At 39.7% G+C, this 138,903-nt stretch overlaps 16 protein-coding genes across 24 annotated transcripts in view; 6 read left to right on the plus strand and 10 right to left on the minus strand.

Moving 5' to 3' along the window:
* The window catches only part of car15 (carbonic anhydrase 15), a 1,392-nt gene extending 1,298 nt beyond the window's left edge, over positions 1-94 (minus strand). Inside the window, exon 1 of the mRNA XM_028602445.1 lies at positions 1-94. This exon is cut by the window's left edge and continues 60 nt beyond it. Coding sequence (XP_028458246.1) covers positions 1-34 — 34 coding nt within the window. The 5' untranslated portion in view covers positions 35-94.
* A 1,596-nt stretch (positions 95-1,690) lies between these two features.
* dgcr2 (DiGeorge syndrome critical region gene 2) lies at positions 1,691-19,062 on the minus strand. Of its 3 annotated transcripts, none has more exons than XM_028602383.1 (11): positions 18,607-19,062; positions 10,608-10,640; positions 9,458-9,580; positions 7,465-7,551; positions 7,137-7,347; positions 6,631-6,707; positions 6,356-6,538; positions 6,067-6,270; positions 5,304-5,453; positions 4,770-5,006; positions 1,691-4,673 (listed from the first exon to the last, which is right to left on the minus strand). In XM_028602383.1, the coding sequence occupies exons 1-11, from the start codon at positions 18,686-18,688 to the stop codon at positions 4,441-4,443; spliced, it is 1,620 nt and encodes a 539-aa protein (XP_028458184.1). In that variant the 5' UTR covers positions 18,689-19,062; the 3' UTR covers positions 1,691-4,440. The 3 variants fall into 3 exon arrangements, with proteins under 3 accessions (XP_028458184.1, XP_028458183.1, XP_028458185.1); XM_028602382.1 differs by having other exon boundaries at positions 5,304-5,456; XM_028602384.1 differs by lacking the exon at positions 10,608-10,640 and having other exon boundaries at positions 5,304-5,456; positions 18,607-19,059.
* A 777-nt stretch (positions 19,063-19,839) lies between these two features.
* On the minus strand, positions 19,840-25,264 carry ess2 (ess-2 spliceosome associated protein). 2 transcript variants are annotated; one of them, XM_028601644.1, is made up of 11 exons: positions 25,190-25,264; positions 24,780-24,924; positions 23,631-23,799; positions 23,419-23,502; positions 23,043-23,212; positions 22,604-22,721; positions 22,362-22,495; positions 22,110-22,212; positions 21,860-21,969; positions 21,636-21,751; positions 19,840-21,425 (listed from the first exon to the last, which is right to left on the minus strand). In XM_028601644.1, exons 2-11 carry the CDS (start codon positions 24,882-24,884, stop codon positions 21,146-21,148), a joined length of 1,389 nt encoding a protein of 462 aa, XP_028457445.1. In that variant the 5' UTR covers positions 24,885-24,924; positions 25,190-25,264; the 3' UTR covers positions 19,840-21,145. The 2 variants fall into 2 exon arrangements, with proteins under 2 accessions (XP_028457445.1, XP_028457443.1); XM_028601642.1 differs by lacking the exon at positions 25,190-25,264 and having other exon boundaries at positions 24,780-25,183.
* Positions 25,265-26,733: 1,469 nt separating this feature from the next.
* LOC114571342 (homeobox protein goosecoid-2) lies at positions 26,734-27,457 on the minus strand. The gene is made up of 3 exons (XM_028602239.1): positions 27,220-27,457; positions 26,863-27,098; positions 26,734-26,757 (listed from the first exon to the last, which is right to left on the minus strand). Exons 1-3 carry the CDS (start codon positions 27,455-27,457, stop codon positions 26,734-26,736), a joined length of 498 nt encoding a protein of 165 aa, XP_028458040.1.
* Positions 27,458-29,427: 1,970 nt separating this feature from the next.
* On the plus strand, positions 29,428-33,330 carry LOC114571433 (uncharacterized). Of its 3 annotated transcripts, none has more exons than XM_028602362.1 (2): positions 29,428-29,703; positions 31,471-33,318. In XM_028602362.1, the coding sequence occupies exons 1-2, from the start codon at positions 29,574-29,576 to the stop codon at positions 32,181-32,183; spliced, it is 843 nt and encodes a 280-aa protein (XP_028458163.1). In that variant the 5' UTR covers positions 29,428-29,573; the 3' UTR covers positions 32,184-33,318. The 3 variants fall into 3 exon arrangements, with proteins under 3 accessions (XP_028458163.1, XP_028458164.1, XP_028458165.1); XM_028602363.1 differs by lacking the exon at positions 29,428-29,703 and adding an exon at positions 29,752-29,852 and having other exon boundaries at positions 31,471-33,330; XM_028602364.1 differs by lacking the exon at positions 29,428-29,703 and adding an exon at positions 29,955-30,155 and having other exon boundaries at positions 31,471-33,330.
* rnf185 (ring finger protein 185) lies at positions 32,449-36,129 on the minus strand. 3 transcript variants are annotated; one of them, XM_028602366.1, is made up of 7 exons: positions 36,032-36,129; positions 35,428-35,650; positions 34,654-34,672; positions 34,426-34,538; positions 34,234-34,288; positions 33,704-33,821; positions 32,449-33,612 (listed from the first exon to the last, which is right to left on the minus strand). In XM_028602366.1, the coding sequence occupies exons 2-7, from the start codon at positions 35,604-35,606 to the stop codon at positions 33,515-33,517; spliced, it is 582 nt and encodes a 193-aa protein (XP_028458167.1). In that variant the 5' UTR covers positions 35,607-35,650; positions 36,032-36,129; the 3' UTR covers positions 32,449-33,514. The 3 variants fall into 3 exon arrangements, with proteins under 3 accessions (XP_028458167.1, XP_028458168.1, XP_028458166.1); XM_028602367.1 differs by having other exon boundaries at positions 35,428-35,653; positions 36,032-36,078; XM_028602365.1 differs by lacking the exon at positions 36,032-36,129 and having other exon boundaries at positions 35,428-36,025.
* Positions 36,130-37,636: 1,507 nt separating this feature from the next.
* On the minus strand, positions 37,637-39,640 carry LOC114571279 (chemokine-like receptor 1). The gene is made up of 2 exons (XM_028602160.1): positions 39,349-39,640; positions 37,637-39,240 (listed from the first exon to the last, which is right to left on the minus strand). The coding sequence occupies exon 2, from the start codon at positions 39,224-39,226 to the stop codon at positions 38,228-38,230; it is 999 nt and encodes a 332-aa protein (XP_028457961.1). The 5' UTR covers positions 39,227-39,240; positions 39,349-39,640; the 3' UTR covers positions 37,637-38,227.
* A 6,487-nt stretch (positions 39,641-46,127) lies between these two features.
* On the plus strand, positions 46,128-48,900 carry LOC114571039 (iron-sulfur cluster assembly scaffold protein IscU). The gene is made up of 5 exons (XM_028601804.1): positions 46,128-46,293; positions 47,526-47,639; positions 47,880-47,990; positions 48,136-48,214; positions 48,310-48,900. Exons 1-5 carry the CDS (start codon positions 46,192-46,194, stop codon positions 48,399-48,401), a joined length of 498 nt encoding a protein of 165 aa, XP_028457605.1. The 5' UTR covers positions 46,128-46,191; the 3' UTR covers positions 48,402-48,900.
* A 394-nt stretch (positions 48,901-49,294) lies between these two features.
* Positions 49,295-50,122, minus strand: tmem119b (transmembrane protein 119b). The gene has a single exon (XM_028602241.1). The coding sequence runs from the start codon at positions 50,120-50,122 to the stop codon at positions 49,295-49,297; it is 828 nt and encodes a 275-aa protein (XP_028458042.1).
* Positions 50,030-55,854, minus strand: LOC114571038 (flocculation protein FLO11). Its single transcript, XM_028601803.1, has 4 exons — positions 55,795-55,854; positions 55,453-55,576; positions 51,505-54,930; positions 50,030-50,147 (listed from the first exon to the last, which is right to left on the minus strand). Exon 3 carries the CDS (start codon positions 54,920-54,922, stop codon positions 53,639-53,641), a length of 1,284 nt encoding a protein of 427 aa, XP_028457604.1. The 5' UTR covers positions 54,923-54,930; positions 55,453-55,576; positions 55,795-55,854; the 3' UTR covers positions 50,030-50,147; positions 51,505-53,638.
* Positions 55,855-57,870: 2,016 nt separating this feature from the next.
* On the minus strand, positions 57,871-72,338 carry coro1cb (coronin, actin binding protein, 1Cb). 2 transcript variants are annotated; one of them, XM_028602121.1, is made up of 11 exons: positions 69,851-72,338; positions 63,390-63,589; positions 61,376-61,498; positions 61,127-61,256; positions 60,712-60,893; positions 60,463-60,582; positions 59,928-60,032; positions 59,696-59,841; positions 58,867-58,924; positions 58,498-58,740; positions 57,871-57,996 (listed from the first exon to the last, which is right to left on the minus strand). In XM_028602121.1, the coding sequence occupies exons 1-11, from the start codon at positions 72,327-72,329 to the stop codon at positions 57,877-57,879; spliced, it is 3,906 nt and encodes a 1,301-aa protein (XP_028457922.1). In that variant the 5' UTR covers positions 72,330-72,338; the 3' UTR covers positions 57,871-57,876. The 2 variants fall into 2 exon arrangements, with proteins under 2 accessions (XP_028457922.1, XP_028457923.1); XM_028602122.1 differs by lacking the exon at positions 69,851-72,338 and adding an exon at positions 68,039-68,355.
* Positions 72,339-76,641: 4,303 nt separating this feature from the next.
* Positions 76,642-93,069, minus strand: ssh1b (slingshot protein phosphatase 1b). Its single transcript, XM_028602480.1, has 15 exons — positions 92,683-93,069; positions 91,239-91,276; positions 86,717-86,817; positions 85,457-85,521; positions 85,097-85,218; positions 84,935-85,003; positions 84,449-84,514; positions 83,334-83,528; positions 82,930-83,023; positions 82,490-82,618; positions 81,900-81,946; positions 81,580-81,726; positions 80,866-81,066; positions 79,961-80,603; positions 76,642-79,797 (listed from the first exon to the last, which is right to left on the minus strand). Exons 1-15 carry the CDS (start codon positions 92,761-92,763, stop codon positions 79,162-79,164), a joined length of 2,634 nt encoding a protein of 877 aa, XP_028458281.1. The 5' UTR covers positions 92,764-93,069; the 3' UTR covers positions 76,642-79,161.
* Positions 93,070-104,797: 11,728 nt separating this feature from the next.
* myo1hb (myosin IHb) lies at positions 104,798-114,610 on the plus strand. The gene is made up of 31 exons (XM_028602244.1): positions 104,798-104,923; positions 105,319-105,434; positions 106,241-106,439; positions 106,555-106,635; positions 106,892-107,071; positions 107,165-107,263; positions 107,366-107,479; positions 107,602-107,673; positions 107,761-107,880; positions 108,214-108,281; positions 108,359-108,464; positions 108,619-108,699; positions 108,800-108,891; positions 109,317-109,411; positions 110,531-110,577; positions 110,886-110,966; positions 111,053-111,158; positions 111,289-111,406; positions 111,550-111,663; positions 111,766-111,842; positions 111,931-111,999; positions 112,121-112,205; positions 112,311-112,473; positions 112,609-112,692; positions 112,899-112,992; positions 113,396-113,451; positions 113,532-113,667; positions 113,761-113,831; positions 114,153-114,250; positions 114,354-114,457; positions 114,540-114,610. Exons 1-31 carry the CDS (start codon positions 104,798-104,800, stop codon positions 114,608-114,610), a joined length of 3,123 nt encoding a protein of 1,040 aa, XP_028458045.1.
* Positions 114,611-115,516: 906 nt separating this feature from the next.
* LOC114571349 (sushi domain-containing protein 2-like) lies at positions 115,517-123,322 on the plus strand. Its single transcript, XM_028602246.1, has 16 exons — positions 115,517-115,526; positions 115,948-116,146; positions 116,293-116,444; positions 116,566-116,733; positions 116,835-117,009; positions 117,087-117,288; positions 118,344-118,429; positions 119,534-119,802; positions 119,889-120,023; positions 120,208-120,366; positions 120,516-120,764; positions 121,146-121,329; positions 121,829-121,923; positions 121,998-122,177; positions 123,080-123,181; positions 123,294-123,322. Exons 1-16 carry the CDS (start codon positions 115,517-115,519, stop codon positions 123,320-123,322), a joined length of 2,394 nt encoding a protein of 797 aa, XP_028458047.1.
* A 2,072-nt stretch (positions 123,323-125,394) lies between these two features.
* Positions 125,395-126,655, plus strand: LOC114571305 (heat shock protein beta-1). The gene is made up of 3 exons (XM_028602193.1): positions 125,395-125,836; positions 126,005-126,068; positions 126,225-126,655. Exons 1-3 carry the CDS (start codon positions 125,446-125,448, stop codon positions 126,382-126,384), a joined length of 615 nt encoding a protein of 204 aa, XP_028457994.1. The 5' UTR covers positions 125,395-125,445; the 3' UTR covers positions 126,385-126,655.
* A 2,737-nt stretch (positions 126,656-129,392) lies between these two features.
* On the plus strand, positions 129,393-138,400 carry taok3b (TAO kinase 3b). The gene is made up of 8 exons (XM_028601853.1): positions 129,393-129,861; positions 130,671-130,907; positions 131,057-131,185; positions 131,321-131,524; positions 132,593-132,832; positions 133,482-133,694; positions 134,017-134,199; positions 136,565-138,400. The coding sequence occupies exons 2-8, from the start codon at positions 130,722-130,724 to the stop codon at positions 136,724-136,726; spliced, it is 1,317 nt and encodes a 438-aa protein (XP_028457654.1). The 5' UTR covers positions 129,393-129,861; positions 130,671-130,721; the 3' UTR covers positions 136,727-138,400.
* The last annotated feature ends 503 nt before the right edge of the window (positions 138,401-138,903 follow it).

Consider the following 138,903-nt stretch of genomic DNA (forward strand, 5'->3'; position numbering starts at 1 on the left):
GATGTAAAGATCTCAGAGACTCGTTTCTGGTCATCTGGTGGTCCAGATTGATGGGTGAGTGATGCTCTTCAAGTAAAGGGTGACAAGACGGGAACATGTCTCCCCATGCATAAGGATCTGAGGACGGCGAAGAAATTACATAAGAAGCATATACACCGGTGAAAGATGGAACAGAAGAAGTGTTATCTACATTAGTGGTCTCCAAGATTAACCTCCAGATGATTATTGTGACAGGAAAGAAGAAAAATGTTGAAGGTTATAGTTCATTCTTGACCTCAGAAACAGCACGAGATGTTGACCAAACAACTTCACCACAAAGTCCTGATTGTGCAGCTGTTCTGGAGCTTTGGATCAACTCACATGATCTTCCTCAGCAGATGGAGTTTTCCCAGTTGTTATCAAATTACCTTTTGTCGGTTTAAAGTTTATGACAGAGTTAACTCTTGATCTTGGAAACTGACAAAACAATCTAACCGCATGGTCCATTTAGTAGCTTTTCCAGAGCTTTCAATCATAACGTGCCCTCTTCACGTTGCCCAGTTGTCATGAATTTGCGCAGGAGATGTTCAAATGTAAACTTTCTGATTCTTTTTCTGTTTTGTCAACTAGGAAGATTGCATGATACGATCAAAAACTCCGGAACAGCTACTAATGGGGCGCTGTGCTTTGTGGGGAGTTTTTTTCTCTAATCTTTTCCTTTTTGTCTTGTGAAATACGGGACAATTTAACCTCTTGAGGCCTCCAAAAACAATTATTCAAAACACCCAATCTGAGAGTTGAAAATTTGCTCACAACTCAAAGACATATTCAACTACTGCAAGAAGACACGGCTTCATTTTAAGGAGTCACCAACTTAGAACAGCTACAGAGTTTAAAAAGAATGATAGAAACAGAAGTTTAATTGTTTAAAATCATGGTCTATTTCAGTTGATTAATGTCTCCCTATGGCCAGTACATTATTCACCAACAAGTGGGGACAGAGTGCTAATATACTATGAGGACAGTTGACATTTTAATAAAAGATCATATTTAAATTGCTGTGTGTTTTAAAATAATAAAAAGTAATTCATTACTTACCGCAGTGTGGCTCACTGTAACAGTAGTCCTCTGGAATATAAAAATAGCCAAATATTGGCAAGCATAAGGTTTCTTTTGTTTAATTAGCTTGAATTTAGAAATTGCATTATTATAAAAAAATTCTTTGTCATCTGAGACTCCAGCAGGACCCTCACCTGAATTAACGTACGAAATCACAATCGTGAGGAGAGCAGCAGGCCAAACCATGGTGGGATCCCTCCGCCCGAAGACTCCAGACAGGTGTGGTATCTGAGGTAGGCTGAAGATCAGTGTGGACGTCCTGCTTAAATAGGAACGGAGCTGGAAGCGGAGTTTTATTTTCTCCTGGTCTGATCAGTGAAGCGTGTCATTAGCAGTCTAGTGGTCTTTTCTGATCAACAGTCGCATTGATGCAGGACAGCTTCCCCCCCCCTCCCACTGCTGCCAGCATAGATGCCTATAGTGACCAGTAACAAGACCCATTCATCTCATGGGAAAGTCAGTGGATGTGTAGCACGCTTAATTAGAAGGGAACATAATATGTGGCTTCATATAAAAGGAGGGTGTAGAAATGTAGCACCTGTAACAATCTCAAAAGTTAAATAAAATAATGTGGAACAATGTAACCCTCAACTTTACATAAAAAAACTCTTATGTTTAATAGGTTTTTTAGTGAGGTTACAATTCAATCATCATCTTCTTGTCTGAACAGCGTTAATGTCTCTTCCATCCAGGAATAGATTATGTGATTCTGTCACTACTTGGCCCGTGTGAACAAAGCCTCTTTTCTTCAGCCACAATGCTCTCCAGCAGGGTATCGCTATCTATCTCTGCTCCGCCCGCCGCCTTATGAGTCACTGTGAGGTGCGCTATATCCGCTTTCTTTAAATTATTTGAATCTTTCCATTGCCGTGGATTGAATGTATCCAACAACCTCCATCTCAATGGTGGTGGTGGTGTTGGGGGGGATTTCCCTGCATCCCACCTTAATCCTCTGACATTTGGTTGCTGCAGACGGAGGACTTTCCTGCAGGACTCATAGAGCAACTAAATGTCGTGATTGTTGAGGTTCAACATAGAGTTCAGTACGATGCTGTGTTCATACCCACTGACACACGAGTCGTCCTTCATGGTGCAATTTATTTGGCATTTGATTAGATGTACATCTAGGTCAGAAAAATACAAGCCCACCCCCTGCAAATCAAGCTTGTTTTTTGTAATTAAAAGGCTATTAAATAAAAGAATGAAATTTAGCATTTGTTGTACAATACAGAAAACATTTCAAATCCAATAAAATTTGTTCTCACACCAGCATAGTCTAGCAGTGTAAATGCAGCTGTTGGGGTCCTGGGCAGGTTTGTGATGCATATGGAGATGTTAAACTATATGCAGGAGTCTTTGAACCTACTGTACAGGATGGACTGTTGGGATAAAAAAAAAAAAAAAAAAAATAATAATAATAATTTCAATAGAAAAGAAAAATCCTCACATGCCAAAAGATAAAAACATGCACTGCAGCTCCAAAAAGCAGGTTGAAAAAACTAAAAACTAAAATTAAAAACGATGAAAAAAAAAAATAATTAAATTAAAAAAAAAAAAAACACCCAGATCATCATCTCCTACACACAGACATGCAGACGCTACTTTTTCCCACAATTTGAGATTTTGTTTGTTGGATAATCCGCAGTGGATTGTCAATGCAAAAAAACAAAAGAAAAATGGGAAAATAAGCTTCAGCACAACACACGGTACATTCAAACATGAAAATACACAGACGAGTCATTCGGACACATTTACAGCTGGTTTTCTTGAGGCAGATCAAAAGCGGTTTGAATGCTGGTGGCTGTGAGACGACTGATGTTACTTCTTCAGGCTTTGTAAAATTCATCCTTGAGTGAATCCAACGATTGTCGTCATAAGAGGGGTCTAACAAGTTCCAAATATACAAGTTTACAATTTTTCTTTTTAATTAAAATATTTTGTTACTGCAATCCCACTGAGAAACAAGGACGGTAACAGACCCATCAACACCAAACAGAAAAAGAGCCAAGCTACTGTCAGTGATCTTCATCAGGAGCTGAAAACAACCTCAATCACTGAGACAACTGAGATGTATCGCGTGAAGAACACACATACAAACACATCAGGAATGGAAGGGCAGCATCCAAATGTGACCGCTTAAAAATTTCTTTGCAAAAAAACTAACAAAAACCTTGATTAAATCGAGGGATGAGCGTGCAAAACATTGAGCCTTGAATCACTAAACATGGTTCAGTTAGCAAATACACAACTATTCTGCAAAGAGTTGATGATAAAGTAACAATGTATGTATGATTAAACCACCTCATGATTGGAACAGTTATCTTAAATAAATTGATTTCCTCAAATTTAATGACAGGATATCATCCCTAATCTTCACACTTGAAAAGCTTCATCGCTTCCGCTCGCTGATCAGTGGAGTTCAGACTGCATCTGTCCCACGAGAAAACAATCAAGATGACAGCCTGCAGTCATATATTATCATCAAAAAAAGAACACAATAACAAACTCAGATATTTATCAGTACCACAACATTCCTTGATACATAATGCCTCGTGTCGGCATTACCTACTTAAGAACCCCCTATAGCAGGAAACTAACTGTACTTCCTTGCAAGGTTAAAACTTCTTCGCTACAAAACTTTTTGCTGCAAATATGCACTATAAACCTGGAAGACAGCTTCATTTGTCAGACTAATAAAGTGAGAGGACAGTCGATTCTTATGAGAGAGTAGAAATTGAGATCTGGGGCTGATGAGAACATTATTGTAGCCTGGAGACCGACAGATCAACACAGATAAGTCAGCTGGAACAACAGTAAGATGCAAACAAAAAACGCGCAAGGAACAATAGCTGGCTTCACTGTCCGTCATTCTCCGTGTTGTGCTGGACTGGGACACACAAGTATAACAAAATTTGACCGGCACAGACCTGAAGGGGTATTTACATCAGGGTTTCTCGACCCATCAGGCCAACTCGGAGATGTTTTAAAAGCTTTGCTCAGTCGAGTGCAGCCTTCTCAGCTTCAATGAAGTCTCTCCTCCCCCCCACCCCCGAAACAGTCTTCTCTGCTCCCTCAGATGCCAGTGTTTAAAAAACAAAAAAACACTCAGAACGACAACTGCAGAAGAGTCTTCAGAAAGAGGGCATCCTCGCACCTCAAAAAAAAAAAAAACAGGCTGCTTCTGATGTGTCTGTACAAACCTAAACTCTTGTCCCTGCAGTCAGCATTTCGATAACCGAGAAGACAGTCTGTTGCGTCGTCTCCGGGTGCAGAATGCACTCAGGACCATCCTTACCCAGCAGGTAATGTCCGGATGCAGCTCCCTGCTGTCCGTCCACAGTCCTATACTACGGTACTGAGAGAGGAGGCGCAGTCTGCGGGCATGGAAGCGGAGGCGTGGCCATCTGTCGGTGTGTCGGGCCCGACCAGGAAGGTGCTGCTATCTATAGAGTCCTCCCTCTCCTGAGAGGACGGCGCTGAGTCTGGCATGGGACCAGAGGCGTTAGGAATATCGGTCTGGAGCCCATCTCCCATGGCGTTCATCTGGCTCGGCACCACGGAAACCCCACGGTGTCCTGCAGGTAACGACAGAGAAGAGAGGGAATAAGGACGAGAGCGTTACACTCGGTACGTGATGAGATACAGGAATCAGAAACCGGATCGGCGCCTACCGAGGTCCACGTAGAGGAGGCTGTCTGGGTTGATGGAGGCTTCGTAAGGAGGAGGGGGGTCGTCAGGGTGCTGGATGTCGGGGTATTTGTAGGCTGCGTACGGCGGAGGAGGCTCTTGGAAATGGAAAGCGCCTCCCTCTCCATCATCAGACAAATGCAGGGGAGTGAGGCCCGTGCCAAAGGCATCCGGGCCGTAGTCAAAGCCTGGGACTCGTCTTCCGAGGTTAAAGTGGTGCACTGAGCAGATCAAAAACAGAAACAGAGGAGGATGTGAAATGACTGTACAATACACAAAAAAAAAAAAAAAAAAAAAAAAGATGTTTTATGACTGAATCTTTATAGAAATATTGTGTTTTTACAAGATGTTTTCTTCAATGTTCTTGATCTATGAAGGAGTCTGAATTGTTGCTCAAATATGCCATGACTGTTAAAGAGCACGGTGCAATGAGCGTTCGTCACTATAGTTTAACTTAGAACTGATTATGATGAGAATTACTGATTAGGAGAAGTGTGTGCGACAGGCTTAACGCTCACAGTTTCCTCCAATCAGAGTTTCGATGCGTTCACGTCTCCGCTGACGGAGTCTGTGGACCATGAAGAGCAGCAGAGAGAGGATGAGGAAGGAGGAGATACAGCTGACGATCAGTCTCATCCCGCTGGCCATAGAGTCAAACAGGCTGCTTCCATCTGAGGAAAAAAAGAGAAAAGTGACAAAATAAGAGTATCACAGCACACGCTGAAAGCTCATTGGTCCTCCGGAGTATGACAAGTGCACACATTTCTCTCATCCAGCTCATAAAAAGGAATTCTGCATTTTTCTACATGTAGAAGATTAAACAATTTGAAAAATGATTCATTACACCTCATGTATCAAACTGAGTTCATGGAAAAATCTAGTAGTAGACAGTAGAGGCCAACACTTCATTTAAAAAACAGGATCAAATAAATCCTTAGGTTATTCTTAATCCTTGTGTTGTCTTCCCGTCAACCTTTTTTTGACGCCTTTTTTTTTCCAGTTTGTTTTTTCCAACGTTTTAAATTGTAAAATTTTTCTTCTACACATTTTCAGCACTTATTTCTACATCCCATATTTTCTGATATAAAACAAAAATTGAAAAACGGGTCAATTTGACCCAAAGTCAACATAAGGGTTAAACTAAATGTAACAAATACTTTAAAATAATATGTTGAATGTCTCTTGTAAACCGTGTGCTCCACCTTGTGCAAACCACCAAGGATGAATACTCAAGGTTTCTATGCAGCCGCTAACACAAATCTGCTGCTAATGTGGCAGTACCTGGGTCCAGGCAGGTGAACTTGCAACACTCTTTGGGATCCTTGCGGAAGTGCTGGCAGCCCTGCGGACGCTCACACAACGCAGCCACGCACATCTCAGGCTCGCCGTCATGACACGTGCAGCTCAGACACGGGTCGTCCCCCTTAGGGGTGAAGTAGTAGCCCTCGTTTACAACGTTATCTTTTATATCCACACACGTTTGCCCTGTTGGGAAAATGCAACATCAAGACAGAGTCCAAGATAAACACTGTATGCATGTCCTAATGGAAAACACAAAACGAGCACATACTCCTCTTGCAGAGAAAGGGGAACTTCTTGTAGCAGTTCTCAGCGTGCCAGCTGTGCAGGCCTCGTTCATTCATGCTTTTGATCTGAAAGCGCTGCAGCTGGGCACAGAAGACGTTGTCCTGGGTGGGAGACGCGTCCCCAAAGTTGGTCAGACCCTCAGGTGGCAGAAACACCTGCATCGACCCTGTCGAGGAAAGACAAAAACATTTTTAAGCATTACAACCAATCAAGTCACAAAACAGTCGTTGGCTTCCTGGAGCAGATAAAGCCACATACCTTTGTAGGAGACCTCCCAGCGGCCCTCCAGGGAGTGGTTCTGATTGGTGATTACATACTGGTAGCCCACCCAGAACCTTCAAAACAGAACAAAAAAAACAACTAAATTGCTACAATGTTTAGGTTTTACTGCATCAAATGATCCATTTCAGGTTTTATTCATAAGCCAGTACTGAGCACTTTTTAACTGCCCCTATTGGCCACTAGATGGCCTGCAACCAATGACAGAGCACCGTCAGTCCCCCACCTCTGCTGGACTACACTGATACATTTGACTGTATATGTATACTGTCTAATTATTTCATAAAAACAAAAAAGATCAACAAGAACAAAGCATACATTTAATTAAAAACGGGTTAGCAAAGTAGATTTGCAACTCAAAAGGTTTTGAGACAAGAGACTGAGTTGAGTTTGCAGAGCTTCCTTTTCTATAAAAGGATGAAAGCAGCCATTTTCTACGTAAATAAAAAGGGCACGTAAAAAGGCAAGAAAGAGGAAAAACTCACTTGCACTGGTCTCTGCGCTCACAGACTTTGTCGTCAAAATCCACCTCGATCTTCAGTATGAACTGCAGCTCCTCATTGGTAACAAAAGTAGCCAATGAGCCGTTGACTTTCTGACAGGTATCCACGGCCTGCCAGTAGTTCTCGTTCCTCAGGTACACTTTGTAACAGCTGGCCGTCTTCTCATAGTGGTGCCACCCACTGGGGCATTTCTCTATGGACGGAAAAGAAACGTCAGCATTGTGGTTGATAAAAGCTGCGTACACATAATGCAGTTTCAACAACTTTATAATCATGTACAATTTACGGGGGAGCAAAGTGAGATGCTTACTGTTAAAGCGCACAGGCTGAGCCACACCGATGACGTCTTCTACCTGGTCATATCCATTGCCAAAACGAAACCTCTCCTCCTTTATAGCTGAATAAAAGAAGACTCAGATTCAGTCAAGTTTTTGTATTATTAATTGTATTATGGTTCATTTTCCAGTGAACATATTGGTTTATGTTGTGCAACATGTTAAAAGCCTGATAGACTAACCGGCACTGCTTCAGCACCGGCCCTGCCTGTTAGGACCACGTTCTAAATCATGAGTGTGCAAAGGCCTTTTTTGTTAAAAATAAAATAAATAATGATTTATCTATAAGTTCATATATTTATACAATTTCCACAGACTGCATGGACTACTGCTGGTATTCCTCTACGTACACTTCTTTCTCTCGCTTATTATTTACTTTATGTGCTTCGGATTTCTGTCTGTGTTGAGGTTCATTATGATATTTATTATGACTCATCCTGAAAACTAACTGACTGGTAATCCTTTACAGCATTTTTAAGTGACACTGTAGGCCATTTAACTAAAATAAACTCGCTAGAGTTTCCTTGATTTAGTGAAATTATTTCTTCTGCTTTGAATTAGTAAGAAAAAAAGAAATAGCAACTCAGCTCCCTAAACTGAGACATAAACTAACCTGAATACATAACTGTTGACATTTTGAGAATTCATAAATAAAAAGCTTATAATGGATTGTATTTATTTCGGTTTAGTAGTATTAATGCAACTGGTTTGCATCATTGCTTTCTTGTGTACAGTCTGCAATGTGCTCGCTGCCAACTGGATATTTACAGAATACGTTTTCCTCTAACCTTCAGTGAAGTTACAAGGTTGAGCAGTTTCCGCTGGCATTTGTCGAGCTGGAATTAGTGTGAGGATCGCTCCACCTTGTAATGTTATTCAAAAAAGGGCTAATCCTAAACAACAATATTGATTTCCATGCGTGCTGTTGATTTAGCAGACAATAAGCCCTTACTGAGTTATGCGTTGGCATTGTTTGGAGTTTTCTTGCCTTTCTCTATGAAACCACAGCTACAAGCACAAAGGGAATGGGTAAATAATGCACAATGTTCAGCAGATTTGCTTCTGAACATACACAATATACTGTGAATGTATTTGTATTAAGGACTTTTCATGGGAAAACTAAGAAAACAAGGAATCTTATTTTAACGAACAATTCCTACTTTTATTGCTGGTTCTATAAATGTGTTTTTTACTGAGGAATGAATAGAGTCCAGTGTGAAAAACTCAATCAGTACACAGTGTTGTTGGCAGGCCTACAGCATTAACACGAGAGCATGCACAACTACTGCTGTATTGAGGTCACATGCTGAACTCAATCCTTTCAATAATTCCCATTATGCGGTCAGAGATCTGGGGATAAGGTCTCTCTGGATTTAAGAGTCGAAAACAATAGGATTTCGGTCAAAGGCTTAGCACTGTAACGTCTATGCAGTGTTGAAGAGATCAACCGGCAGTAAACAAAAACAGAGACACACGTGCAGCCACTCAGAGTTGAACTCTGCCTCCCCCCTGCCATCTGATGCTGCCAGTCAGGAGCTTCTAGTCCTGAATTTTGATTCCTTGTGGGATTTTAGGAGGACCTGCAGTGTTGAAGCCACGTCCGAGCTGTTTGGCTAAAGTAAATAGCTGGATTGAACGGTGTTTGGGGTTTGGAACACTACAAATGTTACAGGGTTGTCCATCGATTCAGTCAGGGATGCATTTTGTGCTCACACTAAAAGCTAATACTGTTCATATGTGGTCGACATGCATCACTGAACATCTCTGGATGTCTCTTGATTAGATCCCAGTGTGTCCTTAAAGCATTCTGGGTGCATTCACACCTGTATTTAGAGCCGTCCAGCTGTGATCTGATCGTCCAAGTGTGAAAAAGGTCCCGTATGTTGCTGTTCTTTCAAGAAATCAATCATGTTATGGTTGTTAGGTAACAGAGTGGATGTAAAAAGGGCTTAAGTGAGCTATACTCACGGGGACAGTCCATCTCGTCACTCTTGTCCTCACATGCTGTCCAGCCGTCACACTGCCAGGACATTGGGATACACTGCATCTTCCCACTGCGGCAGGCAAACTGCCCAGGGCTGCAGCGCTGCTCTGAAATACAACAAGAGAGTTTGTGTGGTCAAACCTGCACGTGACTGAGCCTTTTCCAAACAAGAGAAAACCATTTCATGTCAGAGTCCAGCAGAGGACGGCCACGTGAGCTTTAGTTGATAAAATAAGAGATCTTAAGATGGTGAGGGGTGAAAATGTGGGGGCATGCAACACACACAATCATTTTTATTTTACTGAAAATTTTAAAAATAGGACTTTTGTAAATGTCTTCGAGTAACAGTTCAGTTATTAGGTCAACTGGAAAGACGTAGTTTTCAGACTAGGGTTGGGTATCGTTTGGATTTAGACGATTCCGAACCCGGTCCTCTTTAAAACGATTCCTAAACAGGTTTTTGAGAAACTGAAAAATTACATCAAAAGATAGGTTTACTAGTCATCACTTGCAGTGAATGGTTAATGTGCTTTTACTTTTGTTTTGGTGAGCCCAGAGGGAAAATATGGCATTTTAAAAGTAGCCTACATTTACGGTAACTAGCTAACTGTAGACTACAGAGACCGTGTGATATTTTTACGTCCGTTTCGCAGCAACACAGGGAAAATATTTCAGTCTACACGTTAAGTGGAACCGAAATGAGGAACCGAAATTTGTATTCTAATCCGGTCCGATTCCTACCAGTTGCAAAGGAACCAGGTTTCGTTAACCAGACACACACTTAATGTCTTTTTGTCCATGTATACCCTTCAACACAGTCTGTTGTGATGTGTGACCTTCCTCAACAGGTCCCGACAATTACCGATTACAGGACGAGAAAGTTCAACCGACTGTTATCAGGCTCTTGTTTTTACAAAGTTAAAATTTGAAATATATCAGCTACTTAGAAAATAATATTCTTCTGTTATTAAGAAAGTATAAACAATCACAGGGATTTTTAGGCTTTATATATTTTTGCTGGAAGGTTTCTTTTTACCAACTGAAAATATTTAAGAGTTAGTAATGGTTCAAACTGAAGGAGGTACTGTTATATTCTAACAAAAAGATCAGACAGCCGCTACACTGCGTGCTTACCTGACAATAATCTTGCCAGAGCTAGCCGTGGACCTGAAACAAATAGAAAGAATAGTGTGACTAAACTGTGTGTTAATGGGTTGTCTTTTGGGACAATATTCATCCCGTTTGTGCTGCTCATTAGGTTGTGTATAAGGATATATATTATTTATACTGTCAACAGTTGTCTGGTATTTGTCAGTGTGCTCAGTGACTCCCCCCAGTTGCTTGCCCAGTAGAGGGTATATTACACCATCTGCTCTGGGATACAGGTGGTTATGTTTCCCTACAATGGAGCTGGACCACCCACTCCCCTGACAAATATGGCAGTGCTATTTTCACTTAAAAAAAACTCAAGAGGTATTTCAAGTGACTATTGTTTCTGTGTACCAGCCCAGGTTACATTAGTTTTTTCCAATTGCTAACACACTAAAATGACATGCATAGCACAATTATTTAAACTGACACACAGAGAGAAAAAAACTCTTCTCAAGTCTCCAAAAGTCTAAACACATTTTCTGCTTTACACAGATTTTGTAATTCAAAATGGCACTTTTTAAAAGCACTGAACACGATTCTCTGCATAAGACACAACAATCTGACAAAGTCACATGTTTGCCATTTCAAAACACTGCCATTCAAAATGACCCTACATGAGCTAATTGGCCAACATATGTGCTACCTGGCCAAACCCCTCAATGGTTAATAGTTACCACTTCAATCAGGAAGTAAGCACTGTGAAAAGACCACAGGCGAGCACAGGTGTGGCAAGATGCTGCCTAATTATTTTTCTTGCCTCTTTTTTCTATATTTTTTTTCTGCAATTTTCTTTTTCAGTTTACTGTTTTTTGTGAGCATATTTTGGTTCAGTCCAATGTAAATATATCTGCTGTGCATATGTTGCACTGACTGGTGAAAAATAAAAAAATAAATGTTTCAACAGCGTGTGTGTGTGTGTGTGTGTGTGTGTGTATATCTGCAAATATTTCTGTGCATGTGAACAATCTGAAGAATTTTCTACAATATGAACCATTTTAGTATTATGGTAAAGCATACTAAAGAAGAGAGTGCTTTTCATTATGCCCAACAGCGTGTAGTTGGTTAGACAAAAACCTGGTAATATGAATGAAGTGTGCGCCATTTGCTGCAAAAGTTTGATTTTGATAATGCTATATGTAGTTTTGGAGGATTTTGCAGGATATGAGGTATTTTGCAGTTTGGGTGTGGGGTAGGGCTGGGCGATAAACCGATATTATATCGATATCGTGATATGAGACTAGATATCGTCTTATATTTTGGATATCGTAATATTGTGATATGACAAAAGTGTCTTTTCCTGGTTTTAAAGGCTGCATTACAGTAAAGTGATGTCATTTTCTGAACTTATCAGACTGTTGTAACTGTTCTATTATTTGCCTTTACCCACTTAGTCATTATATCCACATTACTGATGATTATTTATCAAAAATCTAAGTGTGAAGATATTTTGTTAAAGCACCAACTGTCAACCCTGGAATATGGCTGCAATATCGATATCAAGGTATTGGTCAAGAATATCGTGATGTCTGATTTTCTCCATATCGCCCAGCCCTACCAACGACATATATACAATATTTGCTGATGTCTTAAAGTCAACGTAGGGCTGGGCGATATATCGATATAAAAAATGTATCGATATATTTTTAAATTAGATATGGAATTAGACCATATCGCATATATCAATATAGTTGAAGGTGAAGAAACCGGTTTATTATTTATTCATTTGATTTTGCAACTGTTCACTGAAATAGCCGGTTTCTATGAAACTACTTGTGACATGTCATATTTGGCTTTGACTTTGACTGAACTGCTCTCACTTTGCGGAAATAAATATCGGGATATATATCGTATATCAATATTCAGCCAAAATATATCGGGATATGACTTTTGGTCCATATCGCCCAGCCCTAGTGTGGGGTTTTGTGAATTGTGTTAAGCATTTTGATAAAACCAGCCTAGTTTGCAAAATTGTGTTTTAACAATTGAGAAAAAAAAACAAAAAAAAACTGTAAACACACACAAACCAGACTTTCAGCTTTGATGATCCCATAGAGCAACAACCTACAGTGGGCTGTAACACGGTGATTAAAAAAGACCTTTATTTGTTCTAGAGTTCTGATTGCTGCACAAATTAATGATTAGCTTGAAATAAATGAAAAATGTAGGTATATCGTTTAAAAATGATTTACTTTTACAAACCAGATGTAAATTACAAGTTTTGGCCTTATTTGCAATCATAGTGCAGCCTCACCAATAGCTTTCTTTTTAGAAGCTAACCATTCAACTGCAGCTTCTTCCTAGGTTTAAATGCAATCCAACAGGACGATTGTTCAGACCTTCAAAAAACACGATTAATCATATTATTCAAAAACAGGAATCTCACATTACACTAGATGTAACCTTGTTGTGTTCTAACAGAGGACACAAACCTTGCTTTATCGGGTCATATTGACTTGATTTGCACAGCATCCTGCTCCCTGTATAGCTCAGATGTAGCCAAGTAGAACATAAAGCCTAGGTTGAAAAAACAACCTATCCTTTAAAAAGGCTGACCTTAACGCAGGTTGCCTTCCCTCTGCCTAAAAAAGGTGTCTAACAGCAGACGTCACCTTAGTTAATGCTAAGTGGATTGAGACGCATTACAGACCCGTCTCTAGTCTCCTGGGACCTGATGCATTATCATTGATCCCAGGGAGCCTGAATATGTGTCAAATTGATGGATAACATTAGAGACCATATATCCCAAATGTGAGGTTAATAATTAATGCATATAAAACAGAATAATAGACTAGATAAAAAAATGCTTTCAATGATAGTCAATCTATTTTAAGTGCCTTGCAAGGTACTTTTATCATGTGAACATACAGTATGTCTATCATTTAACTATTTTATGATGATCTTTGAACACATTCACCAGAGTGAGTTGTGAAGACTTCCCTGGTCTGTACATGGCTTCAAGTTGATGTAACAAATCCTGCCAAGGACTTTTAAAGTTTAAATATTTGTTTCAACAATACATATTGTAATAAGACTCGTTGCTTTGCTATGTTAACTTGGGAGGCTAGCGAGCAAACAAAACCCATTTCCAGCTGGGGACTGTTTATATAAATGTAGCAGACTCATTTTAGGCTGGATCTGGATGTGCTCACGACTAGAAAATAAACAGCTGGTTTGCGTTTTCTGCTGCCTGTGGTTTAAAGAAGGACATGCTGCCTGCACCGATCAGTATTCATTCTTTCTGTACTTTTCCGATAACTGCATAGAAACCACTGTTGTGCCTGCTGCTCGTCTCCGAGCAAGTGCAACGTCAACAGTACCGCGACCGCTTTCGGCTCGCCATTAATATATCGCATTAAACGCTGTCTGCGTGAAGTTATGAAAAACTGTAACCACACTTGAAACCACTTTATCGGCATTTCCGTGACTCACTGACTTCAACAAAACCGCAGAGCCGACGTAGTTTGCACCGTCTGCAGCTCTGCGTGTGTGCGTGTTTGTGTCAGAGCTCTGCTCGCTGTCAATTTTCAGAGAGGACAGATAAGCTTGCGCTTACGCGCTCTCCGGTAAAAATTCAGTCGCACACTAAAATTTTGCTCGCAAAATGCGACCATTTGGTCGCAGCCTGGAGCCCTGGACATGTGAGCCTCTGCATGTCTTACATAACCACCAGGAAAATACAATAAAGACTAGGAGACTGCCCCAACTCAGTATAATGGCACAGTGAACTGGCCTTGTACACTGCATCATCTCCAGCCGCTGATGATTCACTTCAACACTCAGGCTCACTGTTAGAAGCAGTGAGTGGGTGTGGGCATTCATTTCTTTTTCCCACATTACATTTAAAACCAATATATTTTCTTTACACTGTGTGGATGAATGCACTCTGGCTCAAATTCCTTTAAAAACATAGCCGTTTGGTTTGCAAATCATCAGGATAGCCTACATATCAAAAAACTGTTTTGGGGTAGGAAATGAATACATCTTTTTAGTACTAATATGACAAGGTCAACAATTAAAATGATAAAAGAGTTGCACTTAAATACAGATCTGTGGCGCTGGCATTTATCATATTAGGATAACATGTTAATACTGGTCCTTTATAGTGTTTCAGGGATAAAAAGGACAATATTTACTGACCTACAGCATAAAATAACCATAATTACTCTAAAAAGGCAGCTGAAGGGATACCAGGCACAAGATTCTCAGCTTTTGAACATATTGTCAGTCTGACTGAAATCTCTCTTCCCTGTGGCACTGTCAGTTACCTCCCCTGACATTTTCATTTTCTCCAAATACACTTTCAACGATATGATACAGGACTTGCATGAGCAAGATGTTGCCAAATGTTTCAGGTGTGAAAGTGAAAGAGTCTTGTTCTCGAGCCAGAAATATGTGGAAGGTCAGGGCTGCCTCACAGAGTCCTGTAGCAGGAAATAATTCATCCGTGTTATTGTAACTTCTGATTGCTGATAGACATCAATAAAGCTGTTAAAACATTACTCCTGAAATAATAGAATAATATTATTTTACCAATTTTATTTATTCCTATTGTCAAAAACATTTGACACTAGCCATATTGGTGGATTACTTTTCTCACATCTCAAGCCAATGACGTACTCAAAGATTATAGTTATGAACTTGTAAGTATGTTTTAATGGTTTTCATTGAGCCAAGGAACACCTCTTGGCTGTTCTAAATCAGAAAGTAAATTATCTGCAAACAATTACTTTCTAGGTTGTGCTGAGGAGAATTGCTGCTTCCAGTTGGAAAAAGATACAGTAATCAATGGACCTTGTGCTTTAGAAAGACAAACATAATGTAGGTATGTCCAAGGTTGAAAACTACATAGTGTACATGCACTCAGTAACAAAGATGATTTTGAGAAAACCCATTAAGTTATCATTGGAACCATAATCTATCTTAATATTCGGCCAATAATAATCACTGCCCTTACCATCACATCAACAACATGAGTAATTTTTCAACACCTTTACTTCAATAGTATTTACTTTCTAGTCTTTCACTGTGGCTATAACTCAGGTCTTCTCCTTTTGGCTTACTGCACTGTCTGCTGCAACTGTAGCCTCAATTGTCTTGAGCAGCACTAAGCGTGGCACGACGCAACGGTGCCTCTGCAAGCGTAGCAGTTAGCCATAGTCCTCATAAATCGACCGGAGTTTAGAACGCCAACACAAAGAAAGCGGAAGGTGACTAACATCAGCCGAAAATGAGGGACGTCCGGCGGAATTTCCGGCGGCACCTGAACAATGCCGGAAATTAAACATTGTCGATATAGACTGATGGCATTGCAAATGCAAGGCTAGATTTCAGTCTCAGAATCTCAGACATGTTTAGCCGAACGCTGCTGCTGCGGTTTAGTCTAACCCTTATTTATTACCAGTCTCACATTCAAACCAAACCTACAAGCTGCCTGCAGCTGTACACAAAAGGCCTATTTCTTTCAAATATCGTTCACAAATCTGTCTAAATCTGTGTTAGTGAGCACTTCTCTCCCGAGAGAATCCATACACCTCACAGGTGTGGCATATCAAGATGCTGATTAAGACAGTATGATTATTGCACAGGTGCGTTAGGTTGGCCACAATATATTCTCTCTCTCCTTTTATTGTGGCCAGCCTAAGGCACACCTGTGCAATAATTATGCATTCTAATCAGCATCTTGATCTCAAGACAGATTTGTGAACAATATTTGAGATAAATAGGCCTTTTGTGTACATAGAAAAAGTCTTAGATCTTTGAGTTCAGCTCATGAAAAGTGGGGGAAAAAAAACAAAAGAGTTGCATTTATAATTTTGTTCAGTGTACATTTTGCAATTGTTACTAAGCAAAACTCACACATTGAAGCCTCTCATTTCTTAACTTCTGCCATTGCGTTGGGCAGAAGGTTGGGGAACACACAGGACAAATGGCCATATTAAAATCAGGTGGATAATGTATTTATTTGCTTGACATGCATGTCTCTGTAGCGTGCGAGTAAACTGAAGCGACCACAGGACATGTGCACATGTACCAACCACAAGCCACCACACTGTCCTGTGTATGATAAAATTTATTTCCATTTTTTTTTTTTTTACATTTGTCACGTACTTTTGCAATATTGTGATTCATGAAAAACATACATGCATGACCAACCCACAGAGACATTTGCATGTGATATTTGGACACTAAAAGCGATTCTCATCATATTTTGAATTAAAAGCACCTCCAACATGTTTTATTCTCCCTTGGATAGAAAGTATGTAAGGCCCAACTACATTAAAAAATATTTTAACATTTTAATGTTGTCTGGCTCACTGGCATGTTCAAAGCTGGTTGTACAAAGCTGAAGGCTATAACCAAAGAGCCACTTAATGGCCATTTCATTTTATGATGCATGTACCTTTCCTAAATCAGCAGCAGTAGATGCTGTCCGATTCTGAAAAGGCGTGGACTCAAGCTTACCTGTGTGAAAGGCAAAGTGTTTTACGTTCACACCTGCTCAAACATTTTTTAATTGAATTATGTTCAACAAACTGGATTATTCTTAAGCTGAATGTTCAAGTCGTGTGGGAATCAAGCTTTGGGAAGCCTGCACTTCCGTGACACAGTCTGTACAAAATACGATTAAAACAGATAGTCTTCCCTGTATGACGCTTGGCATGAAGGCCACACTATTCCCCCAAACAACTAGAAGTAGTTTCAAACCCTGACAAGAATACTCTGTTTAAAAAAATTTACCTTTTAAAAAGATGATTACAGTTGATTACGCTCTATAATTGAGGTTAAATGAACCACAAAGAGCCTCTTAATGTCAACTTAATATTTTCATAAGAATCAATCACAAATGAACTATACAAACTGAAGTATGCAGTGTTGTGTGTACTGCGGTTTTTTTTTTAAACAATCCTTTTTTAATATGCCAAACAATGATGTGCTTATTCATGACTTGAACTGATAACGGTTTCTCCAATTCACAAGACCACAAGAGGATCACAAGATCAGGCCTAAATTAAACCACAAGATGCATTTATGTTTTTGCAGCTTGAAGGAATCCAGGAAAGGCCATCCAAGTGTTTGCATTCAAACCACGAGTGCAGGCTTACAATTTAGACAAACGACGTGAATTAATTTACCTTATTTGGATCATAAAACACTGGCATTTTATGACAGACATGACTACCGAAGATGACTTTAGTGTGCCATTAGAGTATTTAAGGTGGCTAGATTATTTTTAAACAAACATGCACACGTGTGTATTTTCTTGGGGTTTCTGTATGTTTTTAATAAGTCATTCGATTGTGTCTGCAGTATGCGTTGCACAAAAACGACAGAAGCATCTTAAGGAAAGTGTCATGACAATTACATTACTGTGGAGTTTATCTCTCGGATATGTTTAACTGTGTAGCTGAAGGGTAGCGAAGTCAATGAGAGCCAGCTTTTGTGATGCAACATGAATCGGACATGCATTTCAAATTACAGCTTCACGTCTAAGCGCACCCACAAACACACACCTACGTAAAATCGTTGATACCTGTAAAAATACCCACCTTTTATATTTAATGTGAAGAAAACATTTTCCCCGATACAGCTGTATTGATAATTGGCAACAACAAAAAAAATAGCGTATGAAAGAGAGGCAACGGTCTAGCTATATGTTGAAAGAAAATTAATAGCGATTATTGAAAATAATGTTATGTGGACTGTATACATATTTAATGTTTGTCGTTTAATGATTTCCGAGGGAGATTTTAGTTACTTCTGCTTTTTTTTAAGTTCTGTTACAGTGGTAGCGGCGGTCCTCCACGCTGCCCAGCAGCAGTAGCACAGCAGCGGTTTAAAAACAACCGCAGTCCCTGGTTTATCCAACAGGCCTTTCCGCCTGACCTGCCGCTTTCTGCTTACAGCTATAATCTCTTTCTCCAACTTCCGAGACGAGCTCACGGGAATGTATGCAAAGGAAAAACAACTTGAATTTATTTACCTGTCCGTGGTGGGTCCGTTAACGTGAGGACGAAGAGAAGAGAGAAGAGGACGAAACTGCTGCTGTCAGCCTTTGGCAACATTTATCCTCCATTCATAGTAACTCCTCTATCCAGAAATTTAAAAAATATACCGTGGATCTGCACCGCCGCCGCCCTCACCCGAGTTATAACGTTAGACGCTTAACACAGTTTATACCCATTTGTATGCACTCAAAGAGGCAGCTAACGAAGAAAACAGCGGATGTAAAACATAGTCGCACCAAACAGCGACACAGATTGTGGTTAATCTGTCCGAGCAGCTAACGTCAGCTAATGGGCTCTACCGTTAACGTCCTCAGTCCTCTCCTGCTGCTCGGTGTGGAGCGGCGCTGATCCAAGATGGCTGCGGCCTCCCATCACAACAATCCCAAACATTCAACACGCAGAGGCTATCAGGTGGAGGAGCTGTCGGGGCGGAGTTAAACTCTTTATGCTGCATTCACGAGCTCCTCCGATGGCCCCAGCCATGGTGCCCGAGTTGGAAAGTCGTTCAGTATTTATTTTCAGTTTAAAGCTTTATATTAGCGATATTGTCCCATACTTGTTACTGCACGAGCAATGTTACATTCCCTAAAGCCACTAAAATATTGCTTTATCTTACTTAAATAACTTTGCTATGTTACTACATGGACAGCAACTAACTGTTACAATGAAGTATTACAAATTACATGTGAGAATTTTTTCAAATGCAATAACGTATTGCATACCGCCCGCAATGTTACTGCGTAGTATGACGCCAATTCGGCACGTCGTGTAGCGAAAATGTTGCCGACTTGAGGGGGCATTTATGTGAATTTTCCCAGTCGGAAACTCATTTTCCCGATTATTCCGCCACCATATGAATGCAGCATTGTACCCAGTGTGACATACATAACCATTGTGTTCTGTGCACCCGTTGAGATTGTTTTGAAATGAATGCTATACATCCATGGATAAATCCAAACCAAAATATTATCAGTGAGCGCTTAGCATGACACAAAGGCGGCGGTGATGACTGGCGCAGTTTATCTAACAGAATAATGCGAGCTGCTGGCACACAGGGCGGTGTTTTCAGTTGGTTACGCATTGGATAGACTTTGAAGATTGTAATAATAAAAAAATATAGTTACATGCATTGATAAAAATGGTTTACCTCAAGGTCACAAATGTACAAGAACTCATATCATTCCATCACTCCAGTTAAGAAGAGATTTATTCTAAAACCAAGCCACCTAATTTTATTTCACCAAAAGTCATAGAATGAGATTTGCCCATTTTTTATTTGGGATCTTTAAGAAATCTTCGTACTAAAACTGAAGAAGAATTTCTACCCTGAATAATAAATGTGCTCCATTTCATCTCCTCCTTGGACAGGCTGACCTAATTGACCTTGTGTGATAGCCCAAGAGTCAAACTCCAAGACTGCAATTATCAGAAGGAGTGAGCCTATGTCTTTGAGGAAACTGTATGGCTTACTTTTGTTATCATTTTGTAAAATAATACATAATAATGTCCTAACACCCATCTTAAGGCTATAAATAAAGTGCATAATCATACCATCAAAGGCCATTTACATGTGGGCATATGAGCATTGTTTTTACAAGAAATAAACATGCAAATCAAACATTCACCATACAACGTTATGTACTAAGGGTAAGTATAATGTCCACAGCCGACTCAAAATGATGAACAATGAGAGTGTGTGTTGACTTCCCAACCAACAGGACAGCCTCATCTTATAATAAATCTAGCTGTGGACCCTGTAACCTCTAATGCTCCAAAAAACAGACTGAGGGCATGTTGGAGTATTTCTAGCTGTAGTTGAAGCACAGAACAGTGTGGTTAAGCCTATACATTTTAAGATTTCTTGAAAAAAGGAGGTATAAAGTTAGTATTTACAGTTCTGTTCTATCACCAGTAGTAGGTAGAACAGACCTAATTGACAAAGCTGTCATCTGGTGATACATGGTATTTATTTTACAGACCTTTTTAGTCAAAATGTCCAACATTATTTTCAACATAGGGCAAAAACACGCAAAAAATTTAAGTAATTTCTACAATGCAGAGACAAACACTGAAATGTCATGGCAGCATTTATGGAAAGCTGGGTGACAGCTATCGGATGTCGTGCGTTGAAATCCCATTTGTATGTGTGATTCTCAGAAACAGCTACTGATTATAATTACAGTATATTAATATAATGTAAGCATGTGATGCTGGGTAGGTAGCAATAGTTTGTTGGAGTGGAAGAAACTGTACAAAAATCTATGAAACCTTGTTTTTGGGATAAAACAATAAACTATAATTAAAAAGAATTTGGATACCAAGATGTATTTCACAGGGGTCTCATCTGTGCAAACATGTAACAAATAAATCCTTTAAAAGTCTTCAGTCCTCTGTGCATTTCTTTATCCAGTCATCCAGCTGAAAGATGTGCTCTTTAATTTGAGATTTAATCAAATTCTCCACATTATAATATGTCTGTTTTATACAATCCCAGCAGAGAACAGCTTCTCTTACTTAGAAAAAGTCTGAGGCTTTTCGTCTCTTGGGGAGTTGCAGCAGATTGTCTGTGAGTGATGTAAGGTCCTGAGAGCTCGGAGTCTTGGCTTTGTCTGGTGTTGGAGTTCCTGAGGGAGTGGATGGACCACCGAAGGGAGACTTGCAGCCAGTGACGCCATGTGAGGGTGATGGGGTGTAACTCGCTCGTAGAGCTTTGTCCGTGTATTTGCTGGATGTCCGATTTACAAGCCTCTGCAGGGCGGGGGTGAGGGCTGGACTCAGACCTTTAGGTGTACGACTGCAACACAAAAGTCGATGTGGTCAGTTAGTTTATAACAGTATTAATTCCTTCACAAATGCACTAATAAAGAAAACAAGTAGCCTAAAATAACAAAACAAATGGAAACTAAACTGTCCCTTTAAAAGACAGGAGTTGACAGATGCAGAAAACCGTTTGCACTTGTAGAAGCAGATATAATCAAGAGTGCAGAAGGTCAAGTGTCTTTACCTTGCGAGGTTCTCTGTAACCTTTCGCAATGCCTCCTGTTTCTTAGCGCGGTTTTTAGCGGCAGCTTCATTGGCCATCTTTAAACCCAGCCTCTCTCTTCTTCCTGGTTCTGGAATCTTTTAGAAACAGATTATAAATGTCAACATTTTACAACCTAACAAATAATTGAAAAAAAACAACAACAAAACAATGATTCGTTACAGCTACCACTGTAGGTTCAGTACCTTAAATGATGGACCGTGGTTCCTCTCAACATACGGGGAGTCCGATCCATCCAGACGAAATGGTGTGCTCTCGATCTCACCCCAGGTCATTAGAGGCGACTCAGCTACACCTGAGGGGATAGAAACAGCTTTCAGAAATCTACTCTAAATTTAAATAGTTGTTCAATGAGCCATTTAAGGCAACATTTAGTTCCATCTGTCTCGGGACTGTTACTACTGTATGTTGAGGAGGAATTTAAGACCAACTTACCAGGTGCAGGGGACGGCATATTCTCAAAACCATATCCATTCACTGTTGGGGATTCATGTGGGATGAGCTCTTTCCCATCGGGGCCGACTTTACCCTGTTTGAACTGGACAGAAAACACAATACATCAGCTACATCACTCTTTAACAGAGAATAAACAGCCACGCAGAGACAATTCATTCACAAGTATGTGGCACATATAGGCCAAAACAAAACTACATAAATGTTTTCATATACTGTAGTCCTAAAATGTACCTGTGCATTGAGGGCAGCAGCCTGCTGAATCTGGCTTTTGTTGAGAGCTTTGCTGAATGGGTCTCCAACAAAGCGTGTGTTCTTGTGAATTACCTCCCGTGGCTTCTTAAATAGAGCATCATCGTCTTTAACACCTGAATAAAAGAGTAATAATGTGAAAACACATGAAAATTAAATTTTTCTCTCCCAGCTAAATTTGATCAATTACATACAATAGGGATTTATGTCATTGGTCTTCTTACCCTCTGGATAATACATCAGGGCATTCTTTGCTTTGTACTCCCATGTCTCGAGTCCGGCTTTGACACATTCAAGTGCTGCTTTCTCTGCTGATGGTAAAGCAAGGTTCTCGTCATGGCGCTGAAAAATATCAAAAGTGTTTAGAAATGTTTCCAGTGTAGTCCAGGGGTGTACCAATACTTCAATAATCACTGACAGTGATCAACTGCCACTGCAAACAAAATCATGCAGCCCTCATAACCATCAAAGATTTTTTCCTTGCAGGAGTAAGCTACAAACTTAATCTTGAAGTATTACATCCAACAATTAGGTCATGGGCAATTTACTCAAAATCTAATTTTAATCAAATTAAAAGAATTCTATGATCAGCCCACCTGTAATCCATACTTTTTATTAATTGCTTTGAATTGAATTCATGCTTTTAGCTTTGCACATACATACCTGTTTGTATTCAGCCTCGGCCTCATATAACCAGTAATGCCTCAGCTTCTCCTTGTCTTCAGCCAGATCCATTATCTGCTCAAACGATGCATTATCCTCACTGGTATTTTTAGCAAGGAAGCGATCCAGACAGGGCAGCTCTTTCTCTTCCTTGCCATCATCCTTGCTCTCTAAAAATACACCATAGATAGAAATAGGGATAAATTACTGTTAAGCATTAAGTAAGTAAGTCCATTCATTAGAAGATTACTGCCAAACATGATTTAAGTAAGTTGCAATAAAGGGTTTTAAAGTATTCATATGAACACACAAATAAAGAGATCAGAATGGTATGTTATCAGGTTATTTTTTTTATCTTAGAAAATTAAATACTTACCGCCATCTAAACCTTTATTGCCATGAGAGGAGGAGGGAGACCCTGAGTGACCCACTGGCGTCTCAAAGCTTGCTGGTGTCACATCTTTCAAAGAGGAACGAAAGGGGGGAAAAAATAGGTGTAAAGCGCATTCAGACCAAGTATTTTGTTCTGCAAGTAAGGTATAACAGCATGAAAATACAGTGTTCAATTTCCCTGGTCATACTACTCACAGGGCGCTGTAGACCGTGGTGTAGATTTTGTCAAAGATGATCCATATCTTATGGATATCTCTCTCATTCTCTCTAGGTCACCAGTTTCCTCTGCGTCAAGATAGTCCTTCTGCGCTTGCAATTTAGTCACATCTGGAAAGAAGTCCCGCTGGATGATCTTCTCTAAACTCTGTTAGAAGTAGACGGGTAGGTATATTTAACTTTGTATAAGGAAAGATAATGGCATGCTCTTTGTTATTATACAACTATTGTTATTGTGCAACAAAGAATAATTGTAGACATGTATTTCTCATGCAATGCTCACTCAATCAGGTATATTACTTGGCTTCCTAGTTCCCAAAACAGGTTTGTAAATATTGATTAATCTGCAAATTATTCTTGCGATTGATCCTTTGGTCGATGAAATGTTAGAAAATAGAGAAAAGTGCCAATCACAATTTACCAGAGTGCCAAGAAGACATTTCTAAATTGCTTGTTTTATCTGCCTGACAGTTAAAACAGAAACATATCCAAAATACAATGATATGAAACGGAGAAAAGCGGCAAATCCTTACATTTGGGAAGCGATTACCAGATGACCTTCAGCCTTTTTTACTTGAAAATGTAGTTATTATTTCTCAATATTGTAGCCCCTTACCTTTTTGTCAATCTGTTTATTGATTAATCAAATAATAGTTTCATATAAAGGATGGCATCATGTGATAAAGCAGGATACACGGGCATTTTTAACCACCTTAATGTGACAAAATCATATCAAATATATTATTAGAGTAATAAATTAAAAAAATCACAATCTATGGTATATCATAATCCGAGTATATCATACCATATCTAGTTTGTTATACTATGCTATGACTCCTGACGTCACGCTGGTATGGATCCCATCTTGTTTTTTCCAAAATAAACAGGAGGTGGGGTAACGTTAACTTTACCTCTGATTTGCCTAGCTAGGTGATAAAGTTTAAGGGCTCTAAAGAGTTGTTGTATAACTAAACTGCATTAACATAAAATGTACGTTTGTTAGATAACGTTACACATATGATTAACCAAGAAAACACAGCACTGCTGTCATGTTGTCTGGTGATGACTGACGATAGTTCGTCCCTAAGTTGTATCATAAACCTTCAACTATCATTTAGCTTACGTTACCTCGATGTACTCCTCTTCATCGAGGACCTTTCTCTGCACCTTCCCCTTGTCGTTCTCGTTCTGCTCGGATTGATGTTGAAGGAGAGCCACTGTTGTGACCGTCATAGGGACGAGAGTCCCGGAAAGCGCTCTCCTCACGCTGGCGCTGCCCTCCATTGAGAATCCTGTTAGTCTCGGCTAACGGCTATACTACCACGACAAATACCGACTGAATCTAAACTGAAGGCGGCTACTGTACTTGAGAAACACAGGTTTAGTATTTAAAAGATATAGTATGTAACTAGATATTTAAGACTACGTGACTTTTACTAATAGTAACCAAATAGCACTGCAGTTAGCTGGCTAGCTAACTAGATTGGCTAACTTCAGAACCAACATACAAACAACGCAGTACCCTGCGTAATACGTACCATTGACGTACATGTGGACGTAGGCTGTTTTTCTTCTTCTACTTAGGCTTCAAACGGCAGCTTGCATCCTTAATGTTGCTCTACTGCCATCTTTTGGAGTTAGTTAACTACTACAGTGTCAAGAGTGTCAGATTTTTTTTCTCATTAGGAAGCTGACCAAGCATCTCTGCCTCGTCCACTTTTACCACATTACAGTATGTTCTTTTCTCCTGCTCCTGTTAGCCCAAGTAGTTTCATTTCTTCCAACATGTCCTTTTTTTTCTGATACATATTGCCTGCAAACAAGCACATACAGTTTGTGGTACGCTAACTAACTTCACAAAAAACACCTAAAGTTTATTGTCTTAGGAAATTTCCAGTATAAATATAAAGACTTTTCTCATACATAATGATAATAATATATAGGAGACAAATTAAAATAATCTGAGTTCATTTTCACTATAACCTTAAGATAAAAAGTTGTGTTCATCAGTGTAATCATAATATTTTTGTAGAAAATGTTTCTGTGTTTATGCCAGATCTACTTGTGTAAGAATGCAATACTGATATTATCTTTTGTAAAGGAATCTGTGATTTATTTTATTGAATAATAGAATAACGATAAAATAAATACTGGTGACCCCACTAATAACCTCCTGAGCTCCCAGACTGTCAATCACCGGTTTAAATTGACTTACTGATATGTGTGATAAAAGTTGCTGAAGAGCCTGGACAGTGTTCAACTTATCTTCCTACACACTATAGATGAGTGTTTGAGCTAAAAATATAAATTAGTAAAATAATTTAATTGTATTCGGACATCCTCACTGCATGTCAGCTTTTAAATTGGTTTGGTGCTTTAAATTGGATGTGTTGTGGTTTGTATTAAAAAATGAATTTCCTATTTCTCTTAAAATAACTTTATTTATTCTCAAGGACACTTGACACACTTGAACAACCAGTGCAACCTATAACAACCCATTTAGAGATTCAAGATTTAGTATCAGCATATACTGCAAGACCTTCAATCATGCGCTCAACCAATCAGATTCACAAATAGGCTACACAACTGTCACATGATTTGACTGACACAAAAAAGTTTGTCTATTATATGAAAAATAACACTTTTGTCTGGCTATTATATTTGATAACAATAGCAATAAAAAAAATCCTTGTGTTTATGTAACTCAAGCTCACACAAATAACACAACTCTCTCCTTTTTCAATGTTGTGGTCCATATATGTCCTTATAAATTTAGTTTTCTGTGTTTCCCATACCAAATGATAGTCTTTTCTGACGCCTCCACTTTGCTCTTCGGTTTTTAAACCAAACCTGCCGGCAAATAAAAAGATGTGTTGTTTAGTTGTTGTTTCACTGTTTCATGACAGACTGCACTTATGTTATTTAGAACATTGTGTATTGACATTTAAATGAACAACAGCATTGTACATCATTACCAACACAGGCAGGCATATAATTAAAATATGACAAATTGACCAGAGCTTATGAAATCCAATGCTATCATATCAGTGCTCAAATTAAGTATTTAAACTTGCACTCATCTTTAGTCATGGCCCATCTGCCATTGCTGGCACAATGAATCACTCAGTTGGAGCAGTTTGAAAGTTATCTAACTCTATCACTGTAAAAACAGGACCATTATTTGTTGAAAGGCTGAATGTGAAAGTCTTACCTCTACTCTTTCTTCCCTTAAATGAGTGTGCTGTGCTAGTTTCTCCCTTGTGGTCACATCTGGATACTGGTTCTGCAGGAACAGCTCCTCTAGTGCGTCCAGCTGCTCCTCTGTGAAAATAGTGCGGTGACGTCTGGTTCGCCTCTGCACCTGACCGGGTGACTGCTCCTCCCTGTGAACTTCTCCCAGCCTGCACGCCTCTGTGAGCATCGCTGGGGACCATCCGTACTGACAGGCTGCAGGAAGGAGATCTGATTTAAGGTTAGGGAGCAGAGTAAGCATTACTGAAGTCAAAACCACATTCAAACGTGTCAACAGCTGTGACTCTTCTCAAAAAAAGAATGGGTTTGGTCTTACCTTCATGAATGAAATCAGTCTGGTATAGGTCTCCACAGTGGGAGCAGTAGCAGCAGCACAGGCAGGCATGATGCACAGCCTCTGCATGGCCTCCAGCAGAACTCACTGCCTTTTCTTTTACTCCAGTGCTACATGTTCCACATGATCGTCTGTCTCCATTGCTGTTTGGATATTTGGTCAGTATGTTTTCAATAGTGAAAGGCAACTTTTGTCTCTCCACGTGGATCAGTCCATCCATCTCCAAAGAAATTCCCATAAAACACATGCAGTGATGATCGCAGGGTATTGACACACTTTTCGACAGTTCAGGCTCAGCTGCTCTTCTGCTTCTCCTCTCTCTACAACAGCATGTCAGGCCCTTATAGTGGAATTGGGAGGCAAAAAAAAAAAAATAGTAAAACTATAATCCCCCTGTGGACCAGACACATAAAACGGTTGAAACTTAATTCCTAGCTAATCTGAGCAGTTTTGTGAAGAGGTTAGGGAGGACGGCAGATTCAGTTAATCTTGCCTTATTCCTTTCTCCAAAAGAAATCAGATTTCACTGCATAAAATGAGAAGTGGAGAGCTCCTAAGATCCTTATTGTTAAGGTTTTAGAGAAAAGGGGATTGCTTGGTATTAGAAACCTGGATTTAAAGATGAACATTTCTTTTGGTGTGGCCAGAGACTTGTGTTATGCTGAATTTGAGGATTAGCTCTTACATTTACTTCATAATGTCACTTTCCTATTTAAGCTTGATCAATGATCTTGTGCAAATTAGTAGATATGTTCAGTAAATGACACAAGTTGAGGCTGCACTAACAACAGTGCATACTAATTACACAGCACAGTAGGCAGTTGAATGAATGACTCAAGTAGTGACATGTGTGGGGAGACTAATAGATTTGTACTTATTACTCAATACAGATAAACACAAATAGTAGTAAATTCAGAAAAGAGGTCCCTCCTCAATGTAGTTTGTATTCGCAATCATGCGTCTTATCTGTGTGGTGCAGTCTTTCAGTCTCACTTCTCTGACAATGTGCACAGCCAAGGTAAAGCTATTACAGGTTAAATTCATCCCCTCAACAAATCCTCTGATTTCATACAAGGCAATACACCCTTTTTTCCAGAGAATTAATGGATTTCCACAATCTGTCTTAAGCTCCTCTTATAAAGGCTTTTGAAAACAGATAACAATAAACACCATCCCATCCTTTTCACTTGGGTTTAATAGCGTCCAGATTGTTGATGTATAGTTTGCGGAGCATGTGAGATTGCTATCTAGCAGTTATTATGGTTCTCAATAGAAGTAATTGTACCACATCCACATTGGTTCAAACAGTTCAAAATTCATTACTGGGGATTAGAATGATAAAGGTTTATTTTGTTGTTGTAAGAGCAATATTTGGTAAGAGGTAAAGTAACGAAAAGCCACCACCGCCCACACGGCTGATACAGTTTTTCTATAGATTTGTAAGGAGCTGCTTGGACAGCTCTTAACGTGATTTTCATCTGTAATCAACAGTCAAACTCAATGTTTCTAATAACTTTATTTGTGGTGCATCAGATATGGTTCTATTCAACACCATGCAATTTTACAGGCCCCCTATTACTCTACAAATACACAACCTAAAGTGACATGTTGGATAATTCTAGTGACAAATTGTATATAATTGTATTATATCAAATTGTAATTGCTACTCTGCCTTATCGTGATGTGAAGCTGCAAGACAGTAGCCTACATTTCTGAAAAATATTACACACAGTGGTTCTTGAAGAACTAGAAGTAGGCTATAACTATTTTTGTAATTTGTTTTCATCTTTAAATGCATTAGCTACATCACACAAAAGGTGCAACAACAGCTTCTTATTTTGTAAAAGTGTACAGCAGAGAATTGTAAAATGAAAAATTGTATGAACAAATCTAGTGGAATGTATTTCTTTTAAACTTGCTTTCGTTATTTTTTTATAACCATTGTTTACATGTTTGTGCCTCTGTAAATTAGGCTCAGTAGGCTATCACTTATACAAACTTTCTGATATAAAACTACAAACAGTTCCCTTTCAGAAGAGACCACGATGACAGTGACCTAAGGGCTAATCATGGTGACTTGTGTTGGGACCTCGGGGTGCTGCCTGCAAAAGCTGAAATGACCCCTGTCTGGATATAATAACAAAGGGCAACATGCAGAGTCGTGCGCCCCCCTGTGACAAAAGACTACAATGCCCACCATTGAACAGCAGAGCGACACAGCGCGGCAGGCAGCTCGCTACTCGCGATAACTCGCGTTGGGGCAGCAGCTGGGCGGAAAAGGCGGGAGAAGACTGTGCCGCTTCCGCGTCCGCGCAGAGACACAGCACTAGGGCAAAATGGACGATAAGTTAATATTGGCTGTATTTAATCACCCAGAGCTGTACAATGTCACTTTGCCTAATTACCGCTGCACGGAAAGTCGGATAAATGCTTGGAGAAGCATTAGTACCGTGCTGGGTCTCCCATGTGAGTATTTGATAGTTTTTTTTTCTTTAACACAACTTTACTGACAGTTATTATTTCCTTAGCCTATGTTATCGAGAACGACTAAACACAGCCATTAGAGAGCAGTAGGTGTTTCTTGGAGACAGAGTAATTTCACAAATGTCTTGCAGGTAAGCATTTTTTTTTATCCGCACGAGTACAGCCGATGGTGTCGATGCAGTCGCGCGCACCGTGCTAGCGGTAGCAGCCGCAGCTCGCATGCTGTAGGCCGCGCTGCACCGAACGGCACGGTCCGGTGTTCTGCCGCCAGCCGCGCGTCCAACACTGCTCTTGGAGGAGAAAACACGCAGCGTCGCTGTATTTACCGAGCCGCGTGCTTTTTCGTCTCGCTCGTTAACGCCGCGAGCTTCAAATAAAGTGAAAGCTAGTTGAATTCTCGTGGAAGCGTCGGCGGCAGCTCCACCACATTTACGGTATGTTGGCGACATGACAACATGTCAGAGCCAGGGGACAGCCCCAGCCGGAAATATAATCAGGTGCACGCGGAGGCATGGCCAATGATGGGGCGGCATGTAACAGAGTTGAACTAAAACTGACCTCTAGAGATTGCATGACAAGACCAAAAAACAAAGATAATTGTGTATAGCTTCTGTGAAACTTTATAAAGATTTATAATTAAAGCCTAATTTACTTAATTCTTTACTTGAATAAAGTAGTGTTTTGTCCATTATATAGACCTACGTGCATTATACAGTTCCTGGCCCTTTTAGGTACTCCTATATAATTTAGGCCTAATACAACAGCCACATATTTTACATTTAGAAGATTTTTTGGTAAAACTTTCCATAGGTGTTAATAGTAGTCACCGCGTGTATTGTTCCATCTAAAGCCAAATACCAGAATATAATCGACACTAGAGCTGAAAGGAGTAGGCTAGTTGATTGAAGGATTGACAGAAGATTAACCAGCAATTATGATAATCACATAATAATTCATAATAAGTCATTTTCAAGGCAAAATACAAAACATTTCTTTGTTCAGAATGAGAATTTGCTGCTTTTGTTTGCCTTTTTTCTAGTACATTGAATATGCTTGGGGTTTGGATCAAAACAAGCAATCTAAATATGCCATCTTGGACTTCAGGAATGTAATGGGGACTCTTTTCTGACGATTTATAGACAAAACAATTAATCAAGAGAATTGGCAGTTTAATTAATAATGACAATAATTATTAGTTGCAGTCATAATCAACACCTCTCTGACTGTCTCAAAAATAAATTATAAACTTCACAACAATTGAAGTGCTATTGCATTCATTATTGATATAGACCAAAAGCTATGTAAAAGGTACAGCTGTTATTTTAACCATTCCTGCTGTATTATATCCCTGAGAGTTTTGTTAACCCAGCAGTACTTTTTAAGCCAAAGACCAAATCTGAAGTCCACTACTACTGACCATCATTATTTAACATATTACGGTATATTTTATAACAAATATTTGTTGGGTGAGTGGAGAAGAGCATGTTTCTTCTCACAAGCCAATTGTCTGTACCCAGCGAACATCTGTGCAGCAGACTACTTATCAACACAACATTTTTGTGAATGTTATTTTATGGAAAATATATTTTAATTCTAGTTTTTAAACCATGTGGTCAAATTCCTTCTCATATGCAGTTTTGGTGGACGTCCAGGTGGCTGACTGCCTCATTGTTATCAGTATTATTTTCTCATTCATGTGCATCAACTTTTTATAAGATTTCATGCTCCTTACTTATTTTACTTTTACAGCTGAGGAGTGTAAAAGAAAATGGAAAAACATGAGAGACAGGTACTTGAAGGAAGTCCGAATGGAGATCAAAAGCAAGAAGCAAGGAGAGATTGTGCAAAGTAGATGGAAATATAGACAACTTATGAACTTTATCGCACCCTTCACTGGATCAAGAAGTGGCGAGGCAGATATCTGCGGCAGTAATGACGATGATCACGACAATCCTGACAACGAATCTGGCAGTGCCGAGGCAGAAACCACATTGTCTGAGGCAGTCAAGACCAAGCAGTCCGTCATGAAGGTCCCTGTGGGTCAACCCGACCTCAAGTCCCAGGTAGCGTTTGTGACCCAGTATCCTTCAATGTCTCAAGATGCACAGCTGGCCCAGCTGGCTGTTCTGGCTAAGATGCCATCGAGCCCACAGATCACCCCCATCAGCAAAACTGGACGGAAACGGCGCCTGATGCAAGAGTCACTTTCACTGTCGTCTTCTCAAAGTACACCATCCCCTACAAAGTGGCTGGTCAAAGACAATGGCACCCCATTTCCCAACAGGCCACGGGATGAGGATGAACTGTTTCTTCTGAGCTTTGTCCCCGCTCTGAAGAGACTTGCTCCACAGAAGAGGTGCGAGACAAAAATAAAGATCCAGCAGGTTATGTATGAAGCAGAGTTCAACGTTGCACAGCCAGGATCTCAAGAGAAACAGCCAGAGCCAGCAACACAGGACTAGGCCAAACTGACTATTTTTATACTTTATTCTGCTTCCTAAAAACCTCTTCCACAAAATATTTTTCTTTTTTACAGCACACAGTGGTTGAGTCTGAAGTACATCCTTTTTTAATGTGAAATAATTAACACTGAGGAATAACTAAACATACAACTATTGAGCAAGTTGTTGAATTTTGGAGTTTCTTGATTTGCATGTTTATTAGATGAGTAAGGCTTATGAGAGAATGAAGCCCTAACAGATTTACACATTAACAGGAAAACAAACAGACTATGATTAACATCTTTATTTACATAGCTTTACTGTCAATAGAGTGAATTCACATTTTGATGGCTGGTAGGTTCAACCAGCCATCTTCCTTTCAGCAATAATTCTGTAATCTACAGTATTTTACATTTAATTACAGTGACGAAGCAAAAAAGGCATTTTAGAGAGGAACATTTTCATAAATTAATATTTCAACTGCTTACATGCATCAACATATTTCTTTTTAATCACATCTAAAATAAAGACAATATCTAACATTGTTTTGATTCCGCAAAACGTGTATGATTTTGATAATTTTTTGCCAATGAGAAGAATGATTTGTAAGATCAGGTCCAGCTGGATAAAAACAAAAACATTCTTAGCACAGGTGTAAATAATACAATTAATGATTGTACTGTCGGCTTACTGGGACCCTCAAGTAGAACACCGCCATTGTTAATGTTCTAGTAACACCTGCGCTGTTCCTGCTACGACCACTCAATTAGTTAATTGTCAATAAAAGCTATCCTTAAATGATTACATGGATCAAATGTAGGCTGAAATGACCATATACAGCATTATGGGATTGGAAGTATGAATGGAAAAGTTAATGAGCACAGAGTACTGGTCTTATTCTGTTTAGCAGTGTATCTTTAAATACAGTAATAATACCAAAACAATACTCAAAAAGAGAGCACCGAGAATGATCTCTTCCACTTTGTCTCACATGAACAACCTCCCACATGTGACTGATTTAAAAAAACAGAGACAGACATGTTGTGTCAAGCGGCATGAAGTTTAAAATTGTTTGCTGATGCAGAACAAGTGTGTTAATGAGTTTAAACATTAGGCAACCAAAGTTATGTGCTTCACATTAAACGTTTTTTTATCCTGGAGTTAACACAGATACTGTATCCTGATTTTAGAAAAACCTGCCTAATTCAAATCTCACATCGCTTTGTGTCAAGGAGACAAAAGTAACCAGAAAGGCGGCAGAATCACATTGCCACAAACTGTCATGATGTGCCATAATTTCGCATCTCTGTCAGATCTTTTGAGTTGGCCCAAGATGTTGTCTTTCCATGCATTTATGCAATCAGCAGCCAAAACATAATCACCAGAGCGACAAACAGGAAGAGTCGAGACAGAAACTGTTCATCCATGTGCTGTGGTGTCCCAGGGGCCGCTGTTTGGGAAATTGTTTAACAGAGGTTATTTGATATGTTATTGATAAAAGACACAGAGTTGTCATGGTAAAGTGTGTAAAACATAAATACCTGGAGGAGGTCTGCCATCGTTGATGTTAAATGCTGTAGCAAAAATACCAAATGGAAAGGCACCGATTCCAAATGACATTTGGAAACCTCCATCTCCAAAGCCGAACCCTTGAAAGCCCTGTGAAACATATTTCATAATCAACATGAAGACGTGTGTGGATTCTCTTAATGTCAAGCCATATATTCAAAATATCTGAGGTACAGTTTAACATACAGTAAGTGAGATGTGACGCAACAGCCAGTGTAATTTATGATCATTCTCAAGAGACGTCTCTACACCTCAGCGCTTAGCATCTAATAGATCCCAGTGGGAAATGTTCTTTTGTTAATGGATAAAACACAGGTTTACGCTACATAACCTACATCCTATGTAATGGTTTCATCATAAATGCATTCTGTTACTCAGCAGCTGACACTGAAACAGCTGTCCAACATGGTTGGAATCAAGAAAGTATTGATCTGGCAACAAATAATGCAACCCTATATATATTCTTTATTACAATGCAAGTATACTTCTACAAAGTACTTACACCACGGTTTTCCGGCTCAGGTCTCTGCCCTTGTGGTCGAGGGGGTGTTCTTTCTCTATAAAACAAAACCACATTTTGTAAAAGCCACGATTACACTGATTTGCACGGTTTATACCTTTACAACGGTTTAGAAGTTATATATTGTGTTTATACAGTAAGAGTCAGCCTGAGCTGTAACACAAAAGTACCAACCTGGGGTCCTGTTGACCAGTGCTTCCCCGTCCGTATAAGGGGATTACTTTGTCTCGGCTGATGCCCGCTTTACACACTGGACACACTTGTCTGTTGGGTCTGGTCTCCAGCCACTGCATAAAGACAAAGATTCTAAGGACCTGACTTTCTGCATCAGTTTTATACCATCAATAATGCATTGTTATGTGAAAATGGTGAAAAATGAGAAAACAAAGAGGTTCAGCTTACCTGATGCAAGCAAGGCCAACTGATCAAGAGGAGGTGCAAAGGAAAATGGGAGTTGAGAGGGAAGGGGTTTGATTAGTAAAACATGACAGGCTTCCCAGAACAACCTGGCTGTGCAAAATATACAACATTTACTTTAAAAAATGACATCCAAATACAAACAATCACTTCACAATTGAAAGTTGAGGGTGGGCTCAGCTACTGAAGAAGAAAACTGCTTTCTGTTTTGGGTTTTAACTTCTCTTTGAAAATAAATAACTAAATTGGCTGATAGACCAAATGCTAACCTGTCCTGATGGCTAGACGTATATGTGAAGGGGTGGACCTGGCTACAGAGGCTGGCAAGTTTTTATGGAACTGACCAAGATGTTACACCAGCAGATGTTCATGCTCATTTTTTAAATAATGCTATTTATTAATAAGTCATAGCATTGTTTTATTCTAGAAAAGCACTTGTTTGTTTTCTGAAGCAAATGTCAAACAATATTGTTATGCTTTTGTTTTTGTAAATCTCTTAAATTAAGTACACAACAGGTTCTGCTTTAAAGAAATGCCTTTTGGATCAACACTCTTTTACACCATGACTGCACTGTCCACATGACCAGATGTCAGCAACAACGGATGATGGTTGTTGTTAGTTACAAAACTGATATTGGCCAGTCCATCTCTTGTTCAATAATATGAGAAGTAAGATGAGTTACATGAATTTGGCCTTGATACCTTAGCTGATGTGGGTTATAACTGTGTCACAGACACTAACGTTAACTTAGTTCTTACCAGAAAAGGTGTCCACACAGGCTGATCACTGCATCCTTGGCGGTGTCCAGGCATATATTACACTCGAAAGTGCTGTCCTGGTTGCCGCTGTCGGCCGCTGTCGAGCTGCTGGATCCGGGACTTGGGCTTTCAGTGGCCGCAGCAGAGCCAGGAGCTGGAGGGGGGGCAGCGGTGGCCATTTACAGATAGATCCGCTCAGCGAGAGGGTACAGGTGGAATGACTCTGCTGGCACACAGCGTTTCAAAATAAGTACATAGGGGGACCCAGTATATGACCGTTTGTAGCCAGCAAAGAGGAGAAGACGAGGGACTGAGCTCAATACGAATAACTCTTAAAAAGAAATGAGTGAAATCGAATACAATCGACCAACTGCTTAGCTAACGTGAGCTCCCATCTAGTGTCGTTAAGTAGTTGCTATCGTTAGCAAGCGAAGAAGAAAACAGACAGTTTCAACGTCTGACAAAGCAACAAACAACAGATACAGCAGCGGAAATCCAAAATTTGGTTCCAAACGTGATTTTCTATCTAAAAAAACAAACAAAACTTGTTGCGAGAAGTTGAGACAGCTCGTTGCATCACACATCCGTAGCGCTACGTACTCACCGATCCTGGGTGTAAGGCAGGGGGCGTGGCTACGAGTCTGTTTCTTCTTCTTGGTTGGAAAACAACGATGCATTGGTGCTTTACCGCCACCAACTGGTATCTTTGTGAGTTTTTGAAATAAATGCCTTCTTTCTTCCTTATATTTCTGAAAATATAGTATAACATGTTCTACTGTTTCTTCTTGCCCACAGTAATCACATCTATTGTGTTTACCTATTTCAAATAGTGTACTGTTTAGTTCAGTATGTCCAAATAGGTCTTGATATTGTTTCATCTCTCTTGTTCCTTTCTGAACACCTTATTTCTCCCATCCTTTTTACTCTGTAAAACTATCATCCTTTCCTCTTTTCCTCCCATTGCTTTTGCCACCTTTCCTTCTCAATCTCTGTTTAATAATGCTCTTGACTTCTGTTTTACTAACTAACTAACTAACTAACTAACTAACTGACAATCAATGTAATTATTTTTTGTATCCTCCTTTGCAACCTTATCTGCCATTTCAATAACTTTGATACCAATATGCGCCAGTATCCATACAAATATTAACGTAAGACCAATCGTTGAATTATGTAGGCCTATGTTTGTTGTACTTCTATCAAAATCTCTGGTCTGAATGACTGTGCTAAACTAGCTAGTGATGAGCTTGAGTTTGAACAAATGATTGCTCTTAATGGTCTTGTATCCTCTATCCACTCTAATACTGCTAACAATATTGCAAGCATTTCTTTATCGCAGATAAAGCGACATGACGGTTACCAAGTTCCCAAACATTAAGCACAATGCCAGACCCCTCCTCCTTGGCACCTTGGAACATCCGTACCAGATTTGACAATATCAGAAACACGAGATTGTGAATCAAATGAAAAACCTTATTGGATATATTATATTGGATATATAATTGAGAACGTATCACTGACGTGCGCCGGCCCGTGCCCTTGCCTTTGATTCCCTATCGAACTGCTCAGTCGTCGGACGAAGCGGGGGGTTTCATCGTGATAAATGTATCATTCTCCAGTGTAAACTGATAATTCATCACTGATCCTTTCCCTACTTTAAGATGAAATTCTGGAATAATGAATGCTACTCCTATTTTATTGACTAAACTATTTGATGCATGTGTGTAGATCTAGATGTAACTGGTATATGTGCCTGTATCGTAGGCTATATAAATAATAAGCTTCCTATCCTTGTTCTTTTTTTCTAATAAAAAAACACATCAGAAACTCGGACTCACTGGACACCTATAAAAAACTGCTCAAAACTCACTTGTTTCAATTGGCCTATCCATAATTTACTTATCTTGTTTGTTTGTTTGTTTGTTTCTTTGTTTGTAAAGCGTCTTTGAGTTCCATGTAAAGCGCTATATAAAACTTATGTATTATTATTATTATTATTATTATTATTATTATTATTATTATTATTAATGTCAATACTGTAGCACCAGGGAGTAAGAAAGTATTGCTGGCACAAAAAAGCTCCACCAATCAAGCATCTTATCTTAGTATCTTTTCCATTGTCCATCTACAAATATTAATAAGAGCAGGTTTAATATGTTTTAATAACTTTAAAATAAAACAAATGCAATAATATACAACAGTACAGCTTGCTAGTAGGGCTACATTAAATCTAAGGGAAGTTTAAAATTTACAGAAGTTTGCAGAAGAAAGTTACAATGTAAGTATGTCACTTTATTGTTTACTTTCCTTTTTAAATATGCATCAATTTATAATAAGATTAAGAGTAAAGATATTTGTTTTAAAAAATTTTAACATTCACAGTCAGCTCAACCAAATTATAATATATCATAAATTATTAATTTAATACAATTCAAAATACTTTATTCGTCCTGCAAAGGGGCAATTGGAAGCAAGATGATATGCCAGCATAACAACACAAGCAATTTATTCAGACTCATAAAACAATCTAAAAATTAAAAATAACATATTTTTTAAAGTTGAAAGAATTAATGTCAGTGGCTAATTCATAGCTGACCAACAACACTGTGTAATGCAAATTTGATATTGTGTAAAAATCAACAAGCTTTTATCATCAAATAAATCAATGACACATACAGTAAACACATCTAAGGTAAAACATGCCATGACTAATGATTTTGTCAATATCACCCAGCTCTATAATCATGTTCTGTACTGTGAAATACTCATTGTCATTGATGGCAGAGGTTTTAACTTGATTTCAGATCATTTCCATTGACTTAGACTTTGAATAACCTGTACGGAAATCCTCTGCCATTGCCTCCTCTATCCTTGATGTCAAAGACCTCTTTAGGGTTTGTTTAAAGTCATTACCAATGAACACATAGAGAACTGGGGATATGAAGCTGTTTGCTGCAGCCAGGGTGGCCCCCACCTTCAGGCCAGTTTTAAGTACTTCCAGACTGTGATTTGTCAAGTCTGACTCTAAAAGAACAAAGCTATGATAGGGGACCCAGCACAAGAAAAATGACAAGATGAGTGCCGCCATGACTTTATAAGGCTTTGTTGACTTGATAGTCAAACTTCTCAGCTTCACACAGAGCACCGAGCTGCAGAACACAATCATTAGGAAAGGAATCAGGAACCCGCAGACGAATCGAGTCAGGACCACTGCCTTGTGTCTGGAATGGTTCACGTAACTGGTGTGGCACTGAGTGATGGAGCCGTGGACTGTGGTTTGTCTGAAGATCAGTGAGGGCAACGTTAGGAGTGCAGAAAGGACCCACATGAAGACAACAACTCCAAATGCTTTTCGGACTGTCCGGTGGTTATGTGACCACACAGGAAATGAAATCATTAAACAGCGATCAGCGCTGATCAGAACCAACAGAAACACACAGCTGTACATGTTGAGAAACAGGGCTGAGGAGGTGAGCTTGCACAAGAACAGTCCAAAAGGCCAGTGTGAGGTGATCATGTAGAACACTTCCAGGGGCAAGAAGGCACAGAACAAAAAGTCTGAAATGGCCAGACTGATGTACCAGGTGGTGATGACCGTTCTTTTCATTTTCCATCCACAAATCCAGATCACTAATAAATTTCCTCCAAGGCCAAATATAGATATAATGATATTGACTGTCACTAGAACATGGTTCAAAGAAGACTGAGAACTGAAAGTCAGTATTCCAGTTGAAGTGTTGTTGTTCTCTGTGTCATTGTCTGCAGTGTAATCCCCATAGTCAACATAATCCACAGCCATGCTGGTTACTTTTCCTAAAATGTGTATTTATACAAAGATAAACATATATGATTATAACAGTTCACAATTTTATCAAGAAACTGTATTTTAGTTTATTATATAAAATGTACTCAAGTACTCACGCAATGTCTCGAAAGAGAAGCAATCACTTGAAAGTACCTTCGTCCCTTTTTGGTAAATGCACTTCTGTTTTCTGGGCAGTTACTGACGAAAAAAAAAAAAATCCAAATTTACACAGCGATGCGACCTCCTCTCACTTACACAGTTTATATTTATGAGTGAGACAATTTTCAGCTGTTTAAGTGGGTTCACATAGTCACAGAGGTCAAAATAATTGAAATAAATAAATGTAATATTATATGGATATTTCAAGGCCAACAGCCCTTAAGTAAACTGTTGCAATATCACAAAGGACATTCCCTTTTCACAACCCTTCAAAGTGAAGAAATCACCAGCTCGCATTCCTTAACCAAGGGGTGTGCCATTTTACCAGAAGTGCAAGTGTTTGCAAAAACTTATAGGTCAGGGGTGATTTCCTTGTTTGTCACTCAAAGGGAATCATTTTGCTTTGTTGACTATAGATCTGCAGTAAGAAAGATAAAATGTCAAAGATACATCATGAACATCATTCTGAAAATCCCACATTATTACAAAATATACATAGAAATCACAATTAGAAGTCAATTTTTAATTTAAATTCAGTCAGTGTTAACCATCTCAAAATGTACAAACACACTCCTATTCATTTTGGAAGTGTAACATGAGAACTTTTGGTAGAACTACCAATGTATCAAGTGTGCTCAAATCCTGCTTGCTTTTTAAAGCAAAGTTATACTTTGTGAAGATAAACAATTATAATCTGTCCATCAGAATTCTCTTAAGAAAGGACATTAGAATTATATGTATCGCTAATGATAATAGCACTGTACCTCTTTTATCTTTGATAACATCATATTAAAAGCCAACCTTGGAGACTTTAAGATGATTAGGTAGCCAGTAAAACCAGTAAGGTTGTATGAAAACACTTTGTCCTACATTTTTATGTATGGAAAGTGCTACATAAATAAAGTCTGATTGATTGTTGGATTGATTAATTTGTTTCATTTCATATTTTAGTGGTGGTGGAAGAAGAATTCAGATCCTTTACTTAGGTAAAGGTATTCTAAAAATACCACAATGTACAACATACTAAATTGCAAGTAAAAGCCCTGCATTCTCAGTTTGACTTATAAAAAATGCAGAATTATTAGCACTGAAATACACTTAAGTATCAGAGGTAAAAATACTCATTATGCAGAATAACCCCATTTATACTCTGATATCATTATGTATGCAGTGTTATTGTGTTGTTATTATGACTGATGCTTTCATGTGTAAGTCTTTGAATATAGCAGCTATGAAAGTAAAAATGGAAAGTAAATTACAAGTAGCCTACCTCAAAATTGTAGCCTACTTGAGTAAATGTAGCCTACTTAGTTACATAGTGTAATGCATGTGCAGGTTAATTAAAAATGAATGCCCAAAACTATTTCATCAGTTTTATTCAATTCACAACTTTAGTTTGTCTTTGATGGCGATACAGTGGCATAGGTCTTAACTCCCCCTTAATACAACAACAGAATAATAGCCAACATTTAAGGATACAACCAATACCATGAAATAAACAATATACACCCATAACGATAGTTACGTTATTGTAACTCCAGATTCTATGAGTATAGGCGTAGCCCTCTAAGGCTACGCTATTGGGTTTGTCCCTTCGCGCATGCGCAGTCGTGAAGATTTTCTTTCCCGCCCTTGCGTACAGTACGGGCTTCAACAGCAGATCCTGTATATGTACAGAGCGGACCCGTTGTTCATCTCCCAACATCAGCTTTTTCTTCAGCTAATGTAATAGGAGCAGGTGGCCCGAATCTTAGAGGGCTACGCCTATACTCATAGAATCTGGAGTTACAATAACGTAACTATCGTTCTATTTCGTCAAGGCTTCGCCCTCTAAGGCTACGCTATTGGGTTAGGGCGAAGCTGATGTAGTCAATGCCACCTGCGACATAGACTTTTTTGTTTTTGTTTTGTTTTTTTGTCTCTCTCATGCACTGGCAGAAGATCGCATCAGAAGCGTTATTCTGGTAAAAAAAAAGCCTGCCATGGTAAAGACTTGACCTAACTGGCTGCAAAGCCCAAGCCATGAGTGTAGGCGTGCATGATAGTGAGAGTTGTAAATGATTGACAATTATGGGACGTCCATGTTCCTCTCAGCCACCCAGTGTAGGGGGGGGGGTGAGGGTCTCAGACGAGTGACCTACACATGCAGCGGTACATATCATGATTGTAGGCGTGCATGGTTAGTGAGAGATAGTGACAACATATATATGAGGCACCGCTCTCCTCCCAGCACCCACAGCAAAAAAAAGGGGGTGGGGGGGGAGGAGGAAGCAGGCAGGCAGGCAGAGCACACATACAACGGAGTATTATTCGACGTTGAGTGAGGATAGAACCGAGTGGGTCATAGAGGGCTCAGACATATCGTGCAGATAGAAACGGATGAAAGGGCATGAAGATGCCCAGGATGCCGCTGCGCAGATGTCGGCTACTTTCATGTCCTTGAACAGAGTCGCCGATGCCGACAGTGCCCTCGTAGAGTGTGCCCGGATGCCCGTGTTATAGGTCTCGGTGATAGCCTCGCACAGCCAGTGAGACAGACGCTGTTTTGAAAAGGCCGCTCCTTGGGAGTGTTCCCTATAGTGTACAAACAGCTGCTGTGTCTGCCTTATGTCCGCCGTGCGTAAAACGTGCCGTGATAACGCGCGCGCCGGGCATAACCAGTGGAAAACCTCCTCCGCGTCGTTGTCATGAGGCGGGGGAAAAAAACCCTTGAGGGAAAAAACACCCTCGACCGAAAATAATTAGTTAGAATTTTTCGGTGTGAACGAGGGGTTTGGCTGCAAGGCGGCTGCGCTCCCGTCCCCTCTAATGGAGAGGCAGGACAGTGAACTGACGGCGCACATAAGTCGCTCACTCTCTTGGCTGACGTCAAGGCAAGGAGTAGCGCCGTTTTTAGTGACAGCAACCTGAGAGAGGCTTGTGCTAGGGGCTCGAAGGAGGCTTCCCAGAGCTCAAGCACCAGTGCTATGTCTCATTGGGGTGTGAGAGGGTGCACGGCGGGTTTCTGTCGTCTGACCCCCTTCAAGAAAACACTTTACCAGGGGGTGCGCAACAACCATCCTCTCTCCATAGCCTTCGTGGCAGGATGAGATGGTCGCTGCGTAGGCTTTGACCGTAGATGGAGCCAAATCATTAACCACTAATGTTCCGCTTCCTACTCCGTGCACCAGCGTTGGGAAGCAACACGCTGTAGTGGAAGGGGCTCTAGCGTTCTGGATAGTGCGCACCACGGCAGGAGGCAAGCCTAATTTCTGCAAGCGTTCCCGCTCAGCAGCGAGCCCCGCAGCCGCTGGGTTACCACCGGAGGTGAAATATCGCGCCGTCCAGCTGTGACAGAGCGTCCTCGCGCCACGGCAGTTGCCAGGGGGACCCGCCAGCAGCTGAACCAGTAGTCCATCGGGAGCTATGGGGCCGGACAGAAGCTCGCGCCTGACGTCAGTGGGTAGCTGCGACATGTGGGGCTAGGTGTTTCGATGGGCCACAGTCTGCCACGCCGTGACTCTGGACAACGCCACCGTGGACGCCATAGTCAGGGTGAGGGTGGCGGTCATGGCCTTGCTAATCTCCGTGGCTAGCTCCGGAGGAAGAGCTCCTGGAGTGGTGGCCATAGCGGAGACGGCAGAGGTTAGCATACCTGATCCTGGGGGAAAAGGCGCGGGTTTCCGGTGGCTGCTCCAGGGGGGTTATCGAAGGGAAGCCCACTTCTGTGTCGCCTTGAACCCGAGTGAACGGGACGTAGCGAGAGACGGGAGCCTTCAGTTTCCCGGGCTGGGAGAGAGAGAGCCTCCTCCACGAACGGCCGAATGCTCCGTGAAGCGCGGCCAGAGTGGAGCCCATGAGAAGGGCGGCTCCTGAGCGTAACATCCCCGCTCAAGAGGCCAAGAGCGGGGGCTGGAAGCTCAGCTCAGCCGGGAGCGCTATGCCTCTCTGGTCTGCCGCCTTTTGATGATCTCCGGCAGATCCAAGAAGAGAGCCTTAGCGGTGGAGGCCACCGAAACGGTGCGCCCGGCCGTTTCAGAGATGGAGAGAGCCGCAATGAGAGGGCATCGATCCCCGTCTCAAGGTCCAGTCCTCCCAGGGGGGAGGAAGGACAGCCGGTGACGGAGGCGTTATCTGAGGGAATCGAGCCATCGGGCTCGTGCTCGTCGATAAAGCCTTCCTCCAGCAGATCCAGGGTGTTGACGGATTGCCGTCTGTCTGCCCAGCTGCCATCCCCTTCCCCGCTAGCCTGACAAGCCAGTAAGCTTCCGCCCGCCGGTTAAGCTCTTTAGATGGCAGGCAGGCGCAGAACTGGCAGGAGGTGTCGGGGGCGAGAGCCGGGCCCGCGTGAGCGGCACCGACGCAGGTCTCGCAGTGGGGATGGAGGTCCGGCAGCAAGATGTAGCCGGTCCGGCAGTTGGAGCAGAGGCGAACACCGCTGGAAGTCGAGTTTGTCTTCATACTGCTAGCTTGAAGAAAAAGTGGGAGATGAACAACGGGTCCGCTCTGTACATATACAGTATCTGCGGACGTAGTTGAAGCCCGTACTGTACGCAAGGGCGGGAAAGAAAATCTTCACGACTGCGCATGCGCGAAGGGATAAACCCAATAGCGTAGCCTTAGAGGGCGAAGCCTATACGAAATAGAACATTACCCTCCAGCTCAATGCTCCAGCTGAGCTGCCTTCATCAGCAGCTTGCCCGCCTATCGTGCACGCGCCGCGCAACCACACCTGTAGCTGCAGCACCTTGAAAAGTAATGACCAGTACATCTAACCAAGCACTGTACTTAGCACCATTTAAGGTATTTGTACTACCTAAATATTTAAATTGTGTAGCCTACCGCTTAAAACCCTTGAAGAGGTCACCTTGGATTTTTTTTTTTTGCATTTTAGAGACTAAACTAGTTTTTTTTCTCCGTTTCTTTATTTATACAATTTTAAAAAGTACAGAAGAATTGAATAAAAAACCATCCAGGGGCTTGAAAAGGTGCATTATCCACGCAGAAAATGTCACTTTAATTTACACAATGTGTAGACTATGTATCTATCAATAATTTTACAAACACATGTTTATGATACATGGTGTATTGCCAGACTTAATGTTGGCTGTTCTTTTAGTTCCAGTTATTAAGGACAAAGTTGGGAAGATCGGCATCTTAGATAACTAGCCTATAGGCTAGCTTTAGCGATTATCAAAGGTACTAGAAAACATTCTGTTGGACAGATTAAATGAATTTATTAACACCACAGATAACCAGTTTGGGTTTAAAGCTAAACATGGCACTGACTTGTGTATATATGCTCTAAAGGAAATTGTAAACAAATATAGAGACGAAAACTCATCAGTTCTTATGTGTTAAATGCTTCTAAAGCATTTGACCGCATAAATCATGATAAATTATTTAACAAATTAAGGCAAAGAGGGGTGCCCAAGTATATTGTGAGAATTTTAGCTTACTGGTATGCTCACCAGACTATGCAAGTAAAGTGGGGCAATAGTGTCTCAGCTTTTTTTGGGGTTGGTAATGGAGTCAGACAAGGGGGTATTTTGTCACCGGCTCTTTTTAATCTTTATATGGATGATCTGTCCAGGCAGTTGAGAGCCTGTAATACTGGGTGCATGATTGGTAATTCAGTAGTGAACCACATTATGTATGCTGATGACCTTGTGATTTTTAGCCCAAGTAGTGCTGGATTACATCAGCTTCTTACAATTTGTTCGGTATATGGTGTGGATCATGATACTAAATATAACGCCAATAAGAGTGTCGTCATGATCAGTAGAACTAAAGATGATAAAGGTTTGAACTACCCTGATTTTAAATTGGCTAATAATATGCTTAGTGTGTGTAATAAGGTGATATACCTTGGTCATTTTATCACTGATAAAATGACAGATGATGAAGATATTTACAGGCAATGTTGCATGTTGTATGCACAAGCCAATAGTCTCTTACGTAAATTTTGGACATGTACGGCTGGTGTAAAGATATCTCTGTTCAAAGCATATTGCACACTGTTGTATACGCTACTGCGCACTTGTGGTCAAACTATAAAAAGGCAAGTCTTTTAAAATTGAAAATAGCATGACGCAATGAGAATATTACTCACAAGACCAAGATGGTGTAGTGCAAGTGAGATGTTTGTGGTTGCAAGAGTGAGAACCTTTCATGCTGTTTTAAGAAACCTAATGTTTAAATTCATGTGTCGGCTTAATGGGTCACAAAATGAAATAATAATAGGCTTAACTGACATACGTCTAAGCACTACACGCTACCAATCCCGTATGTGGAAACACTGGTATAATTGTCTCCTGGTATAAAAAAAAATATTTTTATTTGTTTGTTTTTATATTTATTACATGTGTAGGTAGGTGTGTATGCATGTGCGTTTATGGATATGCATTTATGTATTGTTGTGGGTGATTTGGACCTTGAGTCTGTAATAAAGTTTGATGATGATGACATCAAGAACACTGATTCATATTACATGCAAGTAGACCTACACAAACACCATCATTAACAGACTAAGGGCATACATTTATGTGGCATGGCCTACAGTCTTTACCAGACAAAAAAGTATAAAAAAGTATAGCAATTAAAAGTATCGTTAGTGGCAGCCCTTCTTGAAATAAAATGATTTAAAATTGGGTTAATGAAAATTCACCAAGGATGTTGTAGCAGACGGCGGAAAAAGGTAAACTGGACATGCGCAGATGTGATTCGTTTTAGCTCCTCCCTTGAGAGTGACGTATGGACTTGAGGCTTTGTTTGCTTTGCTTTCCCCTTTTAAAACTGCGCCATTCCCCTTGACTGTCAACATGGCGAGTACCGTTGCAAACAAGTGTCTAAGTCCTCTGGCTTTCCTGACCAGGAGGTTATCTGCTCCGGAGTTCATCACTCAGTGCTGTTACCACCAGAAGGTAAAACACGTAGTTTGTTATAGCTATACTAAAGAATGCCGAGTCACTGTGTGCTAGCTCCTGTTTGGCTAATGTTTACAAATATTACCATTAGCCATGAATAAGAGCATCGTCAGTAGGTATGGTAACAGTGGTTACATGGCTCAGGTAATTAGATGGAGCAGTACCGAGCAGTACATGGATCATTTTACATGTTACATCAGTCTGCTCGTATGAGTTATATATCACAAAAAGGGGAGTATGACAAAGAGATAATATATGAAACGCCAGCACAGTAACTAACACAGCTCGTCAGTAAATTGAAGACGTCACTAATTTGCCCAGCTTTAATACTTGAATGACATCCGATTAATACGCTTTAAGGGTTGTCAGGATGGTAAAGGAGCACAAACCTGTAAATGTTATGTTACATAACTACCTGTGGAAGAACTGTATACTGTTGATGATGAAGCATCTTTCAACTAGCCTTTACACAACAGCCCTATTCAGATATGTCATTGTGTGATGTGACGTATGTTGCAACATATGAGACACATGGTCAATAATCATATATTAAAATTAACTTGGTGTATGTGGTAAACATGAATGATTTTCTCTTAATGTTTTAATGATTTAAAACAGAATATACCTTTTTTATTGAAGGGCTTTATTTTTGCCTGGGGCGTACTTGGCTTTAAATAAGACATCCCATTTGGCAAAACGGTTATGTATCTTCTATCCTTTGAAGATGTACAGCTGTAAGATCATAAAAAAGATTTCTTAAAGCTAATTTCAATCTAGACCATAAAATTAGTTGAGAATATGTTGCATAACTCATTTTGGAGAACAAACAAGCACAAACATATCAAATTTGTGTATTGAATGTAGTCCTTATAGGATATTTTGTGATACAAGGTCAGACACTTTATATTGTTTAAGCCAGAGTGACTCAGCAGAAAATAGGGGGAGGGGTGCAGGATGCAGCAGTTGATTTAGTTGACAATGAAATCCGGTCCTAATCTGTTTATTTCAATGTCTCTTACGTAATGGGCCAAACTTGTAGTTGTATAATGGTGATACTCAAGATTTTTTGACTTGTTCTATTTGTAGCAGAAAACAAAAAGCCTCCCAGGATGCTACTGTTGTTTTACTTCCATCATTTATTTCATTATTGTGGAATACTCTCAACAACTTGCTAAAAACCCAATTTGATGTATTTTTGTTTTTGTGTTTTCTTTCTTTTCTCTCTGAAGGTGGTGGATCATTATGAGAACCCAAGAAATGTGGGCACATTGGACAAACACTCCAAGAATGTTGGGACTGGCCTGGTGGGTGCTCCAGCCTGTGGAGATGTAATGAAGCTCCAGGTAGGTTTGGCACTAAGCATGGGTGGATTACATCCTTTTTTATATAGCTATTAAGACTAAAATATATTAACACAGTTTAAAGTACTTGTACTTATAGAAGCATTTCCCCTGTATTTTGCATATTACATGAACAGTAGTGGGAACAGTTATTTTAATCCAGTTAACGTTTGAAGAATTTAAGAATGGTAGTTCTTTCTCTTCAGCATTTGAGTAAAACTCTAAAAACCTTCATTTTGACAGATTGAGGTGGATGACCAGGGGAAGATTGTGGATGCCAGGTTTAAAACTTTTGGCTGCGGCTCTGCTATTGCCTCCAGCTCTTTGGCCACCGAGTGGGTGAAGGGCAAATCTGTGAGTGAACACATTACAGACACTTCTTTCTCTGCCACATGGAGTGTGTCATGTATTTCATATTCTTATTAATTCTGCTCATTTCTTAGTTATCTTTGACCGGAAAGATTTTTGTGGTCCTGGACCAATGTGCTTTTCTTATCAGGTGGATGAAGCTTTGACAATAAGGAACACTGACATTGCCAAAGAGCTCTGTCTTCCACCTGTTAAACTGCACTGCTCCAGTAAGTTTTCAGTACATTTGTCTAATGATGTTATTCCTTTCCAAACTGCTCCACACGTGTATGTATATTTAATATATGGAATTGTTTCTCACCAGTGCTTGCAGAGGATGCTATCAAGGCTGCCCTGGCTGACTATCGCCTCAAGCAACAGGACGAACAGAAGGAGGCAGTCAGAGCCAGCATTTAAACAGAGCACTCACTCTGAGCTGGGCGCCACTGTTTGCTTCGTGCTGTCAAGAAGAGAAGTAGCAGAAGTCCAGCATCCTCACTTTCCTGCAGTATTTATGAGGCACACCTAATATGTTGATGACCAGTACACCATTGTCAACCCTCTGTAGCAGTGTAACACCAGGAATTAGTCCGTGGTCATCTAACCCTGCCTACTGTACCTTTTTAGCCTGTCACATAAACGCACAATGTAAGCGCTGTTGGTACAAAAAGATTATTTTTAGAGATTGTGTTAAATTTTAAGATTTTGTGCTTGGGGAGTGTTTAGTTTGAAAGAAGGTGTGATGGTGATAATATCTAAAGCTAAGAGCTGTAGTCTATCTACACCCTAAGCACTGACCTTTGATATGCAATAAAGCTTGAAACAAAGAGGGTCCATTGGTTTTAAGTGTTATTTATGATTATTTAGTAATGCTTCCTTGACAGTCTGCAATAAAAGTATCCTGAAACCAAAACTATTCTCAGGCATTGGTTTTCTATTATTGACTAATCTTAAACATGCAAATACTTCTCTGTAAAACATCGTCAATACTTAGCGTTTTGCACAGCAGGACAAAGTATTTGGGATAATTGTTTTAGGAATGAAACACTGAGCAAGATGTCCTTAAACAACACAAAACGTAAGTAAGATGTTTATAATATGGCATGAAATATATATCCAGTCAGAGCAAAGCAACTGGCTGCTACAATATTGCAAAAAAAAAAAAAAAAACACAACACTTTGATTGGAATTTAGCAACCTTTCTTTTCCCTTGATACACTTGTAGACATTTTTGTAAACTTACTGCACAAATTGCCACTCATGGATTCAAAGTGTTAAAAGATATACATTCAGGTCAGTGTTCAGAATAGTTAGAAGGCAGTTTTCTCTCCCGCAATCAGCTGAAGTGTAGCAGAGTCATTGTGAATGTGCAGAGAGGAGGGCCGGACGCTCGTGCCAGTTTCAGGCTCCTGTGAATTCGCTTCCTCCGGATGAAGCTGCTCTGGAGGATTCAGCTCAAAGCTTCCTGCTGCTTCTTCACTTTCAGAAAGCTCACACAGCTCGTTTTCCTCAGGGAGACTTGGTAGCTGCTGGTCCAGGATGTTGCCATCTGGTTGAGAGCTGTCCTCAGGACTGTGGTCTGCTACTTTCTCACTGGGGTCACCTCCCTCTAAAGCAACACATTTATTTGGTGTGCGCAGCCTCTTGGTAGCCCTCATAATGTCTGCCTGGAGCTGCTTGTGAGAGTCCACTGGCTCACATTTCTGCTCGGGGGCGTGTTTTTCTGGCACTTCATTAAAGAGTTTAGCACCTCCTGTTTTGTCCCTGTGGTCTACATACATTTTTGAGGGGTAAGAGGAAGGGTAGTAGGCATTGACTTTGCGCCTGCGGCTCATGATAATTGACCCACAGATAATAAGGAAGAGCAGAAGGATGAAAGAGCCTGCAACAAGGATAAGGAGCATGTTCTCCTCCAGAAAGTCCACAACTTGATTCAGAAAGTCTGTTTCCACATGGGTGGGGCCAACAGGTGTGGTTTGGTACTCAGAGGAAAGGTTGCTGGTGGGCAGAGAGGAAGTAAAGTTACTGAGTTCTTCCTCATCTGTACTTCCTTCTATAGAACTGTAAAAGGGTAGTGGTGTAGCCAAGCTGCTGCTGATGCAGAAGACCACACACAGACCAATTAGACGAAGGGCCATTGGGAGCATGGTTTCCCCTCAGGATCTGTAAATAACAGTAAACGTCAGTGACTGAAATGTCAATGCCATATGTGAAGACAGTGTGCGCCTCTCATGTGTTGCATTACATTTGAGTCACCTTAAGCATCTGTTTTTTTGAAAAATAAATACTTGGTGATCTTTAAAAAAAAAAACAATGTTCTGAAGGTATTTCCTGAAACCCTTAAGACTCTCCTAAACATCTGGATTAAACTAAATTATAAGTAGGTTTTATTATCAGTTTAAACACTTTTTTATTGTGCTGCAGACAGAATATTCTCTAATCCAGTTGGACAGAAGACACTGGGCCTAGACTAGTACACAGTTATGTTGAGAAGCAATGATCCATTTGGTAAAAACATACATGTAAACTACATCAAACCTCCAATATTGTATACTGTACATTTCTGCAAGTTAATTTGATTGTACCAAAACTAAAAAAAATCAGCCTTCATTAGTTAAACACATTGGCTTTATTCCAGCTTGAACTTCTAACTCATTGAGATGAAATGAGTCTACTGAACACACATGGTGCAGAAACCCAAAGTACGGAGTTAAAATGTTTAGTAAGAGCATATTTTCCCTACTTACCCCTTGTGGTATTGGCTAACAGAAAAAAGGGCAAATAAAACCAAAACTATTTGCATGGCTAGATACCACAATGGGTATATGGGAAAATCTTTTTTTTTTTTTTTTCTTCCAATTTGAATGAACTGACCCTTTAAACACTGCTTTAGATATTTATTTGGATCACAATCAGCTCTCTGCTCAGTCTGTGTCAACTGGCAACAGCTCCCACACTTTTATCCCTATTCTGCTGCATCTGTGTGCAAGCTGGGCCACATGAGGCTCCTCTCTCATCTGGAAAAAGGCTGGGATTTTTCATAATTAATCACACACTCTCCCTGGTCCAAATATACATGGCCACACATGCCTGCAGACACATAAACATATGTGGCCACACATGCCTGCAGACACATAAACATATGCACATAAGGCAGTCACACACACACACACACACACACATGCATACATGGAATGAATCTATACTCAGCAGATTTTTTAAATTAAATGGAAATATAAGTACTATGACCTAGATTTTGTCTTCGGTCCACTTTAATGTCTATGGGACGGCCCAGAGCCTGTTGCCTTGTGCCTTTATACTGTTGTCTTTCTTGTGCACTTGCAAGTCTATGGCTGACTTTAATAGTCTTACTTCCTGAGGCTGGATGGTGCTCTGAAGGCATCATGATGCTGTCACATCAACCACTTCAAACTAACATGTAAACTAACATCAATAAACCCACAATGCCTTAAGTGTGCAAAAACAATTAATAAAAAAACTCTACTAACATTCTACTCACCATCCACAGAAGAAGTCTCTGTTGGAATCGCCTCTGATGGAGAGGATACGTGAAACCAGTCTGGAAAAAGTGAACTGAGAGAGAGCACAGCAGAGAGTAGCTAATGTTCGGCGAGCCACGCTACTTCTGCAGTTTCAGATTTCAGGCTGGAGGTTTGTCTGAATAGTGCAAAAAAAAAAGATGCCCTTAACCATGATGACAAATCCCTCCTTCTGCTTCTCCAATGTTCTCCTCCCCCTTCAGCTTCCCAGAGAGTTTCTGAGCTCTCTGGCCTGCACACAGATTGTTCTTGTTAGGTAGAAGTTTGTAAAGTGCTGTGGGGGCAGGGACCCTCTCCTCCACTCTCCTGTGTGGCTAACTGGTGTGCAAGGCTATGACAACACTGGTGGGATGAAAAAACAACAACTTTATTACTATAAAAAACACACAAACCAACCATCAAACATCAACATCGGTAACATGTGTTCACTTATGTTTCACAAATATTTCTCCATGATTTCTGCAGAAGGAGCCTCTGATTGACAGCCTGGCCTTTCCTTCAACCTCAGCCTCTGACACTGATGACTAACAGCAGGCCTGCTGGGGCAAAACGAGTCAGAGAGCAGCTTGTAAGAGTGACCAGCTAATACAGGAAGAGGTTAATGTTTCCTGTGCAGACAAAACAGTCAGGAGAAGGGGGATTTTTCTCCAGAAACAAGCAATTCAACTCACACATTGTGTGTGACCACTTTAGGGAGAGAGTTTGACTGCGTAAGAGCCCTACAAGTTGTTGCGTATGTGTGCAAATGCATTTTTGGCAACTCTACTGTGTTTGAGATCAGTCAAGACAAGTCTAGCTTTATATGGTCATTAGGAGCGTGAGATTAAGTGTCCTGCATCCTTCAGGTTTACATTCATCTCAGCTCTGTTGATAGTCCCCAGTGTCTGTTTCAGTTGCACATAGCTCAATGTGAAAAAAAGAAATAGGCATTCAGGGCTCTGTTTCATTTTCGCAGGAAGGGAAGTGAATATGAAATCCAGTCCAGCATAGTAAAAAAGCCTTTTATAAAGCCTGTCATGAATAAGGGAACTGACTTAGTCCACTGGGTTTTATAATGACTGTTTATCATTTAGAGACACGTTAAGGACATGGAACACCTTCAGAAACAGAGCTGTCTTTATAGCTTTCATGTTGAACATTTGCAGCACAAAGTTAATCTGAATGACTGTTATTATTTTAAATCTCAGAGTGAACAGATATCCATTTGAAAAACTTTGGTAAACCCTTTTTTTACAGGTTCGTAAAGTTTAATCATTTTCAATTGATTTCCGAGAAAGGTGTTGGCACCTATTATGGGCAAAATCCAGAATGTTTTCAACTAGTTAATGACCAAATTAGTAAATTCTAATTACATGCTATGTGAGTGTAACCAAGACTCATTTGGGGGTTAAATGGAGTAGCTCTTTCAAGGAAATTCCTCTGGAAATAAGCACACAACCAACTAAACTGTCTCTGAACTTTGTCTCCATTTCCCCTAAAATTAGTACCAAGTAACAAAAATGATTAGGCAATGACAGACTTGTAAAATAAAGTGTTACCAAACTGTTAAATAATACATAGTTGAATAAATTATCACAATACAGAAGCTGCATATCTACACCCACATAAACAGTCACATACACTTTATCATTAATCAAATTACAGCGTTCATAAAATGAAGCCTCAGTGCTACCTGAATAGCACTGAAGAACAGTAATCCCTTGACAAAACAAGCCTTCCTGTCTCCCGTCGCTGAGTGAAATACCATCAGGGCTCAGCTCAGGAAGTGAAAAGAAAAAATTCTCAGATCACGTTCCTCATCCTGACTTAAAGTCTCTTGTGGAGGGCAGGTGTAAAATTATGCAAAAAGTCTTAACTCCTGCCTAAAATACACATGAGATGTCCTGATGCCAGATACGGTTAAAGCAACATGAACATGAAACAGTAAATGTTTTGTTTGTGTTTGTGGTTTCTATGTCTCTTCCTCCACAGGAATAGGGCGTGCAGCGAAGACAAACCACCAACATCAAACGGGAAGCACAAGTTTATTCAAACAGCAACTGTTTCCACATCAGTGACATCTGATGGTCTGATGACAAATAATGATAATTCCATCTAAACAAAGCGGTCATTTTCTGGTAGGAAGCTGCTGAGAGTAAGGTTATCTCCTCCGTCCTCATCGCTGTCTGCATCACCGTGGATCACCAGGACTCCGTTAGTGACTGGATTGCGTTGTCTTGAGTAGGTGTAATTCCTCTCAGGCAGCAGGGCCGAGATGCACATCATCTCTGTGGCCGGCTGAGATGTCTTCTTGACTTTGTACTTCCTTGCTGAAAGCTTGGTGCAGAGGATGATGGTAGTGACAATGAAGACAGTAGCCAATGCGGCCAAGGAGGCCAAGGCGATGAGGCAGTTCTTTGCCACGCCTCGGGTGGAGCAGGGTTGGGCCTCTGTGCTGAGTGGGCTCTTTGAGACTTCACAAGGTGCTGTTGTAGTTGCCTGAGTGGATTTGGTGGTCGGGATTGGCAACCTCTTGGGCCCACGAGGGATCAAGATTCCTGCAGGACTGGTGGAGACATTGGTGGTGGAGACATTGGTCGTGGGGATGGGAGAATCGGTTGAGAATGAGATGTTTGGGGGTTCAGCGGTAGAGCTTGATCCTGTTGATGGGTAGATGGGTATTTTTGTCACAGAAACGGGCTGAGACGTAGACGAAAGCTCAGTGCTGGTGGTGGATGTCTCATTTGTTGTGGGGTCAAACACAGGTGCTGCCTCAGAGGTGGGGTTAGCTATTGTTATGGCTGTAGTAGAAGGTGAGGGACTGCTGAGGGTCTGGGTGGAGACTGGAGACGGAGAAGAATTAGCAGGAGAGGTGGTGGAAGACAACTTGGACGTAACTTCAGGCTTAGTGGTGGACGTAGGCTGCGGGGAAGGCACATCCAGTGTAGATGCTGCAGAATCTGATGCAGGAGCAGTCATGTCCGTAGACGTGCTGGGTGATTGTTGATGTATCTGATCCTCTGTGGGTTTGGCTGTCACCGCTGTGGAGATATGAAGCAATGGTGGACCTGAGCTGCTTGTAGTTGTTGCCACAGTGGTCATGGCAACCAAACCAGATGTGCTGTCATTTGAGCTGTCACTTCTGTCGGTGATGATTGCCTCTTTTGTTTCCACTGTGGGTGACACAGTGGTCTCTGCTGGTGCAGCAACACTTATCTCTGCAGGTTTCTGAGTTTCAGGATGAAGTACATGTGAGCTGCTTATGAGCTTTGTGGTTGTCTTGTCTGGTTCAGCAGTTGAGTTGGTTATAGGGATGAAAGCACTCATGGACTCCATAGCAAACAAAACAGATATCCCCCAAAGCAGAGTCAGATTAATCTTCATGCTGAGTAGCCCCATTGTTGTTTCTGAAATGTAAGTAAAGATTCAAATTACAGGCTGCAATGCAAGAGTTGTTGTAGTAAAAAGACACAAACAAAAATGGGGCAAAAAATCAAGTCATGTCTGCTAGTGGCATCTTATGATGAAACAGTCATGCGTCTTTCACCACACCCATTGGTACATTTTCACAGGAAAAAGGAAAGAACTACTGCCTTTTTAGAGTATATGTGAACCTTTCTTAAAAAGAAGTCTACATAAACAGAATCCACATTTAAAGTTGTTTTCTATATGTGATCTGATAAACGGCAGCAGAGGTTTCAACATCAGATGTTCTGTAACTTTTGAAGTGTTGTCAAAGTGAAGAATACATTATGAAGGAAACAAGGTAGATAAATCAACCTCCTAATAGAAGATCACATTTTTAAAGAGCAGGTAGTACACTTTATATCACTATTACATTAAAGGAAGCCGTAGATCCCAAAAGCAGAAACATATAACCAAAACAAAGATTGTAAATGTGTCCTCAGAAACCCCTGTCAGTGTCTTACCTTGCTGCTGGTGAAGCACAGGGATGGACGGAATAATAGTAATGGATAAAATCAGATAGAAGTTTAGTTAATTCCAGTGTCTCTGGGGGAACATCCTTTGAGCTCTGACATGCTGACTGCAGCACTGCTTGAAAGAAGAAACAGGAAATGTTCACGCTCACACCTTTTTTTAAACCAGCTCTATATAACATTTTCAGAAAAGTCAGATACAGACACTTCCCTAAGAAACGTACAGCTTTAGGTTGCATCAACGAGGAAGTAAAATGTTTTTTAATTCCCTACATAGGCTCAGCTACCATATTTTGAGATCTCCTATCCTATTTATTGACAAAAGAGTCTTACCTCACTGATGGATAGTTGGGGAGAGCTCAGGAGTTGATGTTTGCTCTGCATCTACTGATGTTTTGACAGCTACTTTATATAAAGTAGCAGGAAGTATTCAGTTCTGTGAACAGATGTTTCTCACATGTCACCTTCTGTCTAAGATTTACAGCTACATGTCATGTGTGTAAAAACCAACTCAAGGCAAATCAAGAGTGACAGAAGATCAGCTACACAAGGACAACATTATGGTTTTGAAGTGTGGCAGTTTGGTGCCTGATTTGGTTTTTTGATTTGATTGGTTTGACTGATTTGCAACTTACTGTCAAAATACAAAGCTTGGACTCACACTTTTGTACCTTGTGAGGAAATAGAAATGTTCTTCTAGTGTGTAAATCATAACTGTATCAACTGTCACCTCCTGTGCTGCTGAGTAATACTAGGATGTGGTTGTAAAAAAACCTATGAAGATAAACTTCTATTTGTTTTTAGTGTTTTGAACGTTGCCATGCTGTGAAAAAGAACACATGGTACAGAGCATCAAGCACAGAAGAGGGTCACTGTCACCAGTGGTGGAAAGTAGTTACTCAAGTACAGTTAGTACACATTTTGGATACTTTGAGTATTTCTATTTCATGCTACTTCTAATCCACTACATTTGTTTACAGCTACAGTCATTTTTTACTTTACTTTTAATTAAGATTTTACATAAAGAAGACACAGGATGAGCTTAAAAAGAAATTTTTTTATAGTGGTTCTAAACCTTTCTGGCTTGAGGCCATTTACAAAAAGCATCCCATATTTCATTAAAAAAAGGAGGAAAATTAGAGGAGAGTGACTAGGCAAGGTGTGATTTTAGTTTTTTTATTTGTTTTGTTTTCCTCTAGACCGGTGGGAGAGGGTTTTTGTTCTTGTTCAATTGTATTTGTCTGTGTTGTATGTTTAAAAATATAAAAACAATACAAAATGGATCTGAGAATCTGAGAATGTAAAATAAAAACAAACTGAAACAGAATATCTAATAAAAACAGAAAAAGACCTCACACTAAAATAGAAAATATATTTGACACCAGCAGAGGAGTCATGACCTCATGACTGCTGCTGCTGCTTTAGCACCACCATGAGGCAAGAAAAGAAGTAACAGCTGACTGAGGAGGTTTTTAGGCTTTGGTGGGGGTTGGGCTTGACAGAAAATGACTTAACTCCCACTGACACATAATAGCTCGACACTCGACCTGCATGGATAGAGATTGATAAAAGCCAAAACAATTTAAAGAAAAAGAAAGAAAATAGAGGTTTCTGTGTGTAAAACCTTTATTATGTGCACAGAACTGTTTGTCAGGGGTTCAGTGAAACACAAGCTGGGTGAGTGGTCCCTTCCCAACACTAAATATGCACTGGAGAGGGCGACTTCAGTTTGACCCTTAACAGTGACAAGAGGCACCACTACATTTGCACAACATTTACACCAGAGAGATGCAACCCCCACCCCCCTCCCCAATAAAACCCAATGTTAAATTTCAAGCCCAGAAGAAGAGGAACAAAACGTTTTAAAGGAATTCTTCCACTTTCATAAATCTGATGGTTATCAATGAGCAAAATGGTGGGAGGAAAAAAGTTCAACAGCCATTGTTTAAAAAATATCCAGCTGGACTACATCAATCTACCAGGTTGTGACCGGAATGTACAACAGGAGAGAAAATAAATGTAAAAGCAGTGCATAAAACCGCACATGATTCATATTTGGCAACACAAAAAAATAACAATGGAAATACTGATGCTACATACAGTTTTTGAGTAGTAAGTACAAACTTCACATAATAAGAATATTTTACCACAATTTGAAAAACAATAAAAAGTTAAGACTGTTTCCTTCAACAAAAATGTCTTTTCTTCAAATGTGTAAATGAGCTGCGAGAGTTTTTCCTTTCTCTGTGTCGGGGCGGAGTGTGGAACTGGAGACTCGATGAGGAAAAAAATAAAGTTCATCTCGGAATGTAGGGCTTGGTCTCACCAAGCTCAATGAAGCCGAATCTTTGAGAATTTGGCCATGGCTGACCGATTCCTCTCCAAAAATGACTAACGGTCCGAGGGGGGGGGGTCTTACATGGCAACCTTGGCAACCTGCTCTTCCAGCTTGGCGATTCGACGGTCTTGGAGGATGACACGGTCCCTGAGTGACTTGAACTCTCGGAGTACCTCTTCCAGTTTATCTTCCATTTTCTGGTGAAAACAGAGAGAAAGTTAGCTTTGCTGAGTTTTTTCCCCCTTTATTTGGCTCTTAAGAGCCAGCTGAAGATTGCCAGAGTTGCTTACAGAAGATTTTGTGGGTGACAACTACTGTATCTTATCTACATCTAAATTCTATCTACATTTTTCTGGCAAAATGAGCAGGGATTTTACCGGCCTCCAGCAGTTAACATTTTCCCTTGCTGTTCCACTGAATCATGACCCAAATACCCAAGTATGTGCTGATCCATAACTGTTGTGAATGGTTCCAACCATAATAATTACTGTGAATGGGAGAGTCCAAACGTCAGCAAAAATGCTGTGTGAGTTTGAAAAATGCAATGCTTTTTATTAAAGGAAACCATAATAATAATAATAATAATAAATAATAATAATAATAATAATAATAATCAGTTTTAGGAACCTAGTTATAATGACAAAAGTAATAATAAACACACCAAAAAAAAGTGGGAAATATGACATGTTTACACTCACTACTGAGGGTTGTGAAGAAGCGTGCTTCTGGACAGTTGAGATGTTTTCTGCTTTTGTGACTGGCTTGGTCTCCAGGACGTTTGTCTTAACCACTTTCAGATCCCGGCTCTTCGCGGAGACGTAGCCATCTTTGAGTGAGATGAGGATGGGGCCTCCGTTCTTCCCGGCGAACCACTCCTCCGACTCCAGGGCGGGATCGGGGCCGGCTGTGTCAGGATACAGGTCGTCCTGGAACAGATCAGACTGGGCGGGGGGAGAGGACACAGGACATGCCATAAGGAGAGTAGGACAGCAGAGGAAAGGGACATAGTCAATAAAGCTGCATTAAGAGAACCGCTTATTTATTACTTGATATAAACACAGACTTACCTTACGCGGGACTGTCATGATGATTGGTTCACATTTTCTTTCATGTAATTTGTAAAACCTACAGAGAGGATTAATATAACATGATTAATATTGTTCACAGTAAAACCGTTGACATGCAACATAAAAAACATTAATTAAATAAAATGTATTAATTAACAGACATATAATAACAGACACACAAAAGTAAGAGTAGTTATACTGTACAAATTTGTACTTAATTCTTATCAGAAAGAAATGCATTCACTAAATTACTGAAATGTACAGTACACATTGGTACGATTGACAGAATATTATTCAGCAACAATTTTGATAGTAAATTAATCGTTTTTCCTAAGCAAACATGCACAAAAAAATTGTCTGGCTTCAGCTTTTTAAAATATAGAATATTTGCTGGTTTTCATAATCTTCTGATAACAAACTGATTATCTTTGGGTTTTGAACTTTTGGTCACACAAAAGAAGACATTTTAATGTTACTAGGGCTATGGGAAATTGTATATATATATATATATATATATATATATATATATATTTTTTTTTTTTTTACTATTTTCTGACATTTTATAGACCAAACATTGAAAACTGAGAAAAATTAGATTAATGGACAAAGAAAACAATCCTTAGTTGCAGCCTTAGAAATGTCTCCCTTGCAGCAACATTTGAGTGCTTGGAGAAATTATTGCTCAATTGGTTTTGGCTCTTATTAAAAACATGTGGGTATTTTTCAGAAGAATTCTGTAATAATCAAACATTTTCAGCCTTATAATGTATGCTAGCTCCACATACTAACTAGGCAAAGGTAAAACAAATATTTATAATGACAACAATACCTTGCGATTTCACATTTGTTGACATCCAGGCCTCTTTTGGGCATGTATCCCATGCCTCTCTGGGGCTCCTTGGTGGAAAAGGTGTTGAGGTAGTGAACAAACGGTGCCTCATCAGTGATCTCAAAGTACCGAATGCTGCTGTCACCCTGAGGACACACAATCACAGCTCAAAATCAGTTTGTGAATCTAATGATTTAAAAAAAGAGAAACAAAAGAATTTGGAGCTGCTCACCTTTCCACACAGGTAGACTATGTTGGTGTCGGGGTCATAGAAGGGCAGCAGAACTCCATTACTGGAGTCCATCTCTTGAACACAAATTGGCTCATCCATGTTGTCCTGGAAACACAAAATCCAGTTTTTGTACAGCACTAAATTGTAGAAGACCCTTAAGATGCATGGCACCTATTCCTAATAATGAACAAGAAGAAATCATACATAAAAATACACAAGAAATGACTCCTGGTAAGAAGATCTGGAAAAGTGAGATCACTGTGTTAATGTTACCCTTTGAATTTAACACCCCCAACTGGAGCTAAGGTGTATTGAAAATTTGATAGGGAAAAAAATAATCCTTATTTCACATTCAGGCGGCAGAGAAACTGAAGGAAACCACTGACAATATAGGGACTTATTTCACAGGCAGGAAGTTTTACGAAGCAAGGCCCAACAAAGGTTCAACATCACTTTAAAGTGTCATATAGAAAGCAGTGTATTTGTGATGTATCAGTGTGTTCAGGATTAAATGAGATTCTCTCTGCTGACGTACAGTTTTCCACAGGGCCAGCTGGCGCTCGCTCATGCGGCTGAATCCAGTGGTGAAAATATTTCCGTCTGCTAAAAAGATCGCTCTCATTGGTCGAGCTCCCTCGTGAGCTTTGTCCTTCTCCTAAAAACAGAAACACACTTGTCATATTGGACAGCCATGTTGGTAGGTGCTTTGAGTCAACAGTTTGGTGGGTGATTCTGGGAAAGATTATTCCCCCAAATCCCTGCGGCGAGCTGCGTGTCCACTTACTGCAACAATCCTTTTTTTACGGGGGTCGATGACTCGGACCTTCTTGTCCTTGCAGGCGGTGCAGAGCAGGCTGCCATTGCGGCTCCAGCTGACACTAAAGATAACATCAGGGTGCATGTCCTCCAGGTTGATCATGGCCTCTCCCGTGCCCACATTCCAAATGACAATCTGGTTGTCACACCCTAAAATGGACAAAAACAGCACAGCCTGACTATACACACACACACACCTCCGTGTCCAAGGTTATTTTAAGCACTTTACATCACACAAAGCAACATGACAGAAGGCAGTCTGTGAGATAATTGGTCAGATTTGGAGTTCAGCTGTGCACAGTGGACAAATGGTAGACAATTACCTAAAGAGATATTTCAGTTTGAGGGCACGGGGTGTACCAAAGGCCTCAGTCGAAGGTTACCTGCACTGAGGAGAACGTTGCGTGCGGTGGGATGCCAAGACACAATGCCGACCCTCTTGGAGTGGCCTTCTAACACGACCACAGGCTGTGAAAGGGGAGTCTCCAGCCCGTTCTCAGGGATCTGCCAAACCTGAGTCCAATAAAAGTAGTACTTACTTAAAAGTACTTATAAAACTGCAACTCTGTTAAAGCACAAACATAATAAACCAGGGAAAAAAACTCAAAGATCCTTTTTAACCGCATCCTTACCATGACCGTGCAGTCCTCCGAGCCGCTAGCAATGACGAGGTCATTATGAGGACACCAGTCGATGTCCAACACTGGGCCTGTGTGACCACATACTGTAGGGTAGACCTTGTCTATACGGCCCGACTGTGAGACAGAAGACAACTTTGTTACAAAGAGTGTGAGCTGCGTCCTCCTGTAAGCTGATATCTGTCTGAGAGATATGAAAATGTCTGACTAACGGGGCTAATCCTGTAGAAGTTATATTCAGTCCTTCTATGACCATCACATTGCAACTTTATCACACATATATGCTAGGCTAAACACACAGAGCTATAATAATAATGGTGCATTTTCAAAAAGAAAATCACACTAAGAAGTCAACTAAAAGTTATTTATTTAATATCAAACAACATTTAACTCCAGTAAATTCAGCAAGTAGAAGACGTTACATGTCAACCAGTATTTCCCAAAGATTGTATGGATATGTGGTGGTTGACGGCGAGAGGAGAAGGAGGCACTGGACTTTGAGATTCAGCAGCAAATCCTCTTCACAAATTCACAAGCTAACCAACCACAGAAGATGTCTGAGTATTAGGGCTGGGCGATATGGAGAAAATCAGATATCACAATGTTCTTGACCAAATACCTCGATATCGATATTGTGGCGATATTCTAGGGTTGACAATTGGTGCTTTAACAAAATATCTTCACACTAAGATTTTAGATAAATAATCATCAGTAATGTGGACATAATGTCTAAGTGGGGAAAAAGGCAAATAATAGAACAGCTAGATCAGTCTGGTAGGTTAAGAAAAGTACATCACTTTACTGTAATGCAGCCTTTAAAACCAGTAAAAGACAACACTTATGTCTTATCACGATATTACGATATCCAAAATCTAAGACGATATCTAGTCTCATATCACAATATCGATATAATATCCATATATTGCCCAGCCCTACTGAGTATCATGATCCGGTGGGCCTTTAATGTGAGGACACAGTAAACCCATTTTACTGTTATGACCTTATCCATTGTCATGGCTGAACATCTGTCTAGCCATGTCCCAATGTTACAGCAGCTTCTCAGGGCAGGATATTATACAGGGTCATTTCAATCAATCAATTAACCCAGTGGACTAAAATAATGGCACAGCACTAGGGCTGCCACCTCTTAGTCGATTAGTCGACTAATCGGTCGTTTTGGTCTTAGTCGACTAAGATTTCTTTAGTCCATTAGTCATTTTTTATGCTTATTCATGCTTAATTACTTATTTCCAAGAAACTTCTGAGCACATTTCTGGTAAACACAAGATTTAAAGTGGTGCTTTTGCAGGATTAATTGTGGAGAAACTCAGTTTTACAGATGGTTAATTAACTACATTTATATTGAGCTTTTCTAGTCTTAACCACCTCTCAAAGCGCACAGCTCTGTCAATTAAATCAACTAATCGATTAGTCGACAAAATCCTATAAGTGGTAGTCGACTAGGAATTTCTTTAGTTGAGGACAGCCCTACACAGCACCCATCCCCTCTGTGAGTATCATGGGTTTAATGAGCAAACTGTAACAGGATACACATTGGATGCTTTTACTACCAGGCAGATTTAAACATTGATTATCTACTGGTTTTTACTATAGATATGAGCCTCAGGGGAACGGCAGGACAGGGTCACAGCAGCAGTGTGCTGAAGGTCTGCTAACCAAGACCGAGCCTATAAGATTGATTTGCTACATGCTCTGAATGCTATACTATGATACAGCATACTGCTACAAAACAACCCTTGTATCTCTGGTATACTTTACAACCACTGTGTCCTATTTTGTTCTTCAGTTGCCAGTGTCATACAGGTTTTTATTCTGACCTGACAGTTAAAGCTCCTATGTGCAGCTGAACAAAAAAAACAACCATTTCAACTCCATATTTTTTTAACACTTCATGCAAACTTGGACCTCACAGCTCTTTAGTGGACCTTCAAAAGATTTTTTTAAAACCCTTGATAGAAATGAGAAAGTGCGGCAGGGCGTCACTCACCTTTTGTAGAGGAAGTACAAGGAAGGCTCCTCCCCCACTGGCGTCTATAATGATGGCAACAAATTTGGGGTTGACGGCACAGAAGGAGCTGTCCCATGTGACCCTGGACACTCGGATGTCATCATAGCACTGGTCGTTCCTCACAGCCTGACCAAAGACATGACGGAACTTGCTCTGTCGTACAACTCGCCGCAACATATCTGTACAGAGAAATAGAAGTGCAATTTGAGTGTTTTGCCCAGAAAGGTACATACAACATAAAAATAAAATGTATAAAACGCTACAGAAAGCGGCCATTTCCCCACAGAAATTGATGCTGTAAAATCTGAAAATGAGAATCCTTCTGTCAATGTTTAAACATGCAGAGGAAACCTTGGGGTTAGTTTGGTTTACTGCCAACAGTCTGTCTGATCTGAGATTATGCTAATCAAGTTTTGTTTGTTTATGTGCATGCAAAGGAAATAAATCAGCTCTACCTACTGGCAAACATTTTAAGTTGAACTGAGACACATTTTTCTCCAGCTGTACTGTATATACCTCCTTATCTCAGTGTAATTTTCCAGACTTGTGTGAGACTGAGAAAAAAAAGTTCAGCAAAAATTGTTGAGTAATAGGCAGAAAGAATTAAGCAACTGTAAAGCACTGTCAATCACAATACTACCAGATATAAAACATTTTAAGCAAACATATGAGAAGAATTAATAATACCACAAGGTCTGCCATTAACAAGAACATTATGAAAACACAAGCAGAAAAGGTAAGGTAAATCAAGTTAAAAACTGGACATCTGGTTACATTATCCAAAAGGAAAGATACACACATTGCACAACATATAACAGTAATGCTGTGGAAATAGTTTGAAAGATAGAAGTTTACAATATGAAGATATTTTTTTTTATATTTTGTAATTCCGTCCAAGAAACTGTAAGAAAGGAAAGTGAAAATGCTTCACCTCTTGAAGTGCATTAAATAATATCCAATTAAATCTGTGTACTGTGTGTGTCAACATTTTACAATGTATGGATGTCATTTAAACTGGAGAGAACTTATGCTCAATTTACTGTAGGGCTGCACAATATATTGTTTCTTTATCATCAAAAAAAAGAGTCGAAAGACTGTGATATTGCACTAAGAGATGTTTATTAGTTAGTTGAAAGTGAGTGTCAGTAGAAAACTGCACTGTAAAATGTTACCATCATTTTTTTTTTTGTTGTTGGTGCCTTTTTTGTTCAGTTCAATTTGTTCAATTAAAGAATGTTGGAAATCATTTTATTCAACAATATGTTGTATTTTAGCAGTATACTGAAAGCAGCAGAAAGGCAGAACTGAGTACACCAATGTGTTTATTTAGCAAGTAATTTAGTTTACATGACATTTAACATTATCACATATTTTCCTTGTATCGTGCTGTATCCGATTAAAGCACACATTTTTTTAGTGGTCATTAATATTTAGGCTCCCTGATGACACCACAGAGAGTTAAATTAGCTTCAGAACTCAAATCTGCAGCTCAGCAGATTCTACTAAGAGCAAAAATCACAATCAGGCAACTTTTCTTGGTATTTAAAAAGCAAGCCACTTCCTTTCTACAGGAAATGTTTAATTAATTAGGCTAAGAATAGCATCATTTATTGTGTAACTAACAGAAAATAGAACAAACTTTAAGTAGTGTGATGAAGGAATTGGCATTTCATGTAATTGGGGCAGACATAGATCTAGGCCTAAGCTTTATTTTGGGGTTTACTGATATGGATGCAGCAAAAAGGTATGCATTTATTAAAAATGTCTGCAGTGATGTTTTTTGTTTTTTACTACGTCATCTCCCATGAACACACCACAGATGGCCTGTTGCTGCTCCATGATTCTGGAAATGATCTCCATTGTCGATCGTCATTTAATGATCACATTGTGGCTCAGTGCACCCTCAAGCATGTTCACCTCCTTCGGTTTCTTCTTCAACTCTCATTTCTGCTTCCATTGAGTAGACAATTGTTTTCACAGCAAATTCCACTTTGGAAATGGTTAGATCTGATCTGCAGCCAAAACATGAAAACCAAACATGATGGGAATTCTCCTAAAAGTTGACTTTTAGCATTGAAATTCCAAAACACTATCTTTGATATGTGAGGGAGATCTTCCATCATTTTAGTGGCATGCTTTGTATATACAATATACATGCTTTGTGTAATTATGTGGAAAACATATAGTGTCTCAGGGCGGTAATTAAGCTGCCATTCAGTAGCGACATACTGAGCAGTTATACAGGCTGCAGGATTTTTTTTTTTTCTGTCATCACACCAAACCACCTGCTTCTTCCCATTCAGTCATAGATTTTGAAAAGGGATAAGCTGAATCACTGCATTTTTGATCTGAAAAAGAAACATGTATTTTTTTCAAAATCTTCTCAGCAGCAACACTGGAGCATATTTTACAGTTTTGCAAAGAACTGAACAAAACTTGCATCAGCACGTTAAAATATCACCTCTGTTTTAAAGCACTTATTTTAAAATAGCTTTGTTGCTTAGATTTTAGAAGTGTATTTTTATGAGACCCAAATACCAATATTTTTGGAACTGAATGTCAGGTGGCAAAAAAAACATGTAAAATGGCCACTAACCAACTTCAATAAACATAACAGCCAATCGAAACTGTCCATACAGTCCAATGTGAGGACATATGACATCAATATTCTTATATGAACATCTCTTTGCATAAACAAAAAGCCACTTTCTAAAAATCTTAGTTTAGACTGTATCCTTTTCCCACAACATATTCACACAGCATACCATTACTGTACAATTCGCCAGAAAAAAAGCACTGTAACGGTTATCATCTGAGACGGATAAATGAGAGAAATGAACAGTTTCAAGTAGGGCTGCCACCTCTTAGTCGATTAGTCGACTAATCGGTCGTTTTGGTCTTAGTCGACTAAGATTTCTTTAGTCGATTAGTCATTTTTTATGCTTATTCATGCTTAATTACTCTTTTCCAAGAAACTTCTGAGCACATTTATGGTAAACACAAGATTTAAAGTGGTGCTTTTGCAGGATTAATTGTGGAGAAACTCAGTTTTACAGATGGTTAATTAACTACATTTATATTGTGCTTTTCTAATCTTAACCACCTCTCAAAGCGCACAGCTCTGTCAATTAAATCAACTAATCGATTAGTTGACACAATCGTATACGTGTTAGTCGACTAAGAATTTCTTTAGTCGAGGACAGCCCTAGTTTCAAGATGGATTACTATACATGACCCTTTTATCAAATCATCATGATTTTATCAATCAAACTTGCCCTGGATAGTTGATTCATAGCACAAAGTCACACAGAGCCATGAACAGTGATCATGTTGCTGCAGGGCTGCATAAAGCCTGGACTGCACACAGTTTGCAGACCAGAACAGCGTGTTCCCCCAGCCAAAATTAGTGCTTCATTCAAGAGCAGCTACTCTCACTTCAAATATGCATCTGACAAAATGAGATTCTTCAGCCCCTGCAGGCTTCAGTTGATGCCATTACATTACAACGTGGTGCCACCATATCACCACCCAACACAGTTGGACATTACTGAGCATCATGATGGTGGACTGCCTTGTTTTAGCAGTTACAGACTACTGCTATGATATTATTGTCCAAGAGTGTAAGCCGCATGATAATTTTTCTGATATAAATACAAATGTAGTGATCAGCTACAGTCTGGCCTCCCTGTCTGTCTGGAAAATGCGACTAAATTGGTGGACACAAGCAAACGATGCAATCACCATCACTTCAACTCAGCCTAATCTAATAATACGGGCATGTTGCATTTTTGAAGGTTTATGCTGAATATACCGAAATATTTAATGGAGGTGGAAACAGCTGCACTGAGCTAACGTTAAACAATGGTTAGCTAACGTTAGCTGATGTTACCATAAAGCTCGGTCCTTCTCCCCGTTAAAACAAGTAGCTACAAACAAATATCATCATGATCATGTGACTCAGCTGTGATTTTATTTATTTCTTGCCAGTAATTTCAAAAGCAAGTCGTTATAACGCTGTGGGATATGCAGATTAGTATTTTTGGCGAGTACTCTCCAGATGTGACTATCATCTGAGAACGAAACAAAGCATATGGTTTATTGAAACGTTTCGCCAAATAGTTTGATACGTAAAGTGAAGTTTAACGTTAATGGTGGCCACGATAATCGTGGACCGTGTTCGGCCGCACTAACGTTACCCCGGCAGCTCGGCAGCTGTGCCGGGGCTGGTCCTGTCTGAACACCGCAGACAAGGGGCAGGCAACCCGAGGAGTGTTTTTAAAAAGAAATATCACACAGGTAGCAATGTGACTTCTGGAATATGTCCATACAGAGCGGTCCTCTTAGAGTAAAATGAGTAATTTGTGTATGGCTGCTCCACTAGTCTGCCAGTGTGTTTTGCATCCGAACCGCTCATCATCAGTTAGCTAGGATAGCCACCTAGCCTAGCTGCTAACTGTTAGCTGCGGTGGACCGCCGCCAGCTGACGCAAGTGCAGATATTTCCACCCAAGGTTTTTGGCTGCTCCTATTCTCCAACCCATCCAGCGAGCTAAATGGATGCTGCACAGCCACTGCCGATAGACCGCATGTAAAATGCACAATGCAAAGACACTTTTCAGGCTTTCTTACCTCCTAAATCTATTCAAGATTTTCGAAAAGCACGGGGATAATCAATCACAACACATGAATCTTGTAGTTTAGGCGCGCCCTTATCCTGCAGGACGTTGCTCTAGTGTCCCTTGTCTCCACAAAAAAAAAGCTCAGCCGCTATATGCACTTATTCCCTCTCCTGACTGCAGATATGTGGTCCGGAGGCAGTGTTTTAAATCTAGAGCTATATCTGGATGCCAGTTAACAAATAGATTATCTCCTGTCCGCTTCTCACCTGCGGAAGACTAGCTATCGTCTACTCTCATCGTTATTAAATTAAACAGGATACGTTGACGACCGGCTACGGCACATGCGCAAATGAAAGTCAGATTTCATTTCCCAAGGCTGTGAATGGGGATGGGGCTGCAAGGAAAACTGGGTAAAAAGGTTTCTCACTACATCCCCCTCGTCTTTTGACGTAGACCTTTTGAATGAATGCATTTTGTTCAGCTATGCAAAAATGTGGATTTTCATTGCCAACAGCATCTTTTGTATCATGGTCCCTCCCCTCTCCCTCTGTCCCATCCCGTCCAATTGCACCCCACCCCAGCTTGCACTGTCCAAACACATAAAGAAAACCCCCATAGTCTGTGATGCACCCACAGGCACACATCACAAGTATTCAGTGGAATCAGCTTTTAACCAGTCCCTCTTTTTTACATGAGGGGGCCAAACATGTTTGCACTCCTTAGGGTTGATTAAATGCAGATTTTTCAAATATGTACACTTTTTCTCAAACATAATAGAACCACTTTCCTTAGATGCATATGTATGACTGAAATTTGTTTTACCCTTTGAAGGAGGACGTTAATGTAACAGCTTGTTTAAATCATTAATGAATAAATAGAAGATGTTGAATGAAAATGTATGAATGTATTTGCTTCTTTCTTTACCTGTTTATTTCTAAAAGATCAAGGAGTTTGGAGTCTATCCCACTATACAGCAGAAGGCTGGGAAGTGCCATGGACAGTTTCCAAGACTGCTTCAGGGATTATTAAGGTAGACAAACACATTAATACTCTCATTTGCACCTAGTAGTATATCCGAGTCTCCAGTTCACACTGAGCTGCATTTGGTAACACAGGGAGAACATCCAAACTGCACACACAAGGCACACAAACTGCACTCAAAACCCAGCACTGTCATTGGTGAGAGGACACACTTGGTCGAATGATTGACTAAATGACAGGAAGATGAAGTGTGGATTTATTTTTTTGTCTTCAACAATCATGTTAATGCTACTGAATCACAGTTAAGGCCATGTAAATAGTTGTTGGTATTGAATTAGCCTCCCAACCAGATGAGAAAAATAAGACTCTTATATTAAATAACAACAATTAGGTCCTGTTGTTACATTACTGGCAAAGCATAAATACATCAGCTGCAGCTAAAAGAGGCTAAAAATATCCTTAGAGCTGAAGGCAGCCATCATTATTATAAAATATTGATGAGGAGCTTTAAATCAGTAAAAAACAAAACTTCAAAATATCAAAATTTCTCTAGAAAATTTGTTCTGGTGTCAATTAATTTTTAGACTTCATCAAATTAGTTAATAGGTTTTGTATACAAACAGAGATGTGTTTTAACCCACAGCTAACAATGAATCCTTTAAAAAAAAGTTGTACTGTGAAATTGGAAGTGAAGTTTTTCACATGACAGTCTGTGGTAGGCATTTTGGAAAGTACCCTCTAATACGTGCTGTTTTGTGTATGAATGCTTTGATAAACCATTGGGTCATTGAAAAAAAGTAGCAAACTGATGTCTCCAACACTGACAGTCCAAAGTCCTTACCTTTCTTTGGAGGTGGTTGAACTTCTAGTGGTCTCTCTTTGGATTTCTTTGGGACATCAAAGGCATTCTTCATTTGGGATACTTTGACACTTGGACCCTCCTCTGCTATCCGAATCAGAGCTTTGGCCTCTTTAGGTTTGACCTGGCCCTGATGTCTCCGCATTTGATTTGTTTCTTTAATAATTTCCGCCACAGGCTTGTACGAACCTACCTCACTGTCATTTCCTGCATCCCTATCACTACTGTAGTGGTCTTTATGCCTGACATAGTTACCATGGTTGCTGTTGCTGACCTGTGTACCGACTCTTTCAGATAGGAGCTCAGGGCAGGTTTCTCTTTTCCCTGAATAAACAGGTTTTGGTCTTTGGATATCATTGTGTGAAGTGACCTCAGGTATGTGAAGAGTCTCTGTGGACTCAAAACGATTTGGGGGCTTTTTCTCAACAGCAGGAGGCAAGCTTTTAAATCTGGATCGTCTTTCCAGGAATACTCTTCTCTGTAACATGTCCAGGTTTTGCGGCTCCTCCTCAGGAGACAGTTTTGCCATACGCACACAGTAGTCAAAGTCAATCACGTCTCCGTACTGATCATCCATGTGTCCGAGCGAAAGATGTTCCCAAGGGCTTAGGTCAACTGACAGCGGCCGTACGTTGGTTGGCACCGTGTAAGTGCCCCTTTCGTCCCACAGCAAGCACATGTCCTGATTAGTCGGAGTGTTGCATGGTATATATTTGTTAAAATCAAATGTGTGTCTCCTCTTGACCCTCTCCTCAGAGCGCAGATGATCTTTGCCTCTTCTTTGCACATCAGTAGACCTTAGTTGGGCAGTTTTGAGCTTTATAAATGGGTTTTTAGGTTTTTTAGGGACAGGTGGAGGTGGACCTTTCACTTTGGGGTTTCCTTTTGGCATAGATTCATCTTTAGAATCACACGAGGCATCTGACGCCATTTGTGAATTTGCTATACTTGTACCGAGTTGTGTCGCCTTTGATGTGTCTATCTTAGGCAACAGATAAGTTACAGGTGGAGGGGTGATGACAGCAGAGAAGCCAACAAGCTCGCCCTCCCTCTTTAAGCTCGCGACCTGTATCTTTCCATCACAGCCTTCACTCCCTGACAGATAAGGACAAGGTATCAAATCGCATTGTTCCAATGTAAATGAGGCATTGTCTTGCAGTGGTGGTGATTCAGAGCTAGGGGGCTCGGCCTTTGGCCGGTGAGAGTCGGCTGCTTTGCAGAACACTTGGCTCTCCTCTTTCCTGGTACACAAACTACCTGATTTAGCCCTCTTAGAGACCGCACCAGCAAACCTGTTCTGATGGGACTGCTCCGCACCTGCTGTTTTTTGTGCAATAAATTCTGAATCATGGCTTTCCTTATAAAGATTGTCTGATTCTCTTAAAGGATCTACCTTTTCTAAGCACAGTTCCCATTTTGTCTTTATCTCTCTCTCACCACCTGTCTCCTCCTGTATAATCGACTGGCCTGCTCCATCAAGCATGTATTTCAAATCTTCGGTGCTCTCTCTTAATCTTTTCACCGAGCCACTGTTTTGTGTAATGTTAATTTTAGTAGAAACTTGCCCCTTGCTCTGGTCAGTTATTTTTTGCTTGGTCTCTGCTCTTCCTTTCCCAGTTGTCTCGGTTTGGGCAGCTCCAACATGACCAACTCCTTTTAGCTGACACCTGCTGCCTGTCACTTCAGCCAAATGTTGACCCATTTCCCTCTCAAAACAGGCTTCGGGTGAACTTTCAGCACGTGCTTCCACACAGTCAGTTGTGACTGAAAGTCTATCAGATCTTCTGCTTTTCTTCTCATTACCATTTTCTTGAGGGGCATTCCTGGAAGTCCTTTTGCCAAAAGTGATGTCCCCATCAGATGACATCCAAGTCTCATCCTTGTTGAGTACCACAAAATCCTCCTCATTAGTGGGATCGCGTGAGGTCGTTAGATTCCTGGTTTGAGTGTCAGAACTCAACTTGCTATGACCAAGTTCTGATTTCTTCCCATTTCCTTGCACCTCCATAGCTGTAGTCCCAGTGTAAGCCACAGTGGTACTCTCAGAACCACCTCTTTTGTTTGAAGTTTGTCTTTTCTCCTTAGGGTTCAGGACAGTTTTTGACTCCTCTGCAGTCCGAGTAACACTTCGGCTATCCCTGTCTCCACCTACCCACTCTCCCCTGGTGTTCAGAGGGTGCTCCTGCTGACCTAGAGGCCTGATTGGCTGCCCAGTTTGGGGGTCTGTACGTGGAGAAGGGACTGGGAGCTCCCCTGTGTGCCTAGTGGCCGGTCCGCTGACACTGATCCCACTAATCCAACCAATAGCCTGAGGGGTCGCAAAACTGCCATCGTCCTGATCTCTGCTCTCATCTTGTTGTGCCGTGTCCGACTGTTCTGTCTCTGCAGTTTGCCCCGACCAATCTGAATTATCAAGTGACTCTTCGTCTTTTTCCGACAGCTTCTCCAACTTCTGGCCCATGGTTGTTGTTCTGTCCTTGCATTAAGAAAAGAGAGAGAGAGAAGATCAAGAAGAGAGATCAATAAGATTTGGCAGATTTATAACTATGCCATGATGGCGTATTGAGGATGGATTGCCTCCCCATCCCAATGAAGTGGAATCATACAACAGGCATTGCGGTCTATTTTTAACCATCTTGAACCTTTCTCTATTTTTGTATATTCTTCTATACCGCTCACATATGCCCTCCCATGGCCTCTATCTATCTCCCCCTATTCTGTCAGAAAGGAATGCTGGGGTGGCTATAATTAAAGCTGGTCTGACTGCTGCCAGTGAGTCAGTAGGCCAAAAAGGAAACAAGACAAGTGAGATAAGAGGTCAGCGCCAGGTGACAAGGTCAAACAAAACGTTCAGAGAAAATGTCATCTAATAAATGCTGCCAAAGACATGACTTATAAATCATTTCAAATCTATTTTTAAGTCTTGAATAACACCAACGCCTTGTTTTTATATGATTTGTGAGTCTAATAACTAATTCTGTTCCCTCAGAGCCAGCACATTGTGAGACATCATGCGCTGTCAATTACTGGTTTGGAGACAAGGCGTGCTTGAGCTTCTCTTCAAACTATCTGAATGTTTATGGTTGTTTTGGTTACGGCGGTCGATGGAAAGGCCACCTGGAATACGTGATTCAAGTCACAAGTGCTTCGACTTCTGAACCAAATTGTTTTTCCCAGGCTCGATGAGAACACAGTTTAACCACCGACATGATGGATGGTGGAAGAGAGATTATTGCACATGGAAAAGAGCTCAACAGACTTTAGAGTGGCATGTGGACTATTTTTAGCTTACAAACAAACAACTGAATGTGCACAAGCGTTGTTGCATCAGGTAGGTTTTCCAGGAGCATACACTTAAGTTAATCTCAAATCAGACGAAATGCTAAGCTAACGTCCTTTATATTTGTTGGCTGAAAGGTGAGTGAGGAAAGAGAGGAGACTGAACTGCCTCACCCTGCATCTGCAATCATGCGCTCTGCTACTTACCCTATTTCAAGCCTGAGAGGCGTTGAGTGACACTTTCACATTTCTTTCAAGCCCGTCTATTTAACCAACACGCTTGTCCACAGAACGTAAATTAAACTATCCCCCATGAAGCTTGACTTCTGTTTATCTAAACATTATGGTTCTTGTTCTTTACACCAGTGATTCCCAACCCGGGATACTTGGAATGGAAAGATTGTGGAATAGCTCAATTAATTTGGACAAATTGTTGGGGGGCGGATTTGGGAACAATTGCTCTACATACATTCACAAGGATACATTCATGGGTAGAATTTGCAGAAATGGTTTTAATAAATACTAAGACGTTTTAAGTTGGTCCAAAGCGGAGTTTTGAAAGCCTCTTTGAGTCTTTTGCCTGTGTTTGACCAGAATTATACTGATGTGGCAATTTGGTGCGTCATGGCACATACTGTCCTTCACCTGCTTCCTATTATAGTTGTATTAGAGCTTTCATCTTTAACCAGCTGACATTGTTAAACTGGTTTTCTGGTATATTGTAGCTCACAACAATCCACGACAAATGCGCGTGCTTGCAGCTTTAGTGTATCTGAAGTGTTATTTTGGGATGGATATGTTATAATGGAAGCAGTGGGAGGCATCTGTGACATTGGCTTGTGAAACTCCCTCCCTCATAGCTCCTCTCTTTCCATCTCCCATTCCTGTGTCTCTCATGCACACAGTTTATAAGAGACTTGTGACTTTGAGTACACAAACTATTAGCCCGGTCTCAGAATAGGTTTCGTTTTTCCCAACAGAATACTGTGCCTTTCCCTTTAAAGCATTGAGTGTATCACATGATGTAATGTAGCTCAAATTCAAATAGGCAGTATGACAGGATGATACTCAGATACATAATCTAGTTTGACAGTAAAATGTTCACAGCATTTTGTACGGCAGAACTTGGGGTCATAAAACGATAGGTGTGCTGTTACGTTAAGGTGGCACGATGGATTTATGCAATGTAACAGCTCATAATAAGCTATTTCTGTGGAATAATAGTTCAACTACAGAAGCATTCGCTATCATCATATACAATGCAGGTATGGCACTTTTAAAGTAGAAATGTTAACCTTTGACTGGCCTTTTAACATTTAAGTTCTCCTCCTGGCCGGTTACTGTTGCATTTACCATGACAACCAATACTTATTATTCTGATTGATACTTTTGAAGTTATGTAATAAACTGCATATTTACACAGACAAAATCATCACAGATTATATGTAGGTACTTACTGAGGCTGATGTGCCCGTCGTTCTGTAGGACTTTGGTCTTTCTGGGAGATCTCCTCCTTCAGCTGTCACCTGCCCTGTGATGTCAGACTGACTTCATTTGACTAATTCAATAATAGGGCTCTCTCTTCCCTTTCCATTTAAATAAAAGAAAAATGAAGGCCTGAGGCAGACAGAGACAATTCATATAATCAAAGATGTACAGTATATTTAATTAAAGGTATCCTAAAGTTGTAAGTTTTAGAAGTTGAGGCGCTATAAAAATATTGTAAATGTATCAAAGGGCTTAATCCACAGAGAAATGCCAACAGCCCATATTCAGAAACTGTACCTTTAAACGAGCCCTCAGGACTTCCGTATGTATGTATGTATGTATGTATGTATGTATGTATGTATGTATGTATGTATGTATATATATATATATATATATATATATATATATATATATATATATATATATATATATATATATATATATATATGTGTGTGTGTGTGTGTGTAGAAAGTGCTGCCACAGTGCCGTTACAGTCATTCCCCGGATGCAATGACAGTGCAGAGCTACTGGGCGCAAAGATGCGGAAGACCAACAAATGCTGACCAATCAGAGCAGACTGGGCCTTTTTTTGGGAGAGGGGCTAAAGGAGACAGGCGTTTAATACTAATCGTTGATACAGGTATATTCAGATAGAAAGTAAGTTACATTAAAGCTTGTCAACATGTTCTAGTAGAAACCCTAAATACAAGTATGAACCTAAAAATGAGCATGATATGGGTCTTTTAGGGAATCTAAATATAGATTTTTCTTTTTTTCTTCACCAAAATGTGTAAATACAATGAAAACAGCTGCAAGCACAGCAAATAAACAGAGTATGCAGAGGAAATGGTTTATTTCCATGATAAACATTAGACTGGACATCATTTTAACAAAATGTAAAAAAAAGTGCATTACACATGAACATTGGCAATGTACACCACAGTACACAAAGTTAACAAAAAAACAATTAACGTAACAAAATCTTACTCCCAGGTAGGTTTTACGTGTTCTACATTTTCCACTCGTCTCAACCTCACATGCTTTGGGGCAGACTTGTGCTCTATAAATACACTCTAGAAATGCCTGGACCCCCATTTTTAAATTACAATATGTCTTATATATCCTTCCACACAAAGTCCTCAATGTCTGGCTCGTAAGTAGGATTGTCAGTTTGATGCCTGCTGCCTGGGAATAATGCAATAAAAAATTTCAATCGTTGCCATTTTTAATAGAGCCTTAAGACACTTGCCTAAATTAGAGATGGCCCAGTCTTTTTTTTTTTTTTTTTTTTTTTTTTTTTTTGCTGTGGTACAAACACGAGAACTTTATTATGAGTACTTCTCAATACACAGTAGCATTATCAGTGCTTTTCTTAATATTGACCACATTTGCAAGCTAATGTACTCAATAGCAAATTGTAGAGAAAAATATATACAGACTGGTAAATGTCAGACTTAAATCCATATCTAATGTTTGAATGTAAATGATAGTTCTCATTCCAGCAAGTAAGGTTCTTCAGCCAGCTATTGAACCAATACAGTGTACCACAAGTCAACAATATCAAACAAATACAATATTATTATAGGCTATTAATAAATGGAAGTCCATCAATTATGCGTGTATTGGGGGGAGGGGAGGAGGCTGCTGTGCATGAGCTTGTGTGTTTGCATACATTATTATTTTGTGCCGAGTTATACACTGCAAGGAGCATGGTTATTATTGGGAGGGAGGGTAAGTAATGTACAAAAAGCCAGACCATCAACACACTCACAGAAACATTTGCAACGCCTGTGATGCTTTATGATAGAGCTAAGGCCAAGGTTAAGGCACTTAAATACAAACACAAATTCAAAACATGAAGCAAATAACCCAACATAGTGCTGTGGTCTGGGAATGCAAACAGAAGGATTTAGTGCTCATAACATCAGATGAATGTCAGACGCACCTGTCAACATACTGAAAACAACTGGCTTAAATTAGAATCGTATTAAGAATATATTAAAGGAAGAGTTTAACATTTTGGGAGATACACTTCTTTGAGTTCTTGCTGGGAGTTAGATGAAAAAGATACCACACTCATGTCTCTAGGTTGCCACTTTATAACATTATTTAATTCTTACAGCTGCAATATTTTATGTAACTTTTTTCTTTAAAAATGGCTGCATTTCAAATGTTTGCAGTATCAGCTGCTGTCAACAACTTTGTAAGTGCCTTACGTTACATTATGCTCACGTGAGGAAAAGAACAAAGCCAAATTATTTAAATCTAACTAGCAGTGCAAACCTGCAGCTCCCTGGGGTCCAGTAAAGGGAGGAGAAGGACCAGAGGATGCATTGACGTTTCTGCTTAACTAAAGAAAAGCTAAATCTACCAACAAACAAAAAAAATACAATAACCTTATGGTTAAAGATGATTAAATAATTGCCATTCATTCTTTGCACAGTTTTTATTTCTTCTGATTCACTCAGATCTTTAAACACAGTAATAACACTCGCATGTGCTTTTCCTGCATACAAACAGGCATCATTCAGTACCATTCTAGCACACCCAGCGTGCCAAAAAACAGTAGGAACACAACATCACCCAAACAGAAGAACTAGTAGAGCAACACACTGTGGCACAGCAACTTTGGATTGGTGGCATAATTTGAAAAAAACATGCCTCAGGCTGTCCGAACATGTACAAAATGGACTAAATAACATGAGGAAAAGAGTTGGAAAAACCTGTGAGTGCCAGGCTTTGCAGTCTTCTTAATAAGTTACTTTTTCTGTATTTAAAATAGGGACATCTAGTATTGTAAATTAAGAATATATTTCCAAATGTTCCCACTGTAAATAGAAATATTTAATTTGGTAATGTGTAACTCAATATTATAATAATATAATAATCAAATAAACTACACTCACAATGATGGACTCTCCACTGCAAGCAAAGAATGGAACTACTTGTCATGTCTATTTCTGCTTTAGTGTTCTCAAATTATTTTAATTAAACATAGCTATAGATCTGAAATGTGTGAATGGATACTAGAGTTGTGCTCAAGTGCTAAATTTCTACATGATTAGTGTGCCTTTGCAAATGTCTGTGGGTTCAAGGAAAGGTAGCCTGTGGTTTTTCAACATGTGACCAAAAATGTAACCGCTTAAGTCATGTTTGCCATGGGAGCCTCTTCGATTAAGGACTACCCAGATGCAGACTGGGTAAGAAAGTAAGAGAAGCATTTAAATCACGAAGGGGATTAACTGGACCTGGCAACATGATATGGCTTTGGTTCATCAGGAAGTGATCAGACCAAGAGTGGAAAATAAGATTACATTTGTTTCCTGACAACTGAATGAATGAATGTAAAGTCTGAACAACTTCAGTCTTTTTTTTTGTCATTCTTTTAGGCATAAAACCAATTGACCATCCATCTCACGAAGGATTGTTGTCATTTAAACTGAATAACGATACATTTCAACGCCAAAACTTTCAGCATTTCAAAAAAAGACAACTTAAATACGTTTTCTTTCAAAGGATGTTGACAATATGTTTTGTAATACTGCACATAAGTCATGCGTGGTGACAAAGTGAGTGCTCTAAGTACATGATTATGTTAACTTTAATGGAGAAGGTCAGGGTGAACCAGCCACTGAGCAGAGACAACAAAAGAGTCTTTGACCAAAACAGTTCCGAGATGCTTGTGGTCCGAGGTACAACGCTTTACAAAGAGGCATAAAAAGGCTCACATCCTTTTTAAAAATAATTATGCTTCCACGTGGAATGCCCTTTCGTAATGCAAAAGCAGCTGTAGCAGGGAAAAATATGAGTGAAGGTTAGTGAGGATTCAGCTATCAGTGATAACATGAGGAGATGTTGCAATGCAATCAAAATGGCTCAACTGCAAACATTCATTGAGTTTCCTTCATGAATACTGTTGATGAGCTGGATTGAAAAACATACAGTACACTGACAGAAGCATGTTACTTCAGGTATTTTTCTTTCCATCAACATCAAAGTGCTAGCTATAGCTTTCTCAGGAGTCAGAAAGGAACAACAACCACCACTGTCTGCTGTCTTGGGAATATGCCAAACCTGTCTGTTGAGGGTAAAATGGCAGCATAACACTCATCTCCACAGGGCTGTGGGGAAGTGTGATGATCCTGTATGTGGTGTGGGGCCAGCAGGCTCCGAAGAGGCCAGAAGGGGCTCAATCCAGTCTGAGGGACAATCGGAAGGATACGGGAAAGTCTTCAGTCCTTACCTGGCCAGAAGCATTCAAGCCTTAAGCGTATGGTCAAAACAACCAGCCTCGTCTGGATTTAATGCCAGTAGGCAATGACAGGACACTCTCTTGAAAGGAGAGGGCTGTTGCAGCTTGTGACAGTGCAGCTATGAGGCCAGGATATGACAGTACAGGTCAAAGCAGAGCTTTGTTTCTTGTACGACACCACAGCGGCAGTCATCTAAAAAGGCCAACAGCCATCATAGTGTACCTGCTGGAGGTAAGCCTCCACCTCCATCTCATCCATGCCCGGGCCACTGTATTAAGGGAGGGGCCCCACTGGGAGCTGGCCCTCCATGGCCAAGCTTGGCAGCTTCTCAAGCTGCTCCGCCCTCTGTCGCATCAGTTCCAGACCAAATTCTATCCCCATTCCTGGCATTTGCAGCTGGGCCAGGGCCTGCTGCTGGAGCTCCACTGCACCACCAGGTTGTAACTCTAAACCTTCACCAGGAGTCGCACTGATGGCCCCTGTACTCTCCCTTGATATTTCTTCTCCCGCGTTGTCCCCCTGTGGTTCATCCATGTCCTCGGTCTCAAACGAGCTGCGGTCAGGTGGCGTCTCCTCACAGCTCATGGGTGAGACCATTTTCTGGCGGTTGGTTAGTGGGACACCGGGGGTGCAGGTGGCACAGCGGTACAAATGACTACAGGGCTGGACCAAGTTAGGTGGGACAACTGCAGGGGCTTGCAGAGACTGCAGAATTGGGGTGGAGGCAAAATGGGTCCCAGGCGGATCTATGCATATGGTCGGGACAGTGCAGTGGCGGGAGGGGTTAAGGCGGTGAGAACGGCCTCCTGCTGGACGATCACAGCGCCGCCCTTGTGGTAGACGCAGGCAGTCTTTACAGGACTGATAGGAGGGCTTCACTTTTAAAGGGTTTCCTGTGCTAGCACTGTCCTAAATGGAGCAACATACAAAGTATATGGTCAGTGGGAGTGGCATGCAGAATGTTTAAAATGTTAAGTTATATAATGCTTCTGACATAAAAGAAGTTCTAAAAACGGTTGGTAAACACAAACGTGACTTTACCACAGTTAAAAGCTTTATTTTCTTAACTCACGTCAAAAGCCGCTGGGCAGCTGCGCTTGGCGGCTAGGCGGTTGCTGTTGTTGGTGTTCAGGTTGGCGAGGCCTAACCGGCTTTCCTCCGTCCTCTCGGCCTCCTCCCCCGCCCTCTTCCCATCCGAATTTCCAGGTGTTTGAGCCAAGGCCGCCATCTCAGCTTCCTCTTTCTTGGCCTCTTCCTCATCCTCTTCCTCCAGAGTACTGATCTCGAGCCTTAGTCTCATGTCCTCCAGGGGGTCGAGGCGGCCACACGTCTGAGCTGCCGTGCCCTCGCCAGGCAGGGCTAAATGGGCCATGGGGAAACCCTCGTCCTCCAATAGGGCATCCCTCTCCACGTCTTCAATCTCAATGAAAACTCTTTCCATACCCAGCAGAGGGGGACCCCGCACTGGAGTGGAGGGCTCACTGTCTAGTGCAGAGTCTGACAAACGCCTGAAGTAATAATTATAGTTAAGAGAGTCAAGGGGCTCCATCTCCAGACCCATACCCCTGCATGGAGAGGCCTTGCAGCCTCCCCAGGCTTCTTCCCCTCTGAGCACTGGTGTCTCCTTCCCACCAGTACAGTGGCCAGATGCTTGCAAATCATCTGATCCCTCCTCATCTGTTTCAGGTCTCCATAGCTTGTTGTGGCGCTGTTTACTGTAAAGGCAAAGTATACTGTTGTTTATACTTGAAAAAAATAACTGACAGACACACAGAAAGCTTTACAAAGCACCATTACGTGTTTAATGCCAGCAGCACGTGTGTAATGGCTATTAGCTAAATAAGAATAAAAATGAGCTATGTGTAATTTGGTATCAGCACTGGAGATGAAACCTCATGGCTGCACTGAAGTAAAAAGATAAAAACCCAGGTGACCGCAGCAAAGTGCAAACCTGAGTAAAACTGTAGACCTGCTTACCTTGCGTCCAGGATTCCCTCGTACTCTGCCAGCTGTCTCATGAAACCAGCGTTTGGCTGAGCTATACTCCGTTTCTGCTTGACAAAGTTGTAGGCTTTCTCCAGAGACCAGCCATGCTCCTTCATTGCATAGGCAATAACTGTAGAGGCAGACCGGCTCACCCCCATCTTACAGTGCACCAGGCACTTGGAATTGTTCTTCCTATTTGACAGAAAATAATTTAGTTACATCCCTTTATAATATATGGATCTAGTTGGTGATAGTTAGGACAGTGTAGTAATTTAAAGATTCTGTTAAACCTGTTCATGTTTGGATTTGATGGTTTTCAGGATGAGCACTCCACACGTTTACACTTTAGCTTCTCCATTTTCTCCAACACTTTTTTTTTACTTCAGGTTAACATGCTTACAAAATTGCATAGCAACCAGACTGATTGCAGCATTTTAGTTCTCTCTCTCCATGTTACTCACAGCTGTGCCATGCATTTGGGCGGGAGAGAAATGTGTCCTGTGTAGTCATGGCCCCACTATTTGGGGAGAATACATGATGTAAGCCAGTCAAAGATGACTTAAAAATGATGACTAAAAACCACATCTATTTTTAGCAAAGTGCTGTTGACTGTTGTTTCTACACTTCTTGTAGTCTGGCGTTTTAGTTTATAATCTGTAGAATGTTTCCCAGCCCACTGGTATCCTTTTGCATGTAAGGTCTTACTTGGCTTTGACAATAAAGTTGTAGGTGTCGTTCCAATGGGCCAGTAGGTCGGTGGCATCCTCATCGAATACCCGGATGTTGTGATAAGAAAACATCCCCGGGAAGAAGTTGTCAATCTCTCTGGTAACATTCAGGATGTAACCCACCCTGCAACCAAAACAATAACCTGTTACTGTCATTTTACTATTCGCCTCCCAAAAATGTACAGATAATAGAAACTTTGGTCAAATTATACATGTATAGCTTTTATTTCATTTTGTATGAGAATAAAACATTTAGGATTAAATCAAGATAAAAAGGTTTGTTGGTGTAAAGCTCACCCGCAGTCACGTAGTTCTTCCAGGTTAGAAGCATTCCACTCCGAGCCCTACAGGGGCAAAAAGACAGACACTTATTAATGTCAAATATAGAGGCGTTTCAGTTTTCGGGGTTAAATTATGGAATTAACTTAATGATGAGTTGAAAATGTGTATGTCTCTGCTGAGTTTCAAAAAAACTTTAATCTAAAATGGATTAAAGGTTATGAAGTAATTTGATTAAAATGTAAAAATACTAGGATTGTACTCAAGTATTTAGTTTCATTTAGTTTTGTTGGATTTCTGAGTGATTCTATGGGGATTATAGGATAGGCAAAAATAAGCCTTGGCCTTTTTCGGTTAGCTACGGTGGCAAATTGTGGGAAATAATTCTTTCTTTCATGTATGTTAACCAAAATAAAAGTATTCATCATCATCATTGTCAACATCATCATCATCGTCATCATCATCATCCAAAGTATAAACCACAGTGTGTGACAGTATGTGGGCATCAGCGTGGAGCACAAAAGTTTTTTCTTCTTTTTAAAACATTTTTTATAGAATAATATAAAAACAGGTACAGGTAGCATAGAATAAAATAAACACATCCTCACCAAGTACACATGGTCAAAGATAAGCGTGGGCTTGTCCATCTGACCCAGGATCAAAAGCATCTCATTGTCGATGAACTCTTTGTACTCTTTGAGGTTACAGCTCATATGCTGCTCCAGGTCGTTACGGATCTGTGGACGAGGATAAAACACTTTACTTTCCTAAAACAACAGCGATACACAGAGAAGCGCTAAAAAAAACAAAATAAAAACATACTGGATCTTTTTTTTGCAGAATAAAGCTCCACTACCTGGTTCTACTTACCTGTACAAGTATTTCCAACAATAAGTCTATATGGTGGTACTTTTGTTTTAAACTTACAGGATTGGATAGTAAAATTAATAAAACATAAAAATCAGATGCATCTTTTTCTAAAAGTACAGTATTATAGAAAGATCTGGACCAATCACACACATTGCGGAGGTGTTGATTTGGCACATACCTCCTTCGAGGTGATGTTCTCCAGGTCTTGAAACGTCATGATGCTGCGTAGCTTGGCTTTAATGAGACACTCTGTTCTCTCTCGCTCAGTTGGCCTGCACATAATGAGTCAATACATCAGTGCTACTGTCTGAATGAAAATTAGCATAACAATGTAACATGTTCCCACAGCTGAAGACAAAGGGACAACAGCTGGTACCCAAAGCATTGAAATCCATTCCATGACTAAGGATGTACACACAACAGGAATCAGCAGCAGCACGTTTGTTTGGCCACGTGAGACCGATGCTGTTTGAAATCCTCTTCCAGCATGAGAGATAATAACATCAGGTGCAAGTATTGGGAATTCAATTTCCTCATAACTTAAAACGGTCACGTCACACAAAGCAACCTGTAGGCACTCACCGGTCGACGAACATGGAGGGTGAGTCGGGCCGGGTGGTCTCCAGGTCACTCATAGCATTCCACTCATTGACACAGCTTTGCTCTGAGGTGATGCAGCTCTCATAGAAGGCCATCCACGTGAGAGCAATGCCCCCTTGGAAGTAGTTGAACCGGCGTGACACCTCGCATGCCTTGTGGAGGACCTGCAGGGCAGACCTGCAGAGACAGAGCAAAGGATTTGCTGTCAAAAATCAGAGCAAATAAGACTTGTTTATTGGTCATTCTGATAAGTGACCAGCAGGTGGCATGTGGATAGAGCAAGACTTAGAGGAAGTTAGAAGTGTGGTGTCGGCCCAATTAATCATCACAGTGATGTGCACCATAGTGGAAAATTATGATCACATGCTCTATACTATAAGTGTTGTTTTACCAAACCAATAAGATTACCATTTTTCTAAAATTTTAATAGATTTTATTTTGGTAGATGTGTGAGGTTGAATGCTTCTAGGGGTAATGGTACTTTTACTTAATGCTGGATAAAATAGCTAAGTTTACATGTTGTCATTTACATATTTATAAAGTCCCAAATTCAAGCAACAAAGAAATCCTCTTATTTACATGCACGTACAGGGATGACAGAAAAAGCAGATCCATGCATGTATCTTTTTTACATGACAAACAATTAGTGGCATTTTGTACGTATATATATATATATATATATATATATATATATATATAAAAACATTAACACTTGGTTAACGAAAACAAAGCCTCAGTGTTGGACAAAGTCTAACAGTTATTTATTACCTTTTTGTGGAGCTGCTACTTAATCCCATTATTGAGCTAACTAGGCTAATCTCGCCTCTACAGCATTCTGTACCTTCACACTGCAAACAGGCCTAAAAATGGGTATTCAAAATCTGAAAACTCAAAATTAACTTAGACAACATGCCTTGAGGTCTGTCACACATGTTTGGATCTACCTAATGTTAAGAACACACACACACACACACACACACACACACACACACACACACACACACACACACACACACACACACACACACACACACACACACACACACACACACACACACACACACACACACACACACACACACACACACTTCACTCACCACATGGCCTGCACAGATACAGGCTTAAAGACATGTGACCGCCCTGCCGTGTTCACACTGAAGCCTCTGATGAGGAAGAGGAGGAGAAGGAAGATCAATTTGAGTCTGGGTGGAGATGAAGAGTGATTAGGAGATGTAAACACAGACTGGACACGGCTTGTTCATGGGGACTATTCAGGACACCAACCAGTGGAACATTCCTCCAGCATACAGAGACAATGTTAACAGGTCAGCAAGAACTGTTCCCACACACAGAGAAAAATGCATGTAATTCACTCCTCTGCCACTGGTAAGCAGTAAAACCTAAAAGGCAGGGGACAACCAGAACATGCAGCTGGATGCCCACCTGAATATGAGCAGAAATATACATTAGAAACTGTGATAGAAAGTGTGCATTTTAAAAGAAAGAGGTGACAGTTGTGTGCATTATATCACCCAGCTAATTTAAGTATTCTATCTTTTAGGAAAGGACAAACTTACACTTACCCATCTCCATCTAAATGTATGTTGGTATCACTCCACAGTGGCAGCACCATCCCAATAGAGCATTTTTTACTGTAGATCACAAAGATTTAAGAATAATGTTTTAACTGATTTGATAATCAGATTAAACTGCACTAAATGTAAGGCTGCTGGGAGATGAATTACCTGTCCTTGTCTGTGAAGTCCATTCCCACAACGATATTTTCCTCTGTGTCTTGATGGCCGTTGGTATAGATGACGACCATGTAGCGCACCCGGTCCGACCATCCGCTCTCCAACCGTACAGCCTGTGGAACAAAAGGAGAGCAGGCAAGAAATATACAGTATTTACTGGTGTTGTCATGTTACAATTGTACAAAAACATATGTGATAACCAACAAACCTGAGATCAAACAGACTCTCAGTAAACAAAACATTTCTAAAATGGTTTTAACTTGAAAATAAGTAAGAGGATCAACACTTATATATTGAATCAAATACTTTCAGAATCAAAAAATCTGAGTGATGAAGTGGGGGTTTACTGACCAGCTTAATGCGATCTTCAGACCGGAGGATCTTAAACATGACCTGCAGGTGTTGAGGTAAATCACCTGAAAGTAAAACACGCTTTCAGACTTTTTTTTTTAGGAAACTGAATGAATGTACAGCAATTCAATAAGAACATTAGTTTAGTTCATTCTTTTTGTGACATGTATGATGAGACCAATTAAGGTCATCATCACAGTCTGGATGTCTAAACTGGACTCTGCTCACAAACGATCCTGATAGAGAAATGATTTCCCACCACTGCTGTAAGTAACTGAAACTGCCTTTAACAAGCTGAAAAATATTACCAAGTTCAGACTTAACCATACAGAGAAAACAATGCACACTTTAATCACTGACAGGCTTCACCGCAGAGACACGCTTTCTGGAATTTCTAAAAATAAATAAAACTTAAGGTCAACTACAAACTGATCATTCAGCTTCTTCTATTGTACATTCATTGTTGGTTTTCGTCTCCAGTGGGAGGAAATATGCTTGTGAATTTCTCTCAATGAATACAAATCTAAGCCCTCAAATTTCTAAAATGTTAAGGTCTAAAGTTTTACAAACTGATCATTCAGCTTCTTCTATTGTACATTCATTGTTGGTTTTCGTCTCCAGTGGGAGGAAATATGCTTGTGAATTTCTCTCAATGAATACAAATCTAAGCCCTGCAAACTTCGAGCTGTGCAAAGCTAAAGTTTTAGCGAGTAACACCTGAGTCATGTGCAAAGAGTGTCTTCTTTCGACTTGTCCCACATTTGTCCTCAAATGACTAAAGGCTCAACAAGGACATCATATTAGAAACTTATAAAACAGTGAGCATCTATTAAAGAACCCCATTGATGGGCGTTAAAACACTTAGAACACTTCTATTTTTAGATTGTGCATGATTATGCTGCATTTTAACATCACTTTGATGTGCAGACAAACATCAGCAGCAGCATGTAATAAATAATGTCAAGTGCCCAGTATTAAAAACGTTAAAGAACAGATACTGTATATGTCTTTGAAATAGCTTTAAGCTTGAGACTTGATCTTGTTTGAACTGATTTGTGAGCATCCCTTGTGTTTAACTGCAGGTCAGACTCAGCTAGGTAAGGGCTCCTCACACATTTTAGAATAAACACAGACAAACCCACAGAGAGAAAAGCCACCTCAGCAAATACAATTCTCCTTTTTGTCCAGAGCTCATTTGTGCAGAGAGTATGGGCAAAAAGAACAGGAAACTAAGTTTAATCTGTGCATGTTTGTTCCTACCTGCAAGTTTGTGGTGGGTCGGGGTCTTTGGTCCTTGTGTGCTGCCGCCCTGTTGGAGGAAGAGGGCGGCTCCTTTGACCATGAAGAAGCTCTCACTGAGGCTGAAAAAAGCAGATGTGGGAAAATACACTCAGGGCTATTGAACTGTATTTTTTACAGTACAGTGTACTCAATGATAATGTTTTACCAGTTTAACCACTCTTCCTTGTGCTTCATTCTAACCCTACGATTCAAACACAAGCAAGGTGAGGACATCCTGAACTTCAGCTTGAAATGTTGAGCCCCAATTTCACCCAAGTTAGGAGTGGCCAAGGGTACAAAAGGCATGCACTCCCAAACCACTCATTCTCTTGCTGGGCAGCCTCATCCTCATGGCTTGCACAACCCTTTAGTTTGCGTTACAGTGTTGTTTTAACAACACTCAAACACCCAATGACCCCATATCTCCACATCCCATTTTGCTTTAGACTGAAATGGGAAGAAGACAAATGGAAACAATGCCAGACACAGTTTAATTAATTTCTCCACTTCACCTAAATAAAACTACACAAAAGCTATCGGAGCATTTCTTCCATATGTGACCGAAGACTGATGTCTTAAGAAGCAACTACAGTCATTACCTCTAATCTAGACCCAGATCCTTTACTAATCATCCTAAACTCATGTAAATCAACCTTTTTCTTTCCTATTCCCTCATTGGCAAAACAATTTATTCTCACACATTAGAAGAAAACTACTGTCCAATCCTAACCATTAAAATGTGGCTGGACGACTTAATTAACACCCTACTTTAAGAGAAGATTTGACATGCTGTGAAAAAACCCTAACATTTTTGACCACCCCGGGCTCTTAGTAAGTAGCCTACTTTGCAGCTTAAAATGAAAACACATTTTATGTTTTGCAATATTTCACATCATCATGAAAATAGGAGTGAAAATGAAAGAATTTAGGTGGGTTAGGTTGATATGCTGTGATTATTTCTTTTCCTGCAGAGTTTTTTTTTTTTTTTAAACTTACTGGCTGAACGTAAAGTGAATACTTGTATAATGCATCCTTTGGCTTTATAATTGTTAAATTTAACAACAAATTTGACAACAATTGAATCATTGTTATTGGTGTGTGTCTTAAACTGCTAAATAAAAAAAGTTTGGAAAGAAATCTGCAGATTATTTTCTTGATTAATTGATTTATCATTTAGTCTATATATTGTCAGAAACTAGTGAAAAATGGCTATCAATTGCTTGTATTGTTCGACTATTAGCCCCAAACCAAAATATATTCAATTTACTATCACATAAGACAAAGAAGAGCTACACTAAGAAGCTAACACCAATACATGTTAGGACTTTAACAATGAATCAATCATCAGACTTTACGGATTCATTTTCTGTTGTCATCAGGGCAAAACTGGAGGTGAAATCCTGCTTTAAATCATGTGGTGTGTTCAAGAACTGCAATGAACAAAGTTGACACGGGACCATGAAATGTCTGCTGTCAGGATACTAGTGTTCGTACAGTGAGCAGCCAGCTGTATGCTGCATACTTATTAAGTCCTCATTGGTTTAGCGAGCAGGACAGAGGGCTCATCAGCAGCTGAAAGTCAGCAGAGTCCTGATGCAGTGACTTATACAGCCCTGCGTTTTTACAGCATGATTAACGGACTTTACGACATGATTAACGGACTTTACTTGATTGGGTTCGCTGACCTACAGTGAATCAAGCGTTACACCACGACTATCCATATGTGCTCGGGCTTTAAAACTTCCTCTCCTGTCCGACCTGTGTTGCAACACCTTCTGGGCCATGACTTTGTTATGAGGGCTGCAGTGAAGCAGGAGGAGAGCTTTAGCGTCTTTTCTCACACAGAACAGAGTGCAGCTTTGTTTAACCGCAGTCTCATCCCCTGCTCAACCAACACACACACACACACACACACACACACACACACACACACACACACACACACACACACACACACACACACACACACACACACACACACACACACACACACACACACACACACACACACACACAAAGCCTGGTATTACTGAGTGGGACCATCACAAGGTCTTTTGTTTTCATCTCCCCTGCTTAAAAAAAAAAAAAAGTTATTTAGAAGACGTATGATTTGGAGACCACAGCAAATTAATCATGAAGCATTATGTGAGCTAATAATCTTAATAACAAATGTAAGCTACACTTGAGAAAGGCTTGTTGATTTCAAAGTAACAACTTCAAACTCTTGACAAAGCACCATCAAAAGTCTATTATTTAAAAAAATAAATCATAACTCTTGAAGCATTGATGGAGTTCAAAATAATAAAACCTCTCACAATAAAAGCTTTAAAATATGGATGACTCGCTGCTAAATAAAACTAATCACACAGTGGCATCATTTATTTAACTCTGACCGCCAGCTCTAAACATCCCATTCTCCCACTAAGTGTTGAGTTATTCTCAAAATTGTCTACCATCATGTCGGATATCGGCTTTTTGTTTGGATCGCTGTGAGAACTTACATGCGACAGATCTCCCTCCGAGTCAGAGCAGCTTTCTCCACAAAGTGAGGCAGCACGGTGAGCATGGCTTTATGTGAAGGCTTCACAACCAGATGCATCCTGCTAGTAGTTAGTGGACCGTTTACAGTATCCTCAGTAAAAACTCCAATTTAGTCTCCTCTTATCTACATTCTCCCATCCATCTTCTACACCTGCATATTCCGCTCCATGGTCAGGGGACTGCAGCCCTCTCCTAGCAGTTTAACTTCTCTCAGCAAGTCCTTCCTCCTTTCCTTCCACAGCTTTCTCGGTCCTAAAGTCACCTCGTCTGTGCTGCCCTGTCCTCTCCGTCTCTGTTCACCATCTCCTCTTTACAGCACGTGCTTCGGCGATCAGCTCTCCCTACGCAACACTCTGCCACAATACCATCATTCATGCAAGCACTGGGAGGCGGTGGAAATGTTACTTGGCGTCAATCTCAAGTCTGACATGCAGAATCCTAAATGAAGACTCGACGCTGATGAATAACTGAGCCACAGAAACATTTTACTCATGTAGACACTAGAGACAAGCCATGACTGTTTCAACTGACACACACACACACACACACACACACACACACACACACATCAAAGAAAAGCTTTGTGAGTGACCAATTTATGAGTACATAACTACTGTTATGTAACTAAGTAGAGGAAACAAAAAAAAAAAAAACGGTCACGTTAAATGAACTGTACTTCCAGCAGGTTGTTCTTAACAACTTTGTTCCATTACAGAAAATAAACTGCCTAACTTATACTTCCGAATCTTCAGGATGGAGGACAAGACAAGTAGCTCATCATCACCTGCCAAAATAGTTCTCTATAATCAAGGCAGCATGATTCGTTGACAGTGTAAATGTCCTTGCCAAACTTGTGCGTTTTGTTTAAACCCTTGTACCAGTTGTAAAACCATTTCAGCCATTATAGAATCAATGCAACAAGCATTTGGCAGAAACACGACCAAATAATTCAGCAGTTGAAAATCTAATCTAGAAACTAATTTAAAGTACTGTATTTCATAATGTCATCCTTTTATTAACTAAGCAAAAGGTTTCCATCTGGACTGTATACTTCCAGCTTTACAAAGCAATACCATTTTATATTGTGGAACACTTACAAAGTGTTTTACATATAACTAAAAGCCAGATTAATATGTAAATGTACTAAAAAAGAAAGGAAAAAAAAAAGTTTATTGAGCTAGAACAGTTACAGTAAGTTTTGGCATGGAAAATAAAATTTGGCATTGAAAAAGGAAACATGGCACTGGAAGAAGTTCCACTGAAAAATAAAACAAGGCATTTAAATGATTTTATTTGGATATTTTTTGACCGTTTTATTTTTGGACTGTTTTAATCTTTTTTTTCAGCTGAAACTTTGAAAAAAGTGACATGAAGAAAAAAAGCAGAAGATTGTAAATACAAATCAGAATGCAAAAAATATCAAAATATGCAGTTTTATTTTTCAGTGAAATTTTATTTCCGATTCCAAAACTTACTGTCACTATAACTCCGTAAACATTGTTTTGGGGGGTTTCAGCTTAAACAGTTACAGCCTGAAATGTTCAATAAGAAATAAACTGAAGACTGGTTAAAATGTTACAGTTGTTTTCACTCATACTCATAGTGGTACCACCAATCTCAAATTAACTAGAGCTTGAAAATTACAGCTTGAGACATTACTGTCTGCTGGTATCTTCCCTTGTTGCTCTTACCGAGCAGGCTCATTCAGGGTCAGAAGGCCCACTAAAAGAATGAGGTGCCCGCACTCTGCCAATTCTCCCATACGTTTATTGTGCTGCAACGTTTCGACCCTGGTGGGTCTTCCTCAGGCAAAAAACTCTGAAGGCCCACTGAACACAAAGACAGCACAAAAAAATACACTCAACAAATCAGAAATACAAGACGTTTTTGTATTATTTGTAAATTAGTTGACATCTCTGCAAGAACTTCAAATACACAGCTTATTAAACAAAGATCTTACCTCTGATTATTTTTCCGCTCATCATCACTTCCAAAATCCTGAAAGACAAAAACAAGGCAGAGAACATAAAAGACTGCAAAAGTATGACGTTTTCTAACTGCAGTGTCAAATGAATGTCGAGGAAAAACTGAGAAGAGGATTTGACATTTTCTTCTTGTTCTTAAAAAACAACCTTCTTCGTGAATCTAATGTTTGTAGCTGCAGTCCAACAGAACCACAGAGCTGTTCTTGTCGAGTCCCAGACTGGATTAGTGAACAGAGGCCACGGCACGTTACTGTTGTTTGGGTCATCTGGAGGCCGACATTCATTGTGAGCATTATACATCATTACATAGGCAAAAAGATTTGTTGGCTGTAGTGAGAGACTGAGCTGCAGAGCCACATGGGCAGAATGCTTTCATGAACTGACAGGATACATTTCTGTTTAGGTTGATTTTTAAGATGTGAGATGGTACATTAGCACCAATGGATGACGAGGACCATGCAATTGGAATAAAGTGCGCCAGCACCAACTGCTGGTCCTGCCCCGTCAGTGTTGTGATCTCATCAGGCCTCAAACAGAATAAGTTTAGCAAAAAAAAATCCACTTTTCTTTCCTGCTGACTGACTTTTTTGTGAAATAGTGAGCAGTGATACAAAACGTGATATTAGAAACCCATCTTCTCACCAGAGGAAGAATGTCAATGTTGTGCCTCAGTTTGGTCAGCCCACTTCAGAGCATGTAATCCAATGTCCTAAAACTAGAAACTGGAGCACTAAAGTTTATGATTTTAGTGGGATGTCAAATCTGGCACCGGTCTCATTCACAACCTCAAACTCCTCAAAGTCAATGTTACTTCTCCTGACTTGCACTTTTGTAAGTTTCAAAAAGAAAATATGTGAAATATTGAATACTGACTGATAAGATTTTTCTGTAAGGTATTGCATCTCATATAACTTGGTTATATACCTCAGTGGCAAGTGTTTTCTTTACGCAAGTCCATGGACACTTGACTGAAGTGTCCTGGGGCACACACTGAGCATGATTCTAAAAATGATGTCATTCCCCTTTAAAGTCTCCTTCCCAACATTGATGCTGCATAACTACATAAAAGGCCAATAACAAGGAGGGAGAACAACCTGAGTGCAACGCAGTAAATGTTTGTGCAGCAGCAAAATGACCACTTTGTTCTGACAGCTAAACCCAGTAGCCTCCCCCTCCCCCTGCTGGATTTTCTTTACAAATCCGCTGCCACAGAAGCCACAAACAACTCTCTAGCTGGTCACAGTGCAACAACATATCAAGTTTATAACACACGCAGCAATGACGGAAGTAAGGTTAACCCTTCCTGCAGGATATTAAACGCCACACACAGCCTGGATTGATACGGGCTCCTGCAGGCGCATTCTCGGCGTTTCCTCGTTACCGCGCACACAAAGACCGAGCCCCGGCTTTTCCACTCACCTCCCCCGCACTGCTGTTGGTCGTGCTGGCCGAGGATGCTGCACTTGGGGTGGGAGAGCGCTGCAGAGTCACCAGGGCCATGGTCGGTGGGCTGCAGCCTTGGAGGGCAGCGGAGGAGAGGAGAAGGGAGGGGAGGAGGATGTGGGAAGATGCGCCGCTGAGATTGTCTCTGTCACCGGGGAGAAAATGCCTAGTCAGACTCTCACCCAGCAGCACCTGACTCCAGAGCCCCGGCGATGCTCCCGTTCAGTCCTGCTCCGTGCGTCCTCTGCGGTTACCGGAGTCCTCATGAGCGGGAAGTCATGAGAGATTTCCTCCGTTTGTACCGATCTAGCAGCAGACCCCGCGATTTCATCACTGCTGCGCAGACAGACAAACAAAACACGGTGCAGGTTGCAAGCGGGCAGAAATGACATGCAGCTTCGCCGGATGCCTGTGATTGGCTGGCCTAGTTCGCGTGTGCGCTGTCATTGGGCCAATGTTGTCAAGGTGACTGGTCAGACTAGGAACTCCCAAATACAAATGATGAAATAATATTCTGCTTATGTTATGAAACGCAGTGAGGTTGACATAATGTTGAGGAGGGCACCAACTCACGTTTATTTTCATAGTCGATTCATATTCTCATTACATTCGTGATTAATTATTGGTCTACAACATTAGAAAAACATGCTCCTCAAAATCTTCTTAAATCCTATCAGCAAATGTCTTTTGTTCAACCAAACCCCCAAACTGTTATCCCCAACATATTCAATTTACTATAATATTTAAACAAAAAAAGCTTAATTTTCACATTTGAGAAGAATATCCGGATTTTATCATAATTGCAGATTAGTTTTCTGATAATCCACTAATCGATTAATAAGTAATCGTTGCAGCTCCTACCATAATAATAGAACCATCTTTTATTGTGTAAATAACTACACTAAGATTCACTGGCAAAATAAAACAGAGCCTAAAGCACATTAAACAACTTAAATTAGCAAAAGGCACATCATAAATAAATACAAGATGTATATTATAAATGTCTCTGTGTCTTGAGGACAAGGCTTATTAAAATGTGTACAGTAGCTCCAAGCAGAGCCTGTACAGTGAATCATCAATGTCCATAATGCCCCTATGTTGCTTCTCATGGCCTAGATCACGTGTGAAACTCAAGGCCCGCGGCCCCTCACAATTTTTTATCCGGCCTGCAAATCAATTTAGGTTCACAATACATTTTTATCCATCTACTTGTGTGCAAAACGAAAAAGCTCAGAGCAGAATTTGGAAGATTTTCCGACTTTGAGACTTACATCAGCTTCTCACGGAAGCTGAGGGTTTTCATATCCAGGCTGTGAAACAGGTTGCTGTGAGGTGGCTCTGTGTAGCCTGCTTTTAAAAATGTAATCATTGTTTTGCTTGATTTGCTAAAGTCTATGATGGCTAAGGAACTTTTTCCTTTTTTTTTAGGACTTTATGTGGACCAAAATGTAGCTCAGCGTAAATTCTTTCAGGATGACCTAACTCTTAATCAATAAATCGAATCAGCTGTTGGAGGAGTTCACCTTCCTGTTAAACCAATCAGAATCGGCCATGAATTCCAAGGGCCAATCACAGCGTCACAACCCTGCTTTAAATCTGTTTCTCTCCCTGTGCTATCAGCTGTTGTTTCAGGCAAAGCGTACAACCCTCCACCTCCCCTTCCACCTCCAGTCATCGTCTTCTCCGGCTGACCGCTCCGGACGCCTTCGGTCTGGTCTTCGGGCTCCTTCTCCGCCACCACCGCTCTCTGGATTCCATTGGGGGGATATGATGGTTCTCTACCCCTATAAAAACCCTTAAAACCCCTAAAATACCCTATTAGTATAAACGACGGAGTCTAATCTCCAAGACTCCAAGACTCTGTACATTTTATTATGCTGTACAATAAACCTTTGCATATCTGCAAACAAGTCTCTCCTGATTGAACTGTAAATGAGAAGACTATATGAGACAGTCAAAGATATTTGACTTTTTCGATTAAATAAAAGCATGTCAAACTATACGTCTGGGCCTAAACAAACCAGTCCAACCACAAGTGTGCTTCCCCTCTCAATACAGGGATGCAACAGAGGAGCCCAGTTGAAAATGCCTATGGGAAGTAGGCCTACCCTCAATTATTACTCCTTGCCTGTAATGACATTGTCCCTGGTTGTTCTCGACCCATCATCGCTCGCAGGATTCAATCCACAGTAACTGGCAACCGTGGCATCTGCAGCAGCCTGGGAGTTGACAAAATATCCTTTCTTTTCCATTTTTTTCATTCTTTCCAGTTGATTTATATCTGGTCAGAGGAATGTGTTGTATCGTTTGACTGGCTGGTTGTGGTGGTGGTCTGCCCTCAGGCCTCCTGATCCAAGACTGGACTCCTGCATAGCTCTGCCTAACGTCTCAATGGGCAGGATCAAGGATGCAGCACCTCCCAGCAGACTAAGGCCACAGTAAAACGACAGGGCCCCAAACATTGACGTCCTGAGCAACACCTAGAGCCAAAACACAAAATGTGAGAAGCCAAGTGGAGAAACATACAGCCTGAAGGAGTCTCTGATATCAAACTGGTGCTGGAACTAATTTTGAACGAGTTTCTTTGGAAAGTACCAACAGAGAGGTTCACTTCTGCATACCTGTGCTACCAAGGGGGTAATCACGACATCCATCCTGGATATTGCACTTGAAATCCCCATTGCTTTCTGTAGGGAACACCTAATGAGAGGAGAGAGCATTTTTGTCAAGTTCAAATGACATTTCAAAAACAAATGTTAAAGTTCTAAAATGGTATGTAGACCTACCGCTGCTGTGTACACATAAGCAACTTGGAATCCTGCATAGATGAAGGCTCTGGCAATAAAGATGCAGATTGTAATAGCTGTCCTGCGTAGACAGAAAGACAGACACAGAGTGTTAAGAGGTCAGCCCTGAGGTTCGCTGTGGTGCCAGTATGACAAAATAGCACACAAACTCACATGACACATGCTCTTCTTCCTGCCAATACAGTCAATTGCCAGAAGGCCAACTAAAAGACCTGAAACAAACAGCAAACATCTTTTAAATGTGGCAGTTAAGAGTTGTAAAGACACAACTTGTTTACAATTAACAGCCTTAGCCACTCCCTTAAAAACACCTTTGTGTATCTAGCTGGTCTAAGGTTAAGTACAGCAGGCCTGAGGGGTAACAAAGGTGAGCACATGTCAACATGCCTAAAAGACTTTAAACCATTTTTTTAAGAAAATCGCAATGTAAATGTATGTGAAGACAAATACAAATGTAAAGATAGCTCAGTGTGTGCACCAACTTGATTGATTTGTTTGTTGAAACATTTCATGTTTGACCTGAACCTATGGTTCCTCAGTGAGGAATTTAGAGAAAATAAGAATGCATTTACAAAATCCATAAGCTCTTGAATTTGAACAGAAATCATATCTGTGTTGTTTCAGATCTTTTTTTTATGGATGGAGTAATGAAAACATGTGGCGGAACCCCATTTATTAACATATCTCTGAGAAAAGGCTAATAGGGAGCATTTTACCTGGCATTTCAACAGAGGACGTCCATAAAAGGTCTTTGTAGTCAGCTGATCAAATTTGTGCATTCCAGATTACATCTTGGTTCAATATTAGCCCCTTGCATCACTATATAGAAGGACAGTTTTGTTTAAAATGCAATATGACAAATGTTAAAAGATGATCCATCATGGAGCTGTTACTTACCCTGACATGAATGTCCAGCTTGGAGCAGCTCAGTTGTCATCAGGATTATCCCATAATATCATCCCGATGTCATGAGAGCCACCTGACAGGCGGACAGCATCCACTCACAGTGCAGCTGGGCGCCCAAGATGCTGAGGATCATCAGCAAAGCCGAATATTCTTTATTTAAATTAGTGTAATTAATTAAATTACAAATAAAAATATGTCCAGTAGAGATGAATCAAACTGTATTAATCTCCCATTGCTCCCTTAATAAAGGCTCTCAGTTTATGTTTTAATCCAGACGTCCTTACAATAAGTACAACAGTAAGCTTAAGCTTAATTTATTGATGACCAAAAGGTAAAGCAAACAGAGAGGATGTGTTTCAGGACCCTTACACTAATCCTGTGACCACACTAATGTTATATAGTAGAGATTAACAGCTGTAATTATGAAATGAAACAAATATTTGATATGACCAAAGGGAGGATGATGTAAGGTACAGCTTTCAGCTATTAGCCCTGTGGTTCACTATAGCTGATTAACTGTTATAGCCTGCAGCCGACAGCAGGTTGTGCTCTCACCCTTCTGGTGTTGTCAAATAGCCACAAGACTATCAAGGTTGCTGTTGTCTTTACTTCATAGTTGTGTGTGTGTGTGTTTATATTCACATACACAACAATCATAGTGGTAATTACACTTACCAAAGCCTATTTGATCTCTTCCCAGAAGCCCCATCAGAGGAATGGATTTATTTAAGATGTGGTACTATTGTCTAATAACAGTATTACTTCCTGTAGCATGTCTGAGAACACCACACTCAGACTTTATGAGGCTTTGACTTCAGTGTACAGTTCAGGCCTGCTGCTCCTCTGACACTGGACTCTGGGCTAACTACAGTATCTCAAACAAGTTTCTAGTAACTGCAAACTAAAATGAACTGAAACCCAGTGGCTACATAGAACTTAAAACATACCTAAAACATACAAAACATGATGCTATGCTTAGTAAAATGGTCAGCATAAAGTGAAAAGTATACAAGACTTCCTGTAAATTAGTAACATTCAGAAACACAGGTATTATCCCCATGGTAAGGGGTGGAAGAAGTACGGAGATCTTTTAGTAAAAGTCATGAATTCAACATCCTACTTAAGTAAAAGTGTTGTCCAGACATATTATAGTCACAGTATCTTTGTTATTATTATTTTTTTTTATTTCATAATCTTACTTTTTTGGGGCTCTAGCATTCATCTAAATGAAACAATTTAAAAAGTTTAGAATGGAAATCCCCCTTTTTAACTCATATACAACTATGACAAGGAACTCAAAATATACACTTCCTTTAGTAAGGCGCCACAAGCCCAAAAAATGTTACAAGCCACTGGTTTAAGTAAATATTATACATTTATTTTATAATTATCATGTGTTTTTTATGTTTCTGAAAAGTTGCCATAAAATTGTTGAAAAAAAAGCACAAGATATCTCTTTAAAATGTAGTGGAGTAGAAGTAAGGAAATACTCAGTACTAGGCAGTACTAGTACAGAGTAAATGTACTCGCTAATGCAGCATGTTGCATGGACATGGCCTATTTACAAAAAACTCAGCAGTGTGATATGCTGGTAAGCATATGCCACAATTTTGGTTTTAAATTAAACTTATAACACTTACATTTCCCAATCGAGAGTGGCATCTTGTCTGTGACTGTTGTTGAAGCTTTCAGTCCTATGCTGTACCTGTGCAAGTGAATAAGGCCAACCTGAAAATGAAAGCTGCAGAAAAGTAGGACACTACGAGGACATGCTGAGGCTGCTGCATTATGGGATGGTCATAAATACAGGTAGAATATACAATACAGCCCTCTGTCCCCACATCCTCTAGTCGCATCAGCTGCTCGGCAAGACTCAGACAAAACACAGAACCTTGGCAGAGAGCTTTTCTGATTTGCACAAAGAACTAAGAAATGGATCCAAAGGTAAGATTTAATTAGTCTACTGTACATGCTTAAAATAAAAAAATATATACATATTCTTTTTTATTTTCACACGTGAATGACCTATCCTGCTAGCAGATATGTAATCTCTTAAAATTCCTTCTGCACGCACAAATCACTAAAACAGCTAGTTTTGTGATGCTGTACCACTTCTGAAACCAATAGCCTAACAGCTCGTTTTGGCCTTCAGAGTCCTGCCCTGTCGACAGCAATCTCTTTACTCACATAAATAAAGGATTAGTTGAAAGTTTAGTTGTTTGGGACTAATTGGGCCTGTGAATATTTATTTGGACAAGTAGTGAATCAAGGACACTGGTCCTTCACTCTTTAGAAACAAGATTGCAATCGCCTGTATTACTACTGTATTATTCATCGACTTTTAAGTGTGTTCTTGCGTGTGTGAGAGTTAATACTGTACAATGTGTATTTTGAAGACTATCAAGCATTTTTAATTACTCAAGTACATTATCACTTTGAAACCCAAGTGACGGGGAGTGAGGCTATTCATGAAATAATGGTAAAAGGAGATACTCTAGGAACCAGTTTTATTGTGATCTTATTGGGCTGGCTATCTAACCTCAATAGTTTTTGAGGATTGACCAACTTGTGTCCTTAGTGCTCAATACTGAAAGTATTGCAAATTTACAGCTAATTTTCAGATTGTTAGTCTTCTTTACTCTTTTAAAAAAGAAATACAATTTAAAATATTGTTTTATTATATGTGTCATGTGTTGTATCATATTATACTGCACAGTCATTTTATCAGAACTTTGGCTAATTTGTTCAGTGACAAAGGGGGGGGCATATATGCAGACAATAGAAAGGTATAAACAAAAAACTAATAATAATAATGCGTCCCTTATTATCAGAGCTTTTTAGTGTTCGTTTTTATTTAGTTTTGAGTTGGGATACTTGTCATACTGTAAAACATCCAAATAGTAGGTAACTACTTAAAGTAAAACTTTCCGTTAGAAATATTTTTTATTCTTTATTGATGGATGGCAAACACAAGCAGAAGCTGCCACAGCATTTATATTTTAATACAATGAATTAAACCAACGTGTCATACTGGATTGTTGAGATATGTGGTGTTTGCATAAAATTATGTTTTTCAATGAGTGATGTGTAAATCAATAGGATGTGGCCACCACAGCTTATCGTTGGTGCTTATTAGGAGAACAGTGGTCTTCTTTAAAGATTGAGTAGATCCTAGAAAACCGTTAGGATTTGCATAATGGATTACATTATATGTTAATGAGGATTTTTCCAGGATGCTCTCTTGTGTCACCGTGTGTTTTGGCCAATCTTCAGGCAGTAACGTAAGATACCTTTGTTGATTCTTACAGGAAGCACAGTGTTACATTTTAAAGAGACAAAATGAGAGGGGAATGTTACGCTGCCTGCGGGCCTGTCGCAAATGAACCAGAAATGTCATCTTTTTTTTCATCTTTATCTGTTCTCTCTTCCTACATTTCCTGTCAACTCTCCATTGCACTTTTTCACAAGGCAGGAATTCTTAAAAACATAACATTTTGTGGTAGTTATGTATATATATCATATATAAAATCAGTTCCACCATCCTACAGAAAAATCATTTGAATAGACGTTCATTTAAAAGCTTCTCTGTGTTGAAGATGGCACCAACAGAATGCATAACAATGATAGTAGCACTTTACTGTCAGTCTGAAATTACTCTGCAATAGTTTAATCCCAAACTCGTCGGATTGTTGTGGCTCTGATGAGCGGTTAGTAATTAGTTGGAAATGCATCTGCCTAATCAAAGATCAGTAATTGAATACCTGTGCTGTAATTTTATGGGGAGGAGGGTGAGGACGGGTCTCCGAGAGGATAGAATTACTACATCCTTGTATTACATACCACACACACACACGCACACGCACACGCACGCGCACACGCACACACACGCGCACGCGCACACTTCCTTAAACACATAGTGTAGCTGTTCAACACTCAGGTGAAGCGCTGAATGAATGTTTGCTGCCTGGGCTCCATGAATGTTTAACCAGCATGGTGCTTCCAGAGCCAGGTAGCTCATTACTGCCTCATTACCTACAATGCAAGGACACCAGCCCAGCAGGAAGCAGCAGTGTCACACTCCTCCTCCTCCTCCTCACCCTCCTCCTCCTCGTCAGCCTCTTTGTCTCAGGCTGTGGTACCAGGCCTGCTCCGAGCCAGTATTTGAATCACTGACCGATGCAAACCTGTGCAGTAGAGGAAACAGTATATTCTTGGTGAAAATATCTGTGCTGACTTAAAGAGGCTCCACTATGGGAGAACTCATCAGCTACTAAATCAGCCATCATAGGCTGTGACTGCCTGAGTTGTGTACCTGGAGGATTGAAGTTCAAAGTTATTTGGATTTATCTGGTTCATCACACAAGACTGATTCAACCATGACGCACATGGCTTTGGAAGTTAAGGAGGTAATTACATGAACATGGCTTGTGTATCTTGGCTGCGGTTGTGTTACTGTACTTAAAGCCACTGTTTTTTTAAGTAATTGTAGCATCTCATTTGCATATTCTGTTATTTGTAGAAAAAAAGACAATACAGGTAAAAAGTGGTTTCTGTCTTTCAGCCCATTCATCCGTCAGATCCAGATATCTTTTTGCATTGCTGTCTGCCTCAGTGTTTTCTGATACTGGATGACTACCTCTGAGGGGTGCCGCAGTCAAATTCAAATGAAGTAATGGCTTTAAAGCTGCACTAATCAATATTTTTAAATCCACAAAGAACTATCACCCGACTGCAGTTCAGCTAACAAAGTGTTTTAGCATTTTTCAGCATATTGTTTTGGTTTTACAACCAACAACTCTTTCAGTTCACTCTGCCGCAGAAGCATTTTTTAATGAAAAACCTTTGAGAAACCCACTGTATGCTACCTGTTCAGCACAAAATTAGAGACAAAGTTAGCGACTTGCTTATGAACATAGTGGAGCATTTAGCCATTGAAGAGACAGATACTGTATATTTCCCAGCAGTCGGTCAAGACCAAAAACAGAGCTAAAAGAGAGTGAATATTGTATGTAAGGTGGCAAAATAGAAATAGGCAACTGTTTGCTAATAGGTTCACAACAGCGACTTTTTAAAGTAATATGTGAATGAATGAATTTTGTGTATATAGCTTGTTTTACTGAACCCAAGTGGTCAAAAAAGGAATTAATGCTCCTTTAAATAAAAGCTAACCACATTTTACTGTCGAGAAGTAACAAATGTTTAGTCAATTCAGAGATGCTAAAATGTAGCCAAACAGGGCAAACTGTTTAAAGTATCTTATTGTATGCTTGTGTGAAACAGTAGCAAGAGAGAAGGTACTGTACCTGACTGGTATGATGGAGGCCTGTGATGGTCAGGTTTCTTTAGACACCTGGAGCCCCCTAAATGTGTGTTGCCCTGGGTGATGTCGGGTGTCAGTCAATGACCCACGAGGAGCGCTATCTCTTTCAGGAGCCTAACCGCCACTTTGTGGCTGCGTAACAGGATCCTGCACTATACTGGATAGACAGGGACAATGGAGCGCCCTCTCAGGTGATGGTCTCTAGGTCAGATAGACTTTCCTGTTCCGCTGTAGCCTGAAAATTTAAAGTTAACTCTAGTTGTTTATTTTGTATTTTATGTGTCTTACCTTATACACATGATTGTGTTTTGTTCATTTATGTTTCTATGATCCTCAAAATCTTTAACCTCATGAGCACAGTCCTGTTTACATATAACGTTGCTAAGAAAAGCCACATCTTATCTTTTTGCCCTTTTCTTTAGCGAAATTGTCCATCCTCTTACAGCATAGTGTTGTTTTACCAGCTATGTGTTCAGCAGAGGTCACGTTTCCTCTGAATGGCAGAAAATCTCTGGCCTGCACTCTGTGCCCGGGCCAACAGCTTGCTCACACAGACGCCCACAGAGTGTCTGAGACAGACCTAGCGGCCAGTCACTTTACCTCTTTGTTTTGCATTTGATGCGAGACATGTAGAGCCTGAACAACAAAACTTTTTTTCTTCCTTTTTTTACAGACACATGTTAGGAGTTTGGAAGAGACCAACTGTGTGATGAAATTAGAAAAAAGCATTTGTTATCTAGTTTTATTGATATGGCTATTATTCTTTTTTTTAGGTCACTACCTTCAGCTAGTATTTAAGGAATGTTAGGCATTTAGAAGCATGTTTTGAAAAGCTTTTACTTTCTCACAATATAGTTCTGCTACCAGTTGTTGGACTTCTCTTTTTTGTTGTATAAATTTATAATAAAAGGCCTCTGTCAAACAAGCAAATCTACATTTTGTTCAGGGTACCTTGGGAAAAACTGACTTTGCCATTACTGTACATACAGCATTTAATAATTGTCTTTGTAAAACACAATAAGAAAGATGCTTTAAAAAGTGCTAAAATATTATATTATATACTTTATGTAAAGTATATACATACACAGAGTTGCAACATTCACATGTCAAAATGCAGTATACACTTTAAAGTATTTAAATGGGATAGTTTCACATAAAATAATTTGGTTAGGGTTAGGTATACAGAGTCTATTTTTTCATGGCTCCTAGTCAAAAAGCCTGATTGTAATATTTTGTTGATTGTGGACGTTTAGTTGAGTTTCTTTTAATTTATTTAACTTTTATTTATTCAGTTAAGTCGATTGAGAACAAATTGTCATTTGCAACGACGACCTGTCACATTCACACAGTAACACATTGCAGTACTGCCCAGTACAACCACAGTCTGATCTGCTTGCCACTGAGCAGCTCCACTGGAGCATTCTTTTTGTTGGGGTAAGGGCCTTGCTCAAGGGCACCTCAGCGGTGGTAAAGAGGGAACGACAAGATTTATCATGTCGTTCTGGGTACTGAACAACGACCTAACAAGCTATTAGCCAGATCGACAAGTTCTTGTTTTTGCTGATGGATAACAATACATGTTTCAGCTTTTCTAAATCTTCCATTATCCAACTCTCTGTTAGACTTGAAATTGTGAATCTGGCAACACCCAACAAACCCAAAAGCAAACACACACATATACACACACACTCAAATACATATTTCGAATGAGATGTGCTTCCTTTGTTGCATACATGCTACATTATTGATGGTTTCCTTTTCTACTGTGGGAAGTAGAAACTGTAATCAATCAGTGTTTCCTGTCCTACTACTGTCTTTTCCCATAAATAAAACCAGATGTTCAGTTCAGAAAAGGTACAGAGACACACACATCAGGGACCTTCAGGGTAGGTAACTTTTTGCACTTTTTCCTGCAAAACATTGTTGAAAATTTTAGCGATCACCACTGGTTTTCAGTTTATGATTTCTTTTGTGTGATTTTGCTGTAAATTTTGCTGGGTCAGTAAAGCATTTGCTTGTTTTACTGGAGAATGATCTGCGAGTGTCAGTTACTCTAACTTGACAGGTCAACTTGGCAGTGATGAGAGCCAAACTACTGAAGCATAATACTGGGTGGCTCTTTCATAGCACCTTAATTAAAGTGCATTGCCTTTGCTGATTATTTATCTGCCTTCTTCAGTTGTACATCTTTAAATGGCAGACCATATCAAATGTTTAAACATATTATAATGCATATAATTATTTCTATTAATATTCTATTATTTCTAGACTTAAGTTATTTTGTCTCAGTTATTGTGTATTAAAACTGTGTAATATGTGACCTAGTGTAGGTGGAGTATTTCATGTTTTTTCTGTCCTTGCCATGAATAAGACTGATGGCTCATTAGAGAGCACAGAAGCAGATTAGATAGTGGTGGTTGAAATTAGATTTGTCATGAGCATGGAGGATGTAGCCAAGGCCAGTAATGGCTCTGACTGCCTAGATTGTCCATGATTGTGAGCATGTGTGTGTATGTGTGTTAATGAGTGATGACAACCTCAACAAAAACAGATAACTTTTGAGGAAAACAGGATACAAAGGAAAAGGACGGGACATACTGTATACTGTTGTCCTAATCTTGACAGAATGAATGAAAACTTGTAACATAACCCACACTGTTTCTTTGCCACACACCTTTTCTTTTGCTTTCTTTTTTCTTCTTTGTATGACTAACTTAAAGTGTATTGTGTTAATTGTTTAAAACAATATATATAAATATATACAAAAAGTGAAACATCTATGATACTCTGTACATGTTGACTTGATAGTTCAATAAAAAAAAAAAAAAAAAAAAAGAAAAGAAAAGAATGAATGAGAACTGGGCCAAAAATAACCTCATATCTGTGTGATTTGTTAAAGAGAGCAATACATTGTATCATCAAGGTCATCAAAGTGAGTAATACAGTTTTGACAATTAATTTTGTTCTGTTGTGATGCCTTGTTTCCTTGTCATGCCACTGATGTGTTCCTGCTCGGGCACAGAGCCTGGAGGAACGCTGTAACCAGATCCTGAGGAACATGGAGGCCTCCCTGACAGCCCGGGATCGTGTGGGCATTCAAGATTTCGTTCTCCTGGACGCCTACACGAGTGAGAGTGCCTTCCTGGACAACCTGAGGAAACGCTTCCATGAGAATCTCATTTACGTGAGTCTTCCTGTGTGGTGTAATGTTGGATAACCCTGCTCTTTCTTTTACTCTAATTAACCGTCACACACTCAACCTTCAACCCAACAAGGTCCTAATGCTGTGTTGCCTATTGCTGAATCCGGCACCTTGTGTTGCTGAAGCAGCAGCTCCTGTTCTCTTCATTTGCGGAGTGAGCAATCTAAAGTTCACCACTGTGAGTGAGGTCATGACAAGTGATTAACCAAACTTATTGCTTTAGATAAGAAGAACAAAATTACTTATCAGCAGAGTGATGCATGGACGCCACACTGCTGGAAGCTTTTATAATGTTATGTAATGTTTGCGAAAACAATCTCCTGTACTTTCAAATGTGAAAGAGTTGCAGAACATGACTTCCTTTCCTTTCTCTGCAGACCTACATTGGAACTCTCTTGGTGTCGGTCAACCCATATAAAGAGTTAGATATCTACAGCAAGAAGCAAATGGATACCTACATGGGTGTGAATTTCTTTGAGCTGCCACCTCATATGTAAGATGTTCTGTATTTATTTATACTGTACTGTGTACTTTCACACAGTGGGGTGGACAAATTGTCATGAAATTTTGTAGACATTCATGTTTCCCAGAGGATATATTCCCACTGACTTTGGTTATCCCTGAACATTTCCTCTAGCGCCACCATCAGGTTATAATAATAATTTATCCAAAATTTTGGTTTAAGAACAAAACCTGCATAGCTTAATACTTTTCTATTACTATCATCCTCAGCTGTATGTTGTGTTTAGTGCTAATAAGCCACCCAACATGTGAACTTGATAAACATTTTACCTGCATTAGCATTCAGCTAAAGGTACCGCTGTACCTTAGTACAGCCTCACAAAGCCAGTAGTGTGGCTGTAGGCTCTTACTCTTGTTATAAATACAGTACGTATGTTAAACTTTCAATTGAATGAAACATTATCACATAAGAAGAAAAAAAGACGGGATGTCAATGTGACATCAGAGTTTATAAATTATAAATGCAGGGCGTCATAGTTGCCAAGGAGTTAAAGTGCCAACCATTAACCGCAATAACCGTAGCCCTTTGCTGCAGGTCATGCACCATGTCTCTTTCCCCTCATTTCCTTTCACCTTCCTACTGTCAGCTAGTTATCAGATAAAGGAATAACAATGATATGGAGTTAAGTTTTTATTTTTAAGTCTTGTTATAAAGGGAAAGAGAAATGCTTCTTATACAAGACTATACTTTACAAACTAATTTTCTGATGGAAAAAAAATCTGCCGAGTCTGAATTTTTAAAAGGGGACTGACTTTAACCTATTACTCTACTTTCAGTTATGCGCTGGCAGACAACGTCTTCCGCAGCATGCAGTCTGAGTTCAACAACCACTTCATCCTGATCTCAGGGGAGAGTGGAGCTGGTAAGACAGAGGCCTCCAAGAAAATCCTGCAATTCTACGCTGTCAGCTGTCCGAGTACTAAACTCCTGAACAACGTCCGGGACAGACTGCTGCTCTCCAACCCAGTGCTTGAAGTCAGTCGGATGGATATGTGTGCCAATGCTTCTGCTGTGTAAGACCATTTTCTTGAGAAAAACATGATCCTAAAATCTGCCATTTATTGCCTTTTTATTTTTTTATATCACCCAGGCTTTTGGAAATGCCAAAACCCTGAAGAATGACAACTCTAGCCGCTTTGGGAAATACATGGACATCCAGTTCGACCACCAGGTGGACTGAAATATTTTCCTTACATTACAGTGCAAATTACAATGTTAGGGTAATACAACAAGCAATATAATGACCTCAAAGTTCACACACACACACACACACACACACACACACACACACACACACACACACACACACACACACACACACACACACACACACACACACACACACACACACACACACACACACACACACACACACACACACACACACACACACACACTCTCTCTCTCTCTGTCTCTCTCTCTTACAGGGTGGTGCTGTTGGGGGTCACATCCTCAGTTACCTGTTGGAGAAGTCCCGTGTGGTCCACCAGAACCACGGAGAAAGAAACTTCCATATCTTCTATCAGCTGGTGGAGGGAGGAGAGGAAGATCTGCTTCGCTGGCTCGGCTTGCAGAGAAACTGCCAGCACTATAGGTACCTGGTGCAGGTCAGTGGAAAAAACAAACATCATCATAAACTTAATTTATATGGTGTGGCAAAAACCTCTTGACCAAGACTTTTTATTCTTTGTGTCCTTCAGGGTGATTGTGCCAAAGTGAGCTCTATCAATGATAAAAGTGACTGGAAGACAGTGCAGAAAGCCCTCTCTGTTATAGAGTTCGGTGACAGTGATATTGAGGTGAGGTAGTACAGTAAAACTTTATGTTAAACTTTATTTAAATTATGCATAATACATTTTGCCAGTGATTTATGAAGTATTTCTTTCTGGGTGTAAATGTAGCACCTGTTTGGAATAATCGCTAGTGTTCTCCATCTGGGGAATATCAAGTTTGAAGCAGATGTTAGAGGATACGCCTCTCTCAACAACAACCAGGAGATGCACTGGGTGTCAAAGGTGAGTCCCAAACAAACTGCAGATAGTTGAATCCCTTTGCCTATCTCCATGCAGCTTTCTGATTGAGACCAGGAATAGATTTGGTGCTACAAGTTTTTTTTTGCTTTGCATTTGCTGTGCAGTTGCTGGGGATTCCTACTCAGGTATTACAACAGGGCCTAACCCACAGGAAGATTGAAGCCAAAACAGAGGAGGTGACTAATTTAAATTTAAAGTTTAAAATTTGTTTAACCTTTTGATCGTGTTCATTTTATTTTATCTACATTATTCTGATGTTTAAGGTGTTCAGTCCTTTCTCTGTGGACCATGCAGTATATGCCAGGGATGCCCTCGCCAAAGCTATCTATGGCCGCACTTTCAACTGGCTGGTCAACAAGATCAATGAATCTTTAGTTAACAAGGTGAGAATAAAAAAGCAATCTACCCTCTTTCTAATCTTGCCGAGCCAGACCTGTCTTATAAAGATCACGAAAATTGGGAGAAAATTGGGGTAATAACATTTCAGCCAGCCTGAGGCAGCCGTTTGATTGGTTGTGAGTCTGAAAACACCTAGTAACGGAAAAAGCACATCTGGCAAATTTTTCTTTGGGCTAATTCTTTTTTTTTTTCCAGAATATAATTTAATTGGTTTAAAGTAACACCAATATATGAGGTTTCTCCACAGAGGGCCTGCTTTACAATACTATCCATAAAAGAAATGCTGCAGAAATCATATCTGTGTAAATCAACTGTAGGATTCCTCCAGGAAAACAGTAATTGGTCTGTTGGACATCTATGGTTTCGAGGTTTTCAACGTGAACAGGTTAGATCATGCACATATGAGCTGATTTTGTGTGAAATGAACAATCCAAAACTGACAGCGCCTATGATTTATTTTAGCTTTGAGCAGTTTTGCATCAACTACTGCAACGAGAAGCTGCAGCAGCTTTTCATCCAGCTGACCCTCAAGTCAGAGCAGGAGGAGTACGAGATGGAGGGGATTGAAGTAATAACGCTATTAATCCTTATATTTTGTTGTCATATGTCTCAAAGTGCTACTTATGTCTGAAAATCATAGACTGTATATGGTAAAAATAAACTCACATACAATAAAAACTACTATTCAACCCCTAATGCTTTTCTCATTTGTTTATGCACAGTGGGAACCAGTGCCATTTTTCAACAACAAGATCATCTGTGATCTTGTAGAGGAGAAACATAGAGGAATCATCTCTTTATTGGTAAAGATATGATTGAGTTATGGTCCTACAGAAAGACAAACGACACTCGCCCACAAAACTAAAACAGGGCTGAATTATTGATGCTTATGCTCTCATACAGGATGAGGAATGTTTACGTCCTGGAGAGGCCACAGATCTCACCTTCCTGGAAAAGATGGAGGAAAAGATCAGTGGTCATCCTCATTTCGTCACGTGAGCTCTACACTTTTGTTTATCTAAATAGTGGCAGCTGTGGCTCAGGTGGTAGAGTGGTCGCCTAACAATCAAAAGGTTGGTGGTTTGATCCCTGGCCCTGCATTCCTATGTCAAGGTGTCCTTGGGCAAGACAGTGAACCCCAGATTGCTCCTGATGCTGCGCCATCGGAGTGTGAATGTGTGTGAATGTTTATCTGATGAGCAAATGGCACCTTGTATGGCAGCCTCGGCCACAGTGTATGAATGTTTGTGAATGGTTCCTGTACTATATAAAAGCGCTTTGAGTAGTTGTTAAGACTAGAAAAGTGCTATATAAATACAGTTCATTTACATTTATCAGAAATTGCAGGTTATGCCCAGGCCAGCACATAGCATTACCATAAACAGCATAATGGCCTGCAATAACTTTCTCTTTCCTGCAGACATAAACTTGCAGACCAAAAGACGAGGAAAACACTGGAAAGGGGAGACTTCCGCCTCTTGCACTATGCTGGCGAGGTTACATACTGTGTTGTTGGTAAGAGATGAGATAGCTCTGTATGTTAAATAATGTCTCTCTCTATTACAATACCATTTAATGAGCATATGTAACATCAGCATATTGCTAAAATGTAGTGTAACATTAGCAAACGTTAGATAAAATAAAATGGTGCTACATGTGTGCCATTCCATAGGTCACATTCTCAGTTCTCAATATATGCATACACTAAATACATCACTTTGAAATAGTATTGTTGTCAATGTTAACTCATTTTGACAAAAGTATGCCTTAAAAGTGGCAAAATTATTAACACAAAACAAATATTAAAGGTGCCCTGCCACACGTATTTCATTACTTTGTGGTAATGTCTGAAGTTCTACGACTCATTTTCTTGTTTCAAGCCATTCTAGCGTGGTATAGAAAGCCTGCAGGAAGACTCAATTTGTGCCAGTTCTCATTAATATTCAACGAGCTAAGCTGCTTGACTCTGATTGGCTAACAGCTAACCAATGAGAGCCTGGCTATCAACATCCTTTACCCAGCGCAACTGGGCGAGCTCATGAATAGCAATGAGCTCAGGCAACACCACGTCACACTGACCAACTTTTGTAATTGGTCTGATTTCTCCGCTTATTTCTGTTCAGTGGCTAGAGCTGACAAAGGAGATAGCAGTTCATTTTTACATTCACGACATAACACAAACGCATATGGACCTAACATATTTAAAAAAATACAAGTAAAAACGGTAATGGTTTAACAAAAGAAATCACGTGGGAGCCCACATACATTTTTTTCTCTTAGAATTTTGTGTAAATTTATCCCAATTCAATTTTTTTTATTATATATATATATATATATATATATATATAGACACATTATTGTTTCTATGTGTCATGATGTTGGGCTCATGTCTGAAATGTTGTGTATTTAAATGTTTTTTCAATGAAGGTTTAACAAAAAAAAGAAACCACCCACAAGCTCAGTAGGCTAGCATGTTATAACAAAGTGCTGTACTTGATAAAGATACCCTTCAAGGGCAAGTTAAACTACACAGTAGCATCCAAGTAGGTCTTATGAATTCAACCTTAATTATTTGTAAGAAGAATTATGTGTTATTGCTATTTTAAAGTTTTTCTTTGTTCTTTAACCTTTTAGGATTCTTGGACAAAAACAATGATCTCTTGTATAAAAATGGGAAAGAGGTAATTTCATTTAATTTCTTTAGTATAAAAACCAGGTGATACGCAAAAGTATTGGATCATTGTATTACACAAATACAATACGTGTTCTGAATCTACTGTATGACTTCTGATATCCTTCACTGCTACCAAAAAACACCAAAAAGAAATGAAAAACAAAAAAAAAAAAAAAAAATATATATATATATATATATATATATATATATAAACATAATAAGCAAATGAACATAATAACCACCTACATTATTATTTAAGGTATACTTTTTGTCTGATATGTTTGCGGCTTATACAGTTTTCCTATTCTCCTTAAGGTCATGCGACAGTCCAAGAATGCTATAATCAAACACTGTTTTCCTTCTACTGAACCGGACAGCAAGAGGAGACCTGAAACTGTAAGAAACTATTCAGAACATGATTTAATAATTTACACAACTACTATGAACAAACCATTGACATATGCATACCTGTGACTGCCCAGGTGGTGACTCAGTTTAAGAGCAGCCTGGTGAGCTTGACTGAGATCCTAATGTCCAAAGAGCCCTGGTATGTCCGCTGCATTAAACCCAATGAAGCCAAGCAGCCAGGTGTGTCCCGAAAACCCTTTACTTTTGAATAGACCTTAGAGCCCTAGCAATACTTTTGGCTGTATTCAGCCTACAGTCAGCCAGCCAGCCAGTTTTCAACTCTTTAGATGACCTTTTGTGTCCACTGCAGGACGCTTTGATGATGTGTTGGTGAGACATCAGATGAAGTACCTGGGGCTGATGGAGCACCTGAGGGTCAGGCGTGCTGGGTTTGCTTACCGACGCAAATATGAGCTCTTTCTCCAGAGGTAGCTAAGCACACCTTTTCTCTTTGCTTTCATCCGAAATGCACATTGAGTTTTCTTTGTTCTTGCAGTAGATATTTGGCATGTATTCATTTTTGCTGCTGACTATAAAGCTATGTGACTGTGCATTATTCTACTGTGCTCAGGTACAAGCCTCTGTGTCCTGAAACCTGGCCCAACTGGAAAGGTACAGCAGCAGAAGGTGTGCAGTGCCTGATCAAGCACCTGGGCTACAAACCTAATGAGTACAAGATGGGCAGGTAGGCAGATGTTAATGCAAGGGTGACATGTCATACACTGTCTATGATGGGTTCACCTGGAAGAGATACAGTAACTTCTCAGTGTTTGTCTCTTTTCCAAAGGACAAAGATTTTCATCCGGCACCCTAGAACTCTGTTTGCAACAGAAGACGCCTTTCAGGTCTGCAAACACAAGCTAGGTGAGATGTTGTTCTGTACGTTTAGTTGTAATACCACATTAAGCATCATAACACTCCTGAGGGTGAACTGTAACTGTCATTGCTGCAGCAACAAGCATTCAGGCCAAGTACAAAGGCTACAGAGCGAAAGGAGACTACCTTAAACAGAGAGAGGCTGGTGAGTGTTAAAATGCCCACAGATGTGTTTATAAGCACAAACTAAAAGCTTTTCCTATACCGAATGCAGGTGACAAACGTTTGAAGATATTGCTTTTTATTACATTGTTTTATGTAAATAGCCACTAAGATTGAGACCTGCTGGAGAGGTCTGCTGGCCAGAAAGGAGCGTGAAAAGAGGGCATGGGCTGTCAAGGTAATCCAAAAGTAAGTTCACACAATGAAATCTATTTGAAGGTTCAACGAGATGAGATGGCTTAAAGTATAATCAAGTCTATGTTGTGAGGCTATCTGTGTTTTGATTTGTTATAGGTTCATTAAAGGTTTCATGACTCGAAATCAGCCAGTCTGCGTTGACAACAGTGAGTACCTGGCGTACGTAAGGCAGAACTACCTCACACGGCTGAGGGACAACCTTCCCAAAACAGTTGTGGAAAAAGACTCTTGGCTCACCCCTCCGCCTATAATGCAGGAGGTGGGTGATATAATTTTTTTTCCTTCTTTTTTACACCAACTGTTTTTAGGTATTAGGTTGCATGCATGAGGGCAGTGGTTGGTGATTTTGTTAATGGCTACACCTTTTAAAAGTTTGAAACTGTATTTTTTCTAGGTTTCCCAGCTGTTGAAGAAGCTCTACATTCGCCACATGGTACGGAAGTACGTTCGGGGAATCACTCCACAGAGGAAAGCACAGGTACAATCCACCCTCTGTCACACACAATGGTAAAAATGTCAGTGAAGGAAATGCAATACATGCACTCTCAACACATCCATTCCACATTAAAAACAACTAAATAAAAAAAAGGTTTGTGGGCAACTATTGAGTCCCCGACAAATTCTCTTCAGGAAATAAAATGTCTTAACTTACATTCTGCTTTTTTTCTGTTTCCTTGTTTCCAGCTTCTGTTAAAAGCACAGACGAGCGCCATGTTCAAAGGAAAAAAAGAAAACTACCCCTTCAGTGTGTGCAGACCGTTCATGGACACCAGAATAGGTAAGACTGCTGAGTTATTTTCATTGAGTGTACTTACAAGAATATATAATTTATCATTATTACTTTTAAGTATGGAATACAGTACATACAACATGATAAAAAGAATAGTTATATTAGTCTGTGGAGACAGCAAATGCCTGCACTACATTAGATTAGATATATTCAAAGTACAAGTTTGCATTTTGAATTTGGAAAAAGCCAAGGTTGTAAAAAATCAAAAAACAAATTAAATAACAAACCTGATTGTACATACTGCTGAAATACTTTGTGAGCCTGTTAATGGACCATTAAAAAACTAATGTACATTGATAATAAAGTTATAAAGGAATTACTGAGACACTGTAGTTTTATTTTATTTGATCTGTGTGAGATCCTCTCTCATGGATTCACTTATTTTATTAAGGTGCAGGAGACATAAGCATCAAAGTGCTTCAGATGATCCGGCATGAGCACATCAAGGTAAATTAATATTGGAATTTACTTTGCATCTTTATACTCGATCCACACTAACCTTGTGTCTCCCCCCCCTCCCTCCACAGTACAGTGTGCCAGTGGTAAAGTATGACAGAAACGGATTCAGGCCTCGTCTCCGGCAGCTCATCTTTACCCAGGAAGCCGCCTACCTGGTCGAGGATGCCAAGATCAAGCAGCGGATAGATTACATCTCTCTGAAAGGTAACGAGTGAGACAAAATAAGCATCGTTATTTATAGGGAGAGCAACACACACGTTTTAAACTTGCTGTTATGTACACGTTTATTTTTTATAGGTGTGTCAGTCAGCAACCTGAGTGACAACTTCCTGATCCTTCATGTTACATGTGATGACATCAAGCAAAAGGTAGATGTATCAACAGACTGGTGCCTATAGATATCTAAGGCAATGTGTAAATTGTATTTTTAAATGTCAATCTGTAGATCATGTATACACGTATGTGTGTATCATGGTTCTCTAGACAGTTAAGTCTGCAATTTCAATAAAGACATTCCTCAGACTCAAAACAACTCAGTTAAATTGGCTTTCAATGTATTGTTCAGAAGAAGTTTAGAGACAATATGGAGAGCAAGATCAGATCAAAAAACATTACTTTATGAATTGGTTCATTTAAGGCTTCTGGATTGTAAAATCATCACATCTAACTGGCGCCATTTGTTCTTTTAGGGTGATCTGGTCCTTCAGTGTGACTACCTGTTTGAGGCCCTGACTAAGTTGAGTCTTATTGGCAACCAGCAGAACTCCATCAAAGTGGTCCAGGGCAGGTACATAATCTGGACTGTATGTAGTAATAAGAAAGCTAGAAATCTAAATGTTAAAAATTATGATGTGCTAAATTCAATGTGAAATTGTTTTTGTCACTTGTAGTGTGCGATTTGACATCCAGCCTGGCAGAGAGGGCATCGTGGACTTCAAGAGTGGTCAGGAGTCCATGGTCTACAGGGCAAAAAATGGCCATTTGATGGTGGTGAGTTCATTAAAGCATCATGATGAGACAATGTCAAATTACTATTAGTATAAACAATTGACCAAGCTTTTTACTTTCTTCTTTAGGAATCTACAAGAACCAAGTCCAGATGATGCTACCAGTGATTTGGGATGATGTTGCTGCAAAATATGAGTAACAGCAGTGTTTGTTCTGTGATCCTGCTTCATGGTTTTTGCCAATTGTGTTTCATGGCAGCTGGTTTTTCAGTTTTGCATATTTATGACAATGTTATTCAATCATGTGTAACAAATATTACACTGCCAATTACTTAGTTGTAAAGCGCAGACAACAAGCTAATAGTAGAGGCTAGCCAGAATATCATTATGTCTGTTGTTCCTAATGTGTCTGAAGTTGAAATCATCTCTAAGTGAACAAACAGATCCCAGCTCACATTCATTAAAATCAGCCATCCTTAATGAATAGAAGCACTTGTAATCTTTGTTGTATTAAATGTATCTGAAATTCTGTCTAGATGATAACAGTAGAGAACAATATTAGGAATGTGTGCAGCCATGAATGTTTACAATGCCTCATCCATGTTGTACTTTAACATTAAAACATGTTTTACCCCAATGGACACTGCATGTAAAAAAAGCACATGTATTTTTGGGAGGAAAATTACTTTAATACAGAGCAAATTACATCAGCACATTTCAAATGCATGCTTGACATGCTACAGAAGGGGTCACTGAGATGGTTCCTGAGGTAGCAGCTCCCCCTAATGATTTACTGCTGGCCCTACAGGTTCCCAGCTCTGATTGTTTTCAGGTTGAGTAATAAACATACTTGTAATGAGGTTTATTCTTAATCCTATAATTCACTGTTTCTGCACACATTATCCTACTTAGAAAAAGAAGGGAAATGCTGATGTGGAATAATCTCATCCCACACACTCATATTAGTGTATGTGTTGTATCTTTATCTAAACATCATATTGAGTATGTAAGAGCCAATAAGATGAGTTTTTGCCAGTCTTAAATACAATCTAAAATCTATTATGCAGATTATAAATCTTACAAATGGATTGGCACTTAAGGGAGAGATGGTCAAAGGTAGTCATGTGAGATTAAATTGTTATCATAATGACCTCTGGTTGATGATTAAACAGATGTTTGTGAATGCCTGGGATGAAAAGGGCCAAGGTCTAGAAACATGCTGAGTATATATACCTGGGACGAAATTGTAGAAGCAGGCAAGAGAGCAGCAGAAATAAACCTTGGCTAACAGTTTCACTCACTGTCATGATGGAAAGATCCACAGCAGTAATATTTGTCTTTCTGGTTTTATGCATCTGCAGGACATTAGGTAAGTACCCACAAACTTCTAAATTGCTACATATATTGTATTTCATCTCTGACATTTGAAAAACCAAAAAACCTACCTATAATTTCAAATTGGTTTTAGATATATCGATTGAAACTGGTGGCTCACTCCAGATTCTGTAAAATACTTATTTCTCCTTATTTTGGACAGGACAGACATGTGAACGAAACTGTGGGGTAAAATTTGACTTATGTTCATGCCACTCGACATGCACGTCTCTGGAGTACTGCTGTACAGACTATAAAGAGTACTGCGTGGAAGTCTTTCCATATTCTGGGTCCATTTTGGGTGGGACGGATTTTATTGTCCTTGAAGCGAGTTTCAATAAGAGTTCTGAGATCATTTGCAGGTAAGACTTTTTTTTACACCTCAGTGTAAACATATTGCTAAACCTGATCTGATTTTACCTTTGATTAATTGATTATAGTTAAGAGAAATTATTATTCAGATGAATTACATTATAGAAACCTGCTGATCATTCATTTATAATGGCAGGTTCAACCACAATATCAATACTGTGGGGTATGTGGATGAAAACAGTAGAGGCCATTGTATCTCCCCACTATTGTATGAAACAGGATGGGTTCCCCTGCACATCTCCTCAGATAATGGCACTACATTCAGTAGAGTTGGAGCCTGGTTGTCAGGTACAATAACTGCCTGTGGATGCCCTCAATACTCTTCCATAAACTTCATTAATGCGCAGTTTTCCATTTAGTGTTAAAATTACATTAATGTGATTTATTTGATTCAAATGTTTTGCTACAGTACATACTGGCAAGTTAGATGCTCAGTTTAAGGCGACTATGGTCAACTCAAAAAAATGGCAGTACTATGGTACACCAGATGTTGGAGGCACTCTTGAGATGACATGGAATACCTCTTTGGTTAGCGTGGAAAGGGTCAACATAGAGCTCTGGGGATACAGCGAGACAGGTGAGTATGCCTATTTACTGTATACACCACATTTACACATTGTAAATCACATGACTATGAATTGGGTAAAAACACTGAATTCTGTTCAATGTTCTCTGTAGGAAAACCCTATTCAGACAATTGGCAGGGTGAGTGGGAATATCTGTACTCACTTGCAAAGGATCAGCCCAACAGTGGTTCCTTTAGTTTTTTGCCCAAACCAGCAGAGAACGGCTTTTCGAGTTGGGAGCTTGGCTCTCTACGCATCAGCCCCAGCACCTACCCTGATGGCATGTGGTATGTACAAACATATGGCTGTAATAAAACATGTTATTCTAGTTGTCAGCTGTACAGTATTTGCCATGTTCATTTAGGAATGTACAAGTCGCATGGACTGAGGATCACGCCCTGGCCTGGCATCTGGAGGAGAAGTTCAGGCAAAATTCAACAGTTTGGGCCCTGGAGAAATGTTTAGTATGGGACCAGCTGGAAAATCAGCTGCCCAACTTCCTCAATGAGATCATAGACTGCCCCTGCACTCTGGCTCAAGCGAGAGCAGACACGGGGAGGTTTCATGTAAGTATAAAAGGGTAGCAAGTTAAGATTTGGCTTCAAAGGTTTAGTGATTAAAAACAGGTGCAAAATCATTGTAAGATGAATGAAATTAACTCATGCAAATACATTTGAAGATGCAATCATGTAGCATGTGGATGCATAAACTTATCCACAGAAAAACCATTACTTCACAGATTAATGACTTGGACACAGGCATGAACAGGCACATGTTAGATGGATAACACTTTACTTGAAGGTATCAACATTATTGTGACATGACACTGTCATAACTATGACATGACACTGTCATGAACATGTCATAAACATTATAAACAAGTCATAAATGTTTATGACTTCTGTCATTAAGTGTCATTCGGTTTTTATCATGACAAGTTGACATTGTTTGGCTTGTCTTGATTATGACAACTTGACATTAATCAAAGTGGCATTACCAGAAGTTGTCGTCAATTTCAATGTCAACTTTTCATGACAAAAACCGAATGACACTTGATGACAGAAGTCATAAACGTTTGTGACTTGTTTGTAACGTTTATGACACATTCATGACAGTGTCATGTCATAGTTATGACAGTGTCATGTCATGATTATGTCAATACCTTCAAGTAAAGTGTTACTGATAAACGTATGCAATTACTTTATGTGTTTATGGTGATTGTTAGGGGCCGTAGCCTTTTACTAATGCTCATTGCTTATCAGTTCAAAGTCAAAGAGATTGTAGTATTGTAGTATTTACAAGCATTCTCTCAACGCTGAACACGTTTCTGCATCGATGTTATGCCTTTTATCTTATAAACTTACAGGTAGAGTTAGGCAAAGCCAATAGTGTTTTTCAATGGCTGGTGGGTGACAAATATAAAGTTAAAACTGCATGAGGGCAGCCACTAATTGTTTGTGCAACATTTGCTTATTAACTGCTTTCCAATTGTGGACAAGCAAATTGAAAAACTAATGACTTTGTCATATTATTGTTATGCTTCTGGACTGCAGTATATACATGAACACAGTAAAATGCACGTTTGGCTGCTTGGTTACAGACGCTGTCTCTCTCTCCTCAGACTGACTATGGCTGTGATATAGAGAAGGGGAGCGTGTGCACCTACCACCCTGGAAGTGTTCACTGTGTGAGGGCTATACAAGCCAGGTGAGTCCTTCACTCAGACTGTTAACTTGCCCTCATGGTCAGGTGTCAACATTATAAATATTAAAAACACATTTGCGTCATTAGCAATGCATTTGGGTAGGCAGCTTTATTTTGTAACTTTATATAATAGGTAGTATTGGTGGTAACATTTGCAGTCTGTGATAATTGGCTAGAGGGGACAACCTACAGTTCCCTCTAATCCATAGACAGATTAAAATGTCAACAAAATTATTATCTGTATTTTCTTGTGCTAACCTAATTTATGAGGCATATGTCAAACATTTTTGCATAGCAACTTTATGATTTAAATGTATTTTTGTTGAGCTGCTATGATGTTAACAAACCTCATTGTTGGCAGATACTGTAGGTTAGCATTTTAGGAATTCCATCTGAGAAAATTGTGAATACTTTTGTCAAATACTTTATACATATAACAGCACTTTGTAGCAGTTTGGCTGTCTTTGGTATTCTCTATACTCGTATACAATGTGGCTGGTAGGAGGCTCAAAGAGGCACAATGGGCAAAAACAAACACAACTGAGGAACTGTCGTGACAATACTATAACTATAACTATAACTATAGTGCAATGCATTTAATACAAAAAACTGATGTGTGCAACTGACAAAGCTGCCCTGCTGTAATCTATGTTATTATTATTCAAGCAATAATACATTATTTACTAGCCACTAATACTTAAAAATGACTAAATATCCATATTTTAGCTATGCAGGCTATATGTCGTTCTGCTGGTTGATCGGTCCACCACTTTGGTCCAGACTGAAATGTTGCAAAACTATTTGATGGATTACTATGACATCTGGTACACACATTTATTCACTTTGTCCAATACTTTGGTTTATGTCTAAATCCTAAAAAGACTAATGCCATTCCCATTGGTCTTAGCTGTACTTTATGTTTATTGATGTTAGCATGTTAACATACTAAATTAAGATGGCAAAGATGGCATTACACATGCTTAACATCAGCATGTTAGCAGTCATTGTGAGCTCAATTTAGCATTTAGCTCGAAGCACTGTACAGTCTCACAGAGCCTATAATGTGGCAGAAGACTCTTGACAATGTTTTTGTAAATGTATCAACAGTCCGAGGTATGCAGCAGGACAACAGTGTTGCTATGACAGCACTGGTGCTCAGGTGCTGACAGCAGACTCAATTGGGGGAAGTACTCCAGACCGAGCACACGACTGGGGCTCCCCTCCATACAAGAAACCCCCTCGAGTTCCCGGACAGTCCCACTGGGTCTACGATGTCCTCAGTTTCTACTACTGCTGCCTGTGGTCTGACAACTGCAACTACTACTTCAAACACCGGCCATCCAGTGACTGCAGGCGTTATCAGTCACCCAGCTCAGGTTAGTGATTCAGGGTATTACGGTGTATGTGTTTTTAAATGATTATTGTTTAATGTGAAGTCTTAATTTTTGGTTTGTAATGACAGCTGTGGTGTTTGGAGATCCCCACTTCATAACATTTGATGGTGTCAGCTACTCCTTCAATGGCAACGGGGAATATACCTTGGTGACTTCAGAAAAGAAACGGCTGACAATCCAGGGCAGAACAGAGCCAGTGAACAGTGAGTAACTGAAGATACTGACAGAAACTTTAAAAGTTTCTGTCTTTCTCAACAATGATCAGTGAATGCTACCACTAAATTATGATAACACATATTTGTATATATAAAATACACACTGCAAATAAACTAGGCCATTACAACAATTATTTTCCCTACGTCATTGATCTGATTCTCTCATTACTAGGAACCACGATAAAAGCAACAAAGTTGACGGCTGTAGCCATGAAAGAAACCCCCTCTGATATTATTGAGGTGCGGCTGGTCAGCAGTCACAACGGCCTTGAAGTACTGCAGAATCAAAAAACCCTCTCCTTTTCTGAGCAGAGCTGGATGGACCTACATGGTGAGACCCTCAATCACCTTTCTGCTTATAATGAAGTCATTGATTTTACTACCCCTGATGAGATCATATAAAATGTATTCCCTGTGTTCATTTCATTTGACAGCTGCACTACAAGAACTGCCTTTATTCTGACCAAATCTCCCTTTTAGGTGTGTTTGTGTTTTCCCCTGCCTCTACAAATGTCACCGTGATGTTTCCCAGTGGAGCCGGGGTGGAAGTGCGACTGAGAGAGGGAACTATGACAACCACCGTGCTCCTGCCAGAGGAGTTCAAAGACTCCACTCTCGGACTGTTGGGAAAGATGAATGGCGACGCCAAAGACGACCTCACCCTCAGCAACGGCCAAGTTGTGCTGAACCTCACCAATCCAGAGGAGGTGTTCCGCTTTGGGGCAAGCTGTAATAAAATGATTCACAATGCCGATTACGTGCTGTTGAAATTCATGTGGTCGTACATGTTGTATACCCAACAAAACCTCATAAAATGTTAAATAGGTACGATGTTTGGGACATAGGCTACAATTGTTGGTATGTGATGACTGTGTTCTTTCAACAAAACTTGTATTATGTAATGAAAACACGAGACCCAAATAATGACAAACAACACATTCATCATTTTATTATGTGAAACGTTAGAGTGGCTAATGATTAATTTGGGTTGATAATCAGGCATTTCAGGACATCACTCTCATTTCATGAAACATCAGCAGATAATGTTGCAAAATTTCCACTTAAATGTAATTACTTTTAATGGTGAGTGTGTTTCTTTTTGTCTTACAGGGGCCATCTCCAACAACTCTGCCTTGTTCACATATGATTCAAACTATCTTTTGGACACATATTACTATGTTCCCAGACATGACCATACTTTTGTTCCAGTGTTTTCTGTCCCCGAAAGTCCAGATGATCCATTAGCCAATCAAGCATCCGAGATATGCTCTGGAGAGGGTTCTCAGTTTTGTAGGTATGAGAAGAAAACGTATAATAATTAATTAACTAAAAATTATTGTGTTTTTATGAAACAAATGTTGGCCATCTCAGTCAGAATGATTTAAATTATCTTAACTCCACCAATTTTACACATGAAGTTCAGTTTACTCGTCATGCGGACTACCACTAGGTCTGTAAAAACAGTTGTACAATGTCTTCTGTGGCTCTGAAAGGAGCTTTTGTAAAATCTGACAAAATAACCCATACTGATGTCAGGGTTATCTCGGCTCGGGCTAATAAAGTACAAAAAGCCTGGATTGCAAACTGTAGTTATGGGTTGGAAAGACCAGGCAATGAGATTTCACGAAAGACCAGTTGCATTATGGGAAATGTAGGATGCAGAATTTTACCCATGCAGGGCCTAAATATTATTGACATCTCAACTTCTGATGATTCTTTATGTAAATGAAAGTGGTATCCATTACAGTGAAATAACAGCATCTCATTTTCTGATCAGTACCTCTGTCCTGTAGGTATGATATCCTGGTAGGTCGTAGTCCAAGCATGGGAAATGCTACCAAAGTGTCTTTCCAGAGTCACATTTCTCTTGTGGAGGATCTAAAGCGAGGTTAGTGTATACAAATGTGATTATTATGTACATTTAATTGGTTTTACAGTGTTAGTTATTGTTATACTGTGCAGTGATATCCTGTGGATGGCTTTCACCACCAAAAAACGGGAAGAAGGAGGGGACCACATATGTACAAGGAGCTAAGGTGCAGCTTTCCTGCGATGATGGCTACACACTCAAAGGATCAGCAGAGCGCATATGCCAGGAGAACGGCCAGTGGACTGGAGATGACTCAAACTGCGTGGTTACCAGTATGAATAAATAATGAATCAGTCTTGTGCAATGATTTTGATCCTATCAAATCAGCAGTGGCAATTGTGTGAGTGTCTGTATTTGAGCCTGCATGCGTGTGTGTGTGCTTGTGTGCATCATTTGATCCATCAAATCAGCTTTGTCTGAAGTGTTGAAATGCACAGAACATCTAATCATTCTCATGACATTTTTACACAAATTGATGTAAGTAAGAATTACTTATAAGACCAATGACTCTAATAAAAATGCTTACATTAAATTGGAAAAGGAGGCAAGAGCACTCACTGATTGCACATTGTTTGACAATTTTACAGTCAAAAAAGCAAAAAAGTCCAGGCAGCCTGAATGAGCACTAGGTGTTAAAGGGTTAAATTGTTGATGAGTCATTTATTGCTGTGACAATTTATAAAAAAGTATATACTGGAAATAGTTACCAACCCTGCCTTTAACCTCACGTGTAGCTAGAAAATCAGAGAATCACCAAAATCATTAGGATTCATCCTCTGGGCACCATGAATTTCTGTACAAGATTGTGTGCCACTCCTTTCAGTAGATCAATCTGGACCAAAGTGGTGAACCAACTGACCGACCAACAGATATTGTCACACTTCGAGACACGCCTCAAGTGTAAAATGAGTATAGTTTAGGCTGCCTGCATAGCTGGGAAGAATTTTGTAGCATAATCACATATTACAAGGATGAATTTTCCCTTGCCTGGTTCCTTTCTATGGAAACAAATACATGCACTCAAAGGCTATACTAAACATACAGTATGTTTAAATCAACAGCAGTTAACTATCAAGTTAAGGTTTAAAAAACAAAAAAAACAAGGAATCAAACAAACTAATTATAATCATTGTTTTGGAGCCTCTGGCTTAAAAACAACTGTGTCATTTTTCAGGTAATGTTGCCGGAATAGTGGCCGGTTCAGTCATTGGAGCTGTAGCACTGATTGTGATTATAACAACAATCATACTCCACTCCAGGAAACAGAAAAGGTGCGGTACAGTATCTTCAGTTGATGTATCAATTAACTTACTTGGTATGGAAAAGGTTTTACAGAGAAAGTCCATTTTCTCTTTTCACTGTTTTTATTCATTTATTTTTTATTTCAGAAAAGATGCACATTCAGAAGAAGCTGTGACAAGTGAGGCCCTCTAACCACAACTTTTCATCTACTGAAAAATGAAAAACTTAAAAATGAATGCATGCATCAATACGTGCTTACGGAAGATAAAGACACGCATAATATAAAAGAAACATCTTACTTTGGTCATAAACATTTTAAACCACAGCCATGATCCAGACTAACATGTATTATAAGGTTGAGCAAAGGTCACAGTAAAGAGTAACTACACACTCCATCTTTTACACACTACATCTTCCATGGCAGAAAGGTATTGTTGCACTGACTTCTATAAGAGGAAATTTTAACCTGTGTTGCACTTTTGAACGCACCCACCATAACCACAAAACATCCTGGGCTAAAAACTACAGGTTTAGGTTTATTGAAAAAGTGAAAACACTTTGTTATTGAAGGCTTGTGGGTTCATCTACTTCACAGTCAGTCATTAAGTTGGATGATGTCAAATGTAGCTATGTAAAAATGATCAATCAATAACTTACCGTAAGTCATATTTTAAGCTAACAATAATTGATAAAATAATGTCAAAAGTGAAACATTAATGATCCAACCTGCAACTGTCTGAACACTCCCTTAATGTTAATGTTATACATCATCAAGTGTTTGGGCTACAGAAGATCTTTGGTCAGCACTTCAGATCACCTGTATACAGACTATCTCACTGATGTGTAGTTATTGTTTGTGTGCTGTCATCAAATGCTGATGAATATTGTTATACAGTTTACTATTTTCAAATTTGGTGAACAATAAAGTTTTTCAAATACAGTATTCTGTAGCTTCAATTCAGACTCAATATGAATGATGATTTTCTTCTTTCACTGTGTATTCTGCCAAACTACACAGTCACAACACAACCAGCCTTTCGTCTCAAAACTACAATGTGTGTGTAAATGTTTATAGTTATCTTTTCCCACCATTTATCAGTTAACTATAACCCAAACAACAAAAATACAATGCAATGTGTTTGACAATACAAAAACATAAAAGAAAATGTAACTGCTAATCTTTTTATATGCAAGGCATTACAAGACTTCTCAAAATGTACTACCAAAGACACATACAGAAAAAGTTAGCTTGAAGGCCTTACAAGGTCACAGTAATACTTATAATGTAGGCTACTATGGAACTCGGTATGGAAAGCAGATCATTTGAGAATGACAACATTCAAGATGGTGTTGCTAACAATAGTTATCTGGCAATGGAATCAGTCCAGGCATTATGTTTGACTTCAGCTTCTTGGTGACACAGTATTTCTACCATGTCTGCTCAATATTTAGTTAATACCTTGGACTAATGCTCTGGATGAGTGCAGATGGAAAGGATGTAGATATTGCCTCATTAACAAATACCATTCCGCTCTGATGTCAAATGGCTTGATTTATTTCTCTAAAGCTTGGTTCATTATTTATACAACATAACTCCCATAAAGACGTAGCTCTAGATGCAAAATTCCTCACCACCACTCGACTGCGTCAATGCCTCAGTCCATCACATTGTCTTGGATGTAAGCATGTCTTTAACGTTGTAATTTGCCCTACATACTCATCACATGGTAATATTTGTTTGGTCTTGAGTTTCCTGTGTTGAGAAACTGGAAGTAAGTCTGTTGTTTACCCTGTGACTCTGAATGTACGTGCTGTTCCCTCATATAACACAAGGCTGTGATTTCTATGGACAAAGAGCACCAGTATGTGACAAGACTGCAGAGGCCACTGCTGAATAAACGGTCTGCTTGCTGCTTCCAGAGTCATTCAGCAACAACTTGCCACAGACACTCAAGAGATATAAATACAAAATTGTTAGCATTATCCTCTCCAGGTCCCAGGGCAACGGAGGAGTAACACCCTAGCTCACACATACCAAGTCATTCTCATTCCTTAGATCACACTTAATGCTGGACAGAATGAATCAGCTGGGTATATAAAGTGTGTGAGTAGAGCATTACAGATGCCAAAGCAGCCTTTACCTCAGACCTCCTGCTCACTTTCTGTTGAGAATAAAAATACAGCTGACCATTGCTTAGTGTCCAGGTCATCAATCTAGACTTTGTTTGTTAGGGTGGAGCTACAGTCTTTTGCAGTTTCAACATAATTTCCCTTCATTCTGAGCTTATTTTCTAGGATATGGGGGAACAAAATAAAATATTATCCCGTCCCATTTTCCGCCGAGATGTAAGCTGGGATCCTTTCCCAAACTGGACGCAGCCGAGCCGAATCTTTGCGCAGGATTTTGGACTCCCTCCATTCCTGGAACCCAGTGATCTGGACTGGATAGAGTGGTCAAAGAGGAGACTAGCATCTTTCTCCTGGCCAGGGTACACACAAACTCCCCTTCTGCCTCCATTCATTGGTCAGCACCCTGCAGCGTTGAACCAAAAGGGTCTGAGACAACTGACAAGTGGAGTGTCAGAGATCCGAACAGGGCAGGACAGCTGGAAGATTAACCTGGACGTCAATCACTTTTCGCCTGAGGAAATTACAATCACAACCAAGGAGGGTTATTTGCAAATATCAGGTACTCTGCACAAGCTATTAGTGAGACGTGAAAAACTTAAGTAAAAGCATTGTAATAAGTTGTAAAGGTACTACATAGACAGACCTAGATCTAATCAATTTGTGCCTTATCTTTAACATTGTTTTCTTGACACTGCTTGTTTTTATTATGTCTGATTTTTATTACAAGGAAATCATGAAGAAAAGCAGGATGAGCATGGCTCGGTGTCAAGGTGCTTCACCCGGAAATACAAGTAAGTTGTCTCTGAGAATGGAAGGAATTTTGAAAAATGATCTCGCTGAAAATCAGTAAAAATGTAATGTGTAGTAACAGTCTTAGTAATGCAAACACATGGTGAAACATTTAAAAGGCAAAAGGTCAACATAAACTTACTCTTTATTTATTTAAGACTTCCACAGGGGGTGGACTCGCAGCACATCAGTTCTTCTCTGTCTGGTGATGGAGTTCTTTCCGTAGAGGCCCCTGCCCCCGGGACATCCATCAGCATCCCAGCGAATGAGATTGTCATACCTGTACAGATCAGACAGACGCAGGATGGTGAAAAGTGAGACCAGTAAGCAAGACTTTAAAACTACAATCAGATGCAGCAAGTTGTCTGTAGCAACCTTTATGGTATGGGCATGAACAAGTTTGTTATTTACTGTAACAACTAGCTTGTGTTCCTGCTATGAGATACTAATACTGTAATGCATTGTCACCAGTCATACACCACAATACCATGTCACAATTACTTAAAATGCAGACTCATCAATATAACACATAACCAAGTATATAACTGAACACATAACTGAAAATAAGGAATTAATTTAGCTTGTCAGCACTTATTTTTATAAGTGCTGACAAGCTAAATTAATTCCTTGTATTCCTAACAATATACTGTAGTTGTGACCTCACATGACCTAAGGGACTGTGGAGATTATGGCTGACAATACTGGCCAAGAATGGACAGTGGACTGGATTATTTATATCTAAACAGTTTATTTCTTTAATGACAAACAGGTACGTATATTAAATTGTGCTTCTGTATAACATGGCAAGATGATTAATACATCATTTGGTTGAAATTTGTTTTGCTTTTGATGAAGAGAAATACTGCAACTGTGTACTGCTGTGTGTTTGTCCTAAAGGTGTACATTGCTGTATTGAATAACCAGCCTAATGAGCATGTCCTGATATATAATATTTAACAAATGTATTAGCTTCTGCTATATAAATTAAAAAACAATGTAATTTTCTCCTTTAGCGTCCTTCATTACTGATGCATTTGTTATCAGATTATAGGATTAATAGGAACCAGTTCTGTATTGAGTATTCATCCATTGCTCTATTCTCATGGCATTCCTAAAATCAATGTCAAATGGCCCACAAGAGGGCACCAAAGTCCTATTTAGTGTAATATTTGGACATTGTCTTATGTCCTCTTTGAGAGACAGTTTGTCTTTAGTATTTAAACTCATTTTATTCATTAGTGTAGACCTTCATCAACAGTTTCTCTTAAAGACCTTGACGGAGAGAAGCTTATCCATCCTAATTAGTTTTAGGTTTATTACACCATATTAATTTCCTAAAAGATCTGCTTTGAACACATTTTCTCAAACACCATACTGTCTATTGCACCAAAATGTTTATTTGTGATTTAAATTCAATGTGGTCAAATGTGATCTTCCACAAGACATGCAAAGCCAAACTTTAAAGCAAATGTTCAGCAGCCTAAAGCTGGATGAAATGAATGTTTGGCTACTAGGAAATTACACATTAATGTCTCAGCTTCATGCAAGTGCAATATACTTAATTTAATGTAAAGGCTAAAAGGCTCAAGAGTAAAAGCCAGGTGCTCAGCTGATGTGATGGCCACTCAAAAGTAAACAGGGACATCTACTGCTTGAACAAGGTATTACATGGTAACATAACTGAGTTCCTGTATTTGTACTGTATGTCAACATGTCATGTATTAATGCAATGTTGGTAATAATTGTTGAGAATACAGAAGGTAGAGTGAAAAAGAGAGCATTTAGTTTGAAATATATACACATTACAAATATAACTGATTCTGGTGATTGTTTTGTCTTGGTGTGTTGATTACCCAACCAATTTGATGAAGTAGCACATAGTGGTTTAACTTAATTTTAGTATACAGTAAAGGATGAAAAATTAAGTGCCAATAGAAAACAGAAGAGTGGCAGTCCACTCGCTTCTTCGAGTATTTCAAAAAGAAAAATGGTAGGAGATGGAGGTTACTGTAGATCTAGAAGAGAAGCATCTATGACCAAAGATAAATGCATCTTCAAACTGACACTAGAAAAACGTATGCTACCATAAGTGATGCTACCATATAGTTTTTCACAGTAATCGTTTGTGGCTTATTGTATTAATTATCATATTTCATTAGAATTTGTCCTTTTGATGAATTCAAGCCTACAGTGGTGAAATGACCCCGCTCTTACCTTGGTTTGTTGTTGATCAAGATTCAAGTGAGCAGGGTGGGAAAACCCCACTTTAGATTAATTTGGGATTAAAGTTTTTGCAAACAAAAGTTACTTTTCCTTCTTTCCTTCCTGGTCTACATCTTCATCTAAACTGATAGTGTGTCTAGTGTTTGGATAAATGAAGAGTTTAACACATCTTGAAATCGTCCCAGACAATAAGGTAAGCTTTGGCCAACAGACTCTTAACATGCGTGTGATATATTCAGCACCATGGAGAGAGTCACACAGATTGCATTCAAATGTTTGTCTCTGTTGCTCTCCAACAGTCACATGAAGTAATGAATCACAAAAGTAGCATATAACATATAAGAATAAAAGTATCTTCTATCCATTATTTCTCCAAAATACAAGTAGCCTTATGTTCATAGTCCACAGAGGAAAAAAAAAGTTTAATCTCAGTGTTACATCAATATGTTTTTTTTTTCCCCATCTCTATTTCTGATAAAAGGAAGAGAAGTGTTGAAAAGAAAACTTAAAATAAAAAACTTTTTTTAATAAAAGGTATCATAATGCTGTTCTATTTTTCTTTTTAAATATTATACTATAATCAAATAGGAGTGGATTTGGTGAAATGTAAAATGACATGCAACTTTCATTTTGTTTTTAAATAAATACTGACTTACTATGCTATCCATATAAGTGGGCATTTTTCTTACTATATTAGTTTTCAATTCTAAAAGATAATCCTGTAATAGAACCTAATGTGAAATTATTTTAAGCTGGTTGAGAAGTGCCTGTAGTATTGCGTTGTCTCTTTAAAGGAAGGGGGAGTGTAGAAAGAGGGACTGAGGAAAGAGATGAATAGAAGGCACCAGAACCACCTACCATGACCAAGTGCGCTGTAAATGTAGGACAGAAATTCGAGTGGAATACAAACGGATCATCAAGCGAAATATTCGAGGGAAAACCATGTTTGGATGTGCCTTATCTGATTCAAATATTTTTCATTATGGTACCACATGCGATCATTGGAACACAGGAAAAGTATTTTTCCTCCCAAACATTTCTTGCATTTTGAAACGGAAAAGAAGAGTGGCAGTAAAATACATCCCTGTGCTATCTTTCTCCGATTATCAATGGTAGGCATTGCATAATTCACCCTTATCCACCGGAGCCATTTGGTTCCTCTCCTCTTTGAGAAGAGGGGGACGCAAGAAAAAAACGACTACATCCAGTAGCTGCCTTCTCGGTGGTGCCTGCAATTGTTTGGCAATGCCCTTTTCTCTCTTAGGAAGAACTTGCAGACAGTAGCGGGGAAACAAGTAGGGGAAGGATGCATTTAAAGCTGGATGTGTGCTGCATTCAGGGAGATTCGGCAATAATAGCAGCTCTAGCAGAAACAGCGAGTGCGGAGGGCCTGGGAAGCCCCCAGCCCCACTATCTCCTCCTTTTCCTCCCCCCCTGCAGGACCATGCTTGCGTGAGGGATGAGGCTGTGCACAGGGACACCAGGCCAGAGCTGCGGCCTACTTCTCACAAGAGCCGGTCTCTCGACTGCAAGATCTGTGAACACATTTCCACCATCAAATCAGCATCTTTGGTACGCAGCTCTCTCTCTCTTCGTTTGCATAAAAAAAGCTCGTGTGTGCTCGCGCGTGTGTTAGTGTATGTGTGCGTGTATGCGTGCTGGCGGCGGGGGGGTCGGGGGGTGGGGGGTGAGGAGGGGAGGGAAGGGGTGTCTGTGTTCTCAGCTGTACATCTGTAGTCATGGCAACCAGATCCTGTTAATGGATGTCATTTTTTTCCATCCTCAGCTTCCCTCTCTGCCTCTGCTTTTATGTGTGTGCACTGCATGTATATGTATTCCATACAAATCTCTGCCTGATGTCTACTAACAATGATATTTAGTTTTTGTTAGATTGTAAATGGTGCATTTCCACATCTTCTCTCATGCCTGTCTTAATAGGCATTTTACAGCTTGTTCTTGAGCCTGGCATCATATGAATGTCACGTTTGGTGCTGAAGTGATTGATGGATTAATTCATGTTGCTTTTTAGTAATCAGAGTCAATTGTAATTAAGAGTATGGATGGGATTAAATAGCAGGGCATCTGTATATTGATGAACTTCACGTCTTTTTTCTGTGACACTGTCTGATGCTGAAAGGCATTGATACCATAAACCATAAAGGATTGTCAGACTTCTGTATCAACCCTTATCAAGTTCTTGGGTTATTGTGGATGTGTGGTAATCTGCAAACTAATTACTTTCCAGTTTGTTCTGTTTTTAGGCCCTAGCCTCTTACTTACCAGCTGTCTGTCATCTTTTTCCTCCTGTCTCCACCATGGCAGTTGTTCACACAGCCTGCTCTGTTTCTTTTACTTCCTGCTTCCTGTGTCCCTCTGTCTAGGTCATCAGGTAGATCCAGGAGCATGAGCAGGACTTCGAGCTGCGGGAGCAGATGTCTGGGTATAAGCGCATGCGGCGGCAGCACCAGAAACAGCTGATCGCCCTGGAGAACAGGCTAAAGGCCGAGATGGATGAGCATAGGCTCCGGTTGCAGAAGGAATTAGAGACACATGCGAACAACACTTACATTGAGCTGGAAAGACTGGCCAAACGCCACGCTGCACAGACAGACAAAGAGGTACAGCCTCAATAGGTGCTATTTATAAATGAAGTGGAAACTACAGAGCAATTTAATTCACTTCATGCCAAACTTGGGTCATTGGCATGTTTAACAGTTAAGAGATCAATAAAGGGTGTTAATTAAAAAATGTTAATGTCTCTTCACAGATGAAGTCAGTTGCAGCTGAAGAGAGGAGGATCCAGCAACAGATTGTTGCTCAGCAAAAGAAAGAGCTAACTAATTTCTTAGAGAATCAGAAAAAGGAGTACAGGCTTTGCAAAGACAAGATCAAAGAAGTAAATATCATGAACAATGCAAAGTTTATGATCTCATATATTATATATCTGATCAATATGAAACTTGTTATCGTTGAGATTGTCTTCAGATAATTCACACTCCTTCCAATGTGTTTTTTATTTGTGTCTGTCTAGGAGATGGATGAAGACCCTTGTACACCCAAGGAGGAGAAGCAGGAGCGTCTGTCCAGGCACAAAGAAACAATACAGCGCTCTCAGGCTGAGGAGGAAGCTCATCTGCTAGCCCAGCAGAGGCTAGTCTACGATAGGAGCTGCAGGGCCCTCAAACGCCGGAGTCTGGTCAGGAAGCATGAGTTTGAACAGGAGCAACTGAGAGAGGTAATGTGATTTCCTGACATTACATAACATAATGTGAAATGTGCAGACAATATCAAAATGAAATATCCCAATTTTGGATACAACTGTTTTCAGAAGATGTTTGGACACAAGACTATTTTGTGAAATGATCATTGCCAGTGAAACTAAATGTCAAGGATAAGACATTATACACGTCAGGGATAAGAATACAGTCAATAGTTTTCATTAGGAATCATTTGTTGATTATTGTTTAATAAATCAATGAATAACTTATGCACCCTGAAGGGATTTCTTCAAACTGCTACTCTGACCAACTTTCCAAAAATCCAAAGGTTATTCAATTATATATATATATATACATTTTTATGACATGAAACAGAAATTGGGAACCTGGAACCAACAAAGATGTGGGATTTTTACTTTTTGCAAATCTACATTTCCACAGTGGGTTTTAACAAGGCAGTAAACATGGTGGCCTTCAGAGTAAGCCACGTTATGCTTAACAAAATAACTTATTCCAACCCTATAAAACATTTTGACACTTTGAGGTGAAATTGAATGAAGGGTTTGCCCATTGACAATTAGAATGCATAATTTTGCATTTTCACACTGTGTTTTATAGCTAACAATTACATGCTAAAATTATTATATTTAGTGTTGCTATTGTTTAGGCTGTCATTTTCTAATTGAATTGATCATGAGACGAGTTACAATCTGGGTGACTTACCACCTCTTTGGGAAACCCTATGTTGATTATGTTAAGTTGTCATCATCTACATAAGTGTATCGAAGACACTGCATTTATGAAATATATCAGCAAAAAGAAACATAAAAGAATTGGACCTAACACTGAATATTGAGAGGCACCAAAATTAACCAGTGGAAGCAGTCAAGTGCTTTGCTTTAATAAGAAACTATATGCAATGCAGTGCTCACATGTAGAAACATAGTGCTAAGATAAACAGCTCTGGTAATTTGTGTTTCTTTTAGTGTTCACAATTAAATCAATAAACCCTACAGAATGTTTGGAAAGCTGAATCTGTGGATGTTGTCATTAAATACGACATTACATCAAACGTGTTGTCCCAGGAGCTGAACAAGAAGAGGACCCAGAAGGAGATGGAACATGCTCTGATGATCCGGCAGGACGAGTCCACCCAGGACATGGAGCGCAGACAGCTGCAGATGTTGCAGAAGCTGCGTATTGAACTCATGCGGATGCAGCACCAGACAGAGCTCGAAAACCAGGAGGAGTACAACGGCCGGCGGCAGAGAGAACTACACAGGAAACACACTCTGGAGCAGCGGCAACAGCCCAGAAACCTCAAGGTGGCTGGAACTTTCTCTTTGCTGCTATGTGGTTATTTAGTGAGTTGATATCCAGAAAACTTTATTTCAAGAGGTTTTAAAAGTTAGTTTATACAAAGTGACATGACATGTTTCATGACAGGAGGATTACATAATTGGTTTGATATGAAGGCTCTGCAGGTACTGTACATCTGTCACCTCCACTATTCTGCACTTCTGACATTCAGTTTGCCTAAAATTGGACCTGTTATTCTAAATTGCCCTTTAAAAGTCTGTAGAAAACAAACATTAATAATGTTGCCATGACAACTGCTTCTTCCAAAATATTTCTATATCTTTCACAAATATCTTTTCTCATCCCTTTATCTATTGGCAGTTTAGTTTGCTACACCTACAATGTTGAGGTGAAGGCTCACTTTCTGTATGCAAACTGAAATGTTCAGGGATACTGTGAAACATTTTATTTTTTATTTATACCTTAGTTGTCAGTTAAATAAAGAGAGATACTGCAAGTCATATAGCTAACTATTTTGCATCCATGTTAAAGTCAAATTAAACCAGTTACTAAAACCATGTTTTGCCATAATTGAATGACTTTTGATTGTGTTCATCTGAATGTAACATGAAAGAACAGGACACTAACATTTATTTCTCTTTTAACCCTCTGTAGGCGCTTGAGATGCAGATCAAGAAACAATTCCAGGATACTTGCAAAGTTCAGAACAAGCAGTACAAAGCTCTTAGGAACCATCAGCTGGAGGTCTCTCCTAAAGGCGACCATAAGAACATCCTTAAGAACCTAAAAGAGGAGCAGACACGCAAGCTGGCCATACTGGCTGAGCAGTATGAGCAGAGCATTAACGAGATGATGGCTTCACAAGCGGTACGAGGCTCCTGAAGCATCTTTTCATGAATAGCGGAAGTGGGCCTCATTCATCATTTGTATGTTTTTATATATATATATATATATATATATATATATTTGTACAACACATTTGTTTGCTCTTCACCTCAGACTTACTAACAGTCACAATATATGTGCATCAACCACCAACTTTATCAAACATTTGAATGTTTTGAGCTCTGTTTAATGTTCTTTCGTACATCTTTCTCAAAGATTGTTGGCCTGTAGTTCGATAAATGAGGTCCAACCTATGCTTGTTGTTAATGTGTTTGTAACTACCTCTGTCTCGCTGGGTCTCTAGATGCGACTAGACGCAGAGCAGGAAATAGAGTGCCAAGCTCTGAAGCAGCAGCTGAAGCAAGAGATGGAGCTCCTGGATGCCTACCAGAGAAAAACCAAGTCACAGATGGAGACCCAACACGAGCGAGAGCAGCAGAAACTTGAGCAGAAGGTCTCCATACGCAGGGCACACCTTGAACAGAAGGTAGGTTTAAGATCGAAGCCATTATAAAATACTTCAAATGAATGCAGCTTGATACCTTATTGTATAAAGAAATGACCTCAGGATGGATACATGTCCAGAGATGCACCTTATATGTTGGCAGCAGTTTTGTTGGGATTTTTCTTTTTACAATTTAGTGCACTGCTAGTGACCACAAATACGGGGGGACACGTTGGGTTCAGTTACCTCTGGTTTTCCTGGACATGCAAGTTTGCAGTTGGGAAGGCAGTGTGGATTCCACAAATTCCTGTTGGAATTGCACAGTTGGGGGTGATGTGTTACTCGCCCTGAAGCTCATCGCTAGCAGGTGAAAATAAGTGGCTGGTGACTCTGCAGCCTTTCTCAGGTCAACAGTAGAGTTAGTAAAAATGGCTGCAGTGCACAAGAAATTGGGGATTTCAAACAGGCAAAAAAAAATCTATAAATTCTTCAATGTAAAACTTGTGTTCATGGAGTGGTGCTTGAGGAAGCTAGTTATTATCAAAGGCCTTTATTTGTGGTTGACATTGGCTTTACTTCCTCATTGTTAGGAGTCCCACAGACCCCAGTGCTGTATGCACAAGATATAATAATAATTTAAAAGTCAAGTTTTTTATTCAAATATCTTTAGCCTTAGGCATGGCTCTTGGGATGGCAATGTTGGTCGGTGGGTCGGTCCACTACTTTGGACTGAAAAATCTCAAGAACTATAAGATGGATTGTCATGAAATGTGGTACATATATCTATGTCTCCTTCAAGAATGATGTCATCATCAGGTTAAAAATCTGAATTTGTCCAATCAGCTGTACTTTGTGTTTAGTGCTGATTAGCAAATGTTAGCGTGTTAACAAGCGAAATATAAAGATGTTGAGCATGGTAAACCTCCTTAGATTCAGCATGTGTGCAAAGCTGACATTTTGGTCCATGAGATAGATTAATTTTATTATCAATTCATTTGATGATTATTTTCTTGATTAATTGATTAATTGTTTAAGCTATAAAATGTCTGAAAATGGTTTTAAAAAAAAAAGATTTCCAATCACCTAAAGCGCAAGGAAACTGACATACTGTAGAACAAAGAAGAGCAGCAAATCCATACATTTAAGAAGCTGAACTTGGTAATGTCTGACAATTTTACTGAAAAAATGACTTATGTAATGATAATTAAAATAGTTGCAAAATAATTTCATTCTGATTGACTTATTAAATAATTGTTTCAGATTTTGAGGTGGTGCTAAAGGTAAGGAAAGCCACCACTGACAGTACGATTTATCCTTTAGGAACCAAACCATGAATATTTACACTAAATTTCCTATCAATCTGGTGAGTAGCTTTGTGTCATCTTACTTTGAAAGTGTTGGGGTTACTGACGGCAAAGCCCCATCTCTAGCAGGACAAAACACCAGCTTAAAGCGTAACTCTCGCCAAAATGCAACCTAGGGTCTATTTGTGAATGTACTCAAGTAAAACTTTTGTTTAAAAGCATATTTAGGACGGAAGCGCCACTTTTAAGATTTACCGTATTCTCGTTTTCCGGTCAAATGGCCTTTTGAATGGGAGTGGTAGGGGCACTTTTATGCTAGCCTCAAAATAGCTATTTTTAAAACACTAAGAAGGCTCGACAACATGAAACTATGCTCGAAGTATCACCAGGGGCTCTACACCTTAACTACACCGGTTCACAAGGGATATACTAAATCTGTGGCTACTTGTTTTGATATCGACTCGTTTTGACTGCCGAGGTGGTAGCGGCCGGAAACAACAAGAGCTACAGTGAGTTGTTTAAAAGCTCTCTTTTTAGTAAACTCTGGGTACACAAACAATGTTCTCAACGCTTTCATTAAGGTGTAGAGCCCGTGGTGATACATCGAGCAAAGTTTAAAGTTGTGTCGAGCCTACTTAGTGTTTTAAAAATAGCTATTTTGAGGATAGCATAAAAGTGCCCCTACCACTCCCATTCAAAAGGCCATTTGACCAAAAAACGAGAATACGGTATGTGTTATCTTTCTTTATTTGATAATAAGCAGACGAGGTGTGATAGCTGAGTTTCATATTTACTATGACAACTTGCACATAACAACCATTCAGTGCCTACATACAACGACCGCTGCCCGGGGCTTCTGCGCATGCTCCTAACTACTGTGGCATGCTGGGTAATGCAGTTCTTCACCTAATGTACTCATAACATCACATCTTTCCCCCTATAAAGAAGTAATATTTACAGCACACGGTAAATCTTAAAAGTGACGCTTCCGTTTGACTCGGGTACATTCACAAAAAGACCCTAGGTTGCATTTTGGCGAGAGTTATGCTTTAAAGTTAGGGTCCATATAATAAAATAACTATCGTCATGTTTTTTGATTACAGATTGAAGAGGAACTGGCAGCACTTCAGAAGGAGCGCACCGAAAGGATCAAACATTTGTTGGAACGTCAGGACAGAGAAATTAATGCTTTTGACACAGAAAGTAGAAGCCTTGGCTTCAGAAGCCTGGAATCTCTGGACTTCCCCAAAGAAGACAACAGATGAAAGTGGATTTATCTTTAGAGGACAACAAATCCTTGCCCTTTTTTGCGTCCACTTAACCGTTTGTCACGTCCATGGTGACAAAGCTGGATAACTTTCTCTATTGCTTTTCTTCTCTCTTAGATATTGCATCTTTGATTCGAGGTGTTACGTGCAATGAGAACTTCGTTTGTGAAACTTGAAGGGTGAAAGGAAAACAAAAAAAATCTACAACAACATGTCAATAAAAATCAAACCTAGTTAGTGTAACTCAAAACTTATGTGTTAAAAATAACAGACTCTTTCCTCCATGCCATTCACTCCTTTTGGTATGAATTGAATAAATCAGGAACTTTTAGTAAAATTGGCACTTTGATATGTTATGTAGAAACCCATTATGTTCGTATGATGCTTAATGTGTGTGTTACATGGAGGACATTGTGGAATGTGAGCTGCGGACTCCACCGTGGTGTTAAGCTGCTTTGTCTTTTCTATTGGTTTTATTTTGTTTTATGTTATGCTCTGAATGTGAATATTACTGTATGGGGTCACTGGATAAAGTCAGAGTTTATTAATTTATTATTTTGGTCATACTTCCATATTGTGCTTATGCATACAGTATACTGTGGTCTCTCACATTTCTAGGCAACAGTTCTTACCTTTTCTTTTATTTGATATATAGGATCAATTGGAATTTGCTTGATCAACCCGTTTATCTTATCACAATTCAAGATCCCACTTGGTAAAACTGCTTATTATTGCATGCACTTTAAGGACAAATTCAGGTTGTGAAGTGAAGCATGAATCTGTCAGAGATTTTAGCTGTTTGTAAATAAAAGCATTTTTTGTTTTTTTGTTTTAAGCCTATGGATACTGGACATAAGCGCCATATTTGATATGATAATTTCACAAATGCCTTTATTTAAGTTGTGCCTGAAGCAGATTTAAGTTCAGCGTTTGTTATATCTATATTTTATTTACTGAGGCCGGCACCATTTTGTTTTGGTTTCATCTAAACTTGTGAATCATTTATTATTCACTAATCAAAGTTCTTGTAAAGGAAAATGGTGAGACTTGTGCTGTATAACTTTTGATATGAATATTTGTACATGAAAATATAGCTAGAACATACAGAGACACTGGTCTATTACAGATAACAGAGCTTAACGATAAAGATTTTGCTTCATTTTTGTTTTATAATATAGAGATATGGTCATACAGTAGCTCAATATATTGCTAAGTCAAATCACTAGACTCAGATTGTATAAATGCTGGTGGATGGAACCACAGACTTCTTATAATATCAGTATGGTGATCTTTTACGGATTGACGGTTCAACAAAAGCAAACACAACATGTGGGTCCAGATTGCATTTGAGTAATTAGTGTCTAATGATGAGATTTACATATTTTTTGCCATGTTCATTATGGTCGTTGAACAGGTTGCACAATGTTTCCATTTATACTGAATGGAAAGATAATTGTTTGGTGCTTAATTTCTAATACCACTTTTAGCCTTGTAGTTTTTTGTCTTGGAGAGACTATTGATTTTTACAAAATGTAAACATGAAGCATTTTGAAACCCCCTCTGAGTCAAAACACTACTAAGTTTTTCAAACACTCATGACCTATTTAGAGTACCCCATGCAGTGAAACCCTCTACAAATGAAGTATATGTATGAAAAAATAAATACTATTTCATCACGGGTCGGTTTTTTAAACACTGTTTAATGTGGTGGTCTTAAATGCAACCATTTATGTTTGACAGGTATTTCTTTACCTGTTTTGTTTTGTTTCTTTTCATTTCAGAGCCATAACTTGTATTAATGTTCGGTCATGTTCCTCACAGGGCTGAAAGGTGGAAGATGTCCCCTGATTTCACAAAGTATTTTAAATGGAGGAATATAATGACATTCAATTTCTGATGGCAATATAACTGAAATGCTCTTGTTTTACATGTAGAAACTTAAAATTCTTAATTGGTTATGTTTGACCAGAGTGTGTTCCGAAGTTGCGTGGCTTCACTAGATTTTTCAGCCTTTTACATTTTCACAAACTTTCTGAAATTTGATGAAAAAGTTTCTCATATGCAGTAAGGCCTTTTGTCTGGTCACATATAACTGAAGCCTTGTGAACAAATGGTTCCATAAAAAAAGTGCTATTGGGTGCTTGAGTAAGGTTTGCCTGAGAGCTTCAGAATGG

The sequence above is a fragment of the Perca flavescens genome, chromosome 16 (assembly GCF_004354835.1).
Source record: "Perca flavescens isolate YP-PL-M2 chromosome 16, PFLA_1.0, whole genome shotgun sequence".
Lineage (NCBI taxonomy): Eukaryota > Metazoa > Chordata > Actinopteri > Perciformes > Percidae > Perca > Perca flavescens.

Bases quoted from the DNA above. Each gene is read 5' to 3' on its own strand.
- dgcr2 (XM_028602382.1), bottom strand. From the start codon at position 18,688: ATGTTGCCAAAGGCTGACAGCAGCAGTTTCGTCCTCTTCTCTCTTCTC. The intron at 6,539-6,630 runs GTATGTGGCTTT...TTTCCTCGACAG, and splicing joins CTGGGAGGTCTCCTACAAAG to GGTCGATGCAGGTGTTTCTG. The intron at 5,007-5,303 runs GTGAGCGTTAAG...TGATCTGCTCAG, and splicing joins AACTCTGATTGGAGGAAACT to TGCACCACTTTAACCTCGGA.
- ess2 (XM_028601642.1), bottom strand. From the start codon at position 24,935: ATGGAGGGCAGCGCCAGCGTGAGGAGAGCGCTTTCCGGGACTCTCGTC. The intron at 22,722-23,042 runs GTATGTATGTGC...GATATTTTTCAG, and splicing joins CCGAGGCTGAATACAAACAG to CGCCATGACGAGAACCTTGC. The intron at 22,213-22,361 runs GTACATTTTAGG...TTTTCTGTCCAG, and splicing joins CTGCTGCCCTCAATGCACAG to TTCAAACAGGGTAAAGTCGG.
- LOC114571342 (XM_028602239.1), bottom strand. From the start codon at position 27,457: ATGGATGGACTGATCCACGTGGAGAGACAAAAGTTGCCTTTCACTATT. The intron at 27,099-27,219 runs GTAAGACCAAAC...TCCTTCCTGCAG, and splicing joins GACTGATTTCATTCATGAAG to CCTGTCAGTACGGATGGTCC. The intron at 26,758-26,862 runs GTAAGACTTTCA...TCATTGTGCCAG, and splicing joins TAAGGGAAGAAAGAGTAGAG to CAATGGCAGATGGGCCATGA.
- LOC114571433 (XM_028602362.1), top strand. From the start codon at position 29,574: ATGGACGATAAGTTAATATTGGCTGTATTTAATCACCCAGAGCTGTAC. The intron at 29,704-31,470 runs GTGAGTATTTGA...TTACTTTTACAG, and splicing joins TACCGTGCTGGGTCTCCCAT to CTGAGGAGTGTAAAAGAAAA.
- rnf185 (XM_028602366.1), bottom strand. From the start codon at position 35,606: ATGGCCACCGCTGCCCCCCCTCCAGCTCCTGGCTCTGCTGCGGCCACT. The intron at 34,289-34,425 runs GTTGGTACTTTT...TTTGTTTTATAG, and splicing joins ACTGGTCAACAGGACCCCAG to AGAAAGAACACCCCCTCGAC. The intron at 33,822-34,233 runs GTAAGTACTTTG...TATGTTTCACAG, and splicing joins CTGAGCCGGAAAACCGTGGT to GGCTTTCAAGGGTTCGGCTT.
- LOC114571279 (XM_028602160.1), bottom strand. From the start codon at position 39,226: ATGGCTGTGGATTATGTTGACTATGGGGATTACACTGCAGACAATGAC.
- LOC114571039 (XM_028601804.1), top strand. From the start codon at position 46,192: ATGGCGAGTACCGTTGCAAACAAGTGTCTAAGTCCTCTGGCTTTCCTG. The intron at 46,294-47,525 runs GTAAAACACGTA...TTCTCTCTGAAG, and splicing joins AGTGCTGTTACCACCAGAAG to GTGGTGGATCATTATGAGAA. The intron at 47,991-48,135 runs GTGAGTGAACAC...TTTTCTTATCAG, and splicing joins AGTGGGTGAAGGGCAAATCT to GTGGATGAAGCTTTGACAAT.
- tmem119b (XM_028602241.1), bottom strand. From the start codon at position 50,122: ATGGCCCTTCGTCTAATTGGTCTGTGTGTGGTCTTCTGCATCAGCAGC.
- LOC114571038 (XM_028601803.1), bottom strand. From the start codon at position 54,922: ATGGGGCTACTCAGCATGAAGATTAATCTGACTCTGCTTTGGGGGATA.
- coro1cb (XM_028602121.1), bottom strand. From the start codon at position 72,329: ATGGGCCAGAAGTTGGAGAAGCTGTCGGAAAAAGACGAAGAGTCACTT. The intron at 61,499-63,389 runs GTGAGTGACGCC...TCTGTCTCACAG, and splicing joins TTGTACTTCCTCTACAAAAG to TCGGGCCGTATAGACAAGGT. The intron at 60,583-60,711 runs GTAAGTGGACAC...TTCTGTTTTTAG, and splicing joins GTAAAAAAAGGATTGTTGCA to GAGAAGGACAAAGCTCACGA.
- ssh1b (XM_028602480.1), bottom strand. From the start codon at position 92,763: ATGGCCCTGGTGACTCTGCAGCGCTCTCCCACCCCAAGTGCAGCATCC. The intron at 86,818-91,238 runs GTAAGATCTTTG...TGCTTTTTTCAG, and splicing joins GAGCGGAAAAATAATCAGAG to CCTCAGTGAGAGCTTCTTCA. The intron at 83,529-84,448 runs GTGAGTGAAGTG...CTGTCTCTGCAG, and splicing joins GTATCTGTGCAGGCCATGTG to GTCTGCCCTGCAGGTCCTCC.
- myo1hb (XM_028602244.1), top strand. From the start codon at position 104,798: ATGGAGGCCTCCCTGACAGCCCGGGATCGTGTGGGCATTCAAGATTTC. The intron at 107,480-107,601 runs GTGAGTCCCAAA...TTTGCTGTGCAG, and splicing joins AGATGCACTGGGTGTCAAAG to TTGCTGGGGATTCCTACTCA. The intron at 113,668-113,760 runs GTAACGAGTGAG...TATTTTTTATAG, and splicing joins AGATTACATCTCTCTGAAAG to GTGTGTCAGTCAGCAACCTG.
- LOC114571349 (XM_028602246.1), top strand. The intron at 116,734-116,834 runs GTGAGTATGCCT...TGTTCTCTGTAG, and splicing joins CTGGGGATACAGCGAGACAG to GAAAACCCTATTCAGACAAT. The intron at 122,178-123,079 runs GTATGAATAAAT...GTCATTTTTCAG, and splicing joins CTCAAACTGCGTGGTTACCA to GTAATGTTGCCGGAATAGTG.
- LOC114571305 (XM_028602193.1), top strand. From the start codon at position 125,446: ATGGGGGAACAAAATAAAATATTATCCCGTCCCATTTTCCGCCGAGAT. The intron at 125,837-126,004 runs GTACTCTGCACA...TTTTATTACAAG, and splicing joins GGGTTATTTGCAAATATCAG to GAAATCATGAAGAAAAGCAG. The intron at 126,069-126,224 runs GTAAGTTGTCTC...TATTTATTTAAG, and splicing joins TGCTTCACCCGGAAATACAA to ACTTCCACAGGGGGTGGACT.
- taok3b (XM_028601853.1), top strand. From the start codon at position 130,722: ATGTCTGGGTATAAGCGCATGCGGCGGCAGCACCAGAAACAGCTGATC. The intron at 131,186-131,320 runs GTAAATATCATG...GTGTCTGTCTAG, and splicing joins GCAAAGACAAGATCAAAGAA to GAGATGGATGAAGACCCTTG. The intron at 134,200-136,564 runs GTAGGTTTAAGA...TTTTGATTACAG, and splicing joins GGGCACACCTTGAACAGAAG to ATTGAAGAGGAACTGGCAGC.